Source organism: Mchenga conophoros, linkage group LG9, assembly GCF_057382185.1.
Source record: "Mchenga conophoros isolate Kocher_MC1m ecotype Shallow Benthic linkage group LG9, M_conophoros_male_GT1.1, whole genome shotgun sequence".
Taxonomy (NCBI): Eukaryota; Metazoa; Chordata; class Actinopteri; order Cichliformes; family Cichlidae; genus Mchenga; species Mchenga conophoros.
This window is the reverse complement of record NC_140534.1, coordinates 1,186,976-1,327,152: the sequence shown is the minus strand read 5'-3', so window position 1 is coordinate 1,327,152 and position 140,177 is coordinate 1,186,976. Positions and strand designations below refer to the sequence as shown.

General features: G+C 42.4%; 3 protein-coding genes across 5 annotated transcripts in view; all 3 read left to right on the top strand.

Moving 5' to 3' along the window:
• tgfbr1b (transforming growth factor, beta receptor 1 b) overlaps positions 1-5,383 on the top strand; it is a 43,254-nt gene extending 37,871 nt beyond the window's left edge. The window contains exon 9 of the mRNA XM_085286134.1: positions 1-5,383. This exon is cut by the window's left edge and continues 3,716 nt beyond it. The gene's annotated coding sequence lies outside the window, so the exon portion shown is untranslated.
• A 13,481-nt stretch (positions 5,384-18,864) lies between these two features.
• On the top strand, positions 18,865-99,821 carry palmdb (palmdelphin b). Of its 3 annotated transcripts, none has more exons than XM_085286130.1 (8): positions 18,865-18,993; positions 35,089-35,136; positions 42,568-42,648; positions 46,532-46,662; positions 51,774-51,888; positions 87,644-90,134; positions 90,218-90,309; positions 97,694-99,821. In XM_085286130.1, exons 2-8 carry the CDS (start codon positions 35,092-35,094, stop codon positions 97,775-97,777), a joined length of 3,039 nt encoding a protein of 1,012 aa, XP_085142256.1. In that variant the 5' UTR covers positions 18,865-18,993; positions 35,089-35,091; the 3' UTR covers positions 97,778-99,821. The 3 variants fall into 3 exon arrangements, with proteins under 3 accessions (XP_085142256.1, XP_085142258.1, XP_085142257.1); XM_085286132.1 differs by having other exon boundaries at positions 18,880-18,993; positions 94,522-99,821; XM_085286131.1 differs by lacking the exons at positions 18,865-18,993; positions 35,089-35,136; positions 42,568-42,648; positions 46,532-46,662; positions 51,774-51,888 and adding an exon at positions 77,162-77,214 and having other exon boundaries at positions 94,522-99,821.
• On the top strand, positions 57,736-64,581 carry LOC146566575 (palmdelphin-like). Its single transcript, XM_085286133.1, has 2 exons — positions 57,736-57,964; positions 62,733-64,581. The coding sequence occupies exons 1-2, from the start codon at positions 57,763-57,765 to the stop codon at positions 63,818-63,820; spliced, it is 1,290 nt and encodes a 429-aa protein (XP_085142259.1). The 5' UTR covers positions 57,736-57,762; the 3' UTR covers positions 63,821-64,581.
• Positions 99,822-140,177: the final 40,356 nt, after the last annotated feature.

Here is a 140,177-nt window from a genome sequence, read left to right as displayed (position 1 = left end):
GAGCTCCAGCACCGTAGACTGTTTGCAGACAGAGCTCTCTCGAAAAGAACCATAAAGACTCGTAAGCATTAACGATGTCGCTCTCTAAGTGTAAACTCGGACTCTCCGATGTTCTGTTTCTGTGTTGACGACGACAGCATGAATCAAACGATGAACATTCTTTCTCTGTAGGATATTTAACAAAAAAGCAGTGAGGTGCATTCATTTAAATATAGCAAATGCATATTTACTAAGCCATAGGTTTTTCAGGTTGCATATTATTATTATGATTTTCTTTTTTGTCTTTTCTACTAGAATGTACATTTACAAAAACATGAGATGATCAAACTCAAACCGACAATTTTGTCATTTCAGCTTAGCAAGCCTTAAGGGACCAACACGTAAGAGTCAGGATATGCTCTTCATTCTGTGTGTCGTTTTTTAAAAATCGATAAATCTATTATACACATATATAATGAATGCTTTGATGGAGTAAGTGTCATTATTCTATGTAAAGGATATATAGATGTATATATCGCACCTGACGTTCCAGGTGTGTTTGTCCTGTTGCCAAATTGCCATGACATCAAACACACAGGTCCAGAACTGGGTACTTTGACTGGGACGTCTGCCACACCGTGATTTGCACAAAGACACCACAGAGTCTGTTTGTTGTTCAGCAATAAGTGCACTTCTGTACTGCTGTGGTGTTTATCTGTAAGTCGGCTGTCAGCGAATCAGTCTGTCTTCGTGGTTTCTTCTCCTTTTATCCATTTATAATGTATCGTTGTGCTGCTGCTTAATTGGCCAGCTCGCTTTCCAGGTCGAGGCGAGAGCTGCCGTTGGATGTGAATATCCATCTGTTGCCTGAATCATTGTGTGCTATGTTGCTCTAACGCAAACTCGCTCCGAGCGAGTCCTCTGCTTCTCTGTGCTGATCGGTTAACACGGAGGTCCGTTTATTATTTTAAGGAAGGGGCAGCTGAGGTTGGGACTTGTTCTTTGTTGTCAAAGCGTAAAAACTGCATCACTGAAAAGCCGTCATTATGGGACCTTTCAGTTGGCTCTGAAATCCTCAGTGTACACAACATTTTCAGGTAAAATCAAGACAAAAAGCTCCAGTTGGCTGAAGCTAAATATCATTTCACCAGCTTCTGAAGCCTACACAACATTCTCACAACCTGCTGCTGGCTTTTTACAGTTCTGCCTCTGTCATCATAGAAACATAAGACAAAAGAAAGATTGGCCCCTGCCATAGCCTCTAACTATCTGCTGGAGGAAAACAAAACGAGGTGACAGGCTGGTTAAATGTTGCATGTCTGCAAAAGTTGTTGAACTAGCAGGCTTGTCGAGGAGGTTAGGGCGTCACGTGTCCAAGCTGTTTACGCTCCACGGTGTAGGTTGGAGGTTTGCTGGTAGAGGTCTGGGAAAGAGATTACATCCCTTTAAGCTCTGCACAGGTGGGCCTTTAGGTTGGACTGGGAGCACGTGGAATGTGTGCCATCCACAACAAAAGCTCAGTGAACAGCTCTCCTTATATGCCTTTAATAGGTCAATCTTCATTTTGTCTTAAAGTCACCAGCAGCCTTGTACCTTCTCTTTTCCAATCCCAACATAAGTGTATAAAGATGTTTACCCAGCATTTTTCTCTCTTGAACAGAACCACTTCGGTCTGTTGAGTCTGTCTTGGCTTTTCTTGTTCCACGTTCTCGAACTGATCCAACAGCTACAACGGCCACGCTTCACTGCAGCGGTTTCAGTGGCTTAACAGCTCTGTACCGAGTAGAGCAACTCACACTCACCCCTGCTTGTTTTTCAGTTTATTTCTTTGTGAACTAACACGTTAAGGCTGGAGTAGGAGTCAAATAAAGCATTCGGCTTGACGCAGTGATTGGGGAAAAGAGCTCGCACTTGATGACAGTGCCTCCTCTGGTCTCTTAAGGCAGTGCAGAAGATGATCTCAGTGAAGGTGAAAATCTAGGCACTAAATTCTTTCATCAATACTAAAGTGGGCATGTTTATCAGATTGTGTTGATTGGACCAGACACGTTCCATCAGACACTTCATTTCAAATACACAACTTTTCTTAATGTACAAGTATATTTGATTTTCACGGTGGACATTTTAATGCATGGTTTAACTCTGATGTCCAGTGGCTACCTTTTGGGAAGCTGTTGGGTTTCTCCTTATAACATTTCTAGGCTTGACCTGGAGGATCATCTTACTGCTGTGATGATCACACTAGGCCCATAAGCTGTCCTGGTGTTTGGTCATGAAACTTGGATTTTTAAATATTTGTAATTTCTTTTCATTCATCCATCTGTTCCCTTTTACTAACCTTAGCAGGGTTGCAGGGGTGCTGGAACGTATCCCAGCTACCATAGGGCGAGAGTCGAGGTGCAGGTCACAGGGAGAGATAGCTAACACACCTGTGGGCAATTTAGATTCACCAATGAACCCATTAAATACATGACACTGGACAGTGGGAAGAAGCCGGAGAAAGGATGTAAACTTCATTCGTTTTTAGTTTTGTACGTGCTTGCTTGAAGAAGAATGAGTTTAAAACAGTAGAATTTGGAAACAACCACAGGTACAGTCAAATGCTCTTCAGTATTCTCCTTATAGGAACACTTTGAATGGTGTGCAGAACCCATTTAGTTTGCAGAGGCTTGCTTAATGACGAACACAATTCTGCACCAAGAGAGTTTAATACAATTCATTTTGTCCTCGGTGCTAGCGTCTGAGGGTTCTTAGACATAAGCAGCTCCTTCTGGAGACTAAAAAGGGCTTTTTTGTTCCCTAACACCAGTCACAAAATTCAGGAGATCTCCCAGTTGATTTTAGGTGACCATGTTACTTATGAAACCTCCGTGACCATTCTGAAATTGAAGGCGCTCTTGGTCGGTCATTGTTCTTACAGTTGTGCAACCATGTAGAGCAGGGGTGTCAAACTCAAATACACAGTGGGCCAAAATTCAAAACTGGAACAAAGTCGCGGGCTAACATTTATTGAAAAAAAAAAATCTTCAGATTCTCAGATATAAGAATGAATCTCTTCTTATGGACTCAAACAAGTTTTGCTGAAAAACTGAATATGGAACAAGCAAAGCTTAATACTAAACAATATATATATTAGCTGTATAATACCAGTAGGCCAGCTCTAATAGTAATTTGGTATGGCTTCGCGGGCCAAATGTAATTAGGCTGCGGGCCAAATTTGGCCCGCGGGCCAGAGTTTGACACCTATGATTCGTCCCCATACCCGAATCATCAAAGCGTCCTTGTGGTTGGCTGACCGTGAAAAGATGGCGTACTGTCGGTCAAAGCTCCAGCAGCACTACAGCTGTGTTACGTGATCGATGCTTTTTGGACCGTGGCCTTCATCACGGTGATGTTTTCTGGAAAGCAATGGGAGTAAACAAGTCCTTTCCCTTTAACACAGTCTGACAGCAAAATGGGTCATCGCTGCTTTGGTCCTCATCACCATTGCAGCCTAGCTAAATATGGAGCTTTGTAAAGTGTGATTAACTTTGCAGAAGTGTCTGTTCTAACCCAGTCCATGGTCTTTCATCAACATTATTGAACTGTTTGTTGCCTAAAACTAACCAAAGAGCTGGAGGAGGTGACCGTGGACCATGTCCCATCTTACACTGCTGCCCTGCAATCTGGCTAAATCCAACCAAAAGTATATGTTTAGTTAAAAAGCCCCAAAATAACCGGAATAAAAAGTCTGAATCGATGTTGGATGCCCAGTGTTAAAGTCCGGGCCACCACACCTCCAGCCTTCAGACTTTGTAGCTCTTTGTCTAAACGGGCACTTGACTTTAACACGAGCCGATACGAAAGGACAAAACTAAAACTCACATTGCTATGAGACTGTGTTGTTTCCTTCATACTTTTAAGTAAGAAGTGTTTGTTTAGTTATTTGGATCATCAACCATGTTTCAAACTGTTAGCAAGAAAACCTGTACCTCATTTTGGAGACTCGCGTTCTGCTTTCTCTCTTTGTAGCTCTCAGTTAAATGGGGAGAGGTGCGCTGTGACGTATAGCCATGCAATCTCAAACCTCACTCCACCGGTCAGTAGCAGCATGGCTCAGCTGTTTGGTGACTCAGACCCATTAAAGCAGCACCGTAGAATATGCAGCCTTTCCACGTTTTACTTCGTGTACACGTCAGGCCTGTTTTCCTGCTTTGTGCGGATTGATGGATGGCCACAACAGGGAGGTGTCGTGAACTATGCCAGCAGCTTCAAACCATGCACTGACAGCTACAGCTGCGAATGTATCAGTCATCTCAGAGTCAACATCCCAACCCGAGCACAACCTGCATATCTCAGCCCAAACTTGTGTCTGCAATCGTGCAGATATCGCCCGTCTCCTTCTCTCAATATGCAAAGCCGGGCTCGGTGGCGTCTGCCCACAGAGTCCCGTTGGATCACACATGTTCAGAGACCTACCTATGCTAGCAGCATCTATACACTGTGACCGCATTAGGGTGACGTGCTCCTCTCCTGAGTGCCCTCCATCATCTCACAGACCAGAGGAAGGCGGTGTGGGTCACTAAAGGGCTCTGCCTCTGCTTGGAACAAACCTTTTCCAACCTGGTTTAATACTGCAGCGTGGCCTCTTTGGCAGCAAAGGTAGTAGAAAGCTTTAACATGTTTTATTTGGTGCCTAAGTTTGACTTTTGCTTTTGACCTGCAACGACGAGACTGCATGTGTCTGCATAACCCGCTTCATAGATGTCATCCAAAAGCTGAACGTGATCTGTAAAAAGCATCCAGTAATTAAAGTGTTCAAAAGGACACTTAATCAAAAAGAAAATACCTCTTTGAAAGACCAATGTATTTTTACCTCACTGTATATATTCCTGATTTGTTTACTCCGACTTTGCAATTGATCTGTTTTTGTTTCTATGAAATGCTTAAAGATTGGTTTCTTCTTTTTCATGGTACTTTTCTGTCACATGGCGCTGTAATGTGTTAGTGTTGTGAGCGAGCAGTATACTCTCCTTCCTCTGTTACCGTGCTCTGTGTGTGACCTGTCGCTTGTGTTCTGCGTGAACTGTATAGTCGATGCGCTTTACAAATGTCCACGCCCTCTTCTCTGGTTACAAATGCCTTGTTCAGTATGGTTTTGTTTTTTTGTTGAACAAAGGAGGGGAAAAAAAGTGGAAGTGGGACGCTGGAAGAGTGGGGTGAGACTGTTGAGCAGAAACCCCTGAACTGTGGAGGTCACCTCAAAACTCTGGATTTCTAGACGTATGTTATAATCTTGAAATGTTTATATAGTGTGGAGAGATGAATGAGAGGTCAGCATAGAGCTAGAGGATAGACACATGTTAACTTCTAACGTAGCTGGAGTAGAAAGTGGTGTGAATAAAGGAACCCTGTTTCACTCTCACGTTTGTGTTTGTCAGCTTTATTTGAATGCTGCACACTCGGCGCTCTAACAGCACGTGGAACACATCGTTTAAAGAGCGCGATCATGATTATGTCTAAATGCATGCTCGACCATCCAGGCGAGGACATCCCCAAAGGTTGATCCTGTTCATGTGGACATAGCGTGACTTCTTCAGTCTCAGCTGACTGCAGGTTTCCCCAACCATATAAACAGCACCTCTGCACAATGACTGCAACCAGCAGCACTGATAAACAATGGGCTGGGAGGTCAGTTTGCAGTCAGCTGAGCCTGAAGAAGTCACGCTACGTCCAGATGAACACAATCAACCTTTGCAGTACATAATGACTGCTCCCCCCACAGTTTTTCACATACTGTTAGTGTAATACAGTATTGAGCCAGAGCCACAAAGCCAGACATACTTACACTTTTTACAATTAGTAATCTCAGTCAGTAGTTTTTTTTAGACCTTTTAAAGTTTTTCTTCTTTGTGTTTTTAGTGTAATCATTTTCAGAGAAATCAGACCCATTGCTAATTCGAGCACCTAACTCTTTAAGTCATCTTTAGGTGATTCTCAAAGAGCTGTTAGTAGACACAATGGATGAAACTGAACAACACAGGAAGGCTGAGCCCCTAAAACTCCATAATGAAAACAGTGTCATGGAAATCTGAAGCTGTAAGAGACTGAAATGTATGGATTTGTCTTTGAGCGGACTAACTGGTAATTCCCCCACACTATCAAACACTGTGGCTTTGACATCGAAACACCTGGAAGCTACGAACCATCTAGTCAAAAGAGCACTATTTCAGTATCATGGGTCACGAATGCTTGGATATAAAAACTGTAACAGTGGAAAATATTCAATTCACTAATCAATTCAATTTTATTTATATAGCGCCAAATCAAAACAAGTCTCCTAAAGGCGAAACGTGGCAACATTTTATGAGCACCGGCTCTCAGTTTGAGAGTCATAATCAGTCTTTAGATAAAAATCATGCGTGTACGTGTAGCTATTGTTACAGTCTCTCGTTATTCTGAGCTGTAGTTATCCGTTGTTTATCCTAAACAGTGAAAAGATGAATCGGCTGTTACATCATTTTAAACGCTGATGACTCCAGTGACCATCTGTCATTTATCCCAGCGGATGTATGGGAGTCTTAAGGCTGTAAGAGACCTACTGACATCAATCCAAATGGAATTATACAGAACATCTGTTTGTGCACCACTTCATCAGTTTTACTGATTATTTTCATGAATGCTTTTGATGGTCCGAGTTCATCCTATGCTAAAGGAAGTAATCATGGGAATGCTCATTATAGTTAGCACTATAATGAGCACAATCAGTTCTTTCCCCAGTTTCAAAATATATCAGCGATTTAGCAAATATAATATGATCTATAAACAGACCTGTCCAGGTGTCCAGTGGTTAATTGCAAGTACCTGGAGGCAGGACCTCACAGCAGAGCATGCGCCATAATGTGTTGTATGTTATTATATGTATTTTGCATTTATTTTATTTACCAACATCAAGAAGTGACAGGCAAAGAAATACCACACCATGGTGCATGTTTACATAAGAACGGTTTATTGATTAAATCTATCCATGAGACTAATGATGGCCCGCTTGAAGCTAGCGCTCCAGTGCGTACCCAAAAAACAACACACTGCAGAAGCACTGTGTCGTTTGGCCAGAGTCACGTCATCAGTGACGTCCGAAGCTTCATTTAGAACACAAGTAATTCAGTGGTTTATAGGAAAGTGAATCATTCGCGGGATTTTGAGTTGATTTTGGTCAATTTATTTTATCTGCCGAAGTGAAAAACTTGAAATGTCCAAAATCATGTTTTCATAATGTAAATATCATTACAGCATATGACTTTAGGAACACTTCCATGTGAATTAAAGCTGATAAAGACTAAAAAAAAAAAAAGTATTTGACACTATACGTAAATTACATTGCTACACATTTTAGAAAAATCATTTTGTTTATTGTTTTTAGGTGATAGTCTGCAGGACCCAGGAATACCTGCATATCTACCAACTTGCAGTGCAGTTCCTGCACTCCACAGCCTCTTCTGTTCCATGCAAGAGGATTTTCTCCAGGGCAGGAGAAACTATTTCTAAGAAAAGAAACAGACTCAGCCGGTGCACAGTTACACTAATCCTCTTTTTAAATGAGGAAAACAAAAAAAAACAAAAGGGCTACCTGACATAGATCATGTTTTTACTTTGCAAGTTCTTGATTAGGGGTGGGTTTTGATTATCGCCTTTCTGATTACAATCCATGCTAAATTGAATAAAGTGATATTGATTCATTAAAATCCCGTGTCGATTTGTAAATTAACGTTATTATGCCTGAAACGCCAGCATCTCAGGTTAAACCTCACAACATGTCGTCAAACACCATGCAGCTAAAACAGTAACTGGGAGCAGGTTTACGGATTCTGCATACAAACGTGAACACAGAGCGCGGACCCGACGCGTCAGAGTCAGATTTTGATGTGTCGTCAGGTCCGCGCTGTGTTTGCCTCTTTTTTCCCCGCTGGCTTCTGCAGCTGCAGGTTTCATAACTCTCTGTTTACATCTCTAATTGAGTCTCACATGTGTCATCTTTCTTTTAATAGATACGAAATTATGGATATATACTGTTAAATGATCAGAATTGTAATATTTCTGACTGAGGCAAAACTTTCCAGATTCCAATCAAATTGAATCGGATCCTGTATCGAATCAAAATGATTCTACAAATCAGTGACGATGCAGCCGTACTCAGCCCCCTAAGCATTTTCCCTTTCCAGTTCACAATCAATCCCACCCCTAGGTCAAAAATATGTATAGGAATTGGCCTAATCTAATATTTTGTATGAACCTGTCCAGCTGTGATTAAATGACAAGTAGATGGAGGCAGGACTTCACAGCAGGGGCATACTCCATAATGTGCTGTGCATTCTCATATGTATATTATATATATTGCTCACTTATTGTATTTACCAACATCAAGGAGTTATGAGCAAAGAAAGGCCACCATAGTGCATGTTTAAATAGGGAAAGTTTGATCAAAGTGTATTAAGCAAATAAGCATTACAAGCCCCCCCATCTCGAAAAAAAACAAAACAAAAAAAAACCAATTGCATGTTCAAAGCAACGCAACGGTGGCCCAATATCAGAGAGAACTCCACTCTTGAGTGAGCAGTGATAATTGAGCAGTCTGTTTTTTTATTTTGCAGATTCAAGCTGCTCTTCATAATTTTCACCACCAGATGTCACCGGAGAGGACTGTGTTGAAAAGCTTCGAGTAATGAACCGTTTTTCAATACAAGCTTCAGTAAGCTTCATTTGGCCATCACTACTGCTTCCCTTTCTTACTATTTACTCTTATTGCCACAGACTGCGGAAGTAGACTGTAGGAAGTTGACGTAGAGGACCCAAAATGCAGACAAAATAGAACGTGGAACAAAACTTGAATTAACAGAAAGCGAGCCGTTTAATGAGGCTGGTAGAAAAAGGTACAAACAAAGGGCAAGGCAAACTGAAATAAAACTAACATGAACCTAAACTGGGAGAACTAAACAAACAACATGAAAGCCCTAGACATGAAACATGGCGTGAACAACAGACAACCTCACAAAGAATGAACAAACACACTGGCTGTATCCCTATTCAGGGTCTGCAGCCTCAACGATCCTCAAGGGCCGCGTACTCAAAGACCGCTAAGGCCAGAAGTGCGAGGCTTGTGAAATGGGACGGTCCAGCCTCCGTCCCGCTGCCCAGGTTGCCTAGCAACCATGATACTAACAGCTGGAAACGTGTCATACAGCTGTGTTTGACAGAGATGAAGGAGAAAATCTTTTGTTCATGTGTTTGTTTCTACATGAGCTTTGATCATTCTCTGTGAGATTAAGCTCAGCTATTGAACGGCGTATATTTTAAAGTAAAGGCTTTAAAACCAAGTTAGTACAAACGTCACTGATGTCACATGACTTTGCCGACATGTGGCCAACAGTAATGTTTTAATGTTCTTCGTTATTAAACATTTGCACATAAATAAGTGACATAATATTCAGTACTTACTTTTCACAGTTTACTCTTCGGCCGCTCCGCTTCTGCCGTCTGCGGCAGAATTCTCCACACAGACTGCCGCGCTATGAATTGTGGGATATGTGGGACCACGAAGTCTACACTGCCACAGCCTTAAAATTCAGGGAAAGGAAGGACGCATTTCAGGGCCGCATTTCGAGCAGCCTTTGAATTGGGACAGCCTTCGGCGCACCGCTGTGACGTAATCGGCCTTGAAATGCGGCCTTTAAGGCTGCAGACCCTGAATTGGGATACAGCCACAGACTAAATACACACAAGGGTGATTAGGGGAAGTGGAAGCACATGGGGCAACAGCTGACACTAGTCTGACATAACGAGACAAAGGAAGCAAAGCTGACTACACTGACATAGGACACAGACCTTCAAAATAAAACAGGAAACATGAGACGCAGACGCGACAATATAAACTTGACAACATAAGACACGCAGCATGAAACAGGGAGAGGGAAACTCAAATACAGGGGTAGAAAACACAAAGAACCTAATAAACAAATGAACTTACCCTGAAGAACTTAAATATAACATCCAAACAAACGAAAACTCAAAACGCTGGGCCAACAGACCCAGGACCATGACACTTATGTCGTAATCGCCTTACTTAAGCATGGCGAATGGTATTGATGTGGGGGTGGCTGCTGTGCGATTCATTAGCTGGAATGTGAAGGGTTTGAATGGGCCTGTCAAAAGAGCCAGGATTTTTAATCATCTTAAGTATCTAAAATGTGACATTGTATTTCTCCAGGAAACCCACCTGTTGGTAAAAGATCACATCAGACTTAAGAAAGGATGGGTAGGAAAAATGTCTCAGACCCGTAGGGGCGTTTTGTGGTGGTCTCAGGACTCCTGTACCATAAGCCTGTGGTCCTGATAAATATTTATGCCCCGAACTGGGATGATGAGAAGTTTATTGGCAAAATAATATCATTAATTCCAGATATGAACTCAAAACAGCTGATTTTTGGTGGAGACTTGAACTGTGTGATGAACGTAGCACTTGACCGTTCCAGCTCTAAACCTACAAATCTCTCCAAAAAAGCCAAGATATTATCTGTTTTTATGGCCCAAATAGGATGTGTCGACCTCTGGCGGTTTTTATTTCCACAAAGTAAGTCATTTTCTTTTTTCCTCTAATGTACATCATAGTCGAATAGACTATTTCTTCATTGATCAGAATCTTCTCCCCTTCGTCAGGAAAACTGAATATTTAACCACTGTAGAGTCAGAGCATGCCAAAAGAAATAGATGACTTTCTCATTTTTAACCAGAAAGACAATGTTTCACCTTCTCTCTTGCGGGAGACACTAAAGGCTGTAATCAGGGGAGAAATCATCTCATATTTGTTTAGAAAAAACAAAATGAATCGAATTAGGCGAGAGGAACTAATTACTCCATTTCTATGGTAGATGCTCAGTACTGTCTCTCCCTCTCCTGAGCTTTATAAAAGGAAGCTAGACCTCCAAATACAATATAATTTGTTATCAACCGAAAAAACTGAACGTCTTCTGTTAAAGTCACGAGGTTATGTATATGAGCATGGCGAGCCGCACAGCAAATTCCACAAATACGAAAAGATGATGGTGAGTTAACAATTGACCCCGAAGAAATTAAAGAAACCTTGACTGCGTTTTATTCAAATCTTTATACATCTGAGATTACAAGTGACTGCTCTGATATGGAGCATTTCTTTGACAATCTTCAGGCTCCTCTTGTAACAGCGGCCCATAGGACTGAAGCTGAACTTCCACTCAATCATGCAGAAGTGACTACTGCACTAAAGGCGATGCAAAATGGCAAAGCACCGGGCCCTGATGGGTACTTCCACAGACAATGACTGAAGCATCTATTTTCCTCCTGCTGAAATCAGGTAAAGACAGCACAGAGCCTGGTTCATACCGTCCTATCTCACTCCTAAACTGTGATGTAAAAATCTTGGCTAAGGCTCTTGCCCTACGCCTAGAAACTACAATCCATGACGTAATATCTGCTGACCAAACTGGCTTTATCCCAGGCCGTCACTCATTTACGAATGTCCGTCGGCTCCTAAATGTTATCCACTCTCCTGTGTCCGGCGAGGTGCCTGAGGTGGTTATCGCGCTAGATGCAGAGAAAGCATTTGATAGGGTGGAATGGGGTTATTTATTCGCTTGTTTAAAAAAATTTGGCTATGGTCCTAATTTTATCTCATGGATTAGACTTTTATATGCATCACCCAAAGCCTCTATAATCATTAATGGTAAACGTTCACGATATTTTAAGTTGACAAGGGGTACCGGTCAGGGCTGTCCAATCAGCCCATAGTTATTTGCCCTGGCCATAGAGCCCCTCTCTATTACACTCAAAACCTTGCCATCAATTGCAAGTATTTGTAGGATGGATAAAGAGCATAGAGTGTCCCTCTATGCAGACGAGCTGTTAATGTATGTATCTGATCCCGTTTCAAGTGTCCCCCATATCATCCACACCCTAAGCAGCTTTGGCTCCTTCTCTGGGTTTGTCAAGGGGAAATTGTATTTAGTAGTCAGTATAATCTTTTAGTGATATAAGTTTGCATATGGTAGAATACTGCATGTAGTTATTTGTTTTAGGAAATATTTAACCATGTATACTTAGAGGCGTATAATCAATTGTGTAGTGACAGGATGTGTGATCTCTAGCAGGCCGCAGGCTTGGTGTGCACCCCAGGAATGCACCCCCACGTCCTGGGAGCATGAGAGCTCGTACCTTGTTTTTTTGTTTTATGGCAGGATTAACGTAGCTACGTCTGCTCTAGTCTAAGTGCTGTAACTGCTGGACTTCCTCACCCTTTTCCTGACCAAGGATGTACCTTTTGTGCTTTTATGTTATATGACCCTTTGATCAGCAACACACACACACACACACACACACACACACACACACACACACACACACACGCTCACGGAAGTACACTCAACAAAAATATAAACGCAACACCTTTGTTACTGCTCCCATTCCCCATGGAATGGACGTAGAGACCTAAAATTCATTCCAGATACACAATATAACCATCCCTCCCAAACAGTGGTCACAAATCAGTCCAAATGTGTGGTAGTGGGCACATCTGCTATATTGAGATAATCCATCCCACCTCACAGGTGTGCCACATCAGGATGCTGATCTGACATCATGAGTAGTGCACAGGTGTACCTCAGACTGCCCACAACAAAAGGCCACCCTGGAATGTACAGTTTTGTCTCACAGCAAAATGCCACAGATGCCACAAGCAATGAGGGAGCGTGCAATTGGCATGCTGACAGCAGGAATGTCAACCAGATCTGTCGCCCGTGCATTGAATGTTCATTTCTCAACCATAAGCCGTCTCCACAGGCGTTTCAGAGAATATGGCAGCACATCCAACCGGCCTCACAACCGCAGACCTCGTGTAACCACACCAGCCCAGGACCTCCACATCCAGCAGGTTCACCTCCAAGATCGTCTGAGACCAGCCACCCAGACAGCTGCTGGAACAATTGGTTTGCACAACCAAACAATTTCTGCACAAACTGTCAGAAACCGTCTCAGGGACGCTCAACTGCATGCCCGTCGTCCTCATCGGGGTCTTGACCTGACTCCAGCTCGTCGCCGTAACAGACTTGTGTGGGCAAATGCTCACATTCGATGGCGTCTGGCACGTTGGAGAGGTGTGCGCTTCACGGATGAATCATGGTTCACATTGTTCAGGGCAGATGGCAGCTGAGAATGTCCCAGTTCTTGCATGGCCAGCATACTCACCGGACATGTCACCCATTGAGCATGTTCGGGATGTGCTTGACCGGCGTATACGACAGCGTGTACCAGTTCCCACGAATATCCAACAACCTCGCACAGCCATTGAAGTGGAGTGGACCAACATTCCACAGGCCACAATTGACAATCTGATAGACTCCATGCGACGATGTGTTGCACTGCATGAGGCAAATGGTGGTCACACCAGATACTGACCGGTTCTGGGTCCCCAGACCCCCAATATCGCAAAAAACTGCACATTCCAGGGTGGCCTTTTGTTGTGGGCAGTCTGAGGTACACCTGTGCACTACTCATGATGTCAGATCAGCATCCTGATGTGGCACACCTGTGAGGTGGGATGGATTATCTCAATATAGCAGATGTGCCCACTACCACACATTTGGACTGATTTGTGACCACTGTTTGGGAGGGATGGTTATATTGTGTATCTGGAATGAATTTTAGGTCTCTACGTCCATCCCATCGGGAATGGGAGCAGTAACAAAGGTGTTGCGTTTATATTTTTGTTGAGTGTATAAAATAAAGACCGGGGCAGTGCTCAGGGCGAGTCTCAGTTTGGAGGCTGCCCTTGCTAGCAAGAGGTTCTGTGTGTTTCTCTTCTCTGAGTCTTTACTGAAGAAGTGTTTTAGAATATTTTCCCTAACAGGGTTGAAAATGTTTGATTTCTTTTTGATTTCTAAAATAAGCGTATATAATGGTTTTTCATACACACATTGCAATTGTGCTCATAGGAGTGCTACTCAGTCATGTGGAGGTCAAAAGCTTCGTTCAGCGTGACCGACTGAACTGATATATTGAAGGGATGACTTGAAGTATGGAGGGATAAAATGCAAACACACTTACACACATAATTAAGCTAATCCTTTTGATTAGAGTCCCAAACGTGGTAGTCTGAACTAACTTTGAATAACTGAACGAACAATTGATAAGCACAGTAGAGTATTAAGGCATAGCAGGGAGAGGTGTTTTGTTTATCCTTTACAGGAGATTTCAGGACCACAGTGAAAATCATGAAGGGGTTGGCAAGAAGGAAGCACCAGACCGAACGGAACCACCAGAAAGGGGCACCCAAAAGAAGCACAGAGAATCGCAGTTTCAGAAAATTTGTTGTTTAGGAAATTAAAAGCTTGTTAAGGTTAAATGTGAGCATAAAAGTAATGAAGAGTAATGAGAGGGACTTTAGTAATAGTTTGCAGGATTTCTATGTTAGGTAAGTTGCCCAAAATAGTGTTAAGGTCAGATATGTGCTACCCCTAAAGGGGGTGGAAAACCAGGAGTAAATTTTTAAAGAGGAAACGGGTTAACTCTATAGCGGATATTTCCAAAGAGTGATAAAAGTAATGTAGGACCTTTTACCAGAAAAAGCTAATTATATCTGTTCTTAGTTCACAGTAGTTATTGAGGGAGTCAGTTAATTAGGTTAACTAAGAGAAATATGGTGAACTTTCTAGGGAAAGGTAAAAAGGGGGAAACTGGTAAGGAATAAACATATTCTTAGTGCTTATTTTCTGAGTATATTGTTTTATGTATTTTAATATTGAAGGCTTGTAAAGCAAGGCCACTTTTGACTCACAAACTAAGTGCTCAGCCAGACTGAAAAACAGGAAGTTGGTGTAGAGCTGTACAAGCATATAAATAAAACAGGAAACCAGACAGAAAAAACAGGAACTAGTAACATATAAGGAGTGTTTGTATCGAGGCTGTGTGTGACGTGTAAAGTACCAAAATAACACCTATATGAGACACATTTTAGCTTCTAATGTCAGAGATTCTGCAACTGGCTTTGGGCTGTGCAGGGCTCTCTCTTCCAGAAGATGATTGAATAAAGAATTATAAATGTTTTGACCACTCTGAGTCGGGTTTTGTCTGTTCTACCATGGGGATCAAAGAATCGGGGTTAATAGGGTACAAACTGAACTTCAGTGAAAGCAAATGCTATCCTGTTAATGACCTGGCTCTTCAAATACAGAACAGTCTATACCTTTCAAAACAGCCCAAAACGGCTTTAAGTATCTAGGCATGAATATAACATGAGATTTGCACAATCTCTATGAAGAAATTTTCTGCCCACTTGAAAAGGTCAAATCAGACTTAAAGAAATGGAAGCCACTTCATTTATCGTTGGCAGGGAAGGCAAATTGTATAAAAATGAACATACTCCCCAAGTTTCTTTATCTATTTCAGTGTATCCCACTTTACCTTCCAAAATCATTTTTTAAATCTATTGATAAAGCTCTGATCTCATTTATATGGGATGGGAAAAATCCTAGAATACGGCTGGATTTGTTACAGAGGCCTAAAAACCTAGGTGGCTTATCCCTTCCAAATTTCGACCATTAATACTGGGCCTCAAATGTTCAAAAAATAATTTAATGGTTCCACACCCCAGATGAAGATTGGTGCCAAATTGCAGCGGCATCTTGCATTTCCACCTCCCTTAGAGCCTTGGTCACCTCCAGCCTTCCAGTTTCCTCACGGCAGCACACCACCAGTCTTATAGTTATTAACACCCTCAAAATATGGGTTCAATTTCAAAAGAACTTTGGGTTTAAAACTCTTCTCCATTTGAAACCTATTCATAATAATCACCTTTTCCCTCCCACCACATTAGACTGAATTTGCTCTTTGTCATTTGTCATTAGTGACAGGACCATGCCCGGGTCTCCCGGCTTGGTCTCCTGCCCTTGATGGATTTCTATCGGGGCCACCCCACCACCCCCTACCCTGCCAATCCTTTCCTCCCCATCCCCAGTTGGCTCAAATTCCCACTCCATCACACCACCACACATGCAGCTCCTTGAGGTACAGGTGCGTCACTGAGGTGGCCCCTCCTGGCCACCTGTGCCTCAATTTTATTCCACGACTTAGACACATTACTCACACTCTCATAACATATACATATAGGGCCTTGGGGGTGGGCACGCCCAGAGGAGGATCTGTTTATTCAGCCTCAGCTCTGGCACCGGTGCCCACCTCTCAATTTGAAATACATGTAGACACTGAAGGTTCTCGGTAGGGGTGGTGTTGACACCAGCTGCTGTCTGGCAGAGAGTTGTTGGTACGATGCCCCTGTTTTTAAATCCACTTTAGAATGTCACACGGCAACACCACAATGAGAGAGCATAATGAAGGGGGTCTTCACACCCCCGTTCTCTGTTCGCCATCAGCAAGGAGGAGGAGGCCGTCTGGCCGGGGTTTGGGCTGTTGGGCTTCCCTGCTGCTGCTTCTTTCCCTCTCCTTCTGTCTCTTCCCAACTTCTCTTTTCTTCATCTTTTCCTTTCCCAACTCCCAGTCCTCTCCGTTCTGATTGTAATAACTTAAAAGTAGATAAATAATAAAGGACAGGGAAAAAGAAGGAAAAGGAAAGAAATGCAGAATCAGAGGAATACTAGGGAACACACATCTCACAAAGATATGATGTTGGAGTTTTCTTTGTTTTCTTTGTATTATTGTAGGGTCTACCTTACAATATAAAGCATCTTGAGGCGACTGTTGTGATTTGGTGCTACAACAAATTGAAAGCTTTGAGTTCCTTGTAAATATGGTCACCACATAGAGCCAGGTAGTCCAGTTTCACTGTCTTTTTTAGCAGGCCCATTCTCATCACGTTATTATCCCAGCTCATCAACACACAGTTACTACTGTAATGCTGGCAATGGTGGTTGGCACTCCTGTTCCTATAGCAACATCTGAAGTGGAGTGTTGTAGCTGCTCTAAAGATAGAGCCTTTGAAAAACAGCAGTTGGATGGTGGCATTCAGCAAAAACCTAAACTGACTGGTTACTGCAGAGAATGAATGAGGCCGTATAAAGTGGCAAAAAAGTAGAAAAAGAAATAATTTTCACTCTGCGATATATGGTAGATGACACACATTTAAGGTAGATTCCCCCACTGAACAGTGACAATCATGGATTACATGATGTATTGTATGATTACGTACCTGTAGTTTCTACCTGGTTATCGGTTTACTTCTCTAAAATATGAAACAGGCCTTTCAGCCATATGTAACAGAGTCACTGTATTTAGGCTATAAAATCTAAACTCATATTCACTAGAATTTTCCACATTCATATGATAGTGTAACCTGGACCAAAGTAAAACTGTGAAATCCTCTGATGCCCTGTGTATTGATTTCATATGACTGTCGTTTATTAGCCTATCCATAACAGCCTGTTGTCAATCAAAAACTATTAATAACACATAAAAGCCGTCTGAACAGATCAATACAGTCTTTGCTTTGATCTTTATACTCAGTGTGACAGTGATGACTGCTAAAGAAGAAAAGGTCCACTTTGCCTTGTACACAGTAGCCGAGGGTTTGCCTGCAAGCCCTAAGACAAATTTTTGCTGTATGTCATTCACCTTCACTCACTCCTGAATGTTTAATCGCCGTCTCCAATATCAATCAATTTTTTTTTAAATTGAGGATTCTCTACAAAATGCATGGCAAATTGTACAACAGTGTGCTGGAGTTCAGACAACGTAACACTGACATGAGCTGAAAACAAAAAGAAGTAGGTTTCCATTGCACTGTGTGTGTGTGTGTGTGGGTGTGGGTGTGTGGGTCGGTGGGTGTGTGTGTGTGTGTGTGTGGGTCGGTGTGTGTGTGTGTGTGTGTGTGGGTTTGTGTGTGTGTGGGTCGGTGGGTGTGTGTGTGTGTGTGTGTGTGTGGGTGTGTGTGTGTGTGGGTCGGTGGGTGTGTGTCGGTCGGTGGGTGTGTGTGTGTGGGTCGGTGGGTGTGTGTGTGTGGGTGTGTGTGTGTGTGGGTCGGTGGGTGTGTGTGTGTGTGTGGGTGTGTGTGTGTGTGGGTCGGTGGGTGTGTGTGGGTCGGTGGGTGGGTGTGTGTGGGTCGGTGGGTGTGTGTGGGTTGGTGGATGTGTGTGTGTGTGTGGGTGGGTGTGTGTGTGTGTGTGTGTGTGTGTGGGTGGGTGTGTGTGTGTGTGTGTGTGTGTGGGTGGGTGTGTGTGTGTGTGGGTCGGTGGGTGTGTGGGTTGGTGGGTGTGTGTGTGTGGGTCGGTGGGTGTGTGTGGGTCGGTGGGTGTGTGTGTGTGGATGGGTGTGTGTGTGTGTGTGTGGATGGGTGTGTGTGTGTGTGTGTGGGTCGGTGGGTGTGTGTCGGTCGGTGGGTGTGTGTGTGTGGGTCGGTGGGTGTGTGTGTGTGGGTCGGTGGGTGTGTGTGGGTCGGTGGATGTGTGTGTGTGTGTGGGTGTGTGTCGGTGGGTGTGTGTGGGTCGGTGGATGTGTGTGTGTGGGTGTGTGTGTGTGGGTCGGTGGGTGTGTGTGTGTGTGTGGGTCGGTGGATGTGTGTGTGTGTGTGGGTCGGTGGGTGTGTGTGGGTCGGTGGATGTGTGTGTGTGTGTGGGTGGGTGTGTGTGTGTGTGGGTCGGTGGGTGTGTGTGGGTCGGTGGATGTGTGTGTGTGTGTGGGTGGGTGTGTGGGTGTGTTGGGGTGGGATCAAGGGGCCGGGGGTGAGGGGGGGGTTCACATGTGTGGAGCAATTATTTGGCGAGTGGTATTTGTGGCGCATGGCTGGGCCTTGTGACAGACTCATAGAGAGCAGAGAGGGAAAGAGAGAGAGAGAGCGGGAGGGAGGGGGGAGGAAGGGGAGGGAATCTTCTCAGTAAATCTGAATCTCTCTCAGCTTACACAATCTCCCGACAAAACCTCAGGCTCAGTAATGCTCGGTACGCTGCAATAGTACCATCCGTACCCTTTCTGCTGCTCGAGGACACACAAAGCACAAATCTGGTGAGTAGATCTTTGTATCCTTGTACTGTTTGTGTTTGTCTCTACGTTAATATATGTGATGTATTTCAAGCTTTGCGTGGAATGTGGCTTTCACAGGTAGATACTCTTCTGTCAGACAGAGTGCTGCATGTAGAGCCCCCAGTGTTACAAACTACTTTGTGCCATCAGTTACTTTGATGTAATGTATGTGTGGAACTGAAATGTCTCAAAAGGGTCTCTTGATTCTGTAAGCTTTTAATTCCTTTAAGCTGTCAGCTGTGTGCAACGTCTCAGCGGGGGTCGGGTTTTAAATAACCAGTGTGTGTACTGATGCACTGGCACATACAGAGAGCAGCTAAAGAATCACTACGTTACATCTCTGAACATTATTCCACTGTCAGAAACAGAAAGAAAGACATTTGAAAGAGTGTGTGTGGGTGTGATGAATGTATATGCAAAGACACACATATATGCACTCCCACATACATACTGTTGTTTTGGGCTGCCTGCAGTACAGCAGTCATCCAGTGTCTTTTCCTTCCCACTCATTTCAGGTTGAGCTATAATTCAGCCGGTTTAAGGCTGCAGAGAGGAAATAATAATGAACTAGAGCTCGTTTTTACTAATTTCTCACAATTTGAAATGAGGGTTCAGTTTGTTCTGGTGAATGGTGCGGCTGCTCGGTTGTTTTGGCAGATAGTTTTCTGCGCAGTTTTTGCAGTGAAGGGGCCGGCTGCTCTTGGGAGTGTTGTTGCTATGGCAGGATACGCTTGCTCTGTGACAGTATTTAGATGGGTGGTATGTGCCTAAGTAAGATGCACATGATTGCCAGGACTCACCAGTACAATCTGCTTGACTTGTCCCTGGCTTTCAAAGTGGAGCTCGGGAGCATGGCTCAGGGTCATCCACTGATCAGAAGGTCAGTGGTTTGATCCCCTGCTCCTCTCGTCTACATGTTAATATGTCTTTGGCCAAGTGACTGATGCTAAATTGTCCTGAGGCAACTGACAGTTACACTAAAGTGCATGAAAGTGAGTCTCAGTGGATGCTGTGAGAGCATAAATGAGCACCAGTCCATTTACCAAATAATTAGAGAGGGTAAGAGTACAGACATGTTCCATCCTCTACACTGACAGTACACTGTTTATGCTGTCTGTCAGTGAATGAATCTAAGCATCATCAGGGTGATTCTCTTCATCTGGACGTATGCATCCAGACATCATCATCTTAACTTCAAATAAATCTTTGCTATACTTGATGTAACTCTGACCATGAGCACCAGAACCACTGTGCACCAGTCACACACTGTTTTATTTCAAATCCATCACATTATTGCAAGCTAACCGATTTATGCTGCAGTAAGCTGCAGAGTATTTTCATGCAACCTTTAAATAGCACAGTTAGTCTTCCCCAGCTTGTTTTACAGCACAAAATGTCCAGTTTATCAAACACCACTGAGCAGTCCTTACCCTTAAATTTAAGCTCTCTCTCCTGTCCTGTCTTTCTTATCTTTCTCCATCTCTGGGTGAAGTTAGCTCTTTTGTTCTCTACCTGTGAAATACAGCGGCTGTACCTTTAGTTAGCAGACACTTTGTGTGACAAACTGTGAATGGACTGGTTCTTATGTAGGTCTTTTCTGCTCTATTTGACCAACTGAAGTGCTTGATGCAATCTTTGCATGCTCAGATGGACACAGACAGTTTGTGTTGGTTGATGTTTGCTGAACTGATAACGCTGTATTTGTAATTACTTGCCACTTAAAAAACATAACTCCCTTTATCTTCCTCTCGCGCTTCTTTTGTAGCACTAGCTGGATGCTAAAGTACAGCAATTGCAACTTATAGACGCTCGTTCTGGTGTTGCAAAAAAAGAAAAATACTCCAAAACAAATAAACAAACAAACAAAACCACCCGTCGACTTTAACCCCTGACTATAGCACACGGTTTTACCTATTTCGTATCTTCTTATGTGACATACCCTGGTGATTACTACACAAACTGCGCTTCATCTGTTTGGGCTTAAATGCGTTTGATGTCTGAAGACATGCAGTGAAAAAATAGCTCTGCATTAAACAAAAAGAAACAAGCCTGTTTAGAAAAAATAAGGAGTAGAGAGTACAGATTTTTGTTTAAAATAAACATTTTCATTTTACACGTTGGTTTTGAGAAATACCGTTTTAACATGTTTAAACTGTTCAGTTGTGCTATTTCCTTTTTCTTAATTCTGTCTCTGGCAGCTTTTGCAAACAGAATTATGATCTGAATGCACTGCCTTTCCGAGATCAGTTCTATTTATTCTCTATAGGCTCCTCTTGTTCAGGGTTTTTCTGCTTATTTCTTCATTTCTATTCATGTTATTTCAGTTATTACATTATATATGGAATACGGTATGTACGCCCATTTCCTACACCCTGCGACAGGGGCTGTAGGAAACCAATAGGATGGTTTTCTAGACCAGTGTTGATATTTCCATTTACAGTAACTCTGCTCTGGGACCTGCATACATGGAAAGCAGGAGGGCAGCGACAGCAAGATCTTTAGCACAGACCATAGCATCAATAGCAGCAACACAGCCATCAACAATGTCCCAGAGCACCGTTGAGTGAAGGGTAGCACCCATTGCCCCCACCACAGAGTAGCATGGACTGTGCAGATCCAGTTGTCCACTCAATTACAACAGAGACACAAAGCAAAGGGACAAGACACACTGGTCTGGGTCTGGGAAAAGCTGCACCCAACTGTTGCTCCCTCACCCAGACATCCCACCACATCCAACGGGCCTGCGGGCATCCATGAGCCCCCAAGGCCCAGACCAAACATCCCAACATGGGCCAACCCACCCTACAGGGCGAGGCAGCCAACCCCGTGCTAGGAGGGACCCAGCCAGAGACCAGGCAACCCTGAGCACCAGGTCCCCAGGCCCCGCACCCAGACTCACCCAGAAGAGGCCAGCCACTCAGCTGGGGGCCAGGAGCCCCCACCACAAGCACCCCAGGTCCCACATCCCAAGAACACTAGGTAGTACCCTAGACACTCCAAAGCAACAAACCCAGCTATCCAGTCCACTGGGATCTGCCAGACCCCTGGAGTCCCAGAGACCGCTTTCATCCATGTGCAAGTCAAACAGGGAAACGAGAGTACAGCCGACCACTGCGACTAGTTGGAATTGGTCAGTGGACCCAGAGAGACTGCTGCAACCCATCCAGATACTAATGGAAGAGGGAAATATTAATTGATGTTAACAATGTATTTCACCTTGATAAAGTGCTGTTTATCAAGGTGATGATAGTAAAGGCACATGGTGTTGGCCTGTGCACTGCTAATCCATCACAGATAAGATTAAGGAGGGAGGAGCAGGGATTAAAAAGCAAGAGGATGTTGACTGAGTGGCCAGACAGAGAAGGAGGTTTTGGAATCATGTCACTGGGCCTGGAGTCTGACACCGATCAAAGCACTGGAATAGAAACCTAAGACAATGTAACTGGTTAAAAAGAATTGTTTGATTTTAATTTTAATTTACAAAAAATGTAAAATAAACATATTTGACAAAGATTTGATAAGGATTAAAAATGTAAAAAATTCATAAAAGAAAGGGGATCACTTATTGGATTGTGTTTATGTTTGCAAGCATAAAATAAATATATAAATATATGTACTATAAATAAATCCCTGTGGTTGTGTGAGTTCTCCGTCTTCCTACAGTGCAGAGACATGCAGTTAGTGGGGTTATATGCTGATTTTAACTTGCCCATAGGTGTAAATGGTCATCTGTCTCTCTGTGCTAGCCCAGCATCAGGCTGGCAGCCTGTCCAGGGGTACGCTGCCCTTTGCCCTATGGTAGCTGACATAGGGTCCACCTCTCTGCGACCCTGATAAGGATAAGTGGAAGGGAATGGACGGACAAATTGAATGCTACATCAGATGTATGTGCAGAAAGCAGTGAGTATGTAAAAGTGTATTAAAAGCGTGTCAGGTGTTTAGGAGTCTAATGGCAGCGGGGAAGAAAGACTTATTTAGCCTACAGGTCCTAGATTTCACACTTCTGTATCTCTACCTGAGGGTAGACGTATGAACACCTTGTTTTAGAGGCTGATGGGGTCTTTGAGGAGGGAAGTAGCTATCCTGTGGATTCTGTGATGGTAGACGCTCAGCAGAGAGGGCAGTGGAGTCCTGATAATCTTTACAGCAGTCTTCAACACTTTCTGGAGTCCATAGCATAAGTGTTGCCATACAACACTGTTATGAAGCTGATCAACATGCTCTCAACCACACAGCTGAAAGAGTTGCTGAGGATCATAGGCAAGATACCAAACTTCCTCAGCCTCCTCAGAAAGTATAGCTGCTGTTGAGTCCTCCCAACCAGCTGTATGCTGTTAAATATCACTGATGCTCTTCAGTCTCCTGAATGAACAGTGCCTGGTGCCTGTCTCCTCACCTCCATTCTGTAGGCTGCTTTATCACCAGCAGTGGTGAACGTTGGGATGATGTTATCCTTGTGACAGGAAACACAGTAGCCGGTGAACAGGCTTTTGGTGAGGAAAAGGTTGACTACACTGAGACTACACTGTAAAATCTGTCAGTGGATTCTAGATTTTTGATTATAAGGGGTGTAGGAGCCATTTTTCGGTTGATACCTTATGTATGCCACTAGAGGTCATTTTTTGAGTTTTTGGTATGGTGAAGGTTTTTAAGGTAGACGCACGTAATCAGCATCAGGTGTGTTGTTAATCGGAAGAAGGCAAACAGTTTGTGACCGCTGCGCTGTTGTGTAAAATTGTGTTGGGATAAACATCTAAAGTACAACTGGAGTTATTGGACTGTTTAATAAATTCATGCATACCAGTGACATCATGTCACCCCCGTCACACCGAACGCCTCAGTGGCTTCAAGTGTAGGCTTAGCCTCTACGTGGTACAATATTTTATTTTTGATCTTTAATTAAGTCCTACCATTAATTAATTCTTCGATCTTAAATATGATCAACCTATCTCTAATGATCGGCTATGTACCACAGGCCTTCAAGCTGGCTGTAGTTAAACCTTTACTCAAAAAGCATCTCTAGACCCAGCAGTCTTAGCTAATTATAGGCCAATCTCCAACCTTCCTTTATATCAAACATCCTTGAAAGAGTAGTTGTCAAACAGCTAACAGATCATCTGCAGAGGTTTATTTGAAGAGTTTCAGTCAGGTTTCAGAGCTCATCACAGCACAGAAACAGCTTTAGTGAAGGTTACAAATGATCTTCTTATGGCCTCTGACAGTGGACTCATCTCTGTGCTTGTCCTGCTAGACCTCAGTGCAGCGTTCGATACTGTCGACCATAATATCCTATTAGAGCGATTAGAACATGCTGTAGGTATTACAGGTACTGTGCTGCAGTGGTTTGTATCATATCTATCTAATAGACTCCAGTTTGTGCATGTAAATCAGGGGTGTCAAACTCAATTGCACAGGGGGCCAAAACTCAAGGCAGACTTTAGGTCGCGGGCCAAACAAGATAAACATTTATTGAACACTAAAACAATGTTTTTTAAACATAAATATTGTTACGTTTCGGTGTGTCAGTGTTTTGTTTTGGCGTGACTGTTATGTGTTTCCTGTTTTACTTTGAAAGTCTGTGTTATCTTAGTGTTCAGTTTACGTTTCCTTGTCTCGTCAGGTCTAATTTGCCCCAGCTGTGTTTCCCTCCTGTGGTCCATTCCCTAATTGCTCCTATGTATTTAAGCCCTGTGTTTCTGTATGTCAAGGTCGCGATCTTCCCCCCGTTGTAAATAGTTTGACGTCTTGTGTTTGGTGATGTAAATAAATGTCGTATCTTGCTTTAAATCTCGTTTTGGGATTATTTTAGTGGGGTTTTTTTGTGTTTTTTTTTCTTTATTTTTACTTTTTTTCGTGTTGCACTCCGGTTGCCTAGGCCGGGGTGTAACAATATGAATAAAAGCAGACAGGAATATTATTCCAGATTAAATAAACTTAGAGAAAATAAACTTTAACTTTAAATATTTTGCTCTCCATAAAAATATATCCTGTCAAAATTATGCAAGTTAGAAATATGAACATCCTGCTATAACCCCAGAAAAAATAAATGAAAATTTTACTTTTAAGTAAATGCTAAAATACAAACAAATCAAAACAATGAGATTTTGTTGCTATTATGCCATTTTATAAAAAATAAAATAAACTTAACATATTTTGCTCTTCATAAAAATATCTCCTGTGAAAATTATACAAAATTCAAAATATGAACAAGATGCAAAACCACCCCCAAAAATATAAATAAAATTTCTGCTTTTCAGCAAAAGTTAAAATAACAACAAATCATAACATTCAGTTTTCTTTGCTCTTATGCCATTTTGTCAGAGCTGGATGCTTGGCATTTTTGTTTGTCAACAAGTTCGTTTAGGTTTGGTGTGCAGTGCGCTCAGTTTACCTGCAAAGTGCGCATTTGGGAACACTGTTGCGCCGACTTGGTTCAACATTACTTGGCAACAGGGAAAGTGAGGCAAGTTGCACTGGTGCATTTGTGACTCCCATAAGAGCAGCTTCACTTGAAACGCCTTCACCGCATCATACATGTCCATGAACTGACAGGTTTCCTTGCTGAGCTCAAAAACTCTGTTGAGAACTTTTCCCCAACTCAGCCAGCGGACCTCTGTATGATGAGGAATGTCGGCAAACTCTGAATCTATTTTCCACAAAAAAGACTGAAATTGGTGGTGATTTAAACCTTTAGTTTACAGTTTGCGTTACGGTGATCATTACATGCTCCATTTTATGACTTTACCACACAGCGTTTCCTGGTGTGTGATGCAGTGATATGCTGTTAACTCGCCAGTACAGTCCTCCTCCTGCATCTTTAATCACATCCTGCTGACTAGTGCACTTATTTCACTGGTAGTTACACTTTGACATACGTTTTCAAAAATGTTATTCCTCCCAGGAATTTTGGAACATTTTCCTAAACTTCTGCCCAATGTTTACAGCATTGATGAAACTTGATATAATCAAACATTCACCAGTGCTATTAGTAGCTTTTGGAAAATTTGTAATATAAAATACATTTTTAGGCTTGCTTTATATCAAATATAATAAAAAATGGGGTGGTCAAAAATATTAGCCCTATTTGCTTTCAAAACACTGAGAGTAATTAACCAATCAGCTTTGAAATCACATCTGTGCAGTCAATTGACTTCCTAACAAGATTCAATTGCATAAAAAGGGTGCAAAGAACAGGACACCTGAACACATGAGAGGAACTAGTGTTACTGACCATTGCCAAAAACAAAATAAATAATTCTGGAGTTCAGAAAAAAGATAGTAGAGGCTCATGATAAGGGGCAAGGCTACATTGCCATTTCCAAGTAATTCACAGTGTCTAGAAATGCTGTATGTTGCATCATTGCCAAGTACAAGGAGACGAATTCTGTAAGAAGCACACCTGGCCGTGGCCGTAAGCACAAGATTTCAAGAACTCTGGAGAGGAAAATAGTCACAGATGTCTGCAAGGAACCGCGGGCATCTGGAGTTGATGTTTCAAGGACCACAGTTGTGACTGCTCTTCATCGTGGTGGACTTCAGGGGTATCGTCCCAGAAGAACCCCTCTACTCAAAGAGCAGCACATCACAGCCCAAATGAGGTTTGCCCATGAACATTGGAAAGGTAAACATGAATTTTGGAAGTCTGTGCTTTGATCCGATGAGAATAAACTGGAACAGTTTCAGCACATAGTTGTTGTTTATGTTTGGTGAAGAAAGGCACAGGCCTTCAAGCCCAGGAACACAGTTGGGAACATCATGCTGCGAGGCTATTTTGGAGCCTCAGGCACAGGGAGCCTTGTTTCATTGCATGACATCATGAAAAAAGAAATTATGTTGACATTTTGAAGGAGAATATGCAGAAATAATCTAGGCTTAGGTCGTCGCTGGGTCTTCCAATAAGACAATGACCCAAAGCATACATCAAAATTAGTCCAACAGTTCCTCAAGGATACCAAAAGCATGATCCCAGAGTGGACTGCACAGAGCCCAGACCTCAATCCTATTGAGAATCTGTGGCGAGTGCTCAAAGTGAATGTCCATGCTTGGAAAACATTCAATTTGGACTAGCTAGAACAATTTGCAATGGAGGAATGGGCCAGAATCCCTCAGGAGACCTGTGCCAACCTAGTAAAGAGCTACTCTAAGAGATTGTTGTCAGTTGTGGCTCAGAAAGTGTACAGTATTGACTATTAATGGCCATGGGGCTAATAATTTTGGATGTCTCATTTTTGCCCTTTCTTGTTTCAGCTTGGTGTATCAATAAAATATCCTAATTAAACTTAGTGGACATTGTTATTTTGGGAACAGATACACAACACAAAACACAGACTTGTTGTTAATGGTCATTTTCACACTTAAATCAGGTGTATTCTCTGATTTCATAACGGGGGCTAATAATTTTGGCCTCAACTGTACTTTCATCCACAACAAGAGAGTATGCAATAAAGTCTTTGCTTCTTTCACACAACTGTGTTCTTAAATCAGTGGCATCCTCACAAACCCGATGAGCAGTCGTATTTCTGCTCAGGCTCACATTTACCAAAATCTGCGTTTTGTCTGGAGACATGACATCGCGTAGACGTAAACATATATTCATCCTCCCACCGGGCGCTGAAAGGCTCTGCTTTAGGAATCAACTTTTCTCTTCGCCATTGTGAGGGGTTAGCTTGGCAAACACAGAAGTTTGACTTGATTGAGGCAGGAATGTTCCCAGGTAGCCTAGCGTTTGGCAAGGAGGCTGCAGCGCTTCATTATTGGATCTGTAGTTTGTGTGTTATTAGCACCTCATATCGCCAGGCCATGCATAACAATAACAATAAATCTCTATAAAATGATCTTGCGGGCCTGATAGAAATGTACGCTGGGCCGGATGTGGCCCGCGGGCCTTGGGTTTGACACATGAGATGTAAATGGAGAGTCTTCTTCACACGCTGAGGTTCATTATGGAATTCCACAGGGTTCAGTGCTAGGACCAATTCTGTGTACATTATACATGCTTCCCTTAGGCAGCATCATCAAAAGGCATAGCATACATTTTCACTGCTGTGCAGATGACACCCAACTATGAAGCCAGATAACACCCCTCTAATTACCGAATTTACTGCTTCTAAAATCAGATAAAACTAAGGTTATTGTGCTTGGCCCTAACCAGATAAGTGGTAAATGGACTGATTTTTATACAGGGAGTGCAGAATTATTAGGCAAATGAGTATTTTGTCCACATCATCCTCTTCATGCATGTTGTCTTACTCCAAGCTGTATAGGCTCGAAAGCCTACTACCAATTAAGCATATTAGGTGATGTGCATCTCTGTAATGAGAAGGGGTGTGGTCTAATGACATCAACACCCTATATCAGGTGTGCATAATTATTAGGCAACGTCCTTTCCTTTGGCAAAATGGGTCAAAAGAAGGACTTGACAGGCTCAGAAAAGTCAAAAATAGTGAGATATCTTGCAGAGGGATGCAGCAGTCTCAAAATTGCAAAGCTTCTGAAGCGTGATCATCGAACAATCAAGCGTTTCATTCAAAATAGTCAACAGGGTCGCAAGAAGCGTGTGGAAAAACCAAGGCGCAAAATAACTGCCCATGAACTGAGAAAAGTCAAGCGTGCAGCTGCCAAGATGCCACTTGCCACCAGTTTGGCCATATTTCAGAGCTGCAACATCACTGGAGTGCCCAAAAGCACAAGGTGTGCAATACTCAGAGACATGGCCAAGGTAAGAAAGGCTGAAAGACGACCACCACTGAACAAGACACACAAGCTGAAACGTCAAGACTGGGCCAAGAAATATCTCAAGACTGGTTTTTCTAAGGTTTTATGGACTGATGAAATGAGAGTGAGTCTTGATGGGCCAGATGGATGGGCCCGTGGCTGGATTGGTAAAGGGCAGAGAGCTCCAGTCCAACTCAGACGCCAGCAAGGTGGAGGTGGAGTACTGGTTTGGGCTGGTATCATCAAAGATGAGCTTGTGGGGCCTTTTCGGGTTGAGGATGGAGTCAAGCTCAACTCCCAGTCCTACTGCCAGTTTCTGGAAGACACCTTCTTCAAGCAGTGGTACAGGAAGAAGTCTGCATCCTTCAAGAAAAACATGATTTTCATGCAGGACAATGCTCCATCACACGCGTCCAAGTACTCCACAGCGTGGCTGCAAGAAAGGGTATAAAAGAAGAAAAACTAATGACATGGCCTCCTTGTTCACCTGATCTGAACCCCATTGAGAACCTGTGGTCCATCATCAAATGTGAGATTTACAAGGAGGGAAAACAGTACACCTCTCTGAACAGTGTCTGGGAGGCTGTGGTTGCTGCTGCACGCAATGTTGATGGTGTTTGCAGGTGTTCTGTCTCTTTTTTCCATCTCTTTCAAGTATGGAGAAAAGTATCCTGAGAGATCAAGAAACTTCTGAAGGGGTGAAACAATCTCTGTGCCCATGCCAAAACACTTCTTCCTTTTCCAGCCTCCTCACAGCTAAGCCTCCATAGCTTAGGTGTGAACAAGGTCTTGTCATTAATATAGCTCACCCTGGTGCGTCATTATACGCAGCTGTCCTCACAGAAGCTGATGTATGATGTCACAACATCCGTATACTCTTCCAAACTGTTGGTAGCAGTCCTGAAAACCTCCATGTCAGTGCAAGCCGGACATGCCTGCATCATTAGTGCGCTACCTACATGTCTTCAATACACGTTTAGAGAGTTGTAGTTTCTACCAGTATGAAGGGATCAAGTAAACCATGAGATTCCTAATGCAGCATGAAGGACTGCATGGTAGGCATTGCTTACTGTGGTGTAACAGTAGAGTTGTCTGGTTGGGCATTGAATAACGTGTATGCATTTAGGGAGCTTCTGACTGAGGTTTCTTTGGTTAAAATCACCAAGGACAATGACTAAGGTGTCTGGCTTTGTCTCCCAGGCCTCCTGTATGTTGGCCTGTGGTGGAATATACACACCTACCACACTGAATGAAGTAAACTCATGTAGGGAGTAAAAAGGTTTGCAGTAAATGACTAAAGATTCCAGATGAGGAGCACAGTTTGAATAGTTATTTAAATAACACCATCATTACACCACTGTTTATGTAAAAACAGAAACCTCCTCAAGTCCTCAGGACTTGAAGCCCTGATGTTCAGGAGCTCATCTCTGGTGTAAGAAGTTTTGGTTGTTGTCTCTTCCACTAGTACCTACTTGGCTTAGCTCATCTTGTGTTTTAGGGTTTTTCATTAGGTGGTAGTACCTGGAACCAGGTTCTTTTTTTATGACCTACTTGGCTGGGGTTCCAGGTAAAAAAACGTTTTATGAGGATGGCCTGAGGACCTGACATGCTCAGCTGCTTGTAGGGGTGGCTGTAGCTCGGGGGTAGAGCAGGTCACCTACTGATTGGAAGGTTGGTGGTTCAATCTCTGGCTCCTCCAGCATGTCAAGTATCCTCGGGCAAGATACTAACCCCAAGTTGCTCTCTGATGTGTTTGTGTGTGAATGTAGTTAGACAGCACTAAGTATAGAGAAAGTGCTTGTGAATGCTTTATAGAGCACTTTGAGTACTCTGGGAGAGTAGAAAAGCGCTCTATAAGAATCAGTCCATTTACATTTGTGATAGAATACGTGATAAGCGCAGGAGAACCTGGAGAACACTTGATAGACATGAAAGGGTCTGGTGGCAGAACGATGATGGTCTGGGGAGGCATATCAAGACCCGATGATGGTTCAGTGGGTCCTGAATTCCTCCCCACGCATGACAATGCCCAGCCTCACGTGCCTGTATGCAGGCAGCTCCTGGAGGATGAAACAATTGATACCATTAACTGTCATGCCTGGCTGACCTAAATTCAGTAGAACACCTCTGGGAAGTGTATAGGAATTTCTTTTATTTATGTATTATTCACATTATTTTATTGTATGATGCCTTGGTGCCACTGGATTTTCACATGTCTCACACTCATACAGTTAGACAGACGTGGGGGTCTGGTAAGGAAGTTGGGAGAAGCAGACGACTCCACAGGAAGAATCTTTTGTCTCTTTGAGGACTCTGGGAGGTAGCAAGGGAGTGTGAACCTTAAGGTCTGAAACAGCTGTGCACTGCCTTTTGTTCCTGGAGAAGGTATTTAACTGAGAGCCATGCTGGGCTCAGGGAGACTCTGCTGACCGTCTGCCCCACGATCATGCAGGCTCTCCACCAAGCTTGGTTTTTCTGTTCTTTCAATTCAATTTCAATTCAATTTTATTTATATAGCGCCAAATCACAACATAAGTCGCCTCAAGGCGCTTCATAGATGCAGAGAAAAACCCAACAATCACATGACCCCCTATGAGCAAGCACTTTGGCAACAGTGGGAAGGAAAAACTCCCTTTTAACGGGAAGAAACCTCCGGCAGAACCAGGCTCAGGGAGGGGCGGGGCCATCTGCTGCAACCGGTTGGGATGAGAGAAGGGTTCTTTGTGTCTTGATTAAAGAATGTTAGCTACTGCTCACCGCTTGTCTGCAGGCTTTATTTAATGGAAAACGTCCACAACAGACGTTACACCAGGCTGAACCTCACACTGTCCAGAAGCTCAGGCATGACCAAGTCCAGATTTGGAGGAAACCCCCAAGGATCATAATAAAAGATCAATTAAAAATATAATTCTTTTTAGTATGTTAACAGAGAAATGTAGTCTGAGTATTGGAAATGTCTATTCTAAAGTCCAGATTTTGTGTGTGGACATGATCCACCATCAGCCTTTTATAGCCATGTCTGGGTTTGAGAAAATAAGATCTGTGTCGGTGATCTGTCATCGTCTTTCCATGATTGTGAACAATAATGAGTAAACACAGATTATTATTATTTGATTTTGCTGATAGTTAATTATATTAAATGCCGGTCAGAACATGATCAGTTAAATATAAATATGTTTAAGTTTAGTGTAAGACAATAATCATTTGAAAGACCTCACTGAAAACTGGTGTAGAAATGACCTTGAGAGATATGAGTGTGTGTGTGTGAGAGCGCACACACAGGACATAGATCTGTGAATGTCTGACTTTTAAAGTGTTTGATTTAGTAAGAAAGCAGATTGTATTTAGTAAACTGTGACTGACAAACACAGAGTTTAAGGTGAAAAGTATTTGGATTAAGACAGATTGTGCTAAAGTGAACGTGAAATCTAAACTGAATGAAGCTTATTATTACGTAACCGAATGTTTAAATATAACAGAATTTTCCATTTTAAAAGAAAGAAATAGAGAATGAAACGTTGTGGCTGAAGAGCGCTGGATCTGTATGTAAACACTAGATCCCAGAGAGAGGGAGGTGGGACAAGTGAGCAAAGTATAAACTGGAATGTCTGGAGATGTTCTGGGCCTGTTCCTGTGAGATCAGTACAGATCTCAGAAGTCCACCTTTGGAAATTCCAGCAGAGATGCTGAGAAGGAGCAGACCACGATCGAAACTGTAGACTTGTAAAGTGGACGTGGCTCTATCTTCGCTCATCACTGCCATGTTGGAGTGTTTCCAGTAGCTCAAAGCAATGAGACGGACCACATCTTCATTGCTAGATGTACCTGTGTCCCTTCCAACGTCTCCCTACTCCACAGTAGGTTAAATAGATAAGGATGACTGATGGGATATGGCTATTATTTTGTGATACATATTATTTTTATTTCTGCTTTTGCTTTGCTCCTGCAAATTTACTTTAATAAAATCTCCCACAATTAAAGTCTAAATCGAGGACAAAGGTTTCACAAAGGGGTAAAAAGTGTGAGTTTTTAATTATTTTAGTGTAAATGGCCCTCACAGGTTTCTCCAGCCTTTTAAAGTAACAGTAGATTGGGTCCAGGCTTCTAAAACCAACCCAGATTAACAAGTGCCATGACTGAGAGGGGAGCTGACATAACAGCTGGGACTGACACAATCTGACCTGTAAGGCTGCTCAGGTTTCTCTATATCAGCTCAATCAGGGAAGACACCAGGACATCAAGTCCAGCTCAGTCCCCTCACCCACATCAGCTCCAGCTGAATTCTGCATTACCCACTGGGTGAGACTGATAGGATCAGAGATTAGGACCTTTTTATCAGACTTCCTGTGTAGGGGTCGTTGGCCCTGCAGATGGACAATGTTTAGCACTTTATCATCACAGGACATATCAAATTAACTGTTGTATGACTGTCCTCATATCTACCCCACAGACATAAATAAATTCTTCCAAGTTTAAGTCTGATGTTAATCATTAGAAAATCATTTATATAGAATTTTACACACATCAGTACATATAATGGTAAAGGTATGAGACAGTTTGTTTGTTATCTGGGTTTCAAATACTTATTTTGTTTTGAAATTCATCATTAATTCATGAGGCTCCCCGTTTGTAAGTATTTTGTGTGAGCTCATCTAAACTAAGGCCTATCTATATGTTACAGTGTGTTCAAGAATGCAGTGGAAAGGTAGCAAACAAAAGCCCAACAAAGAAAAACAAAAACATCTTAGCTGCTCTCATCAGGAAACAAGCATGAAGTGATACAGAACATGGACTGCAGGTGAAGACGAAGATCATCACTTTCATCAAAAAGTGTGTAGCCCCAGATCTAATTTCATAGTGTAAAGCGACACAGTGAAGCCACATGGTACTTTCATATACTATAGCTTCATCAGTTAAAATAAAAGATGAGAGGTTATCACCAAACACACCCAGTGCATGCCCACCACTGACCAGGAACCAAAGTCTGATCTTCAACAGGTAACAAGTGCAGTCAGGCTTGGAGCAACCTTTCTACCTGCTCATATTTCTAAAGTAGAACCACTGTGGAAATCAATTTAAAGCCTTTTTGGTTTGGTTTACATCTGTGTTGTTGTGGAAAGATGATATTTCTGTCCTCATTATCATAGAGACTGTAGATTGTAGGTTTATGTAGGTTTGCCGTATTGGTCTATCTGATTCACTTTTGCTTTTATTGTTTACTTTATTTTATTTTCACTTGCTACACACAGGACAGACATGACTGGGGGAAAGAAAAGGGAGAAAGAAAGAGGGAAAGAAAAACAGCGGGGAAGAGGAATGGTGCTAAAGGGCAAAAAACAAAAACAAACAAAACAAACAGACAAAAAATACAAATATCAATCACCTGGATCACCTGTTGAGAAAGAAAAAAGAGAAAACAAGCAGAAAAAAGAACAATAGAATAAACAACATCATCGTGATGATCTATGTGAATATAACAGTAAATACTAAATATTAAACATTGATGATTTAAACATCTAGTTGGTGTTGGTGTGGAGAGTAACCTTCAGTAATAGTAATAAATCACACAGCAGTAGTACATTCATGTAGTTGTAAAAAGCATGATAATATATTAAGTAATCCAAAGTATTCAGAATACGTTACTCTGATTGAGTAACGTAACGGAATACAGTACAAATTATATTTTGGGGCATGTAATCTGTAATCTGTAGTGGAATACATTTTAAAAGTAACCTTCCCAACACTGGTGAAATGATGTATGATGTGCTATTATTCACTTCATGTTTTAAAGCTAAACCCACGATAGCAAAATATATTCTTGATGTTTATGATGATGATTGATGATCAAATAAAAGCTAAAAAGAAATCATTATCAATATAAAGAGGTAGAATACTCTGTTTGACAATGCTGTGTGATGGATGAATGATTTAGATCTACTAATACAAGTCAGTAAAATGTATTTTTAAAGCACAGGTTTTGCTGACCAAAGTGCCATACGGATTATGTATTCTTGTAATTATTTACACAAATGAGCATCAAAGAGTAAAATCTGGGAACATAGAACACAGAATTATGAGCCCTTCAACAATAAGCAGTTACATATCAGAAGAACATCCCAAAGGGAACTTCCTGTCTCTGACATAGCTCATCTGCTGTTTGTATAAGAAGTAAAAAGTCTATGGGTGTGATTGATTTTCTGTGTCTCTGTTGTATGACGGAGAGAGAGAATGTTCCATAAAGATGTTGTAGAGTGGGTAATCACAGTGATTCGTGATGGCTTCTAACTTCTTTAATTTGCTGTGTTCCTGTGTGGCTCCACAGTTGCAGCTGATTAACTGTCACATGCTTTGTCTCTCACGTAGGACATGGAGGAGGCCGACCTGCTGAAGGAGAGGCTCCAGGCCATCATGGTAAACAGCAGTCCTACAGTCTCTGTAGTTTAAGTAAAAAGCCAGTTTCCAAATAATCTGTGTTACATACTGACTTGAAGTAAACTTCATTTTTAAAAATTTGGTGGTGATGGGTTCTAATCCATTTGTGTAGATGGCAAAGATAGCACTAAAGTTGACCATCATATCTAGAGGGGCAGAGCTGGAAGTCTGTCATCGGAATGATCTGATTTGTGTCCACATGAGTTAGTTAGTGACGTCAGGTGAGTGCGTCTTTATGATTTAGTAAAACAAACAAGGAAGTAATTCCACTGGTAGCTTTAGGCTAGAAACAGTGTGAACAGTAGGTCCATCTTCATAACATAAGTTCACATTTTAATACAACAGACGCTTATGGAACTGTAATAAAATGGGCAGCTTATAATCACACTTAGCTTTAGAGTCTGAGTAACTGTTTTGTCTTGTTTTTGTCCTGCTGAAAGTTCATATTAGCTTCTGAAATGTGAAAATTATATTTTACAATGAATGACTGTAGTGGAATTTGTCTTTAGTTTTTACCAAACACAAATGAACAACTTGAGAAATAGGCGATGTAGGATTTTGAAATTCATGCCGTAGGTGCATCTACTAAAAGATTCAGATGAGTTTGAATCCTGGTTACCTTCATGTCTATGTCCAAGGTCAAGGTTCCAGGGTTTCTGAACATCTTGTGAATGCGATGATTAAAGAAGGAAGTCGCCTGGCACTTCACATTCATTCCATAGGTGCATGTTTTAAAAATGTCAGTTGAATCCTGGTGACCCCGACGTCAAGTAGAGGCTCCAGGCCATCATGGTAAAGAGCTCATAGTCACACTCTTTGATGCCATCATATATATATGTCAGCAAAATACCTGTGTATCAGTAGATGTTTCTCATTGTGTAAATCTCTGCATTCTTGTAATTCAGAGCTGTGATACTTTACTTTAGCAGGATGTCAGGATGCAGAACTAAGAGTTGTTACCAAAGCACAGCCTGAAAATAAAACATGTGGGTGTGTATTTACAAGATGGCGTAGAGAGAAAATCCAGCCAGAAAAGAGTTGTAGCTGTGCAAGTCAACTCGCCTGTCAATGTGCAGAGAGGCTGCATCGCTTTCATCTGAGGCAGAAAGATATTAACATAAAGCACTAACTGATGATGACATAAGGTTCAGTGAATACTTACCAGCACTCACTAAAACTAGAGCACAGACTTAATGTACGAAACAGCAGCCCATATTGTTTCTTGGTTAATTCTATTAAATATGGCATCAGTAGCACAAGCACAGGTGAGAGGCTGCCTCTGTTGGCACACCTGTCAGTCAAAGCGATGGTGTCCCTGGTAACTTGTAGCTCTTCCAACATTCAGGTGAGTTATAAAAACAGTTGTAATGAAGGAGAAGATGGAGTCCAGGCCAAAACTTTTGTAGTGCTAGGCTGTGAACATGTTAATTTATTGGCTGAAGTGAAACAATCGAGGGGACTTTTGGAGCCAGCTTTAATTGGCAGCTAGTATAACTGGAGTAGTTCTGGCACTTCTGTGTTGGCTTTATTGTTCATCCACAGGGGCTTCCACTTTTTACAATATCTAACTTGGAGTTTTACTATATTTGTTATTATGTTATCAGTTTCAGCTTAACATGTTTCATGGAACTTTAATGAACTTTAACCTCCTAGGACCTGGCGTCCACATATGTGAACATCACATTTTGGGTTATTTAAACCAAAATACTAAATTTTTCTCTACAAGGGCCTGATATCCACTTACAAGGACATTATGCTGCTACTATTCTATCAAAATGTTAAACGAATATCCTGATGTGTGGCTCTTATTTTTCTTAAAAACAAAAATAAGGTAAAAAAAAAAAAATCTGGTAATTCTTTGTTTTTACATTCATTGGGCCCCAATATGCCCAAATATCAAAGAGAAATTAAAAATGCTGCTGTGGAAGAGTTCGGGTCTTAGGAGGTTAATGTGACTATAGCTAGTCATGTTGGGGCCACAGTTTCAAATAGCATGGTCCTTCTTCTGTAACAGACAAAAACCCACAGGTTCACTGTGTAGATCGCATAGTCCCTCTGATGGATACCAAATCAGTCAATCAAACATCTGAAGTACTCTCTTTTTAATCAATGAATCTTTGGGAGCCTTTTACAGCTCAATATTTAAAGTTGGGCCATAAGTTGGAAACAAGAAGGGAATGCTGTGGAAACCATTTCAGGATTATTTAAAGCCAAGTAATTATCTTATATTAACACTGTTAATTAACAATTACCAATTAATTAAATTAGCAATAAACAATTAACTGAGTACTGTTACACTGAAATTTAAGCCCAGAAACCGAGCACAATAATGTAACCTATGCCCATGAGGTGAAGTCAATTAGTAATAGTGTCGTTGATTTCACTGATAGTGGGTTACAAATTGTTAACAATGTTTATATTATCTGTGCATTAGGATTTTTATATTCTGACTTAGGTACCAAAGTCATAATAATAAGGTAATATTGATTAATAATAAACAGATTATTTTTTCCATTATTTTAATTCCAACAGGATTAATGCTGGAATTATAATAACAAGAAAGAGTACAGATAGAAATGAAAAATGTATCGCCAACTGCTGCACCTTTAAAGCATCAACATACAAAAATGAGAAAATACACAGATACATAAATCAACAGTCTTCTAGTAGTGTGAGTATGAATGTGACAGAAAGAGAGAGACAGAGAGTGAGTGTCTCGGTGTGTGTGTCTTTAAAACAAATGCACTTGATAATGAGGGTGGAAAGGTGCAATAATGTCCTCCCAGGTCCTGGAGGCAGATGGAGTCTGAATTAGGACAACAATCACAGCCATCCTCAGCTCCCAAGAGTACTGATGACCTGAGGCCACACGTCTTGGTGACATCCGCGTGTCCATCCAAGCAGGAGGAGGGAGGCCACAGATGCAGTGCCCACGGTCAAAGGGTGAGTGTCTCAGAAGACCAGAGACAACAGGCAGTCAACCCTTCCAGAAACTGCCACCCTGGTACAAATCAAGAACAGGTGCCAAAGAACCACCTGGCATCTGGCTGCCCCTTCCTCAACATTGAGAAGATCAAAGCCACCCCTAGCCACCAAGGGAATGGGCCAACAAGCACACCTGAACATCAAGCCACGCACCCCGGAACCAACAATCACCCACATCCCAGGGAGGGGCAGAGGCATCCAGGGGGGAAGCGGTGATAATGTATGAACGGGAGGTAAAGGACTATCCTTGCAAGGAGAGAGCCAGTAAACGACTGACTCAGTAGGCACCCCATTCCCAACATCCCACCACAGAGCAGGAACAAGTTGGCCTATGGCCTGCAAGGACAATGCCCCAGAGCACCACCGAGTCCAGGGCAGCAGCCACCACCCCCACCAGAAAAAGTAGACTGGAGTGTTTAGAGGAGTCCCAAGACTTGGGGTTTAGACCACCCCTGCACAAGGAGGGAGCCAGAGACCAGGTGACCCGGGGCACCTGGGCCCCAGGTCCCACATCTACCCTTGCCCAGAAGACTGGGGGGCAGCACCTGCCACCACAAGCACTCGTATACCAAGACCCACCCAACAGCAACCACTGCTGTCCAGCTCCCACGAGGCTGGCAGACACGGGGAGTCCCAGAGAGCATCCTTATCCACCTGAAGGGCATACAGGGAAACGAGACTAGAGCCGACCACCCCCACTAAGTAATGGAGTTCATCAGTGAGGACCAGAGAGAGACAAATTCATCCAATGTTGTTTTTTAAAGAGACAGACATTCGGTGAGTCCCGGCATCCTCAAGGCTTGTGCCTCCCAGCTTTGTGGAGTCTTTCATAAACTGTTCATGCTGAGTCTGAGTCTGCAGAGGGTCCCAGTGCTGTGAAGACGCCATGCCTCGTCCCTGTACGAAGACACCACATCCCAGTTCCCCCCAGGATTACAGGCCTGTGCCACTGACTTTCCACGTCATGAAGACCCTGGAATGGTCTTCATGACCATCTGCCAACTATAATCAGGTGACATTAGGCTCCCCTTCAGTTTCTTTACCAGCCCTGCCTTTGAGCAGAGCAGGCCATCATCTACCTGCTCAATCGAGTCTTCACCCATCTGGACCAGCCGGCAAGCACTGTGAGGGTCATGTTTTTTTACTTTTCCAGTGCATTCAATACCATCAGGCCGACCCTCCTGGGTGATAAGTTGACAGCGATGCAGGTGGATGCTTCTTTGGTGTCCTGGATTGTTGATTAGCTAACAGGAAAACCACAATATGTGTGTCTTCAACATTGTGTGTCTGACAGGGTGATCAGCAACACAGGGGCACCACAAGGGACTGTCCTCTTCACTTTCCTCTTCACCCTCTGATGTTATAAAGAGAAAACATTGACTGTAGGACAATGCTCAGGATTTTCTAGGAGTCTGTTGTGGTCAGTGCCATCCTCTATGCTGTTTCAGGCTGGGGCAGCAGGTTGAGGGTCACAGATGCCAACAGACTCAATAAACTGACCGACAAGGCCAGTAATGTTGTGGGGATGGAGCTGGTGGTGTCTGAGAGGTGGATGTTGTCCAAGATAAGGACAATGCTGAACCATACCTCCCTCCCACCCACTCCATGACGTGCTGACCAGTCACAGGAGCACGCTCAGTGAGAGGCTGAGATTACCCAAAAGCATCATTAAGCGACTCAGGAAATCATTCCCTCTGTATCTGTATTATCTCTCTATTATCTCTTTGTACAACTCCTCCATCTAATGCACAGAACACACTGCAACAGTTACACCCTTTGCCCATCTTCCATAGTGAAAATAGCAAATAAAGTTTTACACTTTAGAGTAAAATGTCAATCAAATATATTTAATCTCTGTAATATTCTGAATATTTAAAATTGGGTTCATTGTATATATTATTGTATTATTGATTTAGTTCAGTCTGTTCTTACTATAACCACATAATTTCCTTATGGATTAATAAAATATTCTGATATGGATTCTGATTTTTTTTGAGTGTGTAAGGTCCATTTGGAAAAACTTTGTCCTGTGTAGTACGTTCTGTAGGGAACTTTGTATTGTTTAAGTTGTAAGTCGGGCTTTTAGTCATTTTGAGGGTGCTCAAGCATATTTGTGTCCAGATGTTTTTATCTGGACTGGTGGAAAGATCTTGCTGCCACTTAGCCTTTGGGAGGGAAATTGATTAGTCAATTTTAAACAATAGATTATAAATTATTGATGACAATTTGGGGGTATAGTTCTTTTAAAAAACATGCTTCTGTTAGGATGCCTGGGTCGTTGACCCAGGGTTTTGAGTTTATTATATTATTTATCATTTCTAGTCTTTGGTTTCTTTGAGTTCTGTCTTATGGTTTATGTCTCTGTGTTCTCTAGTTGCTCTGTCTCCTCTGTCAGCTGTATCCCCTCGTCAAGTTCGCGTCTCTGTGTTATGTTTCCTGTTTTACTTTGAAAGTCTGTGTCTCATGTAAGTGCATCTGGTTTTGCTTCCTTTGTCTCGTTAGGCCTGATTTGCCCCAGCTGTGTTTCCCTCCTGTTGCCCCGATTGCTCCCTCTGTGTATTTAAGCCCTGTGTTTCTCTGTGTCCGTGTTGTGATCTACCCTTATTTTGCTGTGTGTTCTGGCTGCATAAGTTTACCTTGGAGTCTCAGTTTTCTTACTTTTTGGAGTTCAGCATTAACGCTGTATTTAAGTTCACCTTTTGTCTCCGACTGTCTGCACTTTGGGTGCTTTTCCTGCCTGCGCACAGCCTTCACATGACAGCTTCCCAAGTGGGATTCAGTTGACAGGGATTCAGATTTTCCTGTATGATGGTTTCAGTTGCAGATATATTAAAGAAATTCACCTTTGCTGATTTTATATTTTGATCAAATTTCTTCAAATGAAATAAAGTTTGGGTCTTGTATGATTTTTTTTTTTAATTTCTTTTTTTGTCTTATTCTCATGCCACGATGAGAATGTTAGTATTTTTCTAGTAGTTAGTATTCAGTGATTTTTCTTTATAGTTTTATTTTAAAAACTTTTTAGTTTACATGGGATAAGTGCAGACTTTTTAAGAATTGTAAAGAATTCCCACCAGGCTCTTAGAAAAGTGTTTATGTTGAGGCTTTTAAAGCTATGATGATATGTTGTGATGCTTAATAAAACCATGTAAGAAGAGTCACTCTGTTCCGTACAGCTCTGGACATCCTGAGGGAGTGGTCTTCACTTTGGTACCCTCAGAATTTCATCTTGGCTTTTTGCAGTTGATGTGGTTCTGTTAGTTTCATCAGGTGGTGACCTTGTGCCCCAGCGTGAAGTGGCAGGAATGAGAATCAGCACCTCCAAGTCTTTTAATATGGTTCTCAGTTGGAAAAAGGGTAGAGTGTCCAAAGCATGCTTGTGAGTTCTGACCAGCAGTTTCAGTATCTCAGAGTCTAGTTCATTAGTGAGAAGAGAGTGGCCCGTGAGATTTACAGATGGGTTGGGCGGTGTCCGTGGAGACGATGAACCCTCACCAGCAACAGTCTCAAGGCACTTCACACTGTAGCATCGTTAAATTAAAATACAACTTACATTGAGGCAACTGTTGTTGTGATTTGGCACTGTAAAAATAAAAATGAATAATTTAAAGTGAGTTGAAAATATATTTTAATCATAAGCTCTGAGTAGTTACAATGAAGTCATGATACAAGTAGCAGGAATGGGTTTCACTGGTCCTTCCAGATGGACTTGGAGAGTCCTCGCTCTTCCACGTCGAGAGGAGGCAGCTGAAGTTATTCAGGCACCTGAGCTCCTAGACGCCTCCTGGGTGATGTGTTTCAGGAATGATCTAGTGGGAGGAGGCACTGGGGCAGACCCAGTACTTGGTGGAGAGATTATGTCTCTCAGCTGACTTGATAATGACTCTGTGTCCTCCCGGATGAGTTAGAAACGGTATGAAGAGAATTCTGGGCTTCTCTGCTTAGAATGCTGTCTGGACTGAGATAGAGTCATAAATACTAGCAGACATCAACAGGGAGATCCCCTTTTACTCCGGCTTAATTCCACACTGATCCTGGATCTAGGAGCTAATATTAGTGAGCAGTGAGGCTTAGTTAAAAATAAAGGAACTAAGCAGCGTGTTTGCCTGATATCCAGGATAACAACTGCACAATTTATTCTGTCCAATGTATCTGATCAAATTTCTAGATGTCTTTGCTACATAGTGTACTAATTAGCAAAGAGTGTTGTTGAAATTATAGCAAACAGACAGACACGTACACACACACTCAAGCAACAGGTAGGTCACGTCATGAAGCCTGTGCTGCTTTTTGTCTATTTATAGCTGTTGCTGTCCGTCTGTCAGCTCAAGGTTGAAGTGTCAGCATGAGGAGACAACAGGTGGAATAGTTTCCATGCTGTAATTGTGCATATGACACAAATGTATGTTTGACCTGCCCTCACAGGACAAAAGAAGAATCCAGGAAGAAATTGCCAAGAAGAGGAGACAGATAGAAGAAGAGAAGTTAAAACTCCAGTACATAAAGGTATGTCTCTAATTTACAGCCAAAAAGCAAAAATTTCCAGGAGAAAATGTGTCAGTGTGTAACAGTGTACAGGGAATGTGAGGAACTCTCGCTTGAAGGTTTAATGATTTCATTTACTGTTATATTTCTCCACATTTTCCTTGATGCAGTCTCAGAGCTTTATTTCACAGATATATACTCACTGCAGTAGCATTGTTCATATTATAGCTACAGCTATTCCTCTTCAACACAACTGAGGGTATTTCATACATTATTGTAAAAGTCAAATCTTCTTTTTTCATTCCATCGTTCCAAGTTATATATTTTTCATGTTAAGATAAATTGGGCACACATCTGAAGTTTTCTTAAGAAGCAGTTACGCACAAGTTAACCCCAGTTACAGTTAACCACAAGGGGGCTGTCTAAAACTGTGTCACGCCACTGAGCTGTTTCCTGCATCTTTGGCAAACTGGTCACTGCTGGTGTTGTAGTGGTGTGTAATGATATCACCTTCTTATATCAGTGACTACCAAAAAATATCTAAATTCCCTATGGAAGCATGCTGGAAAAATGAATAAATCTAACAATAAACAACATATTTAAGAGTTTTTGTTGCATTTTAATACAATGTCCATTAAATATTATAAAACAAGGTATCACCAAACTGGATGTTAGAAAATGTTTTGGTTATTTTACAAAAAAGCAAAGTAAATACAATCAAACTTTATTTTTAGTAAATGATACTACAGAGTTGTCTTTGGAGGCCTTTCTAGTTATCAACCCCAAATATTCATACTCTGACGGATACATCAGAGGTGGGGTTCGCATTCTGCCCAAGGATATTTGGAATACAGACTGGGAACCACTAACCTTCTGATTACCAGATGACCTGCTTTGCCTCCTCAGCTAAGGCCACCCAGCTACTGGGTATAAGATAAGATAAGATAAGATAACCTTTATTAGTCCCACACGTGGGAAATTTGTTTTGTCACAGCAGGAAGTGGACAGTGCAAAAGTTATAAGGCAAAAATTAGAATACAATAAGAATAAATACAGTACACAACTGTACAGAATAGAATAAAATAAAATACTATATACAGTAGAATAAAATAAAATAAATATACAATAAGATAAAAATAGAATACAAATACAAATACTATATACAACTGAGTAAAAATACAACGATGACAGAAAGGATTATTGCACTTAGTATTATTGCATATGTATGGATGTGTGTGCTTGATCAGTTAAAGTCTTTATTATGGAGTCTGACAGCAGTGGGGAGGAAAGACCTGCGAAATCTCTCCGTCCCACACCGTGGGTGCCGCAGTCTCCCACTGAAGGAGCTGCTCAGTGCTGTCACAGTCTGCTGCATGGGGTGGGAGATGTTGTCCATCAGGGATGACAGCTTAGCCGCCGTTCTCCTGTCACTCACCACCTCCACTGGGTCCAGAGGGCATCCTAGAACAGAGCTGGCCCTTCTGATCACCCTGTTCAGTCTCTTCCTGTCCCCAGCAGAGATGCTGCCGCCCCAGCAGACCACACCATAAAAGATAGCAGAAGCCACCACAGAGTCATAGAAGGTCTTCAGGAGTGGGCCCTCCACTCCAAACGACCTGAGTCTCCGCAGCAGGTACAGCCTGCTCTGCCCTTTCCTGTAGAGGGCGTCTGAGTTATGAGTCCAGTCCAGTCTATTGTTCAGATGAACACCAAGGTACCTGTAGCTGTCCACAGCCTCAATGTCCATACCTTGGATGTTCAGTGGTTGCAGTGGAGAATGCTTGTGCCTGCGGAAGTCTACCACCAGTTCCTTGGTTTTACTGGCATTGATCTGGAGGTAGTTCAGCTGGCACCAGTCCACAAAGTCTTGAGTCAGTCCTCTGTACTCCTTGTCGTCCCCATCAGTGATGAGGCCGACTATTGCAGAGTCATCAGAGAACTTCTGCAGGAAGCACTGGGTGGAGCTGTGGGAGAAGTCTGCAGTGTAGATGGTGAAGAGGAACGGAGCCAGAACCGTTCCCTGTGGGGCCCCCGTACTGCAGACGACCCTGTCCGACACACAGCCCTGAGTCCTCACATACTGTGGTCGGTCGGTGAGGTAGTCCAGGATCCAGGTAGTGAGGTGATGGTCCACTCCAGAGTTAACCAGCTTGTCCTTCAGAACCGAGGGAAGAATAGTGTTGAAGGCACTGGAGAAATCAAAGAACATGATTCTCACAGTGCTTCCAGCGGTCTCCAGGTGAGCGAGGGAACGATGTAGGAGGTGAATGACGGCATCATCCGCTCCAATGCCAGGCTGGTAGGCAAACTGAAGTGGGTCCAGTGATGAGCTTATTAGGCGCCGAAGCTGAGCCAGGACCAACCGCTCCAGGGTCTTCATCAGGTGGGATGTCAGAGCCACCGGCCTGTAGCTGTTGAGGTCCTTGGGGCTTGAAGTCTTTGGCACTGGTACAACACAGGAGGTTTTCCAGAGCTGTGGGACTCTTCCCAACCTCAGGCTCAGGTTGAGGAGTTGCTCCATCACCCCACACAGTTGGTCCGCGCAGGACCTGACGACCCTCGAGCTGATGCCATCTGGACCCGCTGCCTTCTTGCCATTAATCCTCCTCAGTTCCCTCCTAACCTGGGTGGTTGAGAGAGACAGGCTGGAGCCTTGTGTTGAGTGTGTATTGGATGCTGTTGTTGGGGGTGGGGGGGGAGTGAGCAGGGTGAATAGAGGAGGTGTGAAGTGTCTGAGGTGGAACAGCAGCAGTGGGGGTGGGTGAGTCTGCAGCCGATGTTGCAGACTGCCTCATGGCTGAGTCAAATGTACATAATTTAAACTTTTGAATGCAATGAGGGTAAGGAGAAGGGCAACACACAGGCCTAAAGTCCAGGTGGGGAAGCAGTGATTCAGTACAAAATACTTCGACTGCTCTGAGACCATAATCCAATGGAGCAACAATGAGTAGCGATAAAGCTAAAAATGATAATTGCAGTTCGTAAGTCTTCAGTAGTTGGGCAGTGGTTGATTTGGTAAAAATATTTACCCCCCAAAACTCCAGAGTCCTCTCTTCTGATGTTGCTCTCCATTAATCCATGGATGAATACGAACCCTCGGCCTTCCCAGAAGCTCTTTTATACTCATTCTGCACCCCCCCCCCCCCCCCCCCCCCCGCCCCCAGTGTTTTTCACGTGAGTGGAAAAGGTTTTAAAAAACATGCTTCTGTTAGGATGCCTGGGTCAACTCCCCACTCATTTTCATTTCCTGTTGTTCCTGTTGTGGAACTGTCCACTGATATTGGTTACATTCAGTCTCTTTAACATAGTGAAGGTTTTTGTTGGACACGGGTTCGTTTAATACACATCTACATATTTATAGCAGAGCTTTGAGAACATCCGTACTCTTCCAGTCATGATTACAACTTGTGCTTACAAAAGCTCCTGTGTCTGAGTTTCCAAACTGTACATGCTAAAAACTAAGATCCATCTCATTATTATTTGGACAACATTAGTTTTTACAATTTCACTAAAGATTTGTCTCCCAGAGTCCATGCCAACTATACTGAGAAGCTCTTTGCTTCCCATTCTGGCAAATCTAAATATGTCAGACTGAGACTAACAGCTGAATGGGAAGCGAGGGACTGGCTCCACTGCAGCTGCTGCTTCATAGTGTTGGATCTAGTATGCTGTTTGTGAAACTGAGGAGTGTGTGCAAACGTAATGTTCCTTAAAATATCTGATAGAGAAATCAGCTACACATTTTTCTTTGCTTAACAGGATAGGAAAAGAGTTTTTGAAAGCAGAGAGTGTCAAATGGAAAACAGAGCAGGTGTCACCGTAGATTTGAACATTTTAAATATGAGAAGAACACTGAGCTCGGTTTGAGGCTAAAGCAGAGGCCTGTGTGTTGGTTGACTGACAGAAGAAGGCTTTGAGGGAGCAGTGGCTGATGGACGGTCTGAGTCAGCAGTCGGAGGAGGAGCAGGAGGCCATGAGGCTTCAAGCTCAAGACGAACAGCAACAGAGTGACCACCTGCAGAGCAACATCATCAGGTAATCCAAACCTGCACTGAAGCTCACACTACATCCCAAAGTGGACACATGGGGCACAGCTCAGTATGAGCAAATCAAGTAGGTGAAGGTAACACTTTATAGTCACTGTCTGCCTAATAATGCCACAATATTAGGCATTAGTAAGGTATTATTAAGTGTTTAATTCATCATTTATAAAGCACTACTCCTTCGTATGTAATTTATAATTACAGATATTAATGTTTATTCTTGATTAACAAGCTCACATACAGATACAGATCATGATAGCCCGCTGATGGGTGGACATAATGGTACACCTCACCTGTGATGTGGATGATGCAACCATGAGTAATAACACCCCTAAATGAGAATTAGGAAAACTAGTGGAAATGTCTTGTGTATTCACCGGGGGGGGGGGGCAGTGTGGAGGCGCGTTCATTTACACCAGGGGTGTCCAACTCCAGGCCCCGAGGGCCGGTGTCCTGCAGGTTTTAGATCTCACTCTGGGTCAACACACCTGAATCACATGATTAGTTCTTTACCAGGCCTCTGGAGAACTTCAGGACATGTTCAGGAGGTCATTTAGCCATTTTAATCAGCTGTGATGGATCAAAGACGCATCTAAAACCTGCAGGACACCGGCCCTCCAGGCCTGGAGTTGGAAACCATGATTTAAGCCCTTGATACTATATATACTTATACCTTGTAAATTTGTTCAGAGAATATATAATTATGACAGAATAAGCCTTTCTATAAAATATTGATACAGGTTTTCAGCAAATAAAATATGTGCACACTGAACAAGCCAAACAGGAAGTGATGCTTGCATTCTATGATTATTACTAAGTTGAACATGAAAGCATTAAACGATTATTTCACTGAACTGCTAATATTCAAAGTTTAGTCTGTGTGTATTTCTGCCAGAAACATGTATTTGGACTTGCACTATATATTTCTGATGATTAATAAGGTGAGCCACAAAGCTCTGGCACTGTGCCTAAAACTATTAGTAATTCTCAAGATTTAGGTTTTCCAACTAATTTAACAGTCATAGTGGTAATGATCACAGTCACACCTGCTTACTCCAGTTGTCTGCCGCTAATCTCAGTCTATCACCTTTGTGGTTTTTATGTGAAAGGGACACAAGGGATGTGTTCCACATGTAAGAGTCCAATGTGCAGTATTTATTTTATTTAGCTATAGATGGAAAAACTCCATGTGCTGACAGGTCGGAGAGAATTACATTGGGGCAAAAAAGTATTTAGTCAGCCACCGATTGTGCAAGTTCCCCCACCTAAAATGATGACAGAGGTCAGTAATTTGCACCAGAGGTACACTTCAACTGTGAGAGACAGAATGTGAAAAAAAAATCCATGAATCCACATGGTAGGATTTGTAAAGAATTTATTGGTAAATCAGGGTGGAAAATAAGTATTTGGTCAATAACAAAAATACAACTCAATACTTTGTAACATAACCTTTGTTGGCAATAACAGAGGTCAAACGTTTACTATAGGTCTTTACCAGGTTTGCACACACAGTAGCTGGTATTTTGGCCCATTCCTCCATGCAGATCTTCTCGAGAGCAGTGATGTTTTGGGGCTGTCGCCGAGCAACACGGACTTTCAACTCCCGCCACAGATTTTCTATGGGGTTGAGGTCTGGAGACTGGCTAGGCCACTCCAGGACTTTCAAATGCTTCTTACGGAGCCACTCCTTTGTTGCCCGGGCGGTGTGTTTTGGATCATTGTCATGTTGGAAGACCCAGCCTCGTTTCATCTTCAAAGTTCTCACTGATGGAAGGAGGTTTTGGCTCAAAATCTCACGATACATGGCCCCATTCATTCTGTCCTTAACACGGATCAGTCGTCCTGTCCCCTTGGCAGAAAAACAGCCCCATAGCATGATGTTTCCACCCCCATGCTTCACAGTAGGTATGGTGTTCTTGGGATGCAACTCAGTATTCTTCTTCCTCCAAACACGACGAGTTGAGTTTATACCAAAAAGTTCTACTTTGGTTTCATCTGACCACATGAGATTCTCCCAATCCTCTGCTGTATCATCCATGTGCTCTCTGGCAAACTTCAGACGGGCCTGGACATGCACTGGCTTCAGCAGCGGAACACGTCTGGCACTGCGGGATTTGATTCCCTGCCGTTGTAGTGTGTTACTGATGGTGACCTTTGTTACTTTGGTCCCAGCTCTCTGCAGGTCATTCACCAGGTCCCCCCGTGTGGTTCTGGGATCTTTGCTCACCGTTCTCATGATCATTTTGACCCCACGGGATGAGATCTTGCGTGGAGCCCCAGATCGAGGGAGATTATCAGTGGTCTTGTATGTCTTCCATTTTCTGATGATTGCTCCCACAGTTGATTTTTTCACACCAAGCTGCTTGCCTATTGTAGATTCACTCTTCCCAGTCTGGTGCAGGTCTACAATACTTTTCCTGGTGTCCTTCCAAAGCTCTTTGGTCTTGGCCATGGCGGAGTTTGGAGTCTGACTGTTTGAGGCTGTGGACAGGTGTCTTTTATACAGATGATGAGTTCAAACAGGTGCCATTCATACAGGTAACGAGTGGGGGACAGAAAAGCTTCTTACAGAAGACGTTACAGGTCTGTGAGAGCCAGAGATTTTCCTTGTTTGAGGTGACCAAATACTTATTTTCCACCCTGATTTACGAATAAATTCTTTACAAATCCTACCATGTGGATTCATGGATTTTTTTTTCACATTCTGTCTCTCACAGTTGAAGTGTACCTCTGGTGTAAATTACTGACCTCTGTCATCATTTTAAGTGGGGGAACTTGCACAATCGGTGGCTGACTAAATACTTTTTTGCCCCACTGTAAGTTATTAGGGTTCAACCTGGTCTGTACATCTTTTTTAAACTATGTTATTGGAAAATTATTAGCAGCTGACATTTTTAGACATTTCTATAATTTTTCCAGGGATTGTGCAATCAAAGCTTGATCATCATCATTGAGCCCTCAGCCTGAATGTAGGGAATGAACCAGGAAACTGTAGGAACTGTCTGAATCCTGACGATGAACAAATAAATAAACACTTTAATGAAACAAATTGTTAAATATACTACACACAACATTCACAGACGATGGAGTATGCACGGTGACACGTCTGTCAGCTTTGACCATTTTGTCTTGGTTGCTGTTAGTTTTCTTCCTTTTTATAATGTCTCAAAATGTCCTAGGACTACATGTGTTTAATCACCAGTTGCTATTAGAAATCAAAGCATCTTCCGATCTAGTTCTCAAACAAACTGAGACAGGACAAGGTTACGGACTTCCTCCACCACCTTTGAGTCATCTGTTCTGGGTTACCTGTGCAGCCATCCTCATGCCACACCCTGGAACAAGCGCCCAAGGAAACGGGCCTCTTCTTAAAAAACACAATCTGGACACAACCATTCTGGCTAATTACAGGCCAATCTCAAAGCTCCCCTTTCTTTCAAAAGGTCTGTGAAAGTGGTCTATTTAAAGCTGCACCTTGATCTTAATGGGATGTCTGAAAAGTTTCAGTCTGGTTTTAAATCAGTACACAGCACTGAGACAGCACTTTTAAGGGTTTTTAATGGTATTAACTCTGGATTCTGGCAGCCCTGCTGCCCTCTTGTTGTTGGACTTGACAGCTGACTTTGACACAGTCAGCCATTATATCCTCCTATCATGGCTGGAATCATATGCTGGCCTAAAAGGGTCTACTCTTCAGTGGTTTCCTTTCTACTTATCTTTATTTTTTTATGTGAACATGGGCCTCTAGTGCTAAAAAAAGGACTCTCTCTAAATTATGGTGTACTTCAAGGCTCTATCTTGGGACAAGCCTTGTTTGCACTGTATATTGATTGATTGATAATACTTTATTCATCCCGAGGGAAATGTTATGTTGGCACTCTCGAGGCCTAGAGTTCTTCCACCCCAATCTACATGGACGTTAAAATCACCCACATCAATTATTTTATCTGAGCTGAGAACTAAATCAGATAAAAAGTCTGAGAAATCAGACAGAAACTCTGTGTAAGGCCCAGGTGGACGATAGATGATAACAAGTAAGACTGGTTTCTGAGTTTCACAGCTGGGGTGGACGAGGCTAAGCAGCAGGCTTTCAAATTAATTAAAAGTCTGTCTGGGTCTTTGGTTGATTAATAGGCTGGTGTGTAAAATTGCTGCCACACCGCCCCCTCGGCCTGTGCTTCGAGATTTCTGGTAGTTAGAATGACTCGGGGGTGTTGATTCATTTAAACTAATATAATCATCCTGCTGCAACCAGGTTTCTGTAAGGCAGAGTAAATCAATTTGTTGATCAATTATTAAGTCATGTACTAACAGAGACTTGGAGGAGAGAGACCTAATATTTAATAATCCACATTTCACAGTTTTACTCTTTGGTTCAGATGTGGATACTGTATTGTTCTTTCTTTGTGATTGTTTATGTTTAATTTGCTGGCTTTTAGTTTGTTTTTTGTCTGTTTGGGAGCTGACACAGTCTCTATGGAGATGGGTTTTTGGGGGGTAGCAGGAGGAGAGAAGCTGCAGAGAGGCATGTAAGACTGCAACTCTGCTTCCTGGTCCCAACTCTGGATAGTCATATTTTGGGTGGTTTAATAAATTTGTCCATATTTCTAGAAATGAGAGCTGCTCCATCCAAAGTGGGATGGATGCCGTCTCTCCTAACAAGACCAGGTTTCCTCCAGAAGGTTTGCCAATTATCTATGAAGAACACATCGTTTCTGGGACACCACTCAGACAGCCAGCAATTTAAGGAGAACATGTGGCTAAACATGTCACTCCTGGTCTGATTGGGGAGGGGACCAGAGAAAACTACAGAGTCCGACATTGTTTTGGCAAAGTTGCACACCGATTCAATATTGATTTTAGTGACCTCCGATTGGCGTAACCGAGTGTCATTACTGCCAATGTGAATTATGATTTTACTGAAAATCTTTTGAAAATGCAAAATACACAGCTACCCAGTACAACCCATAATGCCATATATTAAAAGTCTTGTACTTACCTTGTTGAAGCTATTCAGAGACACCCTAACATCCAAGTGTTTTGGATGCACAAGTGATTTCCTTTTGTATTTGCTAACACTGTTCATTATATTCAACTGTACAGAATGGAGAAGGAGATTGAGGCCTTGGAAACACAAGAACTCAATATCTCTGCCAATGAAGAAATTGTGGTGAAGCGGCTAAAAGAGGTGGAGAGAACAGCTGAAGACATTATCAAGGTAAGCAAAAATCAAGTGCCTTTTAGCACTCAGCTTGCCTTTTTGGCTGTGACACTAATGCATGTCACTTATTAAATACATCTGGGTGGATTAGTGCTACTAGTACGCTAGTATTTGCTTTTCACCTTAGTACGATTAAGAATAATGGACAATGAAAAAGGAAAACAATAAAAGAAATCAAAGACACACACCTGTATTTTGATGTGTTGATGTGTCAACACAGCTCCCAATAACAGATGATGCACATTAAAGGCTGTGTGACACAAAGGACCCATACATACACACTATTGGAGTACTAGTTATGTTTTATTTGCAGCTTTTTTCCAAGATCACTCAGTGGAGATTTTCATGTGGAACAAGGCTTCCCACAGAGGGCCTTCTTCACCTGTATGAACGCTGTCTGGCACTGCTCTGTCCACTGGATCAGATCTGGGTCACCCTTTTGGGTTAGAGCAGTCAAGAGGCTGGCCAGCTCTGCGAAGTTTGGCATGAACCGGTGGCAATAACCAGCCAGCCACAAGAACTGCCTCACCTCTTTTTTTAGTCTTGGGACATGGGCAGTATACGATGGGTGTTGTTTTCACCTCCTGCAGGCCCACTTGCTCACCTCCCCAGATACTGTACCTTCCCTTTGTCTGCTCACACACTTCTTCAGGTTGGCTGTGAGCCCCATCTGCCTCAGAGACTCTAGGACTATGGCCACCTGCTGCACATGCTCTGCACAGGTGTCACTATGGATGATGATGTCATACACCAGGTTCATGAGACACTGGAAAGTTGCTGAACAAGCTGAACGAAAGTGTGACAAATTGGTACAAATCGTACAGAGTGGAGAAGAATGACTTTCTTTAGACTCTGGAGATAAGGGGATGTGCCAGTAGCCACTGGTTAACTCCAGTGTCATGAAAAAGGTGCAATGCCTATCTGATCCAGGAGCTTGTTGACCCGGGACATGACATATGCATCAAACTGTAACAATTCACCTTGTGGTAGTCGCCACAGAACCGTATAGATAAGAACTATGGGGCTAAACCAAGCACTTCTTTCTGAACATTTTTTCTTTATGTTGAGGTAACCTGTAGGGCTGTGAATGCACCATCTCACCAGGACACATTTCAAAATTGTGCTCTGAGTGTGGTATGGCCAGGCAGGGGGGAGAACAAATCTGCAAAACACTGTTGCAATGCAGCAACACCCATTCTCTGGGCTTGTGTGAGATGGTCATTACAATGGGGGGAGTTGGGAATAGTGGAATTTGGCACTATCATCTCTCTCCTTCGCCAGGCTAACCAGAGAATTTCCCAAAAGCTTTAAAGCACCAACAACTGGGTGTGTTCCTCTTCTGTGCGACTGTTACAACTCACCCAATACAGTCTATGTCCGATTAATACAAAATTCAGGTAGGCCAGTGCTGTGTTGGGGCGCACCATGTGACCAGTAATTTTTATCACTTGGTCAAAGGCTGAGTATAGAGTTTTGTCATGAGACTGCTGTAGTGGGAAATCTTCCATGGAGTGAATCAGTGCCGTCTCCTCCCCAGAGTCAGCGATGGATGGCCTCGGATCACCGCTGTACACAGCATATACACTACATGCTGCTACAGGTCATGAATGCATCCCCACACACTGCCCCAACAGGTTTTTAAATCATGGCCAATCCGTCCCCAGAATTAAAGGATGTGTCAGGCATGACCTAACCACAGCCTTCCCACTACGCTTTTTGTCCTTGTACTTAATTTCTGGCAGCACAGTAGGATATTTGTGTATGTCCCCATGCATGTACTTAACCTCCACCCACTCTACCTTCAGCAATGCTCCGGGCCAAACCAGAGTTTGGTGGACCAAGGTCTGTGTGCACCCTGAGTCTACAATAGCCTGGTGTATACCCCTTACCACCTTACCACTATGCGTCCCTCGTGGACTGAGGGAAGGTGTCAGAGGGCAAAGTGATGGCAAAGGACCACTCCGCTGTTCCTGTCGGGAGTCCCTTGACAAACTGCTCGAGAATCATCAGATCCAGCAGCTGAGCCTCCACCTTTGTGTGGCCGGGCTTTTTGCGGCCCTATTCAGTACCCCAAGAAGTTTTGGTGGCAGTCCTCGGGCACATGGCCTAGGCCAGGGGTCGGCAACCTTTCTGATGATGAGTGCATCTAAAATTTTCCTCAGAAGTCAATAAATTGCAGTAGCAATTTATTGACTTCTGCAATAAATAAATAGCAATAAATTTAATAACGCTCTATATTAACAGTTACACACTATATAGAACCACTTTATAGAATTATATTTGTTGGCAGATGTTGGCAGCTGTCAGCGAATAGTTATCAGCTATTTTGAAACAAAAAAAAAACAAAGACTTTTTATCCATAACAGCAAATACAGAAAATGCAAATGCTATTTATGGTCTCCTCACAACAATGATAAGAAAAATAAACTGGGCCAATATGGCATGTTTGTTAATACAGAGACACACATGTTAATATGATCTCTGGTCTCCCACTCAGAGACACAGGTCTCCGAGTGTCCAGCATTCAGAGGCTACCTGAGGACTCGTGTGAGAGAAAATCTGCTCAGACAGACATGTCGAGCCAAATACTGTCAATAAGGCCTCTGCAATGTTCTGAAGACAGTTAAACTTGTCAGGTAGTGACGTCCAGCAGGTGAACATGCAGCTCCATGAACACGCACAGCTGTGGATTCCAGCTGCGTCCGTAGTTCTGCAAACTTTGACCCCACAGAGTTGAGCTTTTCAGTTCTATCAGCTGCATTTCGATGTCCTCTTTGTCGAGCCAGTTAATGCGAGACAAACCCAGCTGCTCATTAAAGCTTTCTGGTTTGATCAGAAAAGAAAACATTGGTCCATACGCCTGAAAGTCCCGAAAACACATTGTGAATTCTGTCTCGAGTCTACGGATGTATCCGTGTGTTTCCACGGTGCTGCGCTGAGCGAACAGCTGCTGAATCTTTTGAAGTGTTGGAATGTGGAAATTTCAACATTGCTTGAAAAAACTGCCACCTAGCAACGTCCCTCTCACCGGTAGGCTAAGTTATTTTTAGCCAATTAAAGTTCCATCTGGTAGTTGGGGTTGTTAGCTAAGATACCGTCATTAAGAAGCGGCACAACTAATGTGTCTATGCGAGCTAATTTGCGATGTGCACCGCTGTCCCAGCCATTCATTTTTTAATGCACCTGCTCAGATTAACTCACTGCGTGTCGTGCCCAGGGCTGGACTGGGACAAAAAAATCAGCCTGGGCATTTTGACTAGAGACCGACCCCCCAGGTATTAAAGCCATAAAGCCTTTGAATGAAAACAAACGCTGTTGTGACAGTGATGTACAGTCTTGTTGGTATATGTATGATTTTTATACATTTTAAATCAGATAAAAACTTTGGTTTTTATCTGATTCAGATAATTATTTAATAAAAGTGAGACATTTTAAATGAGAATAAGAAAGAAAAGTATTTCTTTGTGCCCCCCTCTCCCTGTTAATGCCCTACCTGCCCCCCTGGCATAACTTTGCTAGACCCGCCCCTGCACAGTTGCCAGCTGTCAGCTACTTAGAAAAGGATCCTGGTGTTATTTGTCTCTCAGAAACAGGTCATAACTTCAACTCATTCATGTCACCTAAAAGGTAAACCTGTTTCTCCATCACCTGTTCAGCTCTGATGATTCAGTAAGGACATCTCCTGGTTTCATCTTCATGTTTCCCTCTCACCAGATAACCAAACCATATCATGACCAGCAGCTTTACAGCTGTGGCTCCAGCAAACAGCCGATCAGCTGATCATTGATCAGTTTCATGATTGAAGTAGCAACAGGAGTGGGAGGGGCAGAGAATGACAAAAGAAGAGGCAGCTCTGCAGCAAAGACACAGAGTAACTCCAGCTTTGTGTCTTTTTCTATTCTAGCTGAAGTCCGGGACAAACTGTTCCTTCTCAGCTCAATACGAAATGCGTAATATTTTCTCTGAATGCGGGACGATTCCGTTTGTATGGGACGGTTGGCAACTCTAATAATTAACCTTATAAATAAAGTTCACTATCAGTAACATCATAGCACGCACCCAGCTGTATAGAAACTCCATCATGCTAGCTAGCACGCAGTACGAGTTATTGCAACTGACTGTAAAAAGTCAACACAACGAAAATAAACTCCATCTAAACTCGGTTTATATCTGACCCAGATAGACTGCAGGTCATAACTTCTTACCTGAAGTTCAGTTCACCTGACACTCGGACCAGCGGCCGCCTCGGGTCTCTCCTCCTCCTGCCTCCCCTTCCCTCATCCACCTGCTGGCCTCAGTGGAAGCTGTGCCATAGCCACCACCAGAGTTATTTTTACACATCTGGCCAATCCACCACCTCTCATTGTTTATACCATTACAAAAAAAATCATCGGCCCATAGAAACGAAAAATCACAGTCGGCCCAGATGGCCAGTCCAGCTATGGTCGTGCCATCAGTTAACCCTTCGCGTGCCAGCTGTGGCACGTGTGCCCAGGGTTGCCGATCCCTGTTCTAGAGTTTTTAATTCTGCACCTGACCCCACTGCCACGTTAAGTCTTTTATTTGGTCTGCTGTTAGTGATGTCATGTTGCCTTAATGTCATATTATCTTCATACGAGGAGCAGGGTATCTTAATCTTATAATGTTACAACCACATTTGACTTGAACACATTTGACTCGAACTAGGGATGAAGTTGGTAATTAGTAATATTTTAGTTAATGTTACGTGTTAGCTGTTTCATTACAATCAGTTGAGAAAACTATATTTTGATGATGAAGGCAACAGCATCAGCCTTGAGTGTATAGTTTTCATTGCCACACAACTACCAGCAGAAATATATGCCTACAAGAAGAAAATGATCACACAAATAGAATTATAGTGTTAGACTTTAAAATGATAAACTGATATACACACAAAGCACTGTGCATAGTGTACTATAGATGTGTACTGTAGTGTTAATCTGCAGTTAGATCAGTTAAGGTCTTAGACTAAGGCTTGTTCATTGTCCATTGGGGTCACCTTTAAAAACACTAAGTACTCAATTACTGCATTTTTTAAGTGTGCAGAGTAGCTAAATGTGTTTTGCTGGTGTGGTTTCATGCAATCCACGCCAGTTTTACCGAGGACGATGATGATTTGAATTTTCATTGTTGTGAACAGATTCTAGCACCTTTTTAAAGGAATGATGTTTTCTCCTGACTTCCTGCTAACTGCTATGCTATCTGTAAGCTCTGCTTGTTTCTAATAAGATGTTCTCACTGAAGACTGTGTGGGTGGGCTTTGTTGCACAAGCGACTGCTTCGAGTGAATTAGGTGGCAGATAAATGGATTACTCACATTGTGAGGATGCAGTGCAAGGACTAATATGCCTGATTTGCTTTGCTTTCTGTCTTCATTTAACCTAGTGAAATTACTAACGTGACAGCTGTGGACTGCCGTTACTAAACAAGCTGAACTGTAGCACTGCTGTGATGTTTACTTCATGCTTCTTTCACTACTTTGAACCTCAACTACCTTGTCTCCACATATAGGAGGTACACGCAGAGTCCCGACCAGGTGTGCACTTTTTTTAGCTCTTTGATGTGCTGTGAGTAATTTCTCCTGGTAAATGGTTACAAAACTTATTAGAGCTTCATTAAAGTATAATAGCAGCTTTTGCATCATGGGATACTTGGTTATCCCGAGTGTGCTCAGATTACTAGAAACATAATAAAATGTTTATGGCATGATAAAACTGAGCATCAGTTTTGAGAATTCATTCAGAAGATGGATATCAGTTTTCATTTTGATCTGTAATTTCTTGTATAAGTGTCTTTGTTGTCACATACTGGAATAATGTGTCATATTACTAATATAATGAAATCTTAAAAATGGTGACATATGTATATATTTGCCCAAATATAGCTAATCTTGGCTTATGTTGTGCTTGCTTTCATTTCACTGGTCTTATATTCTTCTTAGATGTGACCCATCATGTCCCTTCACCACTACCAGATATGCTATCACTCATTCCACTGGCAGCAGCAGAAACCCATCCTGTATGTGAACTCGGTAGCCATGAACCAAAGAAAGGTATACTTCTGACAGGCTGTAAAATATTACATTGGTGCAGATGGATTAAAATGATCATCCTTCAGCATGATGCTAAGAATACACTGATCAGCCACAATATTGAAACCTATAATATTGATGCTAGTCTATAACAATGTTACCATGTTTCAGTGGTTATGTGACTGGTACATGCTGTTCGTATCATACATCTGATGCCAGCTGTCAGTTTCCTTGCACTGGAAAAATGTAATGTACATTACATCAGTCTTGATGCATGCTCAGTCATCCAGGTAAATCTCCAAAAAGTTGATTCTGTTCATCAGGACGTTTTCACTGGGAGAAATGTTTCGTCATCATCCAGGTGACGTCTTCAGTCTCAGCTGACTGCAGGTTTCAATCTTATAAACAGGACATTTACATAATGACTGAAACCAGCCCACTGAAGGAACAATGGGCTGGGAGGTCAGTTCCTTCATCGTGATTATGCAAATTCTCATGACTATTGATCAACAACCAGTGATCAATGGCCATGAGTCCCATTCACAGAGAGTTGGGGAATGGCTGCAATCACAGCATTGTAAGATGGTGACAGATGTACCCTTAGGCCCCTCCTCGATTCAGAGATGGTCTTTCCCTTTTCACGTAAATGGCCTCCTTGACTCCGCCCTCAAACCAGCGTTCCTCCCTGTCCAGGATGTTACATCCTCATCATTGAAAGAGTGTCCACTGGCCTGTAGGTAAATAGACTGCAGAGTCCTGGCCTGACGAGGTGGCTCTTCTGCGTTGTGCCGTCCTCTTTGGTTGTTTGGTTTCCCCGATGTATAAATCCTGCCAATCCTCCTGCACTTAACAGCGTACACTATGTTACTCTGTTTGTGTCGGGGGACCCGATCCTTGGGGTGGATCAGTTTTTGCCGCAACATGTTTTGGGGTTTTACAGCCACAGATACGTGGTGTTTAGAAAAAATGCGTCTCAGCTGCTCCGATACTCCTGACACGTACGGGATCACTACAGGTTTTCGCTTAGTCATTGGTTGTCCTTCTCTCCTGGATCAGCTGGTGGTTTCTTTAGGAGCCTTTCCAGCTCTGACAAAAGTCCAGCTGGGGTAACCACATTTACTCAGGGCCTTCCTGATGTTCTTCTGCCTCCCTGGCTGCTGTGTCAGTGGGGATGGTGTTCGTTCTGTGTTGTAGTACCCTGATGACGCCCAGTTTGTGCTCCAGTGGATGATGAGAGTCAAACCTCAGATACTGATCCGTATGTGCAGGTTTACGGTACACGTCAGCTTTTAGATGTCCTCCATTACTGATGGAAATCTCACAGTCTAAGAAGGCTAACCTGCCACTGTTCATATCCTCCCTGGTGAATTTGATGTGTCGGTCCACCGAGTTAATGTGATCCGTGAATTGTGGTACATCCTGAGATTTGATTTTCACCCAGGTGTCATCCACATACCTGAACCAATGGCTTGGTGGTGTTCCAGGGTAGGATAGCAAAGCCCTCTTTTCCACTTCTTCTGTGTACAAATTGGCCACGATGGGTGAAACTGGGGAGCCCACGGCACACCCATGTTTCTGCCTGTAGAACTGACCCTTGTATGTGAAATATGTGGAAAGAAGACGCAGTTCAAACACACTTGGTCGGTGCTGAGAGCGGTCCTGTTGCTGCAGTCAGAGACTGAAGAAGTCACGTGGATGACTGATGAAATGTTTCTCCCACTGATAACGCTGCGTCCAGATGAACAGAACCAACCTTTCGGGTACATTACACAACTTATCTATATAAAACTTTAGACACATAACACACTGATCAATAATTAGTCATTTGTTATCTTGTAATTAGCCAAACTAATGAAAAAAGGTCTGTTACAGTTGGGTAACGATGATGTGAATATTTGAGCGACGATGAGGTTGAAATGAGTTTAAGACTCAAAAAATGTGTTTTAAAGTGGACTTTTAGCTGCATCCTGTCCAAGTTCTCAATATTTTATGTTACATTTGTTTACAAATTGAGAATTAGTTCAGGACTACATGTTGTAAAAAAACATTTTAAAAGGCACAGTGTCTGAAAGTCAGAGCGAGAACCATCTAAAGTCTCAATACAGCAACACTGAGTTTGATTACCCTGACTCGTGTCTGCTCTCAGTCCTTTTGCACTGCAGGACAAATCCAAAAGACATAAGGATTGCAGATTCAGACTGGATGTGTATCCACTTTGGATCCAGCTTATTCTTTCCCAAAATGATCTGTATTCTTTATTTAAAATGAAAACTGTGCTGAAATATTTAAAATCAATGAAATCGTAGACTTTTTTGTTTGCCTTTCCTGATAAAACATGCTGTCCTGTATTTTTCAGTAAAATGTTGGGTAATTCGTGACCACAGAAAGTATAAAAACTGGTTTTCAATGGTTTTCATTCTTTTGTCACGCACATGCTTAACTGAGCGTGAGCTTACTCAGAGTTGAGACTCTTGGACTTGCTTACATAGTGTTACTCAACTTAGACTTCATGGTTAAACTGTTGTTGAATATGTTATTGAGTTTGTTGAAGATACTTCCTGGGGCTTCTTCCAGAGGCCTGGGACCTACCACAAAGCTCAGGCAACATACCAGGGGGATGCTTCCCTTATTCCATTTCCCAGATTATATCATTCTTTTTCCACAGAAAATGATCCCTATGACTGCTACCTATTTTATGACGTGGTGATTAAAAGTCTATAAATCTGTTGTAAAAAGCACAGGCAATAAATGCTGACGCAAATCTTAATTTAGTATTTTAGTGATAGAGCATAAAATAAATATTGTAATTCCAGAAAATTATCAGTTTGTATTTCTAAGGTGATGGCTGTACTTTAGAGCACTGCAACTGTTTATTGTCCCACAACCTGATAAAGAAGGTTTGTGACTTTGTCACAGATCAAAGTGAAATTAACATGCGTGATTCCACAGGAATTCTTGGTGTGTGTCCTGTGTTCTAGTAGCTTCAGTTTCAACAGTGTAACATAGACTCAGCAGCAGATTAGAATCAATTACAATATTTATACATTTATACATGCATGCACAGTTTGCATTTCAATGGTTGTAGTAAGATAGACTGAAGCAGCACGTATCAAATGCATTCCCCCAGCAAAAAATCTATATTGTACGTAAAAGCTTTTGTCACTGTAGTTGTTTCCTGAGCATTTCTGATGCCTTAGTTGTAGGGATACAATTGAAGAGTGAAACCAAATCAAAGGACAATATGATTTTATCTGATTCAGTGTACGTTTGTGGACAGCATTAGGGAACACACACATAAAGAAAAGTGTTATCACATGTGGTTATTCCAACTGGGTCTTCAAGACGCACAGGAAAGAAGGTCAGAAACCAACTGGGGAGAAACAGAATGACAAATGGAACGACACTGCCATCCCTTATGTAGCAAGTCTGTCAGAGAAACTCCAAGCACAACATCAACATCCCAATGCACTTCCGACACGGGCACACCCTTAGATGGAAACTAGGTCTGTCGAGGTCTGTGGAATTACAGACTGAGTATGATGTGTAGGACCCAAATCCAAACGCTCGGAGACAGAATCATCTTAATAAAGGCAAACCATGATGATGACCCACGAACAAAAGACTAAGCATAAAATACAAAAAGAAACCAAAGTATATCAATAGAACTTAGGAACATAAACCATTTCTCAAAACCCAACTCTAAACACAGAAAGAGCCCGACCAGAAAGACCAGAACCATGACAGGTAATCCCAAGGACAAAACTCACAAACAAACAAGCTAAGCAGCATAGTGTATGCTCTGGGGTGCAGGGAGAAGTGCTTAAAACTTCTGCATTGGAGAAACTAAACAGCCAGTCCATAAACAAATTGCACAACATAGAAGAGCCACCTCAACAGGACAAGAGATAGCTGTACTGTAAGGATACAGGTCACTCATTTGAGGATGCCAATGTTTACACTTTGGATGAAGAAGACAGATGATTTGAGAGAGAAGTAATATAGACCATGCAGTCCTCAGATCCCTTCCCAGGTGCCTCAACCCATCAGTTGACCTTAGTATGTCACATGGTTTCCCGTGAAACCCCTGATGTTAATAACTCATGCCTTTTTTCATACCCTGGCTCTTGTGATGACGCACATGATTGATAGTGGGTCAGTGACCCTCTTCAGGGTCAACCCCCACTAGTGTTTGAATACCTGGGACTTTCCACCATTTGGTTTTAGAAGTAAACAAGTCTTTTGGATGAGAGGTGAAAATCACAAAATTTCACAAAAGTCCACTGGCTTTGTTTCCAAGCTCCTTAGCCTACTGTGGCCTTAATGACTGAGAACCTACACAGACATATTGGCCTGTAGTGTTGTTCACCACATTCCCACTGAGCTCTTGATGATGGCTCTTAGGCACTTGTTCATCTTGTACAGTTCTAAGCATCCCAGGCATTGAGTCACAGGTTTTCTTGTAGTTGATGGAGATGTTGCACAGGTTGTTCAGTCTGATCTTGCAATCTCGAGTACCTGCTCTGTCTACTAGCAGCTGGTGTTTTTCTCCTGCTGGTTTCTGCTAGTTCCTTTCTGGGCTCATGTATTGAGCCATGTACCTGTTCATCTTAGCCACTATGACGACTGCAGGAGCTTTCATGAGGTGCTGAGGGAGGTTTTCTGTCATTAAATACAAAGAAAACTCTTCCAAATCAAGCATTAGAAGAAAATTCAGCAATATGAACTTTATTTGAACAATATTTATTGTCCAGTACATGTCCTAAGAGTTCATCTATGTCTTTCATTCCAGCTACATTTGCTATGAAGATCAGTGTGGAAAATGATAAGAAAACAGGCAAAAGTCATGTGGTGTCAGCTTCAACCATCATCCCAGAAACCATCCAAAAGAATGGGATAAAGGTGTATGATGATGGACGTAAGTCTGTGTATGCACTGCACCCAGGGACAACTAAAATCCATAGTGAAACAGTTGGAGAGATGACCCCTACCGAGGTAGAAGAGCTTCTGCATCAGGCCGCTGATAGGAATGTACCTACTGAGGTGCAGTACCATCTACCTGTCTATTCTGTGCCCTATATAGGGACGAATAGGCCATCAACACCAAGGAAATCAACTAAATCACTAACAAAAAACTCAAAACCCAGCCCCTTACGGAATGTAAACTCATTCAAAACTGGATCTCTAATCCTAAATGAGAAAAACCACTGCAGCCAAGGCCTGCAGGAACAAAAACCCCCAAACAAAACTCCTCTATCGATCTGTCAAGACTCGACTTTAAAAGTACGAAGAGTTGGAGAAGGGGCCAAACTGCACTCTCGAGAGCAGGCCAAGTGTGAGACCTTTCTAATACCACAGTCACACTTTAGCACCAAGTGTCCAAGAGCATTTGCCAACAGCACAACAGATACAAGCAGTCCAAACACAGCAGCTCTTGTTTCAGTTAAATTCAGGCCTGAAGGAATGCCTGGACCCAAAGAGCCAGTCTACAGAACATTAGATAGATCTAGTTCTTCACTCGTCCACCATAAATTTGATCCTGATCCCTTGCTAGGCACCTCAGGTGACTCTAACAAAGATTTACCTTCTTGTGCAGAAAATAATGTCTCTCTGAACCTTGTCAGCACTCTGCCAGGGGAGCTAGAACCCATATCAATGATCTTCATGGGCTACGAGAATGCTGAGGAGGAGGAAGACATTCAAGCTGAGTTGGTGATTATTGACAACAGTTCTGATAATAACGACAACGATGAGGATGAAAATGAAATCAACAGGGAAGAGTATCTTTTATACCACCCACAGGGGTACAGAAGCAAAGTATTTCAACCCAAGGTGCATACAGCTAAGGTCATAGAGCTCAGAGACATTACAGATACCTAAAGAGACCAGGAGGATTTAGGACTCCACAAGCCAACATTCATCCACAAGTATGGAAAGCACAGTCCTTATTTACAGGAGCGGTCAAAATGGAGACGATGAAGCTCAGTCAAACAGGAAAATGAGAAACTGAATTGTTAGGAAAAGAACTGGGAATAGAATTTGTTAGGTGATTTTTCTTCCCCAACATTTGTCTTTTTTTCTGGTGAATGTGCTCATGCATGCATTTTCTGCTGCCAAGCCAATGTAGTACTTCTCAGCCTGCCAATCTTTAATAATAATAAATTGTGATTCGTGCCATTATGAAACCTTAACTTCTCTTGAGTGATAGAAACACCTGATAGACTTTTTGTTTATTAGTAACTGTGCCACTGGAATTTAAATTTTATCATTCAGTTAGTTTGTTGCTTTGTAACTGAGTTGCATTAAATGGTACTGTGCTGTGAATCAACCTGTGCTCATACCTTTGATCTAAGTTCATTTGTTTGGTCAAGTCTATGTCTTAAATTTCTGATGGCAGTTATCTACCAAATTTCCTTGTTTCTAGTGCACTTTAGGAGTTGGAATGGGAAAGTCTGGTATTGGCGGGGCATAAACATGTCAAAATATTAAAACCTTTGTTGTAAAAATATTAAATATATCATTTTATTACGATGTCCGTCCTCATAATTTAGTCAGCTTGAACTTTGATTAGATGATTTCTAATTTTACCTTTCATTTAAATGTTTTCTGAATATCAAAAATATCCTTCCTTTGGGACTGCACCTGCTCACTCCTTTTTTGTAAATAGCCTTTGTGTTGGACTTCATATACCATGTTTTCTGCACTATAAGGCGCACCTAAAATCCTTTAATTTTCTCAAAGATCGACAGTGCACCTTATAATTGGTGCGCCTCATGTATGAATTCTGGTTAGGCTTACTGACCGATTTTATGTGGTACACGGCGCTCAAAAATCTATCAAAAAATGTTGTAGTATGACTTTGCTAAGCTACGAAGCCGCACCGCTTGATGGATTGTCTGAGCATTACGATTACCGTAGTCAGGAGCCTCGCGGAGTAATCTGGGTCCAAAACTCCGTCAGCTTCAGGTCCCAAAGTCAAACGAACACTGTGGCGCCAATGAGAGTTACAAACTGTCTAAATTCTTTCACCTTTAATAAAATGATCAGCGTTGCTGCTTTAGTTTAGTTAGCAGGAAGTTAGCTCGCGAGTTTCCACCTAAGCATGATATAGCATGTTCTGACTGAGAGATTTCTGAAACATTCAAACGTACAGCTCTGCTATCACTTCCAACATAAATGAAGACAGAAAACTAAACAGCAGTGACGTTTGTAGGGTTACTGAAGTTGGGCTAGCTGGTATATAATGATGTGCTACGTGACCGCTAGTGACACAGCTATGTTAGCATAAACACAGCCCGTTTCACAGTGTAGGGTTGCCAACCGTCCCTTAAAATACGGAATCGTCCCGTATTTAGAAACAAAAGTACACGTCCCGTATTGAGCTAATAAGGGACGCACTTTGTCCCGTAATACAGTGACAATCAAAAGTAGTCTATAAATGTTTATGGAATTAACGCTTTGTTTGAAAACATAATTCCCAGCCCCTCTCCTGCTTTGTGACCAATGAGCTGACAGCACACTTATGACAATTCGAGTTTGACAATTCAGATTACTGCTCATCTCATTGGTCGAGGAAAGGTCGCTTACGGAGAAAATACCGGAAGACAACAGATGACCACAACAAGAAGCATGGCCAACAGGGAAACAAACGCCGACACTGCGGTGCAAGTCTCGGACGACAGTACACCTAAAGCTGGACATACACTGCGATTTTTTCAGTCACGTTATTCAGCTCCTGCTCAAACTGCACGATTGACTCACAGGGGTTAGAAGTTCATAGGTCACGATGCAGGGTCTCACACTATACGGCCCGATGCTCTGATGCGACCTGAGTGCTCACACTGTGCCTCCATAAAATGAAGGTTATAACAGAAAATCTGTCGCTCTCTCCGTCTTTCACTCACACAGACACACCACCACCATCAACTTTGTTAAATTGCTAATGAAAAACATTGATCAGGCAGCTGTGATTGAGCAGCATGTAAATCCAACTATTTTCACGGTTGTTGTGGTCGTGATCATTTTGTGATGCCACATGGAAGTTCTACAAGTTGTGCCTCCATCGCTTGTGTCCAGATCACACGCTGCACAGCCGTGCTGCTCCGTCTTTTTCACCGACGTTTATGTGTTTGCGCATGAGCAGTGTGAGCGCCTGTGGTGACACCCTCACGAGCGATTGATGATTGGGAACTGGTCGTGAGGTGTTAATCGCTTCTCGTTACCCCACGTATACTACACGATGCACGATGAAGTAAGCACAGTGTAAGCCCAGCATTAGAGCAGCAATGTTTGTTCGCTCAGAGAAAGAAAAAAAGGCTGCAAAAGCACAGGGAGGAATGGGAAAAACACCTGGCTGGGAAAGTGCACGATAACACCTTTAAAGCGCACTGCACTGTGTGCCGGCGCACTTTTTCCATAGGCATGCTTCTAGTGGTGGCACATGAAGAACATGAGGGGCGTGAAAGCTCGGGGAACCCTTAACCAATTTTTTGTCCTCCAGGCCACAGCAGAAGCAGATATGGTATGTAAACACTGGTTTGTTGTTTAAACCCTCTGGTTAAGGTTAATATGGGCATGTGCAGTGAATATCAGCGCTATGTGGCCAGAAGTGTGATAATATAATTTATTTTGTGTAATAAACAACTGCAAGGATAGATGATTACAACAAATAGATGACTAATACATAAAAGTAATAGATTAATAATGATGAGGAGTTATGATGCGTAATCATGGGAACAAGCGGGTTTTAGAAACAGGAGCAGCTGATTAGCATTAGAAAAGCTGAAATACTCAGCTGAAGCCAGTTGTACTAAATGCACTATATGTGCACTGTTACAAGAATGTTTTTCGTTCTATTGTTTTCTATTAATTTATATGATTTTAAGTTAAGCAGGACAGAGTTCTTTTAAAGAAAGATTTACTTATATTTTCAAAAGTTAAGCATGACAGGCTTCTGTTTAAGAAGGAGACCTGTTTTACTGTGTTAATGTTGTCATTGTGAGCTAAAAATAAATGGCTAAATGATCATTTGTTTCCCATATGGTCATATCACAAAGAATATGCATCTGCTTAAATCAAATTCAAGTCAAATGCTTAAAAAATAATTTCACACACAAAAAAAAGAGCTACCACACTGGGAAGGGTGAAGACAACTGGGTTGCCCGGCCATGGCCACGAGGTGTCCCTTATTTATTTTTCAGGGACTTGGCAACCCTAGACACAGCTATGTTAGCATAAACACAGTGAAGCTGGAGGATGAACGCTAACTTTTTTCCTCTTGATAAAAGTTAACGTGAAGGTTCCTGATGGTTAGAGACAAATGCAATCACATGGCAGGATGCTGTAAACGGACCAAACTTCAGTCAGGAGAACAACTGAGATGATCCATCCACAATACGAGGTTAGTCATTCATATACTGCAACAACATGGGAATAGAGCAGCTGCAGAGAATTCAACATTAATGAATCAATGGTACAGAAGTGGAGGAAGCAAGAAGAATGAGTTGAGTAAAGTTTGACTTATCTGCCTGTTTTGTTTTGCTTGATGCACCTAATAATCCAGTGGGTGTGAGATATATGAGATATATATATATATATATATATATATATATATATATATATATATCAGGGACTTGGGTAGCTGTACTTTTCTGCAACATTAACATTCTGTGCTGTAGAGCTCAGGTGGTAGAGCAGGTCACCTACTGACCGGAAGGTTGCTGGTTCAATCCCTGGCTCCTCCAGTCTGCATGTCAAGTGTCCTTGGGCAAGATACTAACCCCACGTTGCTCTCCGATGAATCCATGCTTGTGTGTGAATGTAGTTAGAAAAGCACCCAGTTTAGAGACAGTGCTTGTGAGAATGGGTGTGATTGGGTGAATGTGGCATGTTGTATGTATTTGAGTACAGAGAGTAGAAAAGTGCTATATAGCAATCAGTCCATTTACCATTCTGTCCCAGCACAAACCATTTGCCTCTTCCTTCTAAAGTTGATCATTAGCCCTCTGTTCTTGTTCACATTCAGATGCAGATGATTTCTCTAAGCACTGCTCCTGCCTGTCAATAGCACATGCAGCCACTGCAGAATGAGCACAGACTGAGCTGTACTGACAGTCTGAGGTGAAATGGAATGGAGACAACACAGTACCCTGTGGAGCTCTGAATTTCACATCACCAAATCACACACACAGTTTTATGGTACTACACTGACACAGCTCATCCTCAGATACTGTGCCTGTCTGTCAGGCGCTCAGTGATCCATGAAATGGTGGATGAATTTAGAGAGATGTCCTGTAGCTTCTTCTCTCTCAGTATCAGTGGCTGAATGGTGTTTAAAAAAATCAAAGAAGGCGAGCCCCCCCAAAGACTAACCTCTTTGCTGCATCCAGTCACAGATTTGGTTTGTATGCTAACTGCAGAAACTCTCTAGATGTTTTCACCTGTGGTTTTAGCTGGGTCAAGAAATACACTGTGAGGGCAACTGGTGAATACTCATTAACTTCAGATGTTCCATTCTCTGTTAAGATAATCATGTACTGCTCCACTAATGTTGAGGTCGAATCTCTGAGCTGACAGAAAGTGCTAGGTACGGTTTTACTGCACCAGCAGTTTGGCGTCATTGTCAAACTGAAAAATGAAGCCGTAGCACGATGGAAAGCAAATCTTACTGTATTATTCTGTGTTTATACTTCCCCAATAACCACTGGCTCAAATGCAGCCCCAAACCATGACACAGCCAATTTAACTGTCTCCTGACCTCCAACATACACATCCACAATTAACTGAATCAAGATGTCAAATTTGGGTTCATCACTCCATAAAACTTGTTACCACTGACTTTCATGAGGGTAATGCTCCAGTCTTCATCAACAGTAACAGGGTGGAGTGTGTACCATGGTTTAGATTCCATGGGATCTCCTAAGATCTATCAAGGAAAGCTAACATCACAGCTCTGTTGGATAAGGTCACTTTTCCTAAGAAGGCTAAAAATGCTCCCCCTACAGGTGCTGCCGACCAACTACAGCAGGGGTGTCCAAACTTTTTTCACTGAGGGCCACGTACATAAATATATAGGAGGGGCTGGGCCGCTTACTAGAAATTAGGTATATAACCTTAACTTTAGTGTATTAAAGTGGTCAAATGTGTTATATTGTTGAATATAATTAAAGCTGCCTTCATCACAGCTTTCCATAAATGGATCTTTATTGATTTATTCAGAAAAAGCTTTGGTAGCTCGTTCTCAGAACAGCCTTAGATTTCTTCTTAGACAGCACAGAGAAAAACAATGAAGATGGGACGGGTACATTTCAAGCCTGTTATTTAAGTTATTAGGCTCAGCAACACATCTATTAACGTTCGCTTCAAACGATTATCAACATTAACAGGCTGAACTGGACTTAATAACAGGAGTGCATCATTTTAGTAGATTATTCTGGTGAGTATCAGCTGCGCTGGGTATGTAAATCAGGCCATCCAGCTGTGGTGCTGATCACCACTCGTGCCAAAATTCAAATGTCACTTGATCGAGGAGCAGATGTGCATCAGATGAGATCAGCTGACTACGTGTGCGTGCGCTGTGCGTATAAAGAAAGTGTTACGCAAAACCAGGGTAGTGACAGAATCAATGCGCTTTATTGATATTTGAAGCATGTGCACGTGCATGCTTATTAACACACGGGTACTGTGGAATAGATTTTTAAAGCGCTCGTGCTCTCGTCCACTCCCTGCAAAAAAAATAGCAGCTGTGCGGCGTCTGTGGCGTCGGTGCTCTCATCACATGCGATGCAGTAAAAATCAAAAGCGCAGCTTCATCAGACAGTTGCAGTTTAATGTTGGCTGACGAGTTTTCAATGCGTCGCACGACTGGATTTCTGGACACGCTGACGTTGTTGAAGTTCTGCACTTTTTCCACATTATTTCGGTGACTTTAACGAGGCCGTGTTTTATGAGGTCTCCATCTGAAAAAGGCTCGCCATGTCTTGTGATGAGTTGGGCGACCTCATAGCGGCTATTGGAGCCTTCTCCTGGACCTTTTGAGCACAAAGAAATACTGTTGCTGACCCCACAGGAGAGCTACCCTTTGCTTTGCTTTCTGCTCTGGCTCAGCACCAGTGTCGGATGCACAGGCCTGATGTTTGGTTTCATAATGACGTCGTACATTATCCTCTTTCATAACTGCCACAGTCTCAGTGCAGATCAAACAGACACACTTTGTCTTGAACTCTTTGAAGGAATCTTCACTCTCCCACCATGTCTGAAATTTTCTGCACTCACTTTCTACTTTTCGCTTCTTTGGTTCTGCCATGTTTAGTAACTTGGGGTACATTTCTTCTGTGATGTCCTTTTTGGTGGAGCAACTGCCTTGATCAACAGCAGCTCCCCCTGGTGTTAAAACTAAGAAGTGCAATACACTCAAGCAAAAGTTGAAGTGCGGCCATATTCTATTTAATTTATAAAATGACGGGCCAATTAAAAATGGCCCTGAACTACAGCTATACCACAGAGACCTTTTTCATATCCTAACATCTTCACAGCAGCAGATCAGGAAACAGCTGCTTGGGTTAAGAGACTGAACGATTTCTTGACAAAATTTCTTCGCCGTGCTGTAAAAGACTCACTGTCAGTTTTGTAAATGCTCGATTGCAATTTGCAGCAGATTGCTGCTAAGCCTGGCCCAACCAGTTATTAGGTTTACGGGGAATCACTTTTTCCCACAGGGCCACGTGGGTTTGGATTTGTCCCCTTTAATCATAAATGCCTTCATTTAGAAAGTGCATTTTTACTTCTGGTATCTTTGTCTAATATTTACATTTGTTTGATGATCTGAAGCATTTAAGTGTGAGCAAACACACAAAAAAATAGGAACTTAGGAAGAGGGCAAACACTTTTTCACACCACTGTCCATCCTGGTTAAGAATTTGTCACAATGTTACTGGAGACCAAGGAGATGAGTAAGTATCTGGTTAGACACAAACACCAGGAAGCTTACTGCAGTCCTGGGGCCCGTTCTTCGTACGTCGCTTACTACATCCAAGATCAAATGACACATCCAAGACCAAATCATCGCGCTAACTTTGAGCTCGCTAATCCGGTTCTCCGAACACACCTGCTGTTGACGATTAGTACAGCTGGATGAAGTAATGTGAGATCACTGGGTGGCTTAACAGGAGCTACGCATCGATAGTAGAAACATTGATCGGCAACCCTCTGATTGGTCGGCGAAAATGTCGAAGGAGCGCGCTCGGTATTTTTCGGCAGCAGAGCAAGAACTCTTGATTGAGGGATTTCAGGAGTTTCAGAGTTTAATTAAAATGCAAGGGAACACTGCAAAGGCTGCAAAAGCAAGGAGAGAGGGCTGGCAGAAAGTTGCTGACAAATTAAACTCGTAAGTGATTTAATAATAATAATAATAATGGAGTGGATTGATATAGCGCTGTTCAAGGCACCCAAAGCGCTTTACAATGCCACTATTCAGTCACTCTCACATTCACACACTGGTGGAGGCAGCTACGGTTGTAGCCACAGCTGCCCTGGGGCAGACTGACAGAAGCCAGGCTGCCATATCGCACCATCGGCCCCTCTGGCCAGCACCAGTAGGCGGTAGGGTAGATTTATCATATCACACTATATTATCCAATATTATATTACATTATATTATATTATGTTATATTATATCCCCTTTCACATTAGAGCCACAACAGGACCCACTAGAACATGGGAACAAGTAAAAGTGAAATATAAGAATATTCTACAGAATGGTAATATTTATCACTTATATTGCTTTTCGTCTCTAGGAAAGAGACCCTGAAATAATCTGTTTGTTTGTTCATAACAGCAACCAAGAAAAGGGCAGAGCAACAAAAGACAGGTGGTGGTCCTGCACCCCCTCGTCAACAAGTTGGTTAAGTAAATAATACCCTCACGGGAATATCGATATCTCTCTATGAGCACACTGTCGCGCTGAGCTAAAGGATCCTGTCTGTCCCGCAATATACGCTGAATTCTGAGGACTCTCCTTATCAATCTTGCACCTTCCGCAATGGGCTGCTCGCGTATACGGACAGGACATGGCTGCGACAGACTTCCCAAATCCACCTTCGCTTTTATAGCCGTGGTCTCTCATCTTGATTACACGAAGTAATTTACAATTACTACTCTGAAATATGAATTACATCTGTAATAATCACATACATGTAATAGAATGTTAATAGTACATTTCCCTTTTTTAGGAAATGACCTGTATGTATCTGTGTGACATCAATAAAAGGATCAAGTGCTGCATTATCTTTAGTTACATTGATGTTATTTATTTATGGTGAAACAGTGGTGGAATATCGCTGTTGCTTTCGTATAAATGAAGCGGACATACCTGCGTGGCCGCGATCTAATCCTGTTTACATAAAGTGAACCTGCTCCCGAGCAGGTTTACGCTTACGGCTCTGTTGCTATGACAGCAAGTCCCGGATGAGCTTCGGGGAACCGAACGATCCAAGATCACGCGAAATCGTCAACAATCTAATCCAGCTAACCTACTTAGCGAGGTACGAAGAACGGGCCCCTGTTATTGGGTATGGATGTCAGGATTGGTGTTGGTTATGAAAAGAATCTCTTAATGAAAATGTTGAAGCTTCTGGGATCTCAGAAACATGAAAGTGTCTTAAATCAGTTTAACATAAACCAGTGGCCTTGGAAACACTTCCAGTTCTCTGAAAGTCTGTGAGTAAATCTAGGAAGAGCTAACACTTTCCTAAAGATATTATGGTCTCACGTGCTAGTTTCAAGTCATATTAAAACAATATGCAGTCAATTTGTAAATGATAGTCATTATAAGAGACAGTACTAGGTAATATTAAAGTTCTAATGTTAAGCCACACAACATTAAAGTAACAGTTACCGTTTTTAATATGAAAGAAAAAGAATCTTTAGATGCTGTACAGAAGCACAAAAATGAGGCTTAAGCTCGTGCAAATTGATCTGGTAAGCCAGAATAATAAATAAGAACAAATAAGAAAAACTCTTGTTTCTTTTCAGCACTGTGGCCAGGTGGACAAAGAGTCAGTCTGTTGAGCAGAGGATTTGTTTAAACTTAAGAACTTCATGAATTTCTTCAGAAATAACATTTTAACCATTAAAGAAACAAATCCTTACCAACTCACATAACTTCTTATTATTAGGAATACCCAGAATAGAAAAGAATAGCCCCTCACTGTCATTGTACATGGACAAAGAAATGATGGGTGCTCCACACCAACTGTACAGGAATAAAATATAAACAGTCAGACATGAGGAATAGATAAAAACAAGGCAGAGGAACACTTTGGAGAACAAAGTGCTTGGAAGCAGTGCAAAAGGACTTGGTCTGAGTATTGAGTCCATATGTGAGTGGCCTCAGTGACGGCATTTACTCAGACCATGGCTCAGATTGGTGAGGTGAGTGGGCAGGGGTGGGGTGTGGGGGATAGTGTTTTTTTGTCTGAATGACCCAGGGGAAGAAGCTTTTAGTAAGTCTGGAGATGTGGGACCTGATTGACCTGAGGTGCTGACTGGAGGGGAGCGGGTCAAACAGGTGTTGAGCAGGGTGTGAGGGCTCACCTGTGCTGGCTTTGCTGTTCCTGAGACAGGAGGATCTGGCGATGGCCTGTCAGAAAGCAGACAATGATTTTTTTGGTGTTACTGACCCTCTATGCAGCCTTCCTGCTCTCAGTCGTGGCCCCTGAGTACCAAACACCAGGCAGGAGGCCTGAGGAGCGGTAGAAGGCCAGCTGGTCCAGGTTATTCATCCTCAGGACAGAGACGAAGTGCAAACGCTACTGGGCCTTCTTTACCCCGGCGATGGGGTTGTGGGTCCAGGTGAGATTGGCGGGGAAGTGGGTCCCCATAAACTTGAAGGTGCAGACAGATTGGTTCTGATCTGTCTGAGCCTCCTGAAGTCCATTATGAGTTCTTTGGTTTTAAGGATGTTCAGCTTGAGGTTACTTTCTGAGTACCAGCCGGACAATTCTCTACCTCTGCCCTGGTAAATGCTGCACTATGTCTGGTATTATGGTGTTGAACGCTGTGCCATAGTCCATGAAGAGCATCCTCACGTGGCTCTTCCTGTTCTTCAGATGGTTCAGCTCTCTGTGAACGCTGATGGTGATCCTCTGTGAGCACACTGGTGAGGGTGGAGGGAGGGGGTTAGTCTCTGCTGAGACACTATCTGCTCGAAGCACAGCATGACTACAGACGTGAGGACTTTAGGTCTAAAGTCACTGTCAGTACATGCTGCTATCTTGGTTGTATAGCGTACAGCTACTTTCAGTACAATTGTTATTTATTTAGACTATTTCTCTCTAATGAATCTTTAGTTCGTCTTTTAACACCATCGTGCCTGAACTTCTCTCCTCCAAACTGTCAGTGGATCACCAGCTTCCTGACAGACAGGAAGCAGCAAGTGAGGCTGGGGGAGATCACCTCTGAAACTCGGTCCCTCATTGGTGCCCCTCAAGGATGTGTCCTCTCACCACTACTGTTCTCCCTCTACACCAGTGACTGTTTGCAGATGACACCACCATCATTGGCCTCATTCAGGATGGTGATGAGTCTGCATACCGGCAGGAAGTTGAGCGGCTGGTACTCTGGTGCAGTCAGCACAATCTGGAGCTGAACACTCTTAAGACTGTAGAGATGACAGTGGACTTCAGGAGACATCCCTCAACTCTGCTCCCCCTCACCATATCAGACAGCCCTGTGTTGACTGTGAAGACCTTCAAGTTCCTGGGTACAACCATCTCCCAGGACCTGGAGTGGGAGACCAACATCAACTCCATCCTCAAAAAGACCCAGCAGAGGATGTACTTCCTGAGACAACTGGGGAAGTACAGTCTCCCACAGGAGCTGCTGATCCAGTTCTACACTGCGGTCATTGAGTCTGTCCTGTGCTCCTCCATCACAGTCTGGTATGGAGCAGCCACTAAACAGGACAGGAGCAGACTGCAGCGGACTGTACGGGCAGCAGAAAGGATCATCGGCGCCCCCCTGCCCTCCATCCAGGATCTGTACCTCTCAAGAACCAGGAAACGGGCAGGGAAAATCATTGCAGACCCCTCACACCCTGCACACAGACTTTTTGATCTGCTGCCCTCTGGCAGACGGTACAGAAGCCTGCAGACCAGGACCACCCGACACAGGAACAGTTTCTTTCCCCTCGCCATCTCCCTTCTTAACAGTTGACCTGTCACACTGCTCCCACTGCCAGACTGCAGCTGCACCTTATGTACATTCTGTAGTATTCATTCCACCTCATTCATTTCTGTCATCCTGTGTTTTATGTATATAAGTTTAGATTAGTTATTTATGGTTGGTTTACACAGCTTGTGTGTGTGTGTGTGTGTGTGTGTGGGGGGGGGGGGGGGGGGGTGTTGTGTTGCTTACATTGTGGACATTACATTATTATTACATTATACATTGCTGTGCTTGAGAGTCACCATCTACCGGAACCAAGTTCCTTGTATGTGTCTGTGCATATACATGGCCAATAAACGTGATTCTGATTCTGAGTCTGACCTCCCTGGTCTAACAACACAGGAGAAAACAAGGCTTCCCAAAAATATTGGGGAGCTCACTCCTACTCACTCCGCACTTCACACACACGCCGGAATAACTAAATGGCTAAGGCTGCGTTTGCTCAGTCTGGACCTGGACCTGGACGCCACGGCTCTTCCATCGTCCTTTATTGGCTATGTCCGCAGAGGCCCATCCTTCTGTCCACCAAAATTGATCACAGCACAGAAACAGCTTTAGTGAAGGTTACACATGATATTCTCTGACAGTGGACTGCTCGTCCTGCTAGACCTCAGTTCACTGTATGATACTGTTGTATTTGGCCATGAAAATCTTAGAAATGGTGTCCTATCAGTCTATGTGTCCTCACCTTGGCCTCAGTGAGATGTGGCCAGGATGTCCTTTAATGCAAATATTAAACAAACATGCAGAACTGCTTTCTTGTATTTGTGCATCATCTCTAAAATTAGAAACGTCCTGTCTCAGAATTATGCTGAAAACCTAGTTCATGTATTTATTACTAATCACATTATCTTAAATGGTAAATGGCCTGTATTTATATAGCGCTTTACTAGTCCCTAAGGACCCCAAAGCGCTTTACATATCCAGTCATCCACCCATCCACACACTGCTGATGGCAGCTACATGTAGCCACAGCCACCCTGGGGCGCACTGACAGAGGCGAGGCTGCCGGACACTGGCGCCACTGGGCCCTCTGACCACCACCAGTAGGCAACGGGTGAAGTGTCTTGCCCAAGGACACAATGATCGAGACTGTCCAAGCCGGGGCTCGAACCGGCAACCTTCCGATTACAAGCCGAACGCCCAACTCTTGAGCCACGATCGCCCCCTGAAAACTCTTTAGCTGATCCAAAATGCCGCAGAGAGTACTGAAAGAGAGCAGGTTTCTCCTTTACTGCCTTCTCTTCATTGGCTTCCTGTTAAATCCAGAATTCAAAATCCTGCTCCTCACATACGAGGTCTTAAATAATCAGGCTCCATCTTATCTTAATGACCTTGTAGTACCATATCACCCTATTAGAGCACTTCGCTCTCGCTCTGCAGGTCTACTTGTTGTTCCTAGAGTATTTAAAAGTAGATTTTCAGAGCCTTCCTCTGCCTTAAAGATGAAGCTTCAAACTTTCATTTTTGCTAAAGCATATAGTTAGGGCTGGACCAGGTGACCCTGAATCCTCCCTTAGTTATGCTGCAATAGGATGATAGCATGATACACTTCATTCACACTCCTTTCTATTCGCACTCGTCATGTGTCGATCACTGTCCTGTGCTTGCTCACAGCAGGTCTTCTGATGGTTGGGGTTTTCTCTGTATTAGTGTGGGGTCTATAGCTTGTTGTATAAAGTGTCTTGAGCCAACTGTTGTCATACAGTTGAAGTGACCTTAACTGAATTTAATGTAGGTTTAATTTCAAAAGATAAGTAGTGAAATTTACATTCATTTCACTACATGTCCGTTCCTCCCCGAGAGAGAAAATAAGCACGTGTTTCAAATCAGTCCCAGTGTAGGATAGAACGAGTCCAAAAGGACAAGATGATCTCCTCTCAGCTTGACTGTGTTCATCAGAGAAAGCTCAAGCATTGGCTGCCTCCAGTGTAGCCCTCCTTCACCATCTGTCCAATCAGAGGCAAACGCAGCCATGCAGAGCTGCCAGTATAAAGCTGCACTCAGAAACAGAGCAGAGCCCTCTGCATTAGCCTGCTACCCTCTCTCAGGTAGGTCCATTCACACACACACACAAAGTTTACCTTTGTTAGAGTGCAGAGTCACACCACAGTATCGACTTCGTCTTCTAACATGGAAATGACGCTGTTTGTTGATGTGGACGTCGTGATGCTGCGGGGGGGTTAAACTGCCCTTGAGGAGAGATGCTTTTGTTCTTTATGTTGTTGATAGAAATCCTATTCTCAGTTTTCACTTCAGTGCTGACATTAACTGTAAAATTCTACAGATTTCATTTAGCCTTGTAATGGAGTGAGCTTGGAGATATGCTCACTCACTCACAGTTGTTCTTATGGAGTGTATTGTGGTCTAGGTATAGGAAGGAGCCCAGTGTGTGTGTGAGGTTGGATGAGTGGCTGTGTTTTAAATTCATTTGTATGAATTCAAATTCAAAGATTTTTTCTTATTCTGCAGAAAGTGACACAGTAACATCAATGATTGGGAACATGTTGTGTTGCCTCATTTTTATAATGGTGAAAGAACTCTGAATAGAAATCATGCAGCTCATTTGTGTTTTCCTTAAGATGGATATAGGAATGAACTTCGTATGCAGAAACACGATACACAGTGCTGTGAAAAAGCATTTTGCTGATTTGTCACACTTAACGCACTTTCTGATCATCAAACTAATTTTAATATCTTAGATACAAAATGCAGTTTTTCAGTTAACAGAGAAAAAGGCTTAAAAAGGGAAAATGAATTCAGCCTTAATAAATGGTTCAGTGGGCAAAGAACAGCCTGTTTCATGAGATGACATCTGAATCAAACTGAAGTCATTTTGTTCATTTGAGCCCTTCAGAGGTGGAGCTGCTGGGTGTTTCAGACCATCGTCCTGCTCCATAACACAAGTGTGCTTAACCTTCAGGACATGAACTGTTGGAATGAGACTCACAGGTTTCTCACATGTCCATCATTTTCTTTAGATCGCGATGCTTTTTGATCTTTTGTTCCACTTCACTTTGTCAGACAGGTTCTATGCAAGTGAGTCCACAGGTCTGCTAATAATCATGTCTGGGTGTAGATCCTGCCAGGCATGATGAAGGAAATCATTATTTAAAACTGAAATATGTAAGTGTGAGAAATTTGCAAATAACTAAGAAGTCATGAAAAGGGCAAATGTGTTTTCACAGCATGTATGTAATCATGTCTGTTGTGGCTGCCACCAACGTGCTGAATGCTTATTATTAACATCACGCGTGTTCGTCGCATCTCTGCCTGCCCTTACCCCATGTTGTCATGGCAGATGGCTGTGGAGAGATTTGTTATCATAAGTCACACGTGAAGAAGAAAAAAACATAATCGGAGCAAATATTTTCATTTCATGAGTGCAACTGCTTGTAACTTCAAAAACCCACGCATACAAGTCATATGCAGCGTGTCTGCTCTGTGCACTTAGAGAGGAGTCAGGTTTGACTGCACAGATGTCCCATTCATCTGTACAGTATTACACAGCCTTCATGATTTTAAAAACAAAACGAGGATCAGGTACATCTAGCTATTGTAAACTCTGGTCAAAATACAGACATGTCGTCTGCAGCAAACACAGTACTGAGCATGAGAAACCTGCCCCCGAGTTCAACGGTTTTTAAGATGTTTTTCGGTATTAAAGTGAAGCCGGTGATAGATCAGGACATCCACACGTGCACAACACAAATAACAACGTCGTCAAACTTTACCTTCAAAACATCAACAAATCATCAAAAAGACACAAAGTTACTGATAAGTAGCACAGATCACTCTTTCACAATGGCAGATATTTCATAGAGAACTCTAATGTTATGTAGCATTAATATAACACAGTCTAACTAATAAACTGTGGTGTGATTTACCCACAGTGAAATAGCTCCAGCTGTGGTTTACAGTTTAATGCCTCAACAAGTATATTTTAACACATAACATCTGTACTTCTACTTCAGTAAAAGTGTCTTTTTACAGAATGTACATATACTATTACAACTTTTATATAGGATTCGGGATAGCTGATCATCAGTATTTGATCAAAGTGTTTTCTGGCTCTTTATGGAAACAATAATTACTAATAAGCACAGATCAAAGCACTGACACAAACAGCTCTGTAATGATGGTCCTGTTAGTCTCTTTATGAACACTGTTAAGATTTTAAATGAACAAATACACAAACTTATCAAACTCAAATTAAAATAACTGTAAGCAATATTTGAGCAGTGACAACAGACAGCAGATAGATGGTTTCCCTGTGGACTGTGGGTGAAAGGCAGGACACCAGAGTGACGGATCCACAGACACGCTGAAGTTAATCTGCCGTGTAGTTGCACACAGATAACCACAACACATAAAAACCTAACACAAGTAGCACGCAGTGGCTACAAGCATTGCATGTAATTTGTTCTAATATCCTTCAGATTTACACATGATGACAGCAGAAACCTGTTTAATCAGACAAATGAGCTCCTCATCAAAGAGAGCCGGTCACACCGTCCTCTCCTGTTTCCAGATGAAACACTGGAGCCTGAACCCACAGACAGCTGAGCTCTGGAGCCAGATGTTTAGTACTCACTGGCAACATGAGCACGGCCTGTATCTGATCACATTTTTAAAAGTTCAGTTTACTTTGTTAACTAAGAAACTAAGAATCTGTTTTCTTGCAACTGACTTGCCAAGCTGTCCTTTGATTTAATGCAGTAACTGTCCATCAAAGTGACCAGTTCCTCATTCTTTTGAGCTCGGCCTCCACACATTGAACATGAAGATTAAACTTCAGCAGCACACGCAGATCAAAAGATCAAAGTCAGCCACAATCATCCCAGTGCCGAAGAAGTCTCCCATCTCCAGCCTGAACGATTACCGCCCTGTGGCCCTCACACCGGTAATCATGAAATGCTTCGAGAGACTAGTCCTTCAGAACATCAAGGATTACCTCCCCCCAGAATTCGACCCCCACCAGTTTGCATACCGTGCAAACAGATCCACAGAAGACGCCATCGCCACAGCCCTCCACGCTGTGCTGAGTCACCTAGAGCAGCGGCAAAGCTACGTCCAACTGCTCTTTGTGGACTACAGCTCAGCCTTTAATACAATCAACCTGGACATCCTCATCACCAAACTGGTCACTCTTGGCCTCCCTCCTCTCACATGTGCCTGGATAAAGGATTTCCTCACAAACCGACCCCAGACTGTAAGACTCCGCCCCCATCTCTCCTCCACTCGCACACTGAGCACCAGCTCCCCACAGGGCTGTGTGCTGAGCCCCCTCCTGTATTCTCTCTACACCCACGACTGCAGTTCGACCCACAACAACAATCTCATCATCAAGTTTGCTGATGACACCACGGTAGTCGGACTCATCTCGAAGGGAGACGAGGCAGAGTACAGAGAGGAAGTTCTGAAGCAGGCAGCATGGTGTTCAGAGAACAGCCTGGCACTGAACACTAAGAAAACCAAAGAGCTCATTGTTGACTTCAGGAGACACAGCACTGACTTGGCCCCCTCTACATCAACGGGGAGTGTGTGGAGAGGGTCCACACCATCCGGTTCCTTGGTGTCCTCATCTCTGCTGACATCTCCTGGACAGACAACATCTCAGCGGTCATCAAGAAGGCCCAACAGCGGCTGCACTTCATGAGAGTCCTCAGCTGAACTCCAACCTGCTGCTGACCTTCTACCGCTCGTCCATTGAGAGCCTGCTAACCTACTGCATCACGGTATGGTACGGCAGCTGCACCAAGGCGGATAGAGCGAGGCTTCAGAGTGTGGTCAAGACAGCACAAAAGATCATCGGCTGCCCTCTCCCCTCCCTGATGGACATTTATGCCTCAGCAGAGCAGCAAACATTATCAAGGACAGCTCCCACCCTGGCTCCAACATGTTCAGCCTGCTTCCCTCAGACTCAAAAACAGTTTCTTCCCCAAAGCCATAACCACCCTGAACTCACACATGCACAGATAACACAGCCCCCCACTTCCCACTTCCTCTATGGACCACCACTGTGCAATACCAATTCTATGTGCAATAACTATATACATAACACTATTTATTACATATTACTTACGTCTTGTATATTGTACATTTTATGTATATATGTTTTTCCCTATGTTAATATTGTCCATATGTACATAGCGCTGCAGAACTGTGCCCCCCAGCATGTTTACACTGAGTAGGAGATGCTCTGTATCTCATTGTACAACTGTATAGTGACAATAAAGGCATTCTATTCTATTCTAGACACCTGCCTGCTTCTTGTTGTCACACGTAAAAGTGTGGAGCATCAGTCCACAGCTGGCCAGCCTTTCCTGATTCTGCTGTTTACTCACCAGTGTTTTTTTCTAAAGGTTCATCTGATGTGAATCCTATTGTGATTTATAAAAAAAAATAAAATGGCCAAATATTAAAAGCCTGAAAGAAATCCGCTGCTGTGATATAAGCTGAACACCACTGCTGAAAGACTTCGAGGTCTTTCTTTTCTTCCAGATTTAAACCAATCACAGGTGAGCCCTTTGTGAACGTGCATTTGTCAAACCCCACAATTATAAATGTGACATTTAAAGAAGAACAAAATGTTTGAGACGTTGCTCAAGAAGTGTGGAAATAAATGGTTTTCTGATAAGTAGACAATCATTTAAGATGATAATTCAAAAAGCTCTTTTGTCTTTGTTTGGTTTTAGACATTTTAGCATTTCATTGTATTGAATCTAAATCCAGTAGTTGATCCTGCAATTGAATCCACGCCAAAGCACCTTAATGTAACTGATTTGGCGCTATATAAATTAAACTGAATTCATTGGTCTTCCTTCTCTCACCCCAACCAATCACAGCAGATGGCCCCGCCCCTCCAGAGCCTGGTTCTGCCGGAGGTTTCTTCCTGTTAAAAGGGAGTTTTTCCTTCCCACTGTCGCCAAAGTGCTGCTCATAGGGGGTCATATGATTGCTGGGTTTTTCTCTGTATGTATTATTGTAGGCTCTACCTTACAATATAAAGCACCTTGAGGTGACTGTTGTTGTGATTTGGTGCTGTATAAATAAAATTGAATTGAATTGAATTTGAATTTATATTATAAATAATACACAAAAAAACAGAAAACCCCAACAATTAAATGACTCCCTATGAGCAAGCACTTTGGCGACAGTGAGAAAGAAAAACCCCCATTTTATCAGGAAGAAACCTCCGGAGCCATGACGGGGATGAGAGGAGGACAAAGCCACTGCTTTATAGAGGTCCCATATATAGACAGTGTTCTGTATACAGAGGAGGACAGTTTGCTGATAAAATTTAAATCAGCAAAACAATGAATGAAGGAATGACTTTTCCAGAATCATCCAACCACCAGCAGCAGTGAACTCTGTTCTGGCCCAACATCATACTTCCTGTTAAAAGGGGGTTTTCTTTCCCACTGTCGCCAAGGTGGTGTATGGTAGCTGTGTTGGTTTTTCCCAACGATTACAATCTTTCTATAGATGCAACACATATATGGTGCTGATGAAATTCATCTGAGAGAACGTGAAAAAGAACAACACAGCTGGATTCCAAACATTTTTGTTCTTCCTTTTAAAAAAGGAAAAGGAAATTTGGAGATTTCACAAAATCTATCCAACACTAATCCGTGACTATTGTTGAATGTATTGTTTATACTAACATGAAGAATCTGATACCCATCTGTATCAACTGAATATAAAAAAATACACAAAGCTGTGCATCCAGTGGTCAGATAATCAGATAGTTATTTGTCTTGTATTCTCTGAGTGCTTCCAACACATGTAGAGTGTTACAGCTACTAATGAAGAACTAATTACTGCTTAAAGAGGTGTTGAAAGTGACAGTCAGACTGAACAGTATATCCTTGCCTTTTCTTTAAACACAAAGCTCATTGCTACAGCCAGGGATGGAATAAAAGTGATGCCCTTCAACTGCTTTTTAGTTTTAGCTTCCCTGTTTTCCACCACAGTCTAGGTTCTGTCACTAGTTACCTAACATTAGCAGTAACCATCCACAGACATTGTGCATTGTCTTAGATCCGGCTTGTGTTAAATCTATGACAGGTTTTAGTGTAGGGCCCCATGATGTAAATTAGACTTAATACATGTCGTGTTTCATGTCCACTTTGAGTACAGCACTGCTTCCAGTCACATTTAACAGGCTGCTGATGAGTTGTTGCGGGGGAGGTGGAAGTGGAGGAGGTGACAGCTGAGCATTGCAGTATAAGTGCCAGGCCTTTCAGTGGTTACCATGGCACCAAGTCTGTCGCATTCTTGTGTCGTTACAGGAGAGAGTGTGCGTGCGTGTGAGTGCGTGCGTGCGTGCGTGCGGGCGTGCGTGCGTGCGTGCGTGCGTGCGGGCGTGCGTGCGTGCGTGCGTGTGTGTGTGTCTGTGAGTGTGAAACCTTCCACTGGCAGTCTTTGCCACTGTCACTATCCAACTGCAGATGAAACCAGATAGAAAACAATTTGATTCATGGTCCAGGAAGGTAGGATGAGACTGAAACACAAAGACGGGGTCTTCTACAAACACTGAGCTCAGCTTTGAGGACCTGAATATAACAAAGTGACCAAAGTACAGTTAAATATTACTCCTTGTTGGTCCTAATTAAAAGTAGGATCGGGAGGAATTTTAGCCACATGTAAACAAGCATCGCTAACAGAACCTAAAACCTATAAAGGGCTGTGGTCCCAAACCATACCCCACCTCGAAAGGTTAAACCTTACAACAGCGGTCCCCAACCTTTTTTGCACCACGGACCGGTTTATGCCCAACAATATTTTCATGGACCGGCCTTTAAGGTGTCATGGATAAATACAACAAAATAAAACCAGTACCAGTACCGAAAAAAATAAGATTTATTCATAACACACGGGAAAAGACCCAGGAAAACAGAGTTAACGATAAAAACGATAACAAAATAACGCTGAAAACCAATAAAAACCCTGAAAACCAGACATTTCACACCTGAGCCTCAACTCTCGCGGCCCGGTACCAAACGACTCACGGACCGGTACCGGTCCGAGGCCCGGGGGTTGGGGACCGCTGCCTTACAACACACTAAGACTACACGGTAAATTTATACAGTTAAAGAAGGAAAAGACCGGCCATAAAGTCCATGAGTTTTATTGTTGAAGTTTCTAAGACCTGTAGGATTCCCCAGTGAGCAAACAGGTGTTGGCCACCATGTGAAACATCCATTAAAATATTGCTTCACTCTGGAAAGTTATGGCCTGGGTTTCAGTATCTTCCAGGAAGATGCAGCTGATGATATTTTTTGCACTTTTTGCTCTTTGAAAAGCCATTTTTGTCTCCTGCAAGATGGAAAGGAACTCAATTTGTTTTTTCTGCTTGATTCATTATTTTCTATGTCTATATACAGATGCTGCCTACCTCGTTTGTAAGAAGTAGCTGACCGAGTTATTCTTGCCCCCTTATCAGCTCAAAGCAGTCTGGACATCCTCCTCTGACTCCTGACATCAACAGGGGGAACTGCTGCTCACTGAGTATTTTCTCATTTCAGACCATTCCCATGGTTGTACATCAACCTGAATTACTCACAGCAGCTCATCTGCATCAACAATCATCTTTCTTTATGTTGAGGCTTGGTTTGAACTTCAGTGAGCTGTCTCAACTGTAGCTACGTGCCTACACACTTTGACTTGCTGCTGTTTTAAGACTGTATATATTTTCTTCATCTGTTGTCTCATGCATATAGTTCCACATGTATGATTTGCTTCTGTCAGTGCTATCAGTTTTGTTTCAACAAATCGTTCACGTTTCATTTTTCTGTCTGAACACTTTTTCTCTAGCTTATGTCTACATTTTTACAGAACTATTTCCAATGTCAGCAAGGCTTTGATAATAAAACGAAACATTTTGATAACAAAGTCTTCATACTGTGCTGAAAGTGTTTGAATTCCTATTCATGTTTAGACAAATGTCAAATAAGGTTTAATTGTTTTCATGGCTTTTGCACAAGCAAGTCTGTGTTATGAAAATGCCATAACTTGATAAGAAGTGCATGAAGAGCAGTGAAGATGACATCCCTGCTGGGAGAACTGTAATAACATCAGGAACTTAATGGTACTATGGACGACAACACTTAAGACGAACTCTGAGGCAATCACACAAGTTACCATCACATGTGGAATATACCAATGTGATGCACTGTTCCCCACTGTTGATCTGCACAGGCCTCAGTCCTCTAAGCCAGCAGTCCCCAACACCCGGGCCATAGGCCGTGAGAGTTGAGGCTCGGGTGTGAAATTTATGGTTTTCAGGGTTTTTATGGTTAACTGGGTTTCCCTGGGTCTTTTCCCGTGTTGTAGTTGTGTCTTATATTGAAAGAAATGTTTACGCGTTACCATAACGACCAGAGAGCATTAAGGGGGAAAGAGGAGGATGTTATTGTTGGCGCATTTCAGGAGGCCGCTGCTAATAAAGTTACACAGTTACACAGTGAATTCGTGTTTATTTACAAAATACCACAGTTTTTGCCTTAATCGTATCATTTTATTTTGTTGAATTTATCTGCGACATCTTAAAGGCTGGTCCATGAAAATATTGTCTGAGATTAAAGTGGTCACAAGGTTGGGGACCGCTGCTCTAAGCCAGCCCACCACTGAGAGTGGATATAGATTCAGGAGTGGAGTAAAATCTGCAACCTCTAGAAAAATGTACCGAGACAGTCTTGTTAAAAATCTGCTGCTATCTAGCAGGATGATGAAGACAAAATGAGGGTGGATGCTTCTGCAGTTGCCTCACGGTACAAAGAAAACAGAGAAAACCCAACAAAACATGAGCCCCTTTGAGCAAGCACTTCGCTGACAGTGGGAAGAAAAAACTCCTTTTCAACAGGAAGAAGCCTCTGGCAGAACCAGGCTTAGGATGTGCTGCAACAGGAGAAAGACACCCTGTGGAAGAGAGCCAGAGATTAATGATAACTAATGACTAAATACAGAGTGCCGTATAAACACAATGGGAGTTAACAAGGTGAGGGCCCTAACAGCGGCCATAGTAGTTTTGTTGGTTATCAGAATATTATTTATTATTCTCTAAGGCAGCGGTCCCCAACCCCCGGGCCTCGGACCAGTACCGGTCCGTGAGTCGTTTGGTACCGGGCCGCGAGAGTTGAGGCTCAGGTGTGAAATGTATGGTTTTCAAGGTTGTTATCGGTTTTCAGCGTTATTTTGTTATCGTTTTTATCGTTAACTCTGTTTTCCTGGGGCTTTTCACGTGTGTTATGAATAAATATTATTTTTTTCGGTACCGGTACTAGTTTTATTTTGTTGTATTTATCCGCGACACCTTAAAGGCCGGTCCGTGAAAATATTGTCGGGCACAAACCGGTCCGTGGCGCAAAAAAGGTTGGAGACCGCTGCTCTAAGGAAATGATGTGGGTTACAGTTGCTCCAGACAGTAACAGACTAAACTAATTAAGTAGTACAACATGTTACAGAGTTTACATATTTAAAAAATAGCACTAATATATAGAAATTGCTCACTGTACCGTATCACCCACAGGATGATCTGGTACTGTAAGGTCATTGAAATAGGATGAGGCCTGATTACTCAACACCTTCTTTTCCATGAGAAGAATTTTAAAATCTGTGTGGCAGAATGGGCCAAAATGACACTACATGCGACTAGTTTCTCCATACAGCAGGCAGCTTGAAGCTGCCATCATCAACAAAGGCTTTTGTGCAAAAGATTAAATACATTTTAGTAAGCATATATCTTTTCTGTGTGTTATTTCTAATTTAGTTTTAATAACAGGAAAGTTTGCAGCTTAAATACATGCACAGTTTATGCTATCCTTCAGTGGCAAAGCTAAGAAGCCACTGTTGTGGCTGATAGTTTGAATGTTAATGTATGTAGGAAGTAGCATCCTGGCATTTGTAATGGCAGTACTCACTTTTTCTATTTGTTTAACAAACATATTTACAGACAGACGTGTGCACACAGACACACAAACACACAGGGAGAGTCTTTTGTATTGTGTACATTTCTGTCACTACTTCTTGTCTTTATTATTTGGTTACTTGTGTAACTAAACAGCATATATAGGGCTTATGGTCTGAACAGGCTACATTTTCCTATGACATTATTTATCAAAAACGCTGCAAACAAGACTTGATTTTTTTGACAGATAAAGCTGCAACACAAGATTTCAGACACATTTCCTGATGTAGCAGCAATCAGCCCCTACAAAGCTTACTTAAAGTGTGTGGTGGTACCCAGACCCAGTCCTTACATAAGGGTAGACACAATAGACAAAAAATACTCTCTAATTTAGCTGTTTTTTATACGCTGCCTTTCTTTCTGCACTCAATGACAGAGGAAACAGAGAAATTAACACACACCCACACACACCTCTATATGTGTGTGTGTGTGTGTGTTTAAAACATACAAACAGCAATTCTCCGTTCTAAAAAACAAATCTTTCCTTCTCTTATTCTCTTTTCTCTCAGAAGGCTACCTCAGTGGATAGAGAGGCAGATGGAAAGGAGCTGAAGAAAGGTTGCAGCACAGCTGAGGATCACAACTCCATGTCCATCACCATGGAAACAGCAGAACAATCAGCGTTGGAGATGGATTGTGAAGTGGATGTTGGCATGGCTGATTCACCTAAGCAACAGGATTTTATTGCAGATGATGAGCTTGTTTGTTCAGCGACACCGCCATTAGTCCCAGAGTCTCCGTTGGAAAAGGTAACGCTCGACACTTTATTAACTGACATGCCACGCAGCAGAGACGCAAATGACAAGCTTGACTGCTCTGACCCCAACGTCTGCACTGAAACGGCTTGTCAGAATCAAAAAGAAGCTTTGGTTTTGGAGCCGGCCTGTGAAGAGCTCAGCAGGAATGAATCAGTCACCTCATCTGTGTCCGACCCACTCTCCAGTGTAGACAGTGTGTGTGAGAATGACCCCCAACATAAGAGGAGGAAAACACCAGAACTAGATCCTGCGCAAGAACAGACCCCTGAGCTAGAACAAGATGCTGTACCAGTACAAAGCCCAGAGCCTTGTGAAGATCCTGAGGAACTAAGTCTTGAACTAGAGCAATACCCTGAACTAGAGCAATACCCTGAACCGGAGGAATACCCTGAGCCAGAGCCGTTCCCAGAATCAACGCAATTCCCTGAACCAGCGCTAGACCCTGAGCCAGAGCCGTTCCCAGAATCAACGCAATTCCCTGAACCAGCGCTAGACCCTGAGCTAGAGCCGTTCCCAGAATCAACGCAATACCCTGAACCAGAGGAATACCCTGAACCAGTGCTAGACCCTGAGCCAGAGCCGTTCCCAGAATCAACGCAATTCCCTGAACCAGTGCTAGACCCTGAGCCAGAGCTGTTCCCAGAATCAACGCAATACCCTGAACCAGTGCTAGACCCTGTGCTAGATCAGTATCCTGAGCCAGAGCCTGGGGCTGTTGACAATTATCTGCATTCTGAACAAGATGGCTATCTAAATCTGGAAATATATAAAGACCCAGAGGCCCAAGAACTCATATTTGAACCATCCGTCACAGAGGAGTCTATGTTAGCACAGTGCATTAGAGAAGAAGCTATGTCAGACGTCTCCACCGAATCCTGCCATGAACCTGGTCCTGATGAAATGGAAGAATGCCTGAGAGTTGAGATTGCAGCAGCATCTTCAGATAGTGAGACGGATGAAAAATGGAGAACAATATTCTCCTCTTCTATTAATAAAGAAGATGATGATTCATACTTGGATAGTCTTCAGTTGAGTGCCCAGGAGCTCTTTGTACAAAAAGCTGAGATGACAGGTGCTGAAGACCAAGACAGCAACGCTTTTCATGAAGTGTGTTTTGAGGTCCCGCAAGTGGAAGACGTTCTGGAACAGCCCGAGGTTAACGTTCCTTTTCCCAGCCCTTCACAAGAGGTTAAATATAACCCGTTAGGCCTTCAAGGCTTGTCTAAAATATCTGAAGATGAGAGTGAGAATGGTAAAGATGCCAATTATAACCACATCACTCACCAACCGCACATCAGTGTAGATGCAGTCAAGAAGCTACCTAAAGACTTCTGTGTGATACAGGAAACCAAGAGTGAGAATGTTAGTACAGAGCACGTGGACTTCCAGCTGGCTCGTAAACAGTGGCGGGAAATGGAGGAACAAACCAAAAACAAGGTAGTCTTACCTACAACCAAGCAGCTGAGCTTCCACGGCAGCCACAGCTTCATGTACACTCCAGTACGCAACATTGACCGACCTCACAAGAAAGCACATGATCTGGAAAACTTAGATCTGGTTGGGGAGTATCCTCACACCCAATTCAGCCCCTGCTCAGAGGATTCTGGTTTGGATGATTCCAGTTACAGGTCCCCTTATGATGATCCAGAAGCAGTTGAAAGGGATATTCGCATATCACTGGAGAGGGAAGAAAATTTCAAAAGGGAGAGGGGCCTTTCCAGGATGGGCAAATCTACTGATTGTGCACCATCAAGAAGTATCCCTAGATCAATAAGCACTCCACTGACGCCGTCATTCATCATCACCTCCTCACCTACCAAGGAACCATTCAAACATGAAATGTCAGCGAACAATGTAATTATTCTGGACCCTAGCAATGATTTTACCTCTAGTCCCAGGCATGTTAAAGACAACATGAAAGCTCAGTCTAGTGAGTGGCACTCCAAAGAGACCAGCTCCAGTGTCATCATCCTGGAGACGTCCAATTTGATTATTCGCAGTGCCTCTGAGTTCTCTCTCAGTAAAGCATGTGAGCAGCCCCAGGAAAAAATGTTCCTGAACAACCCATTTTTCAAACTACGTTCGAGAAGCACAATATCCTTGGTGGATGAAGAGATCAAGATGGTAAAGCAGAGGGAGGATGAGCTGAAGAAGGAGAGGGAAAATCTGTATGCCAAAGACAGGTTCTGCGCAGAAAGAGTATTGTCAAATCGCATGGAAACGTTGACCTTTAATAACTCAGGTATGCTAGCATGATATTCACCATGTTTTTCCCTCCATTTGCCTATGTTAATGCTAATTATCAATTGTGGTGTGTCGTATTAGTTGATGTTCCTGTGAAGTGCAAGTCGTCTCCATCTTCACCAATGAAAACCACCCACAGGATGGATCGTGCTGCTCTATCGTGTGATCACAGAGTGAGTTCTTGATGAAACATCTTTGAATTTCTTTGTCATCAACCAAAACATGCAATTTCATGCTTTGCATTTCATATTTATACTGTCATTATGAAACCTGAGACTTGATAAATAAGCTCAAACATAATGTGCTCATTGTCTCATTTATAGTGTAAATAAGATATGAGGTGATTGTTTGTGTGTTTTCATAAATACAAATTTTTTCATGGTTAATTCCGGCATTTACTAGTAATTTGTGTGACCTCATCTAACGTAAGGACTATTTTTGCCTTATAAACATTTATAAATAAATGTAATGTCTCTGGCCTGTGTCCAGACATGTTGACACCGCTGCAAGTGATGTCGCACAGAAGGAGCAGCAAGTTCAATCTGTGTCTCTGGGAATAAAGGGGGTTGGTATCCTAGGGAGATCTCAACAGAAGACAAAACTGTGCAGATGAGGTGTGAGACATGTGTACATACTCCACCCAGACAAGATATGATGACCAAGTTGATGGATTGTTGGAAGTGAAGCAGTGAAGCGTAGCCTCCAGCTCCTGATCCAACCCTTCTGTTTGGCTGTTGGTCTGGGGATGATATCTGGAACTGAGACTGACCCGGGCTCTGTCATGTTCAGTTTCTTCAGAAGGAATTACAGGAGAAATATATGTAATTTAAAAAGATTTAATTTGCTTCAGCAGTTGGAATTACAAGTTGGACTGGACCTCCATGTGAACACAGCCACCTGTCTTCACACAAAGGACGGCCCTGGATCGGGCCGTATCGTTTTTATAACCCAACAATAACACACTATTATTATAACTGTCTTCTTCCCCGAACCATCCTGATGTCTCCATTTGGCCTTCTCCTCACTCACGACTAGGGATGGGTATTGATAAGATTTTCACGATTCCGATTCCATTTTCGATTCTGTTTAACGATTCGATTCTTTAGCGATTCTCTTTAAAAAAGGAGAACACTAAGGTCGATTAGCTTAGAACTTTGTTTTATATCTTCTCTTTGAACAAGATAGAAATTTAGGAGTAACATGGCCTTAGAAACCCAACAGTGACATCTTAAGAGATCCACAGCCTACAGCTCTTCAATGGGGTGTCACAGGGTCCCCAGGAAAAAAAATTGTAAATGTAAAATAATAAAATAAATATTCTTCTGTAGCAATAACAAAGTATAACATAAATTATTCTGTAGCAATTACACAAGAATATCCAGTAATGTCCCTGCCTACAATTAAACACATTCACTTACCAAAGTGAAATCGGGGCATCTGCTGTGGCAAATGGGTGCAAACTTTTGACCACAAACTGAGTCACTGCTCGGTGACATTCGTCTATCCTGGCCTGAAAGGAGACGCTACCGGTAGACTGCAGCGAGAGCTGCCAGCATCTGAGCCAGACTGCCTCTCTCATCATGGTCACTAAATGCACAGTAATGGCAGGTTTGTAATAAGGCAGATCGCGTTAACATAATATGCACTGTTAGTTGATTATTTACCTGCTGCATTAACGGGAGAGGACGTGCAAACGTTACCGCTGCTGCTGGGTTGAGATTCACGAGTCCGGAGCGGAATTAAAAACACGACATTCATTTAAGGTCATCGCGTGTTTTGTGAGCAAATGCTTTTGCATATTCGTAGTGTTTCCTCCCTTAAATGAAATATCTACTTTGCAAGTATTGCAAGTTGCCCTGTTGTCATCCGTTCTCGTAAAGTATAACCAAACTTTTGAGCGTTTGAGCCGCCATGTTTCCTGCCAGGTAAATGACGCTCCACAACGTGGTGATGTCATTTGGGGCGACTGGAGTCGATAAGAGAATCGTTTGCAAAAATGGCAAACTATTCCAAGGAATTGAAACAGTGGGAACCGGTTCTCAACAAGAACCGGTTTTCGATACCCATCCCTAGTCATGACCCTCATTATCTGCTTCTTTTCCTGGAATGACAAGACAGAAAAGAAAACACCTCCCTGCCTAGCCTTGATCATTTTAATAATATCCTACTACTGTTTCTATTTAACTCTCTTCGGCCTAGCAAATATCCTTCTAACCATTATCTAGTGTGATGTGTAAGCATGTAGCAAAACCCTCTGCTTCCCGTCAGTTCTCAATATTTGGACTTAGTGCTGTCTAACTACACAGTCACACTCCGGTGGATGCATCGGAGAGAAACTTGGGGTTAGCATCTTGCCCAAGGATACTTGGCATGCAGACTGGAGGAGCCTGGGATCAAACCGCCAACCTTCCGATCAGTAAGTGACCTGCTCTACCTCCTGAGCCACAGCCACCCCAAGCCACCCCTGAACAACGTTTTAGATCCTCAAAACATGGAGCGCCAACTTGTTTTTGAGCACATTGCGTTGTGTATATAAAAATAATAAAAACAGCTTTAATTAATCATTTTAAACCCTAGCAGCTCCCAATGCAGAACAGAAGGACTTCCACACCTGTGAAGTAAACTGAGGACCTCGATCAGACAGGATCTGGAATTCCGTGGAGTCGGAAAACATGATCTGTCAATAGTTTAGCTGTCTCAACAGCTGATGGCAGTTTGTCCAATGCTAAAGGTGGGCTGAATTAGAAATCCTATCAACACTGGTGAGTATTACAGTTTTTCCCGAGGAAGCGGGGAGACCAGTAACAAAATTTATGTGGAACAGAGTCTCTGTGGAATGGCTAGTGGTTGGAGCAACCCGAAAAAGCACTGGTTATGGTGTTTATTGCAGGCAAGCTACTACGTACTCTCTCACATCCTTTTCTACCGAATCCACCAAAAGTGACAGCGAAGCAAACATATGGTCCTACTCATCCCAGGATGAATGGAAAAATGGAAGGTATGGATCCAGTGGAGTACTGTGGCACATGTAGAGGTGGGTACAAACTGGCAACCAGGCGGGCCAGTGCCTGGGTTAGGCTTCTCCTGAAGGGCCTGCTGGATCGTGTCCTTGATTCTCCAGGTTACTGCACCCACCCTGCAGGAACCAGGGAGGATGTAGCCAGGCTCAGCAGTACTAGTGTTGGTGACGAACTGGCGGGAGAGAGCGTTTGACATTTCTGGACCTTGAACGATAGGAGTTAAAGTTAAAACGTGCAAAAAATAGTGACCAGTGAGCCTTGACGGGCGTTCAGTCTCTTGGCTGTTCTCAAATAGGTTAAGTTCTTGTGATCTGATTCAGCTTCAGGTGGCCAAGTGAACAAAACCTTTGCTGACATGAGGTAAGTTACAGGTGTCTTGATGCATGCTCAACCAACCTGGTGAGTAAGTGACTTCTTCAGTCTCAGCTGACTGCAGGTTTCCCCAATCTTATAAACAGGACATGTGCATAATGACTGAAACCAGCCCACTGAGGAACAATGGGCTGGGAGGTCAGTTCCTTCATCATAATTATGCAAATTCGCATGACCATTGATCAAAGCCCACTGATCAAAGCCCACTGATCAATGGCCATGAGTACCACTCACAGAGAGTTGGGGATTAGCTGCAATCACAGCATTGTAAGATGGTGACAGATGTGCCAGTGGTTGTTGAGTCATGAGAATTTGCATAATTATGATGAAGGAACTGACCTCCCAGCCCATTGTTCCTTCAGTGGGCTGGTTTCAGTCATTATGCAAAAGTACTGTTTATAAGATTGAAACCTGCAGTCAGCTGAGACTGAAGACGTCACTTGGATGAGTGAGAAACGTTTCTCCCACAAAACACTACGTCCAGATGAACAGAATCAACTTTTGGAGATAAGTTACAGGTGCTGCTACCTGACTGTTGTTGTGGATAAAATGGGAAACGTCTGTACAAGTTTGCAAACCCAAGGAACTGTTGAAGGTGCCTGCGAGTGGAAGGAGTGGGCCATTCAGCGACTGCTCAGATTTTGGCAGGGTCCGTCTTCACCTGCCCCTCTGCCAGAAATTAGTCCAGAAAAATGACGGATGGTGAATGCAACTCGCACTTCTCTGCTTTACATACAGCAGCCACTGAAACACCGTGTGAAAGCGGATTCAATTATCTGGGAGATCCTTGGAAAAAATGTCATTGAGGTGGACAAACACGAAAAGGTTTAGGAAATCTCTGAGAATGTTATTCACTAGTGCCTGAAAAAGTGCTGATGCATTTGTAAGACTGAAAGGCATGACTTGGTATTCAAAGTGACCCAGTGGGGAATTAAAGGCTCTCTTCCATTCATTCCCATATCTGATGTGGACTAAATGGTAGGTGTTTTTCAGGTCCAGTTTTGTGAAGATGGTGGCACCATGGATGGGTTCAAAAAGATGATGGGATGGCTGCCAGTGAATCCAGAATATAGAACAGAATGGAAACTAGGACCAGAGGAGGTGGCGCGGGGACCGGGATCGGAGACTAATGAAAATAGGTGGGCTGAGACTTGAGACTCCTTTCAGCCCTCTCTCCCTCAGGCCATTTTCAATCCTAAGAGAGAGAGAGAGAGAGACCAGATCCTCGAAGGACTCAGGCATCTTGGGAGGCTAAGTTGTCCCACATCTGATCATTCAGGCCTTGAAGGAAAATACCCTGAAGGGCGCGATCGGGTCAGCCTGCCTCAGCTGGCATGGTGTGCAAATTGATCACAAATTCCATGACGCTTCATGAGAAGGGTTGCAAAGAAAGCTGTAGGCACAAGGAGACAAGGTAAGTATGCAACAATCAACAGCTAAATCACAAGGAAATAGAGCCATGTTGTCACCATGAGTCGCTGATGGACTGGAGAAGAAGAGATGACCTCACCGGGCTTAAATGCAGCCACGCTGATCGTCACTGAATGAAACAGGTGAGTGTCCAAGGTCCTGCCCAGGATCCGGGAAAACACAAGAGGAGACGGAAAAACACTGGCCGTTCACACGGACATCATATGCCTCATCACCTGAGCCAAGGTGCAAGAATTCCTCCGTCTAAACTCACAGTATAATAAAAACACCATGTTTGTAGCCACAAAAGGGAGGTGCACTGTTATTGTAAACTCAACACATTATTACACTAAGAATTCTACACTCCTCAGTGACAACGGCACCTATGAAGCCCACACTACAGTTTGTTTTTGCCTTATTTTCCACAAAATTGACACCAGATGTTTTGGTTTTTATTCTTTCTCATATTTCTAGTATTTTTTCTTCTCTGTCCTAATTTTACCAGATAAAGAACTGAAGGCTCTGTTCCTCTTACATGTCAGTATTCTGGAAACCTCGAATGGGAATGTTTGTACCTGCCAATACATTTGTCTTTGTTCTGTATCTCTATGTGCATCGTTTGTGTGTTGTTTCTGTTGTGAATAGAGCTGAGACTTGTTGTACTTGAGGTACTTTAATTTTCATTTATAAATGCTTTATAAGGCAAAAAAAATAGTCATCACTTTAAATTTAGGATATTTAATTAATTCATTAATTTTCTTTTATTAATTCATTTAATGAAGTTAGTTAAGCACACAGAATGCTTAACCAACAACTATTTACTGCTTGAATTAGCCATGAATCACAGTAAGAAATGACAAATCACTTATTTGGACTTGTTAAATGATACCATGCACATGTTCTACTGTATATGAGCTGATTAACCAGGAGAGGTTAATACGCTTCTGGCGACTTTATAAATGAGGAATTAAGCGCTCACTGAGGAGGGACATTATTAAACTTCAAAGTCTAATCTTTTTTTCAGAGGACTGTAGTCTACTGTGCAGTCCTGTGAAAAACACGACTGCAACAACTATGTTGTGATTTAAAAGCATGTGGAGCCACGTTTAGCAGCGATAACTTGAAGTATTTGTTTTCAGTGATCATGTCCATGATCTCATGTCACTCCCCTCAGCTCGTGATCATAGCTGAGGGGAGCAACGTAGATTTGATAGGTAAACTGACAGCTTCACTTTTATGCTCAGCAGAGTGTCTGTTAGTCACACACTCTGCTCTCACACCCTCGTTTGTGCACACAAACCCAACAGACTCCTCCACTCGGGGCAGCAACTCGTTCTGGAGCTGGAGTGGGCGCTCCACCCTTTTCCAGCTGGCAGCTTCTCATTCATGTCACCTTACACTGAGCTGTGCAGCTACTTCAGTGCAAGGCTGGAGGCAGAATTTAATCATGAGGCCACTAAAGAGGAGACACCTCACCAAGTGGCTCCTGTATCAGTTCACATGACACAGTCCCAGATCTCGTCCCTGGTGTTTGCACCCAACTACAAGTAGCTGGTCTCTGCTCATGGATATGCCCACAACAATGCTGTTGTCTGGAAACATCCCTCTCTCAGGAAAGCCGCAGAGCTCAATGGCCATGACGACAGAGTTCGGAGTTTGACTCTCAGTCCGGGCTGCTCTGATATTCCTTCCATAAAAACTATAATCAGAATTTGTGACCAAGAGCAGCCTTGTCAGAGTCCGACACCCACCAGAAACAATTTTATTATTTTTATTTTATTATAAACAGATACTAAAGCTTCTGCGTAGATTATTTGTTCGTGTAAATGGAGAGTCCTCATGCAATAAACGTTAACTATGGAGTTCCACAGGGTTCAGTGTTAGAGTCATTTCTATTTACATTATACTTGCTTCCATTCAAATATTATTGGGATTAATACTGGAATCTGTGAGTGTTCAGAAATGGCTCCAAAAGATCTTCTGTTGAAATCTACAATTCTCCTTCCCAGATTTTCACTGAGATGAATTTTATTCTGAATGTTGGTTATTCTAGTGAGTGCTGCTGAACAAATCCAAAGAAAATATTACTCTGACATTCAAATGCACACTGAGTGTATGTAACTCCTGATCACAGGGGTATATTTTATGGCTTTGTTTGTTACAATAGTCTTTATTTTAGGCAGAAAAAACAGACTTGCTTATTCAGGAAACCTTTTACATCCTTTTTCTTTGTGGTGAAATACTTTTACTAGGACATTTCGCCCTCCACACAATTTATTGTAGCAGCCAAAACTACAAGCTTTATAAAATAAACTCTACTTCATGCACCCGGCTGTATCATATTTGATGTCCAATTTTCACCATGAATTTAGTCAAAGTTAGTATGCCATGCACAGTAAAGACATGTCTCTTTAAGACAAATATTTATATTTAAGTAATGGAAGCCATGTTGAATCAGTCTCCCTCTGAAGTCATCTTGCATTATAGTTTTGATGATGATTTGTACATCTGAAAAAAGTATGTGCGTCAAATATAGCAGCAGCTGGCGTGACAGGGTTGTACCTCGGAAAGAAAGAAGTCACATCCTGTCTTAACTGACAATAGTTTGAGTCACAATAGAATAACAGAAAGAAAAGGTAGACTGTCATTGCAAAACTTGCTTATCCCATCTTTATTCTAATAAGCTGAGAAAGCTGGTGGAAGAGGTGGAGGGAGTGGTGTGAATGCAGTAAACCAATAAAGTGTCTTTTGCCAGTTTCCAGAGATCCACACTGGAGGAAGACGCAAGAGTGCCATGGCTTTGCGCTGGGAGGCGGGAGAGTTTACAAAGAATGAATGAAATGCAACAAGTCAAAGGTTCACTGCTGTGTTATTCTCATTCAAGTCAGATGCACTGTTAAAATGGTTTGTTTCATGTTGTGACATAACCTAAATTCTGCTTCGTGTGATGCTTGGGCAAAGAGTGTTTATCCTTACGTTAGTCTGAACAAAGTTTATTGAGCACTGATGGCGGATCTGATAACGCTCAGTTCTGGCCAAGAGGTGCCTATTATGTTTGTGAACACCCAGACGCATTTGACATTTGTTCATTACTTGTGAATAAATACTCATATTTGCTGCTGTTTTAAAGTCTTAATAAGCTACAAAATCTGTAATTGTTTTAGTAAAGTGATGTTTCTTAGACAACTAAAAGCAGTGCCAACATACTTTGTATTTAAACCCTAAACAACTATTTTTCTTCTTATGTTTTGGCTTGTGAAGAAGCACAGAAGGTCCTAAAACTGACAAACAGTGCAGTAAAATAAGAACAGACCTCAGCAGTTTGATATGGCATTGAGTGCATGTCCTGTTAATGCACTACAGTGTTTAGTGGATCCTGGTCTTTTGCTGAAGATTTCCTTCTGTGGGAATAGATTGGATAAAGGATCATTTCATTGTTTGTGCCATGTCAGATGACTGATTGGAGTTAGTCAGTATTAAACCTCCAATAATGTGAGTGTAAAACTGTAAATGGACTGCATTTATAGAGCTCTGTACCTTTATTAACCAAGAATGTGACCCTGAAATGTCTCTGCTGGGAGAAAAGTGCATCAATTGTTCTGTTGTTGGTGGCAAGAATGAGCATAGCAGGCTTCATATAGTCCCAGGCTCTCAGCATCTTAAGGCCCTGTGGATTACTCACAACAAGAGGAACTCACGGTATGGTGGATGCTTCATATGGCTATAGTTACCATCTGTTTGCTTTTCTATTGTTCTGTCGTTGCAGTTGATGTGCTTTTCTGCTTTAACACAACTGAATTCTCCAAAAAGGCTCCAATATGTTTCTGTTTCTGCTGTTAGACAAAGGAACATGCATGAAAAACAAGAGACTAGTTAAAACCAGCTCAGTCCCTTTAATGCCATTTTCTTTCTCGCTGCTGAAATCATCAGAACAGCAACGTTGTGTGGAAAAACCAGAAGGTGTACATAGACAGACAGCTTTGCCTCAGTTTTATATGATGAATAGACTCGTCTGCCTTTAAAAACATATGAAATTAGACACAAAAAAACTTAGTGTCAAAGGATGAAACGAGAAACAGAATCATAAAACCTGGAAGCACAACAAGGGCTCTGTGAGAACGATGACACAATCTGAACCAGTCCTTCAGTGAAAGCGTTTGTTCTTTCTGCCCCTGACAAATATATAATACTGTCCACTTTTTGCTAACCTTTGAGACATTATACATGTCAGTCAGATTTTTGATGTTATTGTATGTCTTGATAATGAAAATGTGACATTGGTCGGTGTATATTAACTGTATTTTCATATTATGCTGTTAGTTGCAACTGATATTTAAGCTGGATGAACACAGGAGGAATATCCATGCATCCAACTGAAACAACATAGACATCACTCAGACAATCATATTATAAATGTCAAGATTTTTATGAGACTACATATAAATTTATAATTCCTTTTCAACCCTCCTTGTGGGGGTCAATGAAGCCATGGCCTAGCTCTAAATTACACAGGGTAATTAAAGGTTACTCTAATAATTAACAACTTATTTATTTATTGTTACAGTGGGTTCCTTTACATGAACAAACACACTGATGGTTTTTTAATAAATGTTTCAGCCTCTCTGAAAAACAATTTATACAAATTCAGTGCTTTCACCTAAGAGTCTATTGATCCTAAACAGTTTATTTTTCATTTCAGGTTTGTATGCTTAATTGCTGAAGTATAGCTTACAAAACGTAAGGATTGCTTGCTGATGTTTAAACATTTTGTGTATAGCCTCCTCTGTCGCTTTCAGGGGCTGACTGGGGCTCTATTTGCAGGGGATTTTCACCGTGTATTCCTCATGCAAAAATGAATAAAGCTATATATGATATATGAAGAACTTTGTCTAGCTTTGTTTGCTGTTCATCAGCCTGTGATGCCTGTTGTGAAAATATGGTTGTGCAAAGGACACAGTAATCCTGAAAGTCACACTCAAAGGTTTATGAATGACAAAAAACAAAAAACAGCTTATCATCTTTATCATCTGGTGAGTATAAAATGCCATAAAATCATTGTGATTCTGTAAGTCCATGAATAATGTCCTCATCTTTTTTGAGATTCACTAAAAAGACTATTTAATTTAAATAACTGCCTCATTTACACCAGAAAATAGATTTTTGTTGTTGTTGTTGCTGCTAGAAATGTTTGTGGGGTTTTAAAAAAAAAAAAAATGTCATGTTTCAAGTTTTTGCTCTTATGTAAAAAAATTCCCAAGAATGGTGACTGAAAGTTTTCATAACTTGTTCATAAGGATCCAAAATGAAGGACCCCAGACTCAGGGAAACACTCAGAGTTGCAGCTTTATTTGCAGATAATTAATAATGCCACTATAGTTGCACATTTCTGTCCCAAGCGTCGAAAAAATAATTCTTCCACTTCTTAATGTGAGCTGTCCAGGTTTATATCTGACTCGTACACACAAAACAAAGCTACCACAGCACGATGTCACGGTCAAAAAACTGTTTGCAGCTACAGCGCGCATCTCCCCCGCTGTGCTGGCTCATTCTAACCACACAAAAGGACAAAACACGGGGCAGAGGCAAAGGAAACGGGAAGGGAAATAACTAGATGGGGAAACATACATGTGACAGGACAAAATAGAAAAGGAGCTGATGTGAGGAAAACAGGAACACAAAGGAAGGATTAAAGCTGAGGCAACTGGCAACTAAATCTACTATAGTGCAAAAATAAGAAACAACAAAAATACAAAGCAAACATGGAATCTCCATGACAATAGTGTTTACTGATGTTTTTACTGCTTCCTAAGTCATGTGATTTATTTTTAAGAAAACCTCAAAGATCACATTTTGTTTGGATAATTTAAGCAGGTTGGATAGGTTGCACTTCCTGTTACAGCTCGGTAATAAAGGGGTAATAGTAGGGTAACGAGGGGGGAAACAAGAGTGTAATCATTTGTAATCAAAGTTATTACCATGCAATGACCAGAGTAATAACAATGTAATATCCAAGTAATATCATGGTAGCAACAGCGGTTACAGTTGAGTGATTTTACCATGAAATTTATGTAACACTTTATTACCACTCAGTTACCTGTGGTAGTTTCTGTGTAATAAGCAGGAAACGGAGCTGCAAAACTGCCTGTTTCTATTTAATAACATATTAATAACCAGGTAATAAATAACCGTCTAAAACAAACTTAAAGAATAGTAATGACTACCAGGAAACACCTGTGGCAGTTTCTGTGTAATAAGCAGCAATCTAATACTTTGGTCATGATAGCTGAATAAAACAAGCATCAGGAAGTCTGCAATGAACTGGAAACACTGAAAGAGGATCCTCTTTCACAGCTTAGTTTATCATGGATGACAACACATAGCACTGTATTTCAGGGAGGAGAGAAGGTGGAGCACATTTTTAAACCGACTCTTAACAATCCAAACATCCAGCCTTTCCTCCAGTGAGGAGCACAAAGCCGCCCACTGCATACTGAAAAATGAGAAGTTTTAAAGAAAAACAATGTTAAACCAAGCGTGATGTAACTGGCAGTTCTGTGCCCATACGGTAAAAAAAATACATTTTTCCTGGCCAAAATATATTTCAAATATATGGTAAATATATTTTGTATTTGTGATGCTCCAAAAAAATATATTTTTGAAATTGAAAATGTATTTCTTTCAAACCAAAATACATTTCAAAACATATTTTAGGGTGAAGAAAATACATTTCCAACCTTACAGTAGAATGTATATCAAAGTATCCTTTATTTAAAATATATTTAGTGCAATAATGATGATAATGATAACAATACTAAAAGTAACATGTTTTATGCACATCTGCAAAAAACAGTTGGATTCAAACAAAACAGAGTCAAAGGTCTATCACGAATTAGGTTGTTTATTCATTTGCTTACAGTATTTCACATTACACAATATCTCACTATAATGTAGCGTTCATTGACTTTGAAATTATCTGTCAGTGATACAGTAAACAAGATACAACAACTGCTATGTACACTTTAGTTTTTGACAATATATACAATTTAGTATTTAAAGGAACACACTCCACTGTTTTGGAAATAGGCTCATTCTCCATCTCCCTCAGAGTTAAAAATGCAGCGTCTTCTTTCTAGATCCGTACGTTAATAGGGCTCTGGAGCGTGATCTTACGGGATGGGGCGTAGCCACGATTTTTGGTCAAGGCGCCATATTAGCAGGCCAAACAAATGCTTGCTGTGTGGTCGGTTGTAATGTTAGATTGCACTATACCGACAAAGGAATAAGCTTGAAAACAGGCTCTCTTTTCATTGTTTCCTCACCTGGAAGCATCATGAGGGAGCTTATGTGTTGGATGTTACCAAGAGAAGGCGTCTAGCCTGGATAGCAACTGCGAGACGAGCTGATATTCAGTTCTCTACCAGCCACAGATATCTGTTGGTGTGCTCCAGTATTTTCATTCAGGTAAGTTCCAAATAAGTTCATATTATTATTTATAGCCTGTTAATTTTATTTTCAATAGCACAAACTTAGAACAAACATGCAGAACTACCTTCTATTTATAGAGTTGCTAATTATTTGGCATTATTGCAACAAACCAGCCTATGAAATGAATGAAACAAATCCTGACTGGGTTCCAACACTACACATGGGGCACTACGAAATCCCTGCTTCAAACTACATGCTACATACCACCATGCCAATCAGATTACTTCTTCCATGTGAGGGTAAAAAGGTGACCTTCCTGGATAAGATGGCAAAGGTTTGCTGCGTTTTGGTGAACATGTGCCCCAGTGTGGTAGTAAAACCAGGGAAAAATGCTCTTGTTAAATACTTTTAAGTCTTGTGCTGTTTATGTAGTGATAAGTTTTCAAAAGAGACAGTAAATTACAGAATGCTAGTAGTGGGTGATATTATACAAATGCTGTCATGATTTTATGTGAACATTTTGTCATTTGTAAACTATACATAACATTTTTTCTACATTGTAACTGATGTGATGTTCGACAAAGTGCTTTCAATTAAAAATAGGCAAACATTTCTTTGTTTCTTTATTCAACTTTTGAACAGTGGTATTTAGTAAGTACATATTCAGTAAATGCAAAGTATTTACATGGCCCCCTAAATTAAAACATTATGGGTTATTCAGAACAGAACTATGCTTGGAAAAATATTGTCCCATCAGTTGATCCAACTCCTCCACAGTAGCAGGTGGAACTTTTCTTTTTTGAGGACGGCTTCTTTTACCTGTCACAACGAATGGTCTGTTTATGTTTTGATCAAGAACCTTTTTTTTTGGGCAGCTGAAGAGGAGAAGTCTATCTTATGGCCAACCTCTGGCTGTATCTTGGTCATATTACCCAGCAAAACCCAGTATGCAGGTTCATCTGTAACAGTCCTTGTGCCACAGATCCTCACTGTTGCTTCTACATTAAACAGAAGAGCAGTGACATGGCTGCAAGTCTCCACGACTCTAGCCATACAGCTGCAGTGGGCGGCTTCAACCTTCCCTGTGATGCTCACAATGACCTGTGGCTGCAATGCTGCAATTCAGTCTTTAAGAGTGCAGGACCTGAAACACACACAGACAAAGTTCATTTAAAGACAAGAACTTTAATAAGCCAAGTCTGACACAAATGTGTTTTATTTACTTTCAAATCCATTTATCATAAATGTAACAAATAAAGTGTTTTTATGTATCCATCTATAGAACGCTGCATGTTATATTCTAAATCTGCATGTTTCTTTTTAGAAACCTATCAGCAAAAAATGAACCTAAAGTATGTAATGAATGTATTTTTAGTGACACAGGACACAAACAAGGAAGCAAATCAAATCAAATCACAAATCAAATCACTTTTTATTGTCACATCACATGTGCAGGTACATTGGTACAGCACATGTGAGTGAAATTCTTGTGTGCAAGATGTGTAATTAGGATTATTTATAATAAATATGAATTAATTAGGGCAATTTCTTTAACCATAAAGAATAACTAAATCCTTCAGGACAATGTCACATCAATGCACTGAACTCACTATGTTATCCCTCTAACAGAGCCTCTACATGTTCTCACTGTAATTTCCCCCTCACGAATGAATTTTTGCTAGCACTAATTTGAATGTTGGGGGGAATCAAACGCATTTTACTCGCAGTACTCAAGCTGACTTACCTTTGCTTGAATGACGCCGTACTCACAACGTGGAGGCTTAAAAATAGCCAAATCTTGTACCCAGTCCTTGGTGAATTGGATGTGCGCCTCCAGAGATTTATAATTGCGAAATTGGTGCGCCGTGTATGCTCTGACTCCACAGACAAGGTATGAGAGTAGATCATGCTAAGTCAATAGCGGTTTGGTCTTCAGGGTTTCTACTCCACGGCTATATTTCATACGGGTCCACATTTCAACAATCAAGTACCGTCTCTTTGCATCTGGACAGAATCTGTCTCTATACCGTCATTTTCTTTTGAGCTACGTTTCAGAATGGTTCGTAGCAATCTTGTTTTGATTCGTGACCTGCCAAGATGGTGCTGCGCTCCCACAATGCATTGCGACATTACGTCAACTCCAAAGCCCTTTGCGTGCAGGAGTGTATGCGCATGCGCATTGCCATGGTGGTTTAAAAAATAAAGATATAATGAAAAGTAATTAATAAAAATTAAATATTTAAACATTCCCACAAATGTGCAATGAACGTGCAAAAACTGTTGTTGTTGCTGTTTCTTTCTTTCTTCTTTTTTTTTTTTTTTTGAAAAATAACGACGTCTCTGAGGCGCGAAATCTGACAGCGAGAGGAACGGCCGGATACAGGAGACAGGAAGAAACAAGCCGATTATGTTCGCGTTAATTAAGTGGTTGGAAGATGTAAAATTCTCAATTCTGCCAACTGAACATATACGAGATTTTAATGAGGATGAATAATTAGCCGGCATGGAGGAAACGGACCTTTATTTCGTGGAGTGGCGACAAGAAGCCAAGGCGGGTGGCCAGTCTAAGAAGCCTCCATCATCAAGCTAGCAGGTGCCTTTTCCCATATAATATTACTTTATTCTCGTGTATTTGGAACGGAAGCGTAGAGCTGCCACCCAGGCAAAAGAGAAATATAAGTATATCACGTTATAACGTGAAAAGTTTATCGTTCTAACAATATACTATCATGTTTGAACAACATGTTTGAACAACATTGTACGAAAAATGTACATAATTATCACGTCCGTACAATATTGTGCGAACGTGACAATTATGTATATTATAATAATGTGATATTATATTATACAAACATGAAAAGCATAATGTTAGAACAATAAACATTTCACGTCATAACGTGATACAGCTCTATTTTTCTTTTGCCTGGGTGGCAGCTCCACGCTTCCATAATTTGGTAATCAAAATATGTAACTTAATTAATTATATTGTGACGTACTTTTGCCTTTTCTTATTATTCTGCCTTCTCAATAACTATCAAAGCCTATTCACATTTAATTTGGCTTTCACAGAAATCCTACCTCTCCTTCTGGCTACAGATTGTTGTGACAGCCCTGATTGTACTTATACACTGCATCTGAACAGGGAACAGTCTGCCACATTAATGTATTTTTAAGTGACTTGTTTGTAATACATGAATTTGTTTTTTACAGATGTCAAAGTCTCAACCTCATGCTGCCCTCCCCCATCCTCCTAAAGTAAGTATTTGTTGTTGTAGTTTTTTATTTGGTGTCTGTGTCACATGCTAATCATAATTATTGAAATAACTGTTTTCTAACAGATTTTCCAAAACACTAGTTATGTTTGTTGTCATTCAGACCAATACTACTGCTTACACATTGCTTAGTGGTCATGCATGTTTGACAAGCTCGTTATGATACCAAAACAGTAGGCCTATCACAATAATCGATATATCGACTTAACACACAATACATGTACATGACCTCAATAATTGTTGATGATGTAATTTATCCGCCATTATATTTACAAAAATAAAATATAATGATAACAAAACAATAACATTAAATAACATTGTTTTCTATTTGTTAGAAAATTTACTATTTATTCAAGTTTTTAAGGTATCTAATATTTTGATTCCTAATTTCAATGATCTAAATACTTTAAGAATTAGATGTTGGTTTGTCAATTGAAAGTGTGTAGATCTTGCATTATGGTGGTGTTATATTATGATTATACATTCAAAGACATAAAATGGTCTTAAAATGACAATGACATAACTTGTTGCAATTGTTTATGGGGCAATATACCGACCAACAAAAAGTCGCTATCGTAACAGGCCTTCAAAACAGACGGTTTTATGATTGATAAATTCAAAAAATAAATACATTTAATTTCTCTGAGATTCTCTAATATTCAGTTACAGTTCACAACACAGCTACCCGTACATGCAGTATTATACTGTAAATATAAATCTCTGCATTTAGCATCCCACTAGAAGAGTCACAGTTACTGCCTCTTTTTTTTTTTTTTTTTACAAATACCTGTACTATCACTAACACATTTACTGTTTTACTTTTAGCCTGTGGATACAAATGCAGATTTCCTTAATGTAAGTTGTGCATTTTAATTACATCATGTTATTTTTATTATTATTTATTTATTTATTTTATTTTACATTCAAATATTTCAAGCTTCTTGGTTAAAGAAGCTTGATTGCTAGTAGGTAAAGAATAGTTCACCTATAATTCATATTCCCAATTAATTTCTCACCTCTGATTGAATGCCTTTGTTTGTTTTCCTTTTTTTTTTTTTTTTTTTTTTTTTTAAATGACATCAGAAACAGCAGTATGCGACATTACGTGATGGCAGAGCTTCAGTTCATCCTTTGTCTTTTTTTTTTTTTTTTAAATAAATAGGACAGGGGGAATGAATGAGAGAAAGAGGGGGAGAGAAAGAAAGAAAACCAAAGGGGAGAAGAGACGGTGAGAAGGGGGGGGAAGAGAGAGAAAAAAAAAAAAAAAAAAGAACTCCTGGGTCACCTGTATGGAGAAAAAAACAAACAAACAAAAAAAACAAACAGAGGAGACAGCAAACAACAAAGAGCAACATAATAATAGAGAAAACAAAGCACCATCACAATAAACTAGCTAGCCATAGATATCAATATTTACTAAATAATAAACTATATTGTGCAGCACGCAAGATAGACAGCGCACAGTGTGCTTTGAGGTAGGAGCCAAGAAAGCTTTAGTCCGCGTCTGTGAATACCCATGTGTGCATACCTGTGTGGATCAGCATGCTTGCATTCCAAAGGTTTCTCCATGTAATGATCTGCTAGGGAGTGTGGGGGGGCCACAGCCCCGTCCTCCAGGGTGTGAAGCAGGTATGGAGGAGATCAAAACTCCAGACATCCAGAGGCCCCCAGAACACAAGAGACCATGGAAGACCAACAGAGGGGCAGCCGCGCCACTGTCCCAGTAAGAGCTGAGGAGAGTCCCAGATGAGGGCTCGCCCAGCAGCCGCGGAGCAGAAGTCAGGGGGAGTTGCAGTGACGCGCCCGTGAGCTCCGCCGGCCCCCAGCTGCGCCTGAGTGACCGAGCCCCAGGCCGAGAGGCCGGGGGCACCCCACCTCCAAAGGGGCCCGAGCGAGCCCCAGGCCCCAGGCCCCGACAAGCGGCCGCCAAGGAGTGAGCCGGTGTGTACCCGGACGCCCACCCCCAGACACAAAGAACCACCAACACACCGACACCTGAGGGAGTCCGCCACCGGCAGGGGAAGTGGTGGTGGGTGGAGATAGGCCTCCAAACCTTGGAGGGCCTGAGGTGTCCCCAGAGAGGTGGCGTCTGATACCCAACCTGACATATAGACACAGACATACAGGCACACACAGACACAAACATCCATTCCCACCCTCATGCTCTCATATGCACTCACTCCACACTCAACCAACGTGGAGACAGACATAAAGAGACGCTGTACACACGATCACACTCCCCAAGCGTACTCTACAAACCGGGTCTAGGTACCCTTGTCCCTGGAGGGGGGAATTGCACCCAGACCCAGGTGGTGTTACCCTTTTCCCTGCGGTGGGGAGAGGCAGACCACCCCGACTCCGCAGCAGCAGGGAGGCCCCACACCCCAGACCGCAGTCGGACGGCCAACTCCTCCTACTAGCCCTCCCGCTCCAGCAGGCCGCAGAGAATGGGGGTGGGAGAAGACTCCAAACCTCCCTCCACCCGCTCATTGTAGTGTTGATGCATACAGTGGGGCAAAAAAGTATTTAGTCAGCCACCGATTGTGCAAGTTCCCCCACCTAAAATGATGACAGAGGTCAGTAATTTGCACCAGAGGTACACTTCAACTGTGAGAGACAGAATGTGAAAAAAAAAATCCATGAATCCACATGGTAGGATTTGTAAAGAATTTATTCGTAAATCAGGGTGGAAAATAAGTATTTGGTCAATAACAAAAATACAACTCAATACTTTGTAACATAACCTTTGTTGGCAATAACAGAGGTCAAACGTTTACTATAGGTCTTTACCAGGTTTGCACACACAGTAGCTGGTATTTTGGCCCATTCCTCCATGCAGATCTTCTCGAGAGCAGTGATGTGTTGGGGCTGTCGCCGAGCAACACAGACTTTCAACTCCCGCCACAGATTTTCTATGGGGTTGAGGTCTGGAGACTGGCTAGGCCACTCCAGGACTTTCAAATGCTTCTTACGGAGCCACGCCTTTGTTGCCTGGGCGGTGTGTTTTGGATCATTGTCATGTTGGAAGACCCAGCCTCGTTTCATCTTCAAAGTTCTCACTGATGGAAGGAGGTTTTGGCTCAAAATCTCACGATACATGGCCCCATTCATTCTGTCCTTAACACGGATCAGTCGTCCTGTCCCCTTGGCAGAAAAACAGCCCCATAGCATGATGTTTCCACCCCCATGCTTCACAGTAGGTATGGTGTTCTTGGGATGCAACTCAGTATTCTTCTTCCTCCAAACACGACGAGTTGAGTTTATACCAAAAAGTTCTACTTTGGTTTCATCTGACCACATGACATTCTCCCAATCCTCTGCTGTATCATCCATGTGCTCTCTGGCAAACTTCAGACGGGCCTGGACATGCACTGGCTTCAGCAGCGGAACACGTCTGGCACTGCGGGATTTGATTCCCTGCCGTTGTAGTGTGTTACTGATGGTGACCTTTGTTACTTTGGTCCCAGCTCTCTGCAGGTCATTCACCAGGTCCCCCCGTGTGGTTCTGGGATCTTTGCTCACCGTTCTCATGATCATTTTGACCCCACGGGATGAGATCTTGCGTGGAGCCCCAGATCGAGGGAGATTATCAGTGGTCTTGTATGTCTTCCATTTTCTGATGATTGCTCCCACAGTTGATTTTTTCACACCAAGCTGCTTGCCTATTGTAGATTCACTCTTCCCAGTCTGGTGCAGGTCTACAATACTTTTCCTGGTGTCCTTCGGAAGCTCTTTGGTCTTGGCCATGGCGGAGTTTGGAGTCTGACTGTTTGAGGCTGTGGACAGGTGTCTTTTATACAGATGATGAGTTCAAACAGGTGCCATTCATACAGGTAACGAGTGGGGGACAGAAAAGCTTCTTACAGAAGACGTTACAGGTCTGTGAGAGCCAGAGATTTTTCTTGTTTGAGGTGACCAAATACTTATTTTCCACCCTGATTTACAAATAAATTCTTTACAAATCCTACCATGTGGATTCATGGATTTTTTTTTCACATTCTGTCTCTCACAGTTGAAGTGTACCTCTGGTGCAAATTACTGACCTCTGTCATCATTTTAAGTGGGGGAACTTGCACAATCGGTGGCTGACTAAATACTTTTTTGCCCCACTGTATGTGTTCTAAGGTGCAATTAAAACCCAGGAGGGCATGGAGCTACCTGCCATGGAGCAGCAGGTAAGCGCATAGTCCCTCCTGCTAGCCCTCAATGACTAAGTGTATTTAAAATTGAGAGGTGGGCAACGACGTCAGGGGTGAGGTATACACCCTGATGGTAAATTGGACTCCGTGATTGTGCCCACCCCCAAGATCCTATATGTATGTGTAATGAGAGTGTGAATAATGTGAATGTCTAAGTTGTGGGATAAAATTGAGGCAGAGGCAGCCAGAAGGGGACAGGGGGGGGGGGGGTAGCCTCCTCTGCACCCTGGTGACATACCCCCACTCCAAGGCCCTGCATGTGTGGGTGGTTGTGGAGGAGCGGGAAGAGGGAGGCAGCTGGAGATGGGGAGGGAAGGAAGGGAGGGGCAGGTAACCCCTCCCTGGGGCCAGCTCCCCCGCTGACCCCAGTAGGCACTCCCACCCTCCGCGACCCGCCAGGGAAGGGGGGCCCACGCCCATCAGACCGGGGCCCAGTGCAGTAGCGCCCTCCGGCTCCACAGAGCCCTGGACAGTCCACCCAACCCCACCACAGAGAAAACTGCACCCACCCCACCATCCACACATCTTCCAGACTACATAAGACGGTAAACGCCCAGGCTGAGATCTTCCTCCACCTCTCCTGTATCTCCCCCTCCTGCAGAGAGTTCCTGAGAGAAGAAAGCTCCTGCAAGATGTGACCATCCCCCCCACCAGTTGAAGAGCCCCCCAGGCGGCTCGATGCACCGGCGGCACCCTGCTCCAGGGCCGGGCCCCCATGCACCCACCCGCCCACAACCCCGGCAACACACCAACCAGGACCCGAGCCCCCGAGGCCCGGCCCGGGCCCCAGCCCAGAGACGGAGCGCCCCCAGAACCTCACGCCCATCCCGGACCCACCCAGGGGCAGCCAGGTTGCCAGGTCAGTAACCCACGTCCGTCAGCACAGACCCTCCCCTAGCCCCGCTGCACGCAGCCGCGAGGAAACAGTCACCTGAGAGCCAACAGAGCCCCCAACCGGACGTGACCGCTACCCCGGGTTGAGCCCCCCAAGGAAGATGCCTCCGGGGAACCCCCCGACGCCCTAAGCCTGTCCCTACCCCCTCACCAATCACAACAGTGAAGGCGGGACCAAACTATGACCCCCCACCCCCACTAGGTGATGGAGCTGATAAAAGGGGCCCAGAGCAATTGATCTAATGTGGTGGCAGAGGCTGTATCAAGACTAATGTAATCTAATAGATAATTTCTATATTGGTTAGAATTAAGATTATTTTTATTTTTCCAGTTCATGAGGACTGTTTTCTTGGCTATGCATAGGGCAGTGAAGATCATATGGGCTATATTCTTTTCTGAAGTGACATTATCTAAGCTGCCCAACTAACACACTAAGGGGGAAGTTGGAATGTTACATTTCAGACACTTTGATAAGTCTTCACATATCTCGCGCCAAAACTTTTGCACTGGTGGACAGAACCAAAGAGCGTGGATGTAATTGTCTGGTGTATTGCCTTGACAGTGTGAGCAGTTGTTGGAAGATGTAAAGCCCATCTTGAACATCCGATGACCTGTATAGTGCACTCTATGAAGTATTTTGTATTGTATTAATTGCAGACTGGGATTTTTAATTAATTTGAAAGTTTTTAAGCAAATCTGAGACCAGAAGTTTTGGTCTAGGTTGACTGATAAATCTGCTTCCCACTTTGCAGTAGGAAGGGATATTGATTCATCTAATTTAGAAAGTGTTCTGTATATTTTAGATAATAATTTGGGGGATTTAAGAGTAAAAAAATGTGCCGCACTTAGTGGTGTTTGTAATTCAACTTGACTGAGGTTAAATTTCTTTTTTACTATGGATTTAATTTGTTGATATTCTAAAAACCTTGTCTTGTTGATCCCATATTGTTCAACTAGTCTGTCAAATGGAATAAATTCTGTTCCCTCTAATATATGTTCTAAGTATTTAATTCCTTTACAACTCCATTCTGGGAAATTAATCATATTATTGTTTTGTAATATGTCAGGGTTATTCCAGATAGGTGTACGTTTGCATGGGATTAATGAAGACTCCGTTATTTTTAGAAACTCCCACCATGCTGTTAGAGAAAAGCTGATGTTGATACTTTTAAAGCATTCATGTCTTTTGATGTTTGAGCTAATAAATGGTAGGTCTGAAATCTCTAGATCCTTGCATAGTGCCTGTTCAACATCTAGCCAGGGCTCAACTAAGAAGGTATGTTTTAACCATTCTGAGATGAACTGAAGCCTGTTGGCTAAGAAGTATTGGTGAAAATTAGGCAGATCTAATCCTCCTCTATCCTTGGTTCTTTGTAGCGTTTTTAAGCTAATACGCGGGGGTTTATCTTTCCAAAGGAATTTGGAAATATATGAATCCAGAGATCTGAACCAATCTTGTGATGGTTTGTTAGGGATCATCAAAAATAAGTAATTTATTTTTGGCAAGATCATCATTTTTATAGTGGCGACCCTTCCCATGAGTGATATGGGTAAAGATTTCCATCTAGTCAGATCGCCTTCTACTTTCTTTAGAAGTGGGATGTGGTTTAGTTTAGTTAAGTCTGAAAGCTTAGGAGAGACATTAATACCTAAATATTTAATATTTCCGGATTGCAGTGGGGCAGAGGAAGAATTATGGAAGGAGCAGTTAATGGGGAGAACTGTAGATTTTGGCCAGTTAATTGAATAATCTGAAACTCTTGAAAACCAGTTTATTAAAGTAATTACCTCAGAGAGGTTGGTTTGTGTGTTTTGCAGAAAAAGCAACACATCATCCGCATAGAGACTGATTTTATGTTCTATGTTCTTACATGTTATGCCCTTAATTGTTGTAGCCTGTCTAAATGCTGCTGCTAGAGGTTCGATAAAAATTGCAAAAAGTGAAGGGGAGAGTGGGCATCCCTGTCTGGTGCCCCTCAGGAGACAGAAGCTGGAGGATGTCTGGTCATTTGTTCTGATACGAGCCGTTGGGGAATTGTATAATATTCTTATCCAGTTTATGAAAGAGTTTCCAAAACCAAATTTGTGTAAAGTTGCGAATAAAAATTTCCAATTAACTCTGTCAAATGCTTTTTCTGCATCTAGAGATAATATTATGGCTTCGATGTTTTTATCGTATGAGTAGTCTATTAAATTAAGTAATCTACGAGTGTTTGTTGAGGAGTGCCGACCTTTTATGAAACCAGTTTGGTCAGGATGAATTAAGAGGGGGGTCATTTTCTCTAATCTCTTTGAGAGAGCTTTGCAGATTATTTTAAGGTCTACATTTAAAAGAGAAATTGGACGATAGCTTGAGGGAAATAAAGGGTCTTTGCCTGGTTTTAGCAGGAGACTAATGTTGGCAGAATTCATATTTGGTGGTAGTCTGCCCTTTTCCTCGATTTCCTGCAACATGCTGTGGAATACTGGTGCCAAAATTGTCCAGAATTCTTTGTAGAATTCTGCAGGGAAGCCGTCTGGACCTGGAGCCTTATTATTGGGCATACTTATCAGGGCTTCCTGGAGTTCACTTGGCGTCAGTGGCGAATCCAGTTCCATTGCTTGACTGTCTAGTAATTTTGGAAGAGTTACGTTGTCAAGAAACAGATCAATTTCATTTTTAGATGGGTTTATTTGTGGTGAGTATAAAGTTTCATAGAAATCCCTAAAAATGTTGTTTATTCTTCCAGGATCATATATTGTGTTCCCCGATAAATCTTTAGCAGCACATATAGTTATTTTTTCTTTATTTATTTTTAGCTGGTTAGCTAGAAATCGACCTGATTTGTTACTGTGTTCAAAATTCTGCAAGCGAAGTCTTTGTATAAGGAATTGTGTTTTTTTATTAATAGTTTCATTTAATTCTAGTTTTGTTTTGCATATTTTGTTCAATGTTTCCTGATCTTGGTGGGACGCGTAGGCTTCTTCTAGTGATTTGATGTTTTTTTCTAATTCCTGAATATTTTTGTTTTCTTCTTTCTTTTTGTGTGATGAGAAAGAAATTATTTTACCTCTCATCACAGCTTTCCCTGCTTCCCATAGAACAGAAGCAGATATTCCGGGAGTGTCATTAAAGTCTAAATATGAAGTCCATTCCTTTTTAAAGTATTTAATAAAGTCTTCATCTTTAAGTAGTGATATATTAAATCTCCAGTTTTTACTTGGCGTAGTATTATTCTTGTGCATTAGTGTTAAAAATACAGGAGCATGATCGCTGACAGCTATAGGATGAATCTCAGTGTCTGAAATGTCGTTCAGCAGTGAGCTGCTGACCAAAAAATAATCCAGACGAGAGTAAGAGTGATGAACATGCGAGAAAAAAGTATATTCCTTACTGGTGGGGTGAAGAGAGCGCCATGCATCGCAAAGACCAAAGTCGTTCATATACTGTTTGATTATATTTGTGGACTGCCAATTACGCTGAGTTCCCGCTGTATTGAGCCTATCCATGTCTTCATTTAGTCCAAGGTTGAGGTCACCGCCAAGAATGAGTGTGCAATCAAGGTGTTCAGAGAGTGCACTAAAAAAACCGTGGAAGAATGAGGGTTCATCAACATTTGGACCATATATACTAACAATACATAGTTTTTTGTTCAATATTGATAGTTTAATAATTAGAAATCTACCCTCTGGATCTATAACTGTATCGAGTACTGTAAAATTAACATTTTTATGTATTAAAATTGCTACTCCCCGTTGTCTAGAATTATAACCGGCTGCAAACACGTTAGGAAACTCAGGTGTTTTAAGTTCATTTAAACCTGTGACAGGTTTGTGAGTTTCTTGTAATAAAACAACATCTGCCTGTAGTTTTTTAAGCTGGTTAAATATTTTTAACCTCTTTCCTCTGGTGCCAGCTCCATTTACATTCCATGTGACAAACCTCAGCATGCCCTTAATTGTGCGTGTATGTCTAATGATGTATGCTGGGTGTTTCGTTTAGACAGGTGGAGAGAATATGGAAACATCCCTTGTTTATAAATAGAAAGAGAAAAAGAAGTGTGGTGAGAGACTCCATAAGTCTGACTATGTGTGTGAATATTCACTAATATGAACAAGCGTGGCTTGCTTATGTGTCCTGCAAGTCTGTGCGTGCTGTGAGGCTGTTGTGAATGTGCTGCCGTTGAGCTGATGTGTTTGCGTGATCGTGTTGTGAAAATATGGAGAAATAGAGGGTGTTGTTTGTAGGTGAGTGGGGAAGTAGGTGACCACAGCAGTGAAAGACAAGAGAAAGAAAGAAACCACATGAACTGTGAGCGACAACAAAAAAAAAGAAACGAAACGGAAACATTCCAATTTGTTTTCCTTTTGACTATAACAAAACATTTTTGCTGGATATATATGGTGAATTTATATGCATAGATACAGTCGTAGTGCTTGACACATGCAAACAGCAGTAGATGTACTAAAAAGGAAATAATTACAATCATGATGTTGATTGCTGATGTCAGTATATATATTTTAGAGGAATGTTTTGTTTTTCACCCAAAATGAACTATATTGCTTCAGAAGAGATTTATTACCCTACCGGACTCTTATATATTGTTCTGTTTTTTGTTTGTTTTTGTTATTTTCAGGTTCAGTGGTGCGTGTTCTTCTAATGGCCGCCTTCCCACTGGAGGTTTTGATCCACAGCAATTTAAAAGGTAATCAGCTTTGAAAGTCAGTTCAAATGGTTAGCTAATAGTACTTTAAAAAGCCTACAACTCTGTCACCAGTTTCTTTACCAAAAATTACCCATAAAAGTATCGCTCAATAGCATATAATTGTAGTTCAAATGTTTAGTTGTACAAATATCAAATTTTTGGAAATCTAAAACTAGTCAAACACTCAAATGTTCATGCTTTTTATAGGAGGACAGAACAAAACGGACATCGGCGCAGAGTGAAGAACTGCCCTTGATAAGGACACTATGACAGCCATATATAGTAAGTGAAGACTTTCTGTGTATCTAAAATTACATACAGCACAAGTAACTTACTTTGCAACCATTAAAATAGGTTGTAAAGTAAGTTACCAATACAAATAGGTGATGATGCATTGTAGTGGTTGGTCTCAGACAAAGAAGGTCAACAGATTTATGAATGCTGGAAGGTAAGGAGAGACGACCAAAAGGGGTGTTAGCATTACTGTAATGTGAACTGGATAGACTTCCCATCTAGGAAAAAAAAGAGGTAAAATTATGCGTAAAATATATCTGTATTAATATCTGTATCTATATAAACAGAAATATCTGTTTGCTAAATGAAGCCAGCTAACATAAATCACATTTTTATTTTAACTCTGATAAAAGTAATAGAACTGTGACTTTTGTTTGTTACAGTGGCGGTAAGGAAGGGGTTTCCCAGCGTGTCCAGAAGGGCTTTGAGGATTGCCGTGAAAGCTGGGGGAACTGAGACTGCTGGAAAAGGAAAAGAAATTACATTTTAAGTATGCTGACTTATGTTCATACAATCACACACACATATACACATACACACACATATGTGTGTGTGTGTATGTATATATAATCACCCAGCACGCCCCTGCGGGCGGTTTATCCTTCAAGCTCGGGTCCTCTACCAGAGGCCTGGGAGCTTGAGGGTCCTGCGCAGTATCTTAGCTGTTCCCAGGACTGCGCTCTTCTGGACAGAGATCTCTGATGTTATTCCCGGGATCTGCTGGAGCCACTCGCCTAGCTTGGGAGTCACCGCACCTAGTGCTCCGATTACCACGGGGACCACCGTTACCTTCACCCTCCACATCCTCTCGAGCTCTTCTCTGAGCCCTTGGTATTTCTCCAGCTTCTCGTGTTCCTTCTTCCTGATATTGCTGTCATTCGGAACCGCTACATCGATCACTACGGCCGTCTTCTTCTCTTTGTCTACCACCACTATGTCCGGTTGGTTAGCCACCACCATTTTGTCCGTCTGTATCTGGAAGTCCCACAGGATCTTAGCTCGGTCATTCTCCACCACCCTTGGGGGCATCTCCCATTTTGACCTCGGGACTTCCAGGTTATACTCCGCACAGATGTTCCTGTACACTATGCCGGCCACTTGGTTATGGCGTTCCATGTATGCCTTGCCTGCTAGCATCTTGCACCCTGCTGTTATGTGCTGGATTGTCTCTGGGGCATCTTTACACAGCCTGCACCTGGGGTCTTGCCTGGTGTGATAGACCCCAGCCTCTATGGATCTTGTGCTCAGAGCTTGTTCTTGTGCTGCCATGATTAGTGCCTCTGTGCTGTCTTTCAGTCCAGCTTTGTCCAGCCACTGGTAGGATTTCTGGATATCAGCCACCTCCTCTATCTGCCGGTGGTACATACCGTGCAGGGGCCTGTCCTTCCATGATGGTTCCTCGTCTCCCTCCTCTTTCTTGGGTTTCTGCTGCCTGAGGTATTCACTGAGCACTCGGTCAGTTGGGGCCATCTTCCCAATGTATTCTTGGATGTTCGTTGTCTCATCCTGGACTGTGGTGCTGACACTCACCAGTCCCCGGCCCCCTTCCTTCCGCTTAGCGTACAGCCTCAGGGTGCTGGACTTGGGGTGAAACCCTCCATGCATGGTAAGGAGCTTTCTTGTCTTTATGTCACTTGATGGTGACTTGTGCTATGGGCTTGGAGTTGGCCTCTAGTGTTGTACGCCACATCCCCATTGAGTTCCTGATGAAGGCTCTTAGGGTCCCATTGATCTTGTACAATTCTAGGCATTCCAGTATCCAGCTGTGGGGCATTGAGTCATAGGCCTTCTTGTAATCAATCCAGGCAGTGCACAGGTTGGTCAGTCTGGTCTTGCAGTCTCGGCTGATTGTTCTGTCTACCAGCAGCTGGTGTTTTGCGCCTCTGGTATTCTTGCCAATTCCTTTCTGTGTCCCGCTCATGTATTGACCCATGTGCCTGTTCATCTTAGCCGATATGATGTCTGACAGGAGCTTCCATGTAGTACTGAGGCAGGTTATTGGTCGGTAGTTGGAGGGGACCGGTCCCTTCTTGGGGTCCTTGGGGATCAGGACTGTCCGACCTTCGGTTAGCCATTCCGGGTGTCTCTCGTTAACTAGCAGCTGGTTCATTTGTGCTGCCAGACGCTCGTGGAGTGCAGTCAGCTTCTTCAGCCAGTAGGCGTGAACCATGTCGGGCCCTGGTGCTGTCCAACTCTTCATACTGGAGACCCTTTCTTGGATATCTGCCACTGTGATGGTTACTGGACCCTGTTCAGGGAGGTCGCTGTGGTCAGCCCTCAGATCCTCTAGCCACTGAGCATTGCCGTTATGGGTTGCATCCTTCTCCCATATGCTCTTCCAGTATTGCTCCGTCTCCAGCCTTGGTGGTGCTGTTCTCTTATTGTTCCCTTGCCACTGAGAGTACACCTTTGCTGGTTCTGTGGAGAACAGCTGGTTTATTCTCCTGCCTTCTATCTCTCTGGTGTACCTCCTCAAGCGGCTGGCCAAGGCTGTGAGTCTTTGCTTGGCAGTTTCCAAGGCCTCAGGTATGGACAGCTTGCTGTATTTCTTAGGCACCTTATTTGTCGCACCTTTCTGCAACTCCGTTAGTTGGCTAACCTCCCTCCGTGCTACTTTGATCTTGCCCTCTAGCCTCCTTCTCCATGGAGGGTACTGCCCCTTGTGGCTGTTCAACTTGTAGCCAAGCATCTCACTGATCACTGTTGCCGTATTGTAGATCAGCTTGTTAGTGTCGGTAATCGTGGTTGTAGGTATTGCCCGTAGTGCTGCATTAACATCATCTAGCAGACCTTCTGAGGGTACTTCACGTAATCTTGGTAACCGGCTACGGGGGATCCAGGTTTCAAGCTTGGCCATGATCCTATTTTTCAGGTCAGTTCCTCTCGCACTCAACGATTCTTCTCCTATCGCACTTGGGGCTATGTACCCAATCTCGGGTGGGGGTGATGATATCTCCCCCCTGACCTGGCGTCCTGACTCCTCCTTGCCGTAGCATTTGTGTTGTACCTCGTCAATCTCTAGCTGTGAGAGCAGTCCCTTCTTTCGAATGTTGGAACACTGAGCTACTAGTTGTTTCGCCGTCATTGTGGATGTTGGGTATCGAAGAATCCATAGGTCCCGCATCCTATTCATGTAGCCCCTTCCACCGGGGTTACTATTTTGCAGACAGAGTTACAGACTCTCTCCCAGACCACAGACTCATAATACAGTCAGAGCTTTATTTTAAAAGAAAAGAGAGCGAGAGAGAGAGAGAGAGAGAGTTTTCTTTTCAAAATTGGAGTTCAAGTTATTTTTCCTTCTAATAGTGTTAACATGCTGCACAGGTCATGAACAAGATTGTTTTTAATTTTCATTGTAAGTGGGCTAAAGCATTAATTAAAAGTAGTCTAACATAAATGTAAATGCTGTAATTTGATTACTTTAATAAACATGTAACTTGGATGCTGACGTGACCACAGCGCACACGTCTGATGTTGCTCACAGTGGTCCAAGGGACGCTCAGGGAGTTTGTGTGTTCGCTCAGACACATGAAACATTAGAGGGAACATGGCTCTAGACATGAACAAATTAGAGTCTTCACACACTGAGGTTGATTATGGAGTTCAATGGGATTCTGCTCTTGGACTACGTCAGTTTACATTATACATGCTTTCTCTCAGCAGTATCATTAGAAGGCATAGCGCACATTTTCACAGCTCTGCAGATTATACCCATGTCACGGTCTGTGGATGCAGACTGAGTGGAAGTTAGAAAGTGGACCCAAAATCAGACATGTGGAACAAAACTTGATTTAAACAGAAAAGCAAGCCATCTAATGAGGCTGGTGGAAAAACAACAATAAAGGCGAACCAACAATAACCTAACTGGGATAAATGGGATGGGATTTACTACATAAATACGCATGAGCCTGAGGAGGGAAAAGGAAACACTCAGGGAACACAGCTGGGGTGAATAAACATAATGACAAATGAAGGAAGGAAACAAAACTGAACACACTGAACATGAGATGCAAGACTGTCAAAGTAAAACAGGAAACACGCAGACTAAGACTTGACATGGGACAGGAAAGTAGGAACGGGAGACAAGACACGCACATAAGTGAGGAACAAATACAGAGGACATGACGGGAGAACACACATGAATGCACATGACACACGGGGGAGACCGAGGAAACATAGAGTACAGACTGACAGGAGACACTGGGATGAGACAGTGACAGGAAAACAGAAATATTACTAAAGAGAGCAAATCCAGGACTCATTCACTAATAAATGATAGAAAACAAAAAATTACTACTATATAAATAAAACAAAACCAAATCATGACATCAGTTTGAAGATCAGCTGACTGTGACAGGAAGATGGCCCCTTTGCTCAGCTTGACTTCTACCTGTCTGCGTTGTATTTTTTTTTTTTTTTTTTGGCCTGTCCCGTTTGGCTCTTTTGCCATCAGAATTGTTGTCTAAAGGCAAAGAAAGATGCCCAACGGATTTACTTTACCAAATTGACCATCCCAGCCTTGCCATAATGGTCCATTTGATTCACCTTTTATTGTTTATTTTATTTTCACTTACTGAATATGGGACAGACTTGACTGGGGGAAAGAAGGGGAGAAAGAAAGAAGGAAAGAGAAACAGCTGAGAAGAGGGACGGGGGAGAAGGGCAAAAGACAAAAACCAACAGAACGGGCAGAGAAAGAAAAAAAAGAAGAAAAAAATAAAAAAATGCATATATCAATCACCTGGATCACCTGCTGAGAAAGAAAAAAGAAAACAAGCAGAAGAGAACAAGAGTAATAGAATAAACAACATCACAATGATATATGGGAATATGACAGTAAATACTAAATATTAAACATTATTGTGCAGCACATAAGATCAACAGAACACAGTGTGCTTTGAGGTAGGAGCCAAAAAGGGTGTAGTTTGTGGGTGTGATCACCCGTGTGTACACCTGTGAGCATGGACGCGCTTGTTTTTTGTTTTTTAAAAGGTTCCTTCATGTAATGATCTGCTAGAGGGTGTGGGGGGGCCACAGCCCCGTCCTCCAGGGCATGAAGCAGGTATGGAGGAGATCAAAACTCCAGACATCCAGAGGCCCCCAGAACACAAGAGACCAAGGAAGACCAACAGAGGGGCAGCCGCGCCACTGTCCCAGAAAGAGCTGAGGAGAGTCCCAGATGAGGGCTCACTCAGCAGCCGCGGAGCAGAAACCAGGGGGAGTTGCAGTGACGCGCCTGTGAGCTCCGCCGGCAGCCAGCCGTGCCTGAGTGACCGAGCCCCAGGCCGAGAGGCCGGGGGCACCCCACCTCCGAAGTGGCCCGAGCGAGCCCCAGGCTCCAGGCCCCGATAAGCGGCCGCCAAGGAGTGAGCCGGTGTGTACCTGGACGCCCACCCCCGGACACAAAGAACCACCAACGCACCGATGTCTGAGGGAGTCCGACACTGGCAGGGGAAGTGGTGGTAGGGGGAGATAGGCCTCCAAACCTTGGAGGGCCTGAGATGTCCCCAGAGAGGTGGCGCCTGATACCCAACCTGACATATAGACACAGACATACAGGCACACACAGATAAAAACATCCATTCCCACCCTCATGCTCTCATATGCACTTACTCCACACTCAACCAACGTGGAGACAGACATAAAGAGACGCTGTACACACGATCACACTCCCCAAGCGTACTCTAAGCCCCGGGTCTAGGTACCCTTGCCCCTGGAGGGGGGGAACTGCCCCCAGACCCAGGTGGTGTTACCCTTTTCCCTGCGGTGGGGGGAGGCAGACCACCCCGACTCCGCAGCAGCAGGGAGGCCCCACACTCCAGACCGCAGTCGGACGGCCAACTCCTCCTCCTAGCCCCCCCGCTCCAGCAGGTCGCAGAGAATGGGGGTGAGAGAAGACTCCAAACCTCCCTCCACCCGCTCATTGTAGTGTTGATGCATGTGTGTTCTAAGGTGCATTTAAAACCCAGGAGGGCATGGAGCTACCTGCCAGAGAGCAGCAGGTAAGCGCATGGTCCCTCCTGCTAGCCCTCAATGTCTACGTGTATTTAACATTGAGAGGCGGGCAACGACGCCAGGCGTGGGGTGTACACCCTGATGGTACTTTGGATTCCGTGTATCGTGCCCACCCCCAAGATCCTATATGTATGTGTAATGAGAGTGTGAGTAATGTGAATGTCTAAGTTGTGGGATAAAATTGAGGCAGAGGCAGCCAGAAGGGGAAAGGGGGGGGGGGGGGGTGGCCTCCTCTGCACCCTGGTGACGTACCCCTACTCCAAGGTCCTGCATGTGTGGGTGGTTGTGGTGGAGCGGGAAGAGGGAGGCAGCTGGAGATGGGGAGGGAAGGAAGGGAGGTGTCTGCGTTGTATTGTATTTTATGCTATTATATCATAGCTATGTTGCTGTGATTTATGACCGTTCTTCCCTGCTCCACATCAAAGAGTCTATGGAATGCCTTTATGATGATTGGGACAGTAATAAGTAAACTTTCCCCCCACCATTTGTGTGCTCTTCTTCCTCGCCGGATTACTTCTTGCTACTTATGAAATGTGCCTTAGGCAATTCCATGAAGAAATTGAGGAAAAGAGGCTGTAGGGCCGGCATACAGGTACACATTAGACGAGCCTACAGATCAGAGATTCCCCGACTGGCCTGGAGACGTCCCCGGTTTTTGCTGCCAGTTAGCCTTCCGGATTTGTTTGGAAACGTGTACAGACCAGTACAGACTGGATCCTTCTCATCTGATGCTCTGGATTCTGTTGATTACCTCACTATCACTGTGTCCTCGCGATAAATTATTTACATTATGTTTGACAGTTCTTTACTGTCAAACATAATGTAAATACTCTTATTCATCCTTCATCCTTATTCATCATTCCATTATCCTTAATAGAAAATGCACATCCATTTTGGATCAAGTGGCACCTATTAAAACAAAATCGGCCTTACAAAAGAAGACATGCCCTTGGATAAATGAGTCTATCTTAAATTTAAGGAGAATATGCCGCAAAAGGGAACGACTATGGAAGAAAACCAAACTTGAAGTACACAGGCTCCATCTTCGAGATCTCATGCTCTCCTTAAATGATACGGTGAAAACTGTTAGATCAGAATATTTTTCTAGACGCATATCAAAAAACAAGAGAAATCCCAAGTTTCTTTTTGACAAAAGAGTGCTATATTATCCCCAGATGTGGTACCTTTAGATGTACACTCTAAAGCAGACAGTAATAAACTCCTCCAATTATTTGTTGATAAGATTAAAGAAATCAATGCTAAAATCTCCCCAAAGCTTTCTTGTTCTCCAAGTGAGGCACTCCCTTTACACTCCGGGTCAACTTTTACAACGGTGATATATGATGAAATAGCAGATCTGGTGGACAAAATGAAGCCATCCTCAAGCCCATCAGATATTATTCCCACTAAGCTTTTCATCAATGCCTTTGACACCATTGGTCCTTGGGTTGTGAACCTTTTTAATGTTTCTCTTCAGACTGGGGTGTTCCCCAGCTTTTTTAAACATGCCATTGTGGAACCAAGGCTTAAAAAACCCCAACCTGGATCCAACACTACTTCAACATTTTAGACCTCTCTCCAAACTCCCATCCCATTATGTCAAAACTCTTTGAGAAGACAGTTGCTGTCTACCTTACAGCATACATGGACCCACATAGCAAAATTGGTATGGCCCAGATCTGGCCACACATTGTGCTTACACATAGCCCACATACCGCAAAGAATGACGGCCCTTTGGTGGCCCAGATCTGGTTTGCCAGATGTGGCCCACACATGGGCCAACGTAAGGCCAGTTGCAGACACACTGCTGGCCCTGTGCTGGCCCAGAACAGTTTCAGCTCTGGCTCCAGATGTCAGCCTAATGTGTACCTTAATCAAAGCATGTAATAACAACATGTGACGGAACATAACAGTGCAAAATTAACTTGAGGAAACCCTTTTCACACAGTGAATGGGCTGACAATTATATCGTGCTTTTCTACTCTCCCCGATTACTCAAAGTGCTCTATATAACATGCCACATTCACCCACTATCTCGCTGAGTGCTTCCTAACTACATTCATACACATTCACTCTTGACATTCAGACTGGAGGAGCCAGGGATTGAACCACTAACCTTCCAATCAGTAGGTGACCTGCTCTACCTCCTGAGCTACAGCCACCCGGTGGTAAACATGAGTAACTCCTCACTAGGTTTTGGATAAAGTGTACACTCACAAACCGTTCAAACCTGCATTTGAAATGTTGGCTACCATAGCAGTATAGTATTGCAACATGGCATTTGGGTCTTCTAACTAAAATAGGAAAATATGAACATAAATAGTGCCATCATTGCCAGACCTGGCCCACATATGGTTGACATACACTCTGCCATGACACCAGTCAGTCAGAAGTGCCAGCTTGATGCCGAATCTGGGCCAGACCTGTTTTTTTTTTTTTTTGTTTGTTTGTTTTATGAGCCTGGGCCGCATAAGCCAAACCACAATCAGGCCAGATGTGGCATGTCATCACATAAACAGTGCCATCTGCACCTGGCCTGGCCCATATCTGGATGACATAACACTTACCATGCCAGAAGTCAACCAGCAGTGCCAGCTTGACACCAGATCCGGGCCGGACCTGTCTGCTATATGGGACATCTATGACTGTTTTCAATCTGGTTTTCGTAAATGGCATTCCACTGAGACAGCACTACTAAAAGTCACTAATGATATTATGATGTCAGCAGACTCCGGAGAATACACAGTCCTAGTCTTGTTAGACCTCACCTCAGCCTTTGATACAGTCAACCATACCATCCTGATAAACAGACTGAGAGACCTTGTTGGGATGTCTGCTCTGTTCTAGACTGGTTTTTATCCTACATATCTGGAAAGGAGTTTTAGTGTGGCTGCAAATCAGATCATGTCGGAATCTACAGAGCTGCTGTGTGGAGTTCCTCAGGGCTCCGTGCTGGGACCTATTCTGTTTTTAATATACTTTCTCCCTTTAGGCCAGATAATACGGCAGTTTCCTGAAGTATCTTATCATCTTTTGCTGACGATATTCAGCTATACTATACTATAGCGCCTTGCCTTGCCTTATTCATTTAAGCCTTCTGAAGTTCACAAGCTCTCCGGTCTGATTGACTGTTTAACCAACATTAAACAATGTTCGAACAATAACTGTTTACAGCTTAACCCAGACAAAACAGAAAGTTTGATTATTGCACCCGACAGTGCAATACCTGATATTAAACTGCCACTGGGTGACTTAGGTTCCTCACAGAGGCATAACCTTAGAAATCTAGGTGTTATTTTTGATGAAGTTTTTTCTTTGGAGGGACATTTAAATCAGATAGTAAGAACCTGCTTTTTCACTTGAGGAACATTTCAAAACTTCCATCGAGTCAACAAGTGAACTTGAGATGATAATACATGCTTTTGTCTCTACAAGACTTGACTACTGTAACAGCCCGTTTACTTGTCTAAACAAGAACGGGCTAGCTTGTCTACAGGTTGTTCAAAACTCTGCAGTGAGGCTACTGACCCGCTCTAACAAGGGAGCTTGTATGACTCTTGTTTTAAAGTCGCTGCACTGGCTACCAATCAGATTTAGGTTCCATTTTAAAATTCTAGTTTTAAGTTTTAGAGCATTACAGGGAAAACTTACAAACCACTTTGCCTTTTCAATCTCTGTATAAAGACCTTATAACTGTTATAGACATTTACAAAGTTTATATTAGAATAATTGGCTAATAAGATGTTCTCTGTGACATTTAGCTGGAGAAACAGTCCTCAGGAAAAGACAGGAAATTCATCAGAAACATCACATCAAATCACTTTTATTGTTACATCACATTACCTTTACACTGGTCCAGCACATGTGAGTGAAATTCTTGTGTGCAAGCATTACAAGCAACAGAGGTGTGCACAACACAAGAAACATAAAAAACAAAAAAATATATAGGAATAAATACAAGTACAAATATAAGAATGAATGCACATTACAAAATATGCATATATTTATATATGATGACATAACACTATATATATATATATATATATATATATATATATATATATATATATATATATATATATATATATATATATATATATATATTAGTGGTCAGTGTTTAGCAGTCTGATGAAATCAAGTCAAATCAAGAGGTTTTGTAAGGACAGGAAGTCAGCTACTTTTACTACTTTATTACTCCATAGTGTAATCTCATGTTTTATCATATCTTTTGTTATGCACATGCACACAAACAGTCTGATTTTGAGGTCCACTAACAAAGGAATAACATCAACATGACCACTAAATATCAGATCTTGTTAAAACCACATCTATAGGACCGACAGAAGAACACTAAGCAAAAGATTTAGAGATGAAGCAGTGTGACAAATAGAGGAACAGATGGACACACACTTGGAGGGAGGTGGTGTACACACACACACACACACACACACACACACACACACACACACACACACACACACACACATGCTATGATGTTTGTTCCAAAAGTTCAGGGAATTTTACTCATATCAAAAATCCATTTCAAAGAACCAGCAGGGACACAAACAGCTCGACTGTGGACCTTGGCTTTACCCAAGTACCCCAATGTATTCAAAGCCTCAATGCACTGACACTTATGAAGAGTCTCCTTCCATGTCTCAGTGGTATTTTCAAGGGCAGGAGATTCAAACAGACCAGCGCTGAACCGCTCAAACAGTAGGCGGTAACAACGGCTAATGATATTCATTACAAAAGAGGCCAGGCACACTCCTTAGCTGCTGAATATGTCCATCTGGAGGGTCCTCTACCACTATGCCCATTTTTGTCAGGATGCCACCAAAAACAGTCATATCAAGCTCCATGTAACCTATATTGACTTGCCATCGGCCTGAAAACGAAAATGCCTAGTTGAGGGAGAGGTGGGGGTTAGTCCAGTCTGAGAAGAAAAATGGACAGACATTTGCTTCATAAGAGTATGCAACTGAACCTGATGTTTACAAAGACACTCCTTTATCTCTAAAATGCCATCACTAGGCTTAGCGGTAACTGAGTGCATAGTTGCATTACCTCCCTCTCCCCCTGACGGTTGGTATCAAGGGAATTCACTCGAGACCTAGTTTTCCCTCCCTGTCAGCTCGCCTCAGCCAACCTAAGGGTAATACTGCGTAGAGTAACAAAGGAAATGTCTGGTGTTTGAAGAACCCACTGTTTCAACTCTCTCCGCAGCGTATCATCATGAACATGTTAAACTGCTCTCTTAACACTGTATCACTTTTGGGGATACAAGCTGGTGTCTTGGATATTCCAACATCCATTAATGATTTAAGGGCATAAAAGTAGTCTTGCAGAGATTCCCCCTCTCTCTGGATACGCTGGAAAAACTGTAACTGAGCAGCTCCCTAAGACTGAGTACAGCTATAATTCTCATTTAAAATAGCAAAAATCTTTACTGGAGCATCTCTCCGGTGAAAACGGACACTGCCATCAGATATGTCCATCATAAACATCACTTGTTCTGCTCATGACAAAGGGCGAATCTCCAGACATCTACGCACTTCTTCAACGCACTGATCAACAGTTAACAAGCCCACTGACAATTTCCCATTAAACTTCAGACATTTATGCTCTTGGGGCACATAAGCATAACACACATTTGGAGCTTCATTTTTTGGGTTCAAATTTGATGGTGCAGTGGACGAGCCTGGCACTGGACCAGTCACCAGTGAGCATTCCTGTAACTGGTCTCTCAATTGTTCATTTGAACTCTCAATATCAGCCAGCATCAGCCAGCTTCCTTTTCCTTGGGGAAGCCAAGTGTTTCCCTAAGGAAATGATTGGTACCACTGCAATCACCATTATGCAAGGCCTAATTTCTATAAGGTGTGAGCCCCAGCTCAGGGACCTCCCACTACCAATATTCCACCTGGCCCAGTTAACATAAAAGCAGACCCAAATGCCAAAAAAATCCCTTTTAAAACGCGACCCTTACTCTAAAACAAACTAGGGAGAAAGTGCAAGAAAAAGAGAAAGGGAAACACTGACACAATCACATGTGCCGCCCATCCTACAGACAGTACAAAATAAATTACATTTCAGTGCATTAATACATTCTTTATGTCAAATATATTAAATTACCGTGCCTCTGCTGCTATGTTTGCTGCACAACCTGACTAGTGTCCTCTTAATCACTACTAAAAACACAAAATACAATAAACATCAAACACGTTTCAACAAACTTTTTTTTTTAAATTGACTTAAAAACCAGTCTATACCCTGGCCCTCTGCTGTAGGGTATTGTAGAGCCAGAAGGTTTTTCAGAGTTTTTCTTTGAACACTGTCTGCTTTTCACTCACTTTTAGTCCAGTTCTTCTATCCTTGTACCTGCCATTTTGTAAAGAATGTTTTATTTTGTCGTCTTTATTTCTAAGACCATGATGGTGTAGAATCCCAGATTTTAAGCCAGTCATTATCAGCAGAGGTTTGAAGTGAAACCATTGGGACACCCTGACTTATTGAAATCATACGGTTACTCTGTAACCTTGGTTCTCTGAGTGAGCGATTATCTCTCCACTATGTGGTTGTTACAAAAAAAGTAAATACACATAGAATGTAATGGCAAGCAGATCTCCATGCATCCATGCTCTTCCTGTATGTATTTTGACTTTGGGAGGATGTCGGAGTATCCGAAGAGAATGAGAGGACATGCAAACTGAAAATGAATATTTTCTGATGCAGGATTCTCAAATGTCCTGCTCCTTTGTCATTGTTGTATTTTTCATTTTATAATGAGCCAGATGTTATCAACTGGTGAAAGGTCTGGCCCACAGACAGGATAATTCATCAACCTCAAAATGAGCTAATATGATGTCACTGAAGCGAGAAGAGAATGCATCCTCGAAGGTCTGGTGAAGAAATACCTGATATGTGAATTTGCCTATATGTTCACTAAGGAGATGCACAAAGTTTCAGTTAATGGGGTTTACTTTGCATTCTAATAGCTTCAAAAGTAGGAAAAATAAGGCTTTTACAACCTCTTTCTTTCTCTTACTCAGAAAATGCATGCAACTCATTTTCCCTTACTTTGAATGGTATATGTTCTCAAAACATTGCTTTTACACTGAGAGGTGAAACCATTGCAAAAGCTGCACCTTGAATCTGGACAGTGAGTCTGAAACCATGCACACAAAATATACAAGGTAATTATAAGCTATGAAAACTGCTTTGTAACCATAGTTTTCCTACTTTTTTGCAATATACCACGAGTATGAAATTTGGTCTCTCATAACATTTTTTTATAGTTTCATGTAATGTAGTGTATCTTTATATTGTAGACTTGTTATTGTTGAATTTGCTGTACAATTTAAAGCGCCTTGTGGCAACTGTTGTTGTGATTTGGCACTATATCAATAAAACTGAATTGAATTGAACTTGTCAAGACTCCAGAAAATAACCTGGAATGAACTTGAAATGATCATAGAAAGGATTTCCACATGACTACATTACTGTCTATCACAATTAAGCCTTTTTACCTTTTTTTTTGGACTAACTTCATTTTGATAAACTGAGTTTTATAATACCATGGTTGTACTGGCTGGATCAACTCCATTAATAAACAACAAGCATAGCACATAAGTGTGAAATAACCTACTGAACTGAGTTGGACCAAAACATCTTAAGTTAGACCAACAAAACTAAATTAAACTGGCCTAAGCAGGAGTAAATAAGCTAAATCTCACCATCAATTAAGTTGGTTTGATCCAAGAAGATTATGTTGGGATAATATTTGCTAAAATAAAATAATGCGAAAATTCTTTCCATGATTTTTTTATGTCCATTTAAATACTTTTTTTTGTGTGTCAATGTTGAGCTTATTTGAAATGTTTTTTATTCTGTTAAACATTCAGCATCATATTCTCAAAATCATGTTTGTAGTAGGTGTCCTGAGCAGTGTTGGTCAAGTTACTTGAAAAAAGTAATCAGTAACTAATTACTGATTACTTCCCAAAAAAGTAATCCCATTACTTTAAAGATTACTTATTTTCAAGAGTAATTAATTACTTAGTTACTTAGTTACTTATTAAAAACACGATTTACAACCTGAAGAGGTGATAAAGCGATAGATCTTTCAGCCCAATTCTACTTTTTCTACATAATCAATCATACAAAATGTAATCAAATGGAAAAGTCTCTTTTTAAAACTTGTTTTATTAGTTTTAATCTTTTAACTTTATGCATCAAGCAAAAATTTAATTATATGCAACATTCTCTGACTTGAATAAATTACTTTAACATTTAAACCTATTTTCTGCACATTCAAGCTCATAAAATAAAATATTTTTTTTTGTGTTTACACTCAGTCTTTCAAATAGATGCAAGTAAAACACAGCAGAAAATAAATAAAGTCAAAGACTCAGCGGTCCTGTTGCTCTATTTTCACCTGGTAGGCGGAGGTTTACCCTGGTGCAGGTGTGCCGCGGTCAGTTGAAGAATCCGCGAGTTTCTCTGTGAGTTTCCCATTACGTCGTTGCGCACTCGGTGCTTGTTTGGAAGTTTAGGGTTTTTTTTCACTGTAAAAAGAAGTTTTCTTCCCACGCACAGCTGACACTAATGTTTTTGTCACTTTTTATGGAATCAAACTCAAAGTAAGGTCAGTGCTTCCACGCTTTAAACGCTGCACGCTCATACTCTCTCCCACAATCGATATGTGATCCATTGTTGATCTGCACACAGCTGTTGTCATGAACGTCGCACTCGCTTACGTCACTGTTGATAGGTTTGTAGCTTGTACCTATCCGCTGGAACGTTGAAGACAATATAATTACACTGCAAAGCAAGACACAAGCAGGCTGGTTTACTCATGCATGAGGGAAATTAAGGTTCAAGGTTCAAGGCTCAAGGTTCTTTATTTGTCACATGCATAGTTATACAAGTATAACACAGTGAAATGTAGCCTGACACGCTCCTCGACATGTGCAAAAATTGGGGGGGGGGGGGGGGGTGTAGAGGAAGAACATTATATATATATATATATATGTAGTATATACATTGGGTGAATGTGCAGTAGTAGCAGCAAGCAGGTGAATTCTGTACATTAATATGAATAGATATCTGACTATTTTACAGGATAGACAATATAAACATATTTAAAATTAAAGGAATTGAAATGTACATTGTGCCTTGGTTTAGTGTCTGGAAGAGTCCTGTCTCAGTCAATTATAGATGATGTGAGAGGGCGGGTGTGTGTGTTTAGGGCACGGATGGCTTGGGGATAGAAGCTCCTCTTGAGTCTCTCTGTCCTTGCCCGGAAGATGCGGAACCTTCTACCAGATTGCAGAAGTTGGAACAGTTTGTTGCCTGGATGGGACGGGTCCTTCAGTATCTGCGCTGCTCTAGTCCGGCATCTCCTGGTGTAGGTGTCCTGAAGCGGGGGGAGAGCAATCCTGCAGCAGCGTTCTGCTGTACGGATCACTCTCTGGAGAGCTTTTTGGTCCTTCACACAGCTGTTCCCAAACCACGATGTCATGTTCTGTGTGAGGATGCTCTCCACAGCGCCTGTATAGAAAATCCTGAGGATCTTTGGAGAGACCCTGAACTTCCTCAGTTGTCGTAGGTGATACAGGCGCTGCCTAGCCTTTTTGGTCTGGACCTGAATGTGGGCAGCCCATGTCAGGTCTGAGGAGATGTGGACACCAAGATACTTGAAGGACTGCACCCTCTCCACTGGAGCTCCATTGATGATGATGGGCTTGTAGTCTCTGTGCTGACCCCTTCTGAAGTCCACCACCAGCTCCTTGGTCTTGCTGACGTTCAGCTGGAGGTGGTTGTCCTGGCACCACGATGCCAGATTCTTCACTTCATCCATGTAGGCCGCCTCATCGTTGTTGGAGATGGCACCCAACACCACTGTGTCGTCAGCAAACTTCACAATGGTGTTGGAGCCATGGGTGGCCACACAGTCTGAAGTGTAGAGGGAGTAGAGCAGTGGCTGGGGCCAAGTGTCGTCCCACCACCTAGCCCCCGTCAGACTCTCAGCCAGGTCCCCCATAGCACTCCTTTTATTGTGGTTACATGAATATGCATAGGGTCATTAACATATAACATCTTACATAGGTATACATGTGAACAAAGAATACTGTGTATGTATTTAGTATTTATTTATTTATTGTCATTGTCAGAGAACAATGAAATTGCATTTGGGGCTTCCGTACAACCCGTAAATAAAATAATGAAGAAAATAATAAATACCCCTTAAAACCCAAGTGTAAATATTTAACCCAGTGTAAGACAATCCTTAGCAACAACATGAGAACCTGACAAGTAAGTTCAGTGCTATTAAGAAGTTGGATATGGTTATTGTGTGTGTGTGTGTGTGTGTGTGTGTGTGTGTGTGTGTGTGTGTGTGTGTGTGTGTGTGTGTGTGTGAGGTCAAGGTGTGACCCTGTGAAAACTCCCCAAACGCTGGTGCCAGGAGCGGGTCCATCTGAACAAAAGACTCTTATACTTAAACAGATATACGTGTGTTTGCTAAACCATATATCAGCAAGAGAAGATACGACCTCTCCTAGGAGGTGTGTGATCTATGCCAGAACACTCTGTAGAGGAGTGAACGCACTCCCCCTTCATGCTACTCAGAGCCGTTACAGACCTCCTAGGATGAGACATTCTTTCAATCTACAAATGATTATACACTTCTAAGCATATATGGTTAAATATTTCTAAGCATAAATGACAATCAACAATACAAAACCTAACAACTGTCGTGAGACATTCTCGCAAAAAATCACGGTTTTAGTAACGCAGTAACGCAGCATTCCTACAGGAAAGTAGCGGTAATCTATTACTTTACTCGTTACTTTAAAAAAAGTAATCAGATTACCAGAGGTGTGGACTCGAGTCACATGACTTGGACTCGAGTCAGACTCGAGTCATTAATTTTATGACTTTAGACTTGACTTGAAAAAATGTTCTAAGACTTGTGACTTGACTTGGACTTTTACACCAATGACTTGGGACTTGAATTGGACTTGAACCGGTTTACTTGAAAAGACTTGATATTTTACCCCAAATATAAAATTTAACATGCATATTATATAGAGATTGAAAATGTGACGTCATTCACGGGTAGAACCGCAAAGGATTCTGGGAACTCGTGGCAAGCGGTACTAGCGCACACAGCCTTTCAATTAAAATCAGTTATACAGCGATAAAAAGAAACACAAAAATGTCAAGAAGCTGTTGTATTATTAACTGCAATAGCCGGTCGCATGACAGCCACGGGAAGCCGACGGGTAAAGAGATCGGTTGTTATCGGATTACATCGCTGAAGAGAAATTGTTCGAGCCATGTTTCCGAAGTAACAAAGACGCGACTGGATTGCAGCCATTCAAAGATCAAATATAACGTCCCAGAACACTCCAGCTCACAGGTTAGTCTGCTCCAAGCATTTACACAAAGGTCAGTCTGCTGTTGTAGTTAATGCGTCATTTTTCTTAACATAATTGGTGATATAGGTTACAAGCAAGTCTGGCGCTGAACAGAAATGGTCGCGCTATGCTCCTTTATTTATTGTGCATAAATAGTGAATTGTCCTGACTCAATATTGCGTTTCGCTTCTGTTATTATGGTACATTGACAAAAACATATACTTTTATTCACAGGATAAAACAGGTTTTTTGTATCACTAATTGTCCAGTACGATTACAGCATACAGTATTATTGTCACTGCTACATTTCTGTGATGGGTACCAGAAATTATTTCCACTACTAATTAATTACCGTTGAGCTCAAAGGTCCTATTAATAAACGGTTAACGAATGTGTATTTATGAAGACAATTTGTGAGACTGGTAGACTTATGATACGTACTATGGTCTTTCGTTCTACACGGTGCGTTTCAAGGTCCTGCACCCATCCGTCGGTAAACTGTACCTGGGCTTGTTGCAGTGACCTGAAGTTACTAAACTTCATGAGTGTATGCACTCACTCCAAGAACCGTATAATTATAAATATGCATATAAATATGCTACGATGAGATAGCTGACTTCATCTAACTAGCAAATGTTGTCCAGGCTACGTTGGTGATGCAGTTTTTTTTAATGTGTATGATATTTTTGTCATGCGATTTTAAAGCTGGTCCTACAACCGCATCCAAGAATAACATGCAGCTTATCTCAGAACTGTCGGTGAAAATTATTCTTGGAGCTAGGTTTAATTGAGCTGCATTTTAAAGAGGTGCAATTTCACAATTTGTGTATATTTTCTAAGTTCACTATTTTGTCATGTGTTGAGAAAAACACAGATTTTAAAATTACATGGTCTAATATTTACATTTAGCATAACTGCAACATTTTTTTTTCGTTTTTTTTTTTTAAAGACTCGAAAGGACTTGAAATTCAAAGTTTCAGACTTGTGACTTGACTCGGACTTTTACACCAGTGACTTGAGACTCGACTCTGACTTGCCTGACATTACTTGAGACTTGACTTGAGACTTGAGGATAAAGACTTGAGACTTACTTGAGACTTGCAAAACAATGACTTGGTCCCACCTCTGCAGATTACAGTAACGCGTTACAAGTAACGCGTTACTGCCCATCTCTGGTCCTGAGGACCAAATATATTCATGACTGAAGAAAAAAGTCAGCTGAATTTAAAGGCTTGAGCAAAATCTATAGGGAGGATTAAAATATGAATGAAATTCAGTTACAGTTAGCGGGACATGGCTCATTTGTTAAGATGATTAATCACTGAAGCTCGTTCACTTTCTAATGCCAACTGTTTTCAGAGCAGTCACTGTTGACAGAGACATCGGTTATAAAGAGACAGCTCAAGTATCCTAAGAGCGCAATAGAAGGGCAGCTTTCAGTTACAATAGCCAACTGTGCCTACACGATGGCAGTAATGGAAGGGATGGATGCAAAAAGGTGATGAGCTTTATGGCAGCACTGTCTCATATGACAGGAGAGAGAGATTATGTCATGGTTCTGGGTCCTTGACCCAGCTTTTTGAGTTTAGTTTGTATTTGATTCATTCCTTGTGTTGTAATGATTTAGTTTTATACAGTTTAGTATTGAGTTTACTCCTTTTTATGTTGCTGAGTTTATTTGTAATTTCTGGTTTATGCTGTTTTATACGTTCCCTTTGTGCCCTCGTCTACATTTCCGTGTGTGTGGTTGTGTGTCTTTCGCTTCCTCGCACTCTTATGTTCCCACACTCCCCTCCTTGTGTTTCGTTTCTTGTCTCTCCTGTCTGTCATTTGCATCTCTGTCCGTTTTATTCCCAACCCCAGGGTCAAGCCACATGTCTTTGTGTGTCAGTGTGTTTCCTGTTTTATTTTGACAGTCTTGCGTCCTGTGTTTGGTGTGTTCAGTTTTGCTTCCTCCCTATCTCGTCATGTCTGATTTGTTCCTGCTGTGTTCCCTGTGTTTCCACTTCCCTTGTCACCCTTCTGTGTATATGTTAGGGGTGTCCAAATTCATAGGTGCATCCTCCTGAGGACCCGGCCTTTGCGGTCTACGTGGGCCGGGTCCTCAGAATGTCGGATAGACCGGAAGTTAGCGGCTGTGAAATTGGACAGTCTAGCCTTCTGATTAGCATCGCTGCTGTCTCGGTGGAGTTTAATAAACTCGACCGTCTGCTCCTTGCTGTCTAAAATATAATAGGACACTGGTGTAAACTCTCGACCATCTCACACTTCTGTTTAATCAGTTTTCTGTTTGATGTTTATCCAGCTGTGTGAAAACCAAGGAGGAACCCACTGGGGGAATAATAAAGTTTTATTTCATCTAATCTAATAACTTTAATCTCAGCCAAACAGATTTACTCACGAACAAATAAAACACTGAAAAAAGCCAAACAATAACATTTTAGGTTATCTAAGTGACTTGGTAAATGGTACCATGGTAAATGGTAAATGGACTGGTTCTTATATAGTGCTTTTCTACTCTATCTGAGCACTCAAAGCGCTTTATAAAACTAATTCACTCACTCAGTCATGCCTATTCACACAAGCACTTTTCCGAAACAGTTTAGTGCTTATTGTCTGACATTCATACACTTTCACACTCTGATGCATGCATCGGAAATAAAATAAGAAAATAATAAAGATCAAACAAACTATGGCAATCAAGTGGACCAGTATGGCAAAGTTGTAATGATCCAGTTGGGAACATAAATCTGGCGGACATTTGTCTTGGCCTTCAGACAATAATTCTGATTGTTACAGTGCCGGACGGGACGGGCCAAAGAAAAAAAAAGAAATCTCTATCGGGGTCACCTGTATATCTCTGTCAGAGAAATGGGATGCCTAAATAAACCTGGAAAGGTCAAACGTAGCTGATAAAGTATGTTATATGCTCTATTTTATAACGACACATATCACTCAAGAATATGTTGGATGTCACATGTGCTGCATGTTCGCGTCACCTCTGTTATATTTGTCTTTAGCTCAACTGTCTGGTTAAGCATTAATACTAAAGTAAGTCCAGTACGCCAGCCAAGGTATTCAGACTCAGACCAGAAAATGTAAAAGCTTTTAAGCACCAGCCACTATTTGAATATATGCTATTTTAACTTGAGTAGTAGCAGAACAGACATTCAACTCAATTCAATTCAATTCAATTTTATTTATATAGTGCCAAATCACAACAACAGTCACCTCAAGACATTTTAATTGTACAGTAGATACAGAGAAAAACCCAACAATCATATGACCCCCTATGAGCAAGCACTTTGGTGACAGTGGGAAGGAAAAACTCCCTTTTAACAGGAAGAAACCTCCGGCAGAACCAGGCTCAGGGAGGGGCGGGGCCATCTGCTGCGACCGGTTGGGGTGGGAGAAGGAAGACAGGATAAAGACATGCTGTGGAAGAGAGACAGAGGTTAATAACAGATATGATTCAATGCAGAGAGGTCTGTTAATACATAGTGAGTGAGAAAGGTGACTGGAAAGGAAAAACTCAATGCATCATGGGAATCCCCCGGCAGCCTACGTCTATTGCAGCATAACTAAGGGAGGATTCAGGGTCACCTGGTCCAGCCCTAACTATATGCTTTAGCAAAAAGGAAAGTTTGAAGCCTAATCTTGAAAGTAGAGATAGTGTCTGTCTCCTGAATCCAAACTGGAAGCTGGTTCCACAGAAGAGGGGCCTGAAAACTGAAGGCTCTGCCTCCCATTCTACTTTTAAATACTCTAGGAACAACAAGTAGGCCTGCAGTGTGAGAGTGAAGTGCTCTAATAGGGTGATATGGTACTACAAGGTCATTAAGATAAGATGGGGCCTGATTATTTAAGACCTTGTATGTGAGGAGCAGGATTTTGAATTCTGGATTTAACAGGAAGCCAATACAGGAGAAATCTGCTCTGTCTTTCTAGTCCCTGTCAGGACTCTTGCTGCAGCATTTTGGATTAGCTGAAGGCTTTTCAGTGAGTTTTTTGGACATCCTGATAATAATGAATTACAGTCGTCCAGCCTGGAAGTAATAAATGCATGAACTAGTTTTTCAGCGTCACTCTGAGACAGGATATTTCTAATTTTAGAGATGTTGCACAAATGGAAGAACGCAGTCTTACATATTTGTTTAATATGTGCATTGAAGGACATGTCCTGGTCAAAAATGACTCCAAGGTTCCTCACAGTGTTACTGGAGGCCAAGGTAATGCCATCCAGAGTAAGAATCTGGTTAGATACCATATTTCTAGGCTTTTCAGGGCCGAGTACAATAACCTCAGTTTGATCTGAATTAAGAAGCAGAAAGTTAGCGGCCATCCAGGTCTTTATGTCTTTAAGACATTCCTGCAGTTTAACTCATTGGTGTGTGTTATCTGGCTTCATGGACAGATAGAGCTGGGTGTCATCTGCATAGCAGTGTAAATGTATGCTATGTCTTCTAATGATACTGCCTAAGGGAAGCATGTATAATGTAAACAGAATTGGTCCTAGCACTGAACCCTGTGGAACTCCATAATTAACCTCAGTGTGTGAAGAGGACTCTCCATTTACATGCACAAACTGGAGTCTATTAGATAGATATGATACAAACCACTGCAGCACAGTACCTGTAATACCTACAGCATGTTCTAATCGCTCTAATAGGATATTATGGTCGACAGTATCGAACGCTGCACTGAGGTCTAGCAGGACAAGCACAGAGATGAGTCCACTGTCAGAGGCCATAAGAAGATCATTTGTAACCTTCACTAAAGCTGTTTCTGTGCTGTGCTGAGCTCTGAAACCTGACTGAAACTCTTCAAATAAACCTCTGCAGATGATCTGTTAGCTGTTTGACAACTACTCTTTCAAGGATGTTTGATATGAAAGGAAGGTTGGAGATTGGCCTATAATTAGCTAAGACTGCTGGGTCTAGAGATGCTTTTTGAGTAAAGGTTTAACTACAGCCAGCTTGAAGGCCTGTGGTACATAGCCGGTGTACCACAAGGCTGTGTGATGAGCCCTTTCCTCTACTCCCTCTTCACCCACGACTGCAGACCTGCTGATGGTTCCAACACCATCATTAAGTTTGCAGATGACACCACGGTGATTGGCCTCATCAGTGACAACGATGAGGCCGCCTACAGGGAGGAGGTGGATCGTCTGGCTGAGTGGTGCGACAGAAACAACCTGCTGCTTAACACCAAGAAGACCAAGGAGCTCATCGTGGACTACAGGAGGAATGCTGACCCACATCCACCCATCCACATTAAGGGGACGGCTGTGGAGCATGTGAGCAGCTTCAAGTTCCTGGGAGTCCACATCTCCGAGGATCTCACCTGGACGACCAACTGCTCCAAGCTGGTCAAGAAGGCTCACCAGCGCCTCTTCTTCTTGAGGACTCTGAGGAAGAACCACCTGTCCTCAGACATCCTGGTGAACTTCTATCGTTGCACCATCGAGAGCATCCTGACCAACTGTATAACAGTCTGGTACGGGAACTGCTCTGCCTCGGACCGGAAGGCATTGCAGAGGGTCGTGAAAACTGCCCAGCGCATCGCCGGAGCACCACTTCCTGCCATAAAGGACATCTACAGGAAGCGGTGTCTGAAAAGGGCTGGGAAAATCATCAGAGACCCCAGTCACCCATCACATGGACTCTTCACCCTCCTGCCCTCTGGGAGGCGCCACAGGAGCCTCCGGACTAAGACCACCAGGTACCGGAACAGCTTCTTCCCCACAGCTGTCAGACTCCTGAACTCTGCCTCCTGACATCTGACCCACGTTAACACATGGACTGAACATACACACACCCACAATGGACAACTGTACCCTCAAACACACAATAATAACATGGACTGAACCACCACTCACAACCACTAGCACTTTATATAGATACTGTAGAAATGATCCACATATCTCACTTTTCTTAACTGCACTACTGTATAGCTCTGTGTAAATAATCATTCTGTACATTCAATAATCTTTAATCCTACAACTGTTTACAACTTGCATAGTTCCCATTTCTGTATAGCTGTATATCTCAGATTCTGTAAAGTTATTTATTTCATATTCTGTATAGTTTTTCATATTTATATCCTGTTCATAGCCTGTACATAGCTTGTACTCACTACAGCCTGTACATACTTAGTTATAGAATATTCACAACATACTTCATACCGTGTACATTATAACATACCATAATAGACCCATTTCTGTAATATACTCACATATCTATATTATTGCTAATATATATTGTAATATATCTATATCACTAAAGCACTTCTGGATGGATGCAAACTGCATTTCGTTGCCCTGTACCTGTGCATGTGCAATGACAATAAAGTTGAATTCTATTCTAATTCTATTGTATTCTAAATGATGATCCTCTAAATTTGTGACACGCCATTTCCTCTCCAGATTACGAGTCATCTGCTTTAGGGTACGTGTTTGAGAATTATACCACGGAGTCAGGTACTTCTGATTAGAGACCTTAGTTTTCACAGGAGCTACAGTATCCAGAGTCGTACGTAGTGAGGAGGTGAAATTATTAACAAGATAATCGACCTCTGTTGGAGTAGCGTTCAGATAGCTGCTCTGCTCTGTGTTGGTACAGGGCATTGAAGATGATAACAGTGGGTGGATTATATTCTTAAACTTAGTTACAGCGCTTTCAGAAAGATATCTACTTTGATAAAGTCTACTCTCCACCTCTGTGTAATCAATTATTGTAAATGTAAATGTTATCAGGAAATGATCAGACAGGAGAGGGTTTTCAGGAAACACTGTTAAATGTTCAGTTTCTATGCCATATGTTAAAACAAGATCTAGAGTGTGATTAAAGTGGTGGGTGGGTTCTTTTACATTTTGAGAGAAACCAATTGAGTCTAATAACAGATTAAATGCCATGTTGAGGCTGTCATTTTTAGCATCTACATGGATGTTAAAATCACCCACAATAATTATTTTATCTGAGCTCAGAACTAAATCAGATAAAAAGTCTGAGAAATCAGACAGAAACTCTGTGT

Bases quoted from the DNA above. Each gene is read 5' to 3' on its own strand.
- palmdb (XM_085286132.1), top strand. From the start codon at position 35,092: ATGGAGGAGGCCGACCTGCTGAAGGAGAGGCTCCAGGCCATCATG. The intron at 42,649-46,531 runs GTATGTCTCTAA...GTTGACTGACAG, and splicing joins TAAAACTCCAGTACATAAAG to AAGAAGGCTTTGAGGGAGCA. The intron at 46,663-51,773 runs GTAATCCAAACC...TCAACTGTACAG, and splicing joins CTGCAGAGCAACATCATCAG to AATGGAGAAGGAGATTGAGG.
- LOC146566575 (XM_085286133.1), top strand. From the start codon at position 57,763: ATGGTGACATATGTATATATTTGCCCAAATATAGCTAATCTTGGCTTA. The intron at 57,965-62,732 runs GTATACTTCTGA...CTTTCATTCCAG, and splicing joins TAGCCATGAACCAAAGAAAG to CTACATTTGCTATGAAGATC.